This window comes from Patagioenas fasciata, chromosome 2 (assembly GCF_037038585.1).
Source record: "Patagioenas fasciata isolate bPatFas1 chromosome 2, bPatFas1.hap1, whole genome shotgun sequence".
NCBI classification, from domain to species: domain Eukaryota; kingdom Metazoa; phylum Chordata; class Aves; order Columbiformes; family Columbidae; genus Patagioenas; species Patagioenas fasciata.
Window position 1 is genome coordinate 52,588,029 of NC_092521.1, and position 144,179 is coordinate 52,732,207.

A 144,179-nucleotide genomic window follows, 5' to 3' on the forward strand; every position below is an offset into this window, starting at 1 on the left:
AAGATTAAAGTATGTGGGAATGGAATATGTAGATAAGAATGAAAATGTTCTCCAGAAGTTGCACTTCAGATAAACATTGCAACCAGTGTCTGATTTTGAATGTTGTCAAATTAGTCTGTATGTTTGATAGGATATTTTGTTGCTTCAGAAAGAATTTGCATTCTATCACTATGTAATGGACAGAGACTGAAACAATTTTTCATAGTTCTCATGGAGAATAGAATATAAATTATACATGTAGATTGTAAAAAGAAATTCAAACATGGTAACATTATAAACTTTAATGTACTCAACAATTCTGTTAATATTAATTTTGAACATTCTGTTACACATTTGTGAACAACTACAGCTTAAATAATAAAATGGAAAAAAGAAAGGTTTTTTAAAATCTTTGATGTGTGTGCTCATGTATTTCACTTACCATGCATAACAACATTATGCTTCTGGATAGCAAACAGTTTTCAGTAGAACAATACTGATGTGACTGCATTTCCAGCTTTTGAGGAACCATCAAAATTTTAAAATTAAAAAAAAAAAATAAAATTTTAGTTTAAATTTTAAAAAGTATTTCCACTAGGTTTATTTGAAATATCAGGAAAATACCAGTTTTTCTTTCAGGAAAAAGCTAAGCCCTGATTCTGCTATGACACCAAAGAGAGATCTGCCATTGACCTTATTGTGAGCAAAATGGGCTTTGCAGTCTGAGGTTTGGGACATTTTTAGAGTGTTCTTCTGAGACCTGTCTTGTTTTCTATTAAAACCAGTGAAAAGACCCCTGTGGCGTTTTGCAGGAGTTGGATCTCAGTGGTACCATCTGTTCTATATATAAGTTACATGTTGCCATTGAAGTTTGTGGGAGATTGGGTCCCAAACTGAAGAAGCAGCAAGAAGTGATGGATTTTTAGAGAGGTCAGGCAGGTTGAAATAATCACCATGGCAAAGTGCGGTTAAGAGTTCTGTGAAACAACCTGCAGCTTCGTAACGTGTTGAAGGCCAGACTCTCTCACTCTCTAGCAGAATGATGTAGTTGCCCATCTGTAGATTTTTATCATTTTCTGTAACAGTTGCATGAGAACCTACATGTATTAAGAGTCTCTTTTAAAATATTCCTACCGTGTAAATGCTCCTACCTACATTTATGTACAGGACCTACACTTCCATCATTCCCTGCTGTGATACTCCAGTTTTCTACTAATTTAATCTATAATACCCAGAGGTAAAACAGGATGTAATGTATTATAGTACCGAATCAAGCTCTATGTGTCAAACAGTACCTTTGTCTAGTATGATTATTTTAGTTGTAGTTCAGTCTGTAGTTTAACTTTCTCCCACCACTGCTTTGTGTAGCAGTCAGTATTTTGCTTTGCATAATTTTTTTTCTCTATTGTATCATGCATATTTCTGTCACCCGGGGTGGCCCATCGAAATTATATAAACCCTTGTTTACAGAAATGTTTTTACTCTAATGGCCTCCATATAAGCTCTCTAAGTAGTATTTCTTGCAGCAGGAATTTTTCTGTTGGTTTTAAAGAGGTGAATGGAACCATATTGGAATTCTACTGGAATTAAATGGGTTTCTTCCATCAGACATGTCAGTGCCTCAGGTGCTACACATTTAAACATCAATAACATTATTCTTTGTTTTCTCATGCTAACAATTTTATAGCTATGGATTAGAAACTGATATTTCTTGTGTTTTCACTATTTCTGCATTTTTCTTGGATCTAACACCCTATAAGTATCAGCAGAGTTTAGTAATCTTTCAAAAATTATCCATCTGGAAAAAAACGATATAATACGATTGAGCCTTCCAAGAGCTGAAATCAATAAAAATATTTTGCTAGTAATTAAACTATCTTATATTTATTTCTTGTATTTAATAATTTCTGGTGACTTAAAAGTTGAACTCAGCTTGCATATTGACAAAATAAATTCTGACCTTTATTTTTATTGGTTTGTTTTTCAGCTTAAACTCTAGTTCTTCCAAGATATCTAATCTTCCACAATGGAGTTACATTTTTTTATATCTTCAGTACATAAACATGTGAGTGAACACAATAATGGATGTGAATGAACATAGTAATGATTTAAAGCAGAGACTCTTGGCTTGTAAGTATTCCTCACTCACATGCACCATGAAACTAGACCCTTCTACAAGAACCCACTGAGTATGATCCTAGCGAGGAGAAGAATGGATAACATTGGGCTGAGTTGCTGAGGGGAAAGAGGAAACTGGGTTTAGCAGGTCTTGGAAGCAGAAGTATAATTGCTGTAGCAAAACAGGTGGAGAGGAATGAGCATGTGGGGCAGCTGATAATTTATGGGTTATTTCCGTATTACCTCACCAAGGCCAGGAGGGAACTGATGAAGTGGAGAGGACTGAAAAGCAGTGGTGTGAGTTTCAGTGGTAAGAAATGGCGAGATGTCATCTTGATCCACCTGATGAAACAGGTGTGCATGAAAGATGGATCAAAAAACCCCCCTGCTTATGGTCACCTGCATCCATAGGAGATGGTTCTGTTTCTGGAGATCTTCCCTTGTGGCCATGATGAAAGGTATAGTGCATACGTCAGTAAGGGACCGAATGCACAGTTTCCTGGAGAAAGTAAGTGAGGTCTGCCTCAGGCTGTGATGGCCTAAAAATATCAATTAACAGATCCACGTAACTGATATCAACATTCTTTTAGAGTAGTAAATATATCCATACTGGACAGGATTTGCTTTAGTAAGTTCTGCTTATCATGGACTTTTTTTAGTAATTAAAGTAATGGATCATGATTAAGATACTTTCAAGTGACTGCAGTGCACCTAATCTGGTACTGAGACATAAGTACCCATCTACTATGCATTTAAAGTTACAAAGCATTACAACTGTTATAAAATAAAACACTAATAAACTTTTGTTTTAAAATACTGTGATTAGTTTATCACCCACGAAATCTCAGCTTGAACTTATCGTCCAGATCATAACAAGATCACACTCTTCATTCAAGAACAGCAGGGTTTACTCAAGGCTTGTTTTCCAGTGGTTTCTTTCCCTGCCTCTCCAAGCTTTCTGTGGGCTGTGGAACCTTTTCTGCTACCGCTGCCTTCCCATCAGTCTTCTTTGCTGCTTGCTGGTTGCTTTTTGTATTCTTTTCTATTTCCACAGGGGTCATTTCGTTTGGATCAGGTGTCTCTTCTGTAGCAATAATGGCTTTTACATGTGGCTTAATAAAATCTGATTTAGGAGAAGTAATAAAAATTGTATTATATTTACTATGCTCAGCAACACAGAAGTATGTGGAGTAAGATTTTGCTTTCACGTTGGTTAGGACCTTATCATGTTCTTTTCCCCTTCACATACTCGTATAAAGAGATTCAGTATCACAGATGAAGTCACTACTTTTTACAGAGCCAAAAGCAAGCCCAAGTCTTTATGGTCTCTAATTAAAAAGATTGAGGGGTAGAACCTGCAAAACATTTATGGATGTAAATAATTGTTTCTCACATAAGTCATATCATTTACAGGATTACTCAAAAATGTCTAGGTTATTCATAACAGTAAGGCAAGAAAGGAAAGAAATGCAATTAAATATTTGTTCTTGCCTTCAAAGCAGAAAGGGGAGGGGAATAAGAGCATAAAATGTTCTGTCAGCAATGACAGAACATGTATACACTCTGTATACAAACAAAAAATATTTAGGCAAAATATATAAAACAGATGTTCTGATAATGTTGGAAATTAAGCCTTATTTGGAGCTAAAATGCTGTACATGAGACAGTTGTGATTGTGAATAATAAATTAATGTCTGAGTAGCAATTATATAGTAAGAGTCTAAAAGAACATTAAAAATCTGTAATATACAAGAATGCTGTATCACCTGAGAGCTTTTCATTTTCCACTCTTCCTCTAAATTGGACAAAAAGCAGTCACTTGTAATTTCAACTTCACCACTCAATATCAACATAAAACTAAGACAAAATAACTGATTAATCTCAAATAGCTATACGACCAGGATTTTCTAAAACACTTTGGCATTTAGGGTCCCTTAATTAGGCACGGCCTTATTTTTGTTATGTGTCAAATATCTAGATGCTGAAATGAGTCTCACTTTGGAAAATCATGTCATCTGTGTATACCTACAGGCTTATGAGGTCTTTGCGTTGAGAAATGTGAAAGTATTTTTTGTGGCTTAAAAAGCTGTCATCAGCCAGCTAAGCCAAGGTGAGAACTCACAGCCCAGTGGAAAGGTGATTTAAAAGTGTTGATTTAAATCTCTTTCACTGAGGTGTAACCTGCTAATTCATACTTTGCATTTGTTGTTGATTAAGAACATACATACTGTAAATTTGTTTGGAACCTGAGAAATATTGATTGGCACAGACTATTAACAATAATTTCATTCAAGTAGAAGACCATAAAGGTGAAAGTGCTCTTACCTTTCTTTTCTGCTTCCTTCTGTTTGCTTGCCGTTGTTTTTTTCTTTTTAGATGCAGTTGCATTATTTTGATCGTGTCCTTGGACTGTGTCAGTCAGTCCTGACACAGAAATTACAATCACCTGAAGCAAAGCAAGAACAAAAAGCGCACAAGCGAGGAGTGTGGATGCATCACAAATTGAGTTTGAAACGACCATAACTAAATCCCTGGCAGCAATACATTTAGAAGCAGCTATTACCCTAACTTCCAGGGACACATATATCTTCTGAAGCAAAGAGAAGTAGAATCCAGCCTGTTATCTGGGAGATGCCCCACTTGTATTCCCTCTCAGTTCTGCCAAAAGGAGGGAGGCAGGAGGACAGATTTTTGAAGATAAAGTAGTAGAAACAAGCTGCTACCAAAATGTTTAAAAGTGTGCTCATGCTAAATAATTAACATCTGTTATCAGGTATTGCTAAGACCAAGTCATATAGTTTGCACTCTGGAGGATGGAAGAGAGATGGGACACTGTTGCTTTTAAGGTGTGTGTCCTGGGATCAAGGTGGAGTGACCTGCTTATTGTCCTTCAGTTTGCTTCATGTCACACTAAGCAAAATTATAAAATAATTTCATATTAATTCTTTACTCAGAAAGTTTGTGGTATCTCAAATCACAGATATTCTCATGATTATACTTTAAAATTTAAAACTTAAGCTGTTTTACTTTGTCTGATAGGTAGCTGTTGTGACTAAATAGTCTGAACTTTTAAAATAGCAGATATTGATTCATTAATGTACACAATTACACACTTAAACCTTAAAATTGCAATAATGTCAGCAGGTTTGATGCCTGAATTTTTACTATTTTAGGAGATAAAGCTGTGTGAACACACACACTTTATGGGAATTGCTGAAAACACATTAGTTTTACATAATTTCATGTTAAAAATCCCTGCAATGTGAAATTTATTCTGTAAAATATATTATGTAAAAAATACATACACTAAATAAACTTAACACGTTCCATGAAGCTGGTGGAACTATTCATGTATAAAGTTAGGCACATACTAATGTGTTCTGGTAGGACATGAATCTGATCTAAATCTGTTTGGTTTTGTGGGATTTTTTGTTTTGTTTTTGGTTTTCTTTGTTTGTTTTTGGTTTTGTTTGTTTGTTTTTGTTTCAACAATTAGGATCATAATCCTTAGCCCTTTACAGAAACTGATTTTTAAAATATTTTAAAATTGCAAAAATCACCACTTTTGCCATTGATAACTGTGTTGAATCTATTGTTACTTGAGCCATTAATAATTCCCTCATGCTTCCACTTCATCTTTAGCATGAGCTGACAGTAAATCTCAGCTGGCGAGGGTTTAAGTGAGCATTCACTGTGCAGCACTTGCTGGTGACATCCTCATAGAAATGTCGATACTGCAGCAAAATGAGCACCTGGGAAACAGCTCTATGTCTGCAGTTACAGCAGCTAAAAATGACAAGAGAAAGTATGTGAAAGGTGCACACAGATTATGCTTACACTGAAAATATCTACTTTAAGGCTTTAGATTTTGGTGTGAAGGATTGCGCTGTTGTGAGACAAGTCATGAAAAGAATTATAAATATGGCATGTTGCTCTACTAATTTGCAACTGGGCTGATATATCACAAGTATGTATCACATATATATCACATGTATATATCATATATTTCTCCATCAGGATGGACATGTATGTACATTCTGTTGCTCTTCCTCAGCTAACAATAATCAGTGGTGCTGTAAAATAGCTGACACGGAGTTTTTAATCTATAAAAATGTGTTCAAAGATCTGGACAAAAGTTTTTTGTCTGAAACATTTTTGTCTGAAAAAAACTCACATTTCTTTCTAAGTTCCAATGAAGATTCTTTTTGTAGCTATAAAAGATCTTAACAAAATGTGTTATTTCTGATCTCCAGTATTAAGTTTGGAAGAAATATTCTCAGTCTAACAAAATGCTTACCTAACACCCTTAAATCAAAATTCATGAGCAGGTCCATTGAACTGCATGAGATTATTCCTGTGTCTGAATTTGCAAAAATACCTTGCTGAGTTGAGATGTGATGCCGTGAAGGTCTGGACAGAAAGGCGTGAGGAGATGCCATTGTGGGTTTTGTCGTGAAGAGCAAAGTGAAGATTAACAGGGATCTAAAGGGAAACTAGCGGTAATTACAGTGGTGAGATCATTAAGCTACTAAGATACTGTGCAGAACTACCAAAGCTGTGACTAGTAAAACAAGACACAGTGAAACAAGCTTGTGGAAGAAAAGAAGTGAATCCAGTTTATTTGTGAACAGAGAGGAGAGTTCGTACAGTTTTGCAGACACACACACACATACACACTCATTAGTGTTCAGGCCTCCTAAGCCTGATTTTCATTTATGTTACAGTACTTTTACCCCAATTGGGCAGATTAAACAACATGTATGGATGTAAATGACACCCATATTAAGGCCTCTCTAAATTAACACAGCAATACAAAGCGGCCTTAATGTAGACAAAATCAGCACTACAATTTAATTCTCTAACACGTTCCATCTATGCTACTTTAACAAAGTTGGAACCAATCTAAACTTTTACTCAAAAAGGCCTCAATCATTTTTTATCTTTCCATCTACTATACTTCATAGATTACCTCCACTTAAATGATTCTTCACCCTTTCCATTTGTGTTTTATGGTCAAACCGCCCAGGAAGAGGGTCAAATGGTGGACCTGTGTTTACAGCCAGCATGCATTTGGCTTGGTTGAGGATGCTACCGCCAGGTTCTGTGAAGTTAGCAGTCAGAAAATATGAAAGGCCCTGTTTTCTCTGGCACAATTAAGTCTATTAGAAGCAAAACTGAAGCAAATGGAAAAACCCAAGGCTGCCTGCTAAAGCAGAAAGCCTTTTATACACACAGATTATGTCAGCCTATCATCCAAAATCTCCCCCGTACTTCTGTTGCCTAGTCTTAAATTCACGCTTTAGTTTTCTTATTTTCTTTTGTTTTCTCTTGCTCAGACTCTCTCTCTTCCTCAGGTATGTACACACTTACAGTAACATCGCTGGTCTCTGTGCCATAACTGTTCTTCACCACAATGCTGTATTTCCCAGAGTCGTGTGTGGACACAGTAGAAATGGTAAAGCTGACATTTTTTCCATGTTCAAATCTCAGGATGCAATTAGCATCTGATACAAACGGTTTTTCATTCTTCAGCCATGACACCTCTGGAGTAGGATCTCCCCAGACAGTGCAAGAAAGATTAAGTGCCTATAGAAAAAAGTACAAAAGGAATTACAATTAAGAGTCAGTAAATACTGGCTGTTTTTTGATGCCTGACCCTCCAAATGCTCCAACCCCCTATTTAGCTTCCTGCTTTTAGTAAATGGATGTATATCATCATCAGTAATCAATAATTTTTGTCAGAGTCTTCTGTATCATAAAGGAAAAGAAGGAACTTGGTTCAAAAACTCCATTAAAACCTTTCAATATTTTATGGACCTTCCTCTCTACTTTCATAATCATTAGTAGATCTTTCTCCGTGCATATTGTTTAATATAAAATTAGATAGTATCTGCGTTTGTGTGTTAGACCTGAAATGAGAATTTGAGGAACAGTCAGACAGATTTGTACATATTAAGCTCACTACATATTTACCACAGAAGTAGAAAAAGTGTGCCTGCCTTTTAAAATAACTAAGGACAAAGTGTCCCTGGATTATTTTGTTTAATTTAGGGTATTTTAAAGCTATGCCCTGACTGCTCTTCCAATAGATTTGAATTGTCTTATGCACTCCTGTAAAACTTTTTAAACTGAAATCAATACAGACTTTCCTATTTCTTTGCTGTTTGTGTAAGCATTTCCCTTTTATGTTAGTAATGTTCCTAAGGACTGGATTGAGTCCCATCAGACTGAAGGAAGTATCTTCATTGTCAGAGAGTCAGTTGTCAGAGAGATCACTGGGAGTTGGATATACAGTGTTCAGGTCTCCTTTTTTGTTGTTGTCAGCTGAGAAATTAATGTTTGGGAGATATCAATACATATAAATAATCCCCTCCCTCAATCTCAATGCCTTGAGAATCTTCTCAAAAGAGTTTGCAAAAAATGAACATCACATAGAATCAAATGTTAAAAATGTTCATATGAAACTTCAGTGGTATATAGGCCTTTCTCTGGACCTTTATTTAGGAAGGAATCAACCTATGGCCAAGTATTAAATAGTACATTGGTCTGAATTTAAAAAGGTATTCAAAGTAGATTTTTTTTAAATGGAACTTTAAGAATTTTTACTGCAGAGAAAATGCTCTTCAGTTGTTCGTTGGGAATGGACTAAGTGATATATAACAGATGGACAAGCTTCTGCTTGACTGGAATCAAGTTTCTCTTACATTTTTTAAGGTTTTTGATAAAAATACATCAAAAATAGAGACAACTGAAGAGCACTTACATTGTTGGCCCTGTAGGCTGTCATGAAAAAAATCTACTGTGCAAAATCTATCTAACAGGCTACCTTCCCTTCACCTCTCTGCTTCTTATCTGGCAGTGTGATGGTGAAAGATGGGACAGAAGACAGATAACCAGAAAGCTGTTGAAATGAGCAAATACAAAAAAACAGATAGCTCTATACAAATGAAAGATTTTTGTACCTCTGACAACAAAATGAAAATCAAATAAATCCCATATCACCCAAGGACCAAAATGAGAACAAAAGGGAGGGGGAAGTCTTTCCTCCATCAACAACATTTAATTCTTGGTACCGAAGGAAAGGCGGATTCCAAGTGAAGAGGTGGTTACAACTTGGTGGAAATGGTCTCTATCTGATTTCCTGCAGCACCTACAGCTGATGACCACATGGGGCTGTTGACTGCCTTCTCTCATAGTCCGCTGCTGTGAACATGAATGTGGTTTTGATTTATACACCAATCCATCTTTTTGAAAAACAAGGGAAAAACAAGAGGTTTTACTTTTCCCCCTCTTCCTTATCTCTCTCAACACAAACATGCCCTCAGCCTCAGCGAGATGTTGCATATGGGTTCCTTCAGGTGCTCGATATTTCCTACTGTCTTGCAATTCTCTAGCAAGCAAGAGATCACCACCAAGTCACCCCAGCTGTCACTCCAAGATGCTAATAAACTGATGTAATTTCCAAGCAGCTCCATTAGTGGCATCATTCAAACCTCAGGTGTCAGTGGTGTCAGTACTCCTTAATTCAAAGAGATTCAATCAGCAGTGATGGCTCTTTTTATTCTAAATAATGCCTTAAAATAGCTGCATTTTGCTTAACCTTGCATCACTAGCTCCTTTTTTTGGCATCGGTGCTCTTCTTGATGCTCGCAACTCTTTATTATTTATTTTACAGCTACTAATCTGCGGAGATGTATCGTATCATTCACTACATAGATGGTGAGATCTTTGGTTTTCTTGAAGGTAATTCCATTATTATGGAGTCTTAGCCAAGAAGAAGTGATTTCCCACTCTTACTGCACATGTCACAGAATCACAGAATGGTTGATGTTGCAAGGGACCTTTGGAGATCATCTAGTCCAACCCACCTGCTAAAGCAGGCTCACCCAGAGCAGATCACACAGGATCACGTCCAGGTGGGTTTTTAATGTCTCCAGAGAAGGAGACTCCACAACCTCTCTGGGCAGCCTGTTCCAGTGCTCTGGCACCCTCAAAGTAAACAAGTTTCTCCTCACATTTAGATGGAACCTCCTATGCTTCAGTCTGTGCCCGTTGCAGATCTATTCCAGAACTGCTGTTCTTTGGGCAGGAGATTGTCCTGCTTATGTATATCTTTTTTACTCACAGAACCCCCTGGTTATAATACTGTACTCAAACTGAAATCCTTATCCTGGTAAAAAAAGTGTGTCCTGTCCTCCTGAGGGGAAGAGGTACCTTTCCACTACCAGACAATCCCATTTTTCCAGTTGTTGTCTGGCTCTGATGTTATCTGAGTGATAGAAAAATAGACTGGAAACCTGTCCAGATGTTGTGGCAAGTGAATGAAATCTATCAGGAAACCTGATCTATCTGAAAAAAACCCTGCATGAGTGACCTCCATCTCTTTGAAACAGATCTTAATATTTCAAAGCTGCACACAGAAATTCCAATAACAAGTCTGGACCTGTGACATTGAGGCGTGTGCATTTGGAGCAACCAGCAGGTGCAAGTTCAGACTCTTTGTGTCCCCCACTACCTTTTCTGCCTTTCACTGCACATTATCATGTGTAGGGTAGTATAGGTGGCAGAAGGAAATATGTCACTGTATTTCAAGAGTTGTCATGCCTCTTGCATATTAGCACAAACTCACATTCAGAGGTGGTTTGGACAAAGATTCCAATGACTGAATTGAAGCAGCTTGATCATGGGAACCTGGTCTGTTCTTCCACCCTATCTGTGAGGGCACTTACCGCTGGTAGAAGGGTAGAATGGGGAGTTGGTGGGCAGGAGGATGCAACATGTTGCTTCTAGGTCTCAAAGTGCCTCTCTATCAGAACCCTAAGCTTCTCCTTTTAAAAATAAAACCTCCTACGCACTTGCAGGCCTGCATTAAAACAGCTACTTAGGTTAATTTGGCTGGCTGTACACAGAACTTATGCTAGTATTCACTGTCAGGTCAAATTCCTCCCTAATATGAACTGACACTTAGCCTTTTCCAATTACATTGCGCTACTGAGGAACATTGCTGTCTGTCAGTGAAAGTCTCTTAGGCCGTCTGGAACACTGTTTGATTAACACTGGGTAAACACCGGTTCATTTATTCTCACACATATACTTCAGCTCACATGTGAAAAGCTAATAAATATCATCACAGTCATGGCTTTAAGTTTGAGATACGCATATGCTTGGAAGTTCAGTCTAGGGATACCAATCTGTTCATATAACTCTGTACTTATGCCTGCACTCATATTCAGAATCAAAGCTTGCAATTGCCAGTCCACTGCTACCTCAATTACTGTTTTTCAAAATCCTTGATGATTGTGCAATTCGCAGGAATTACACACCAGAGAATCATATTGCCCTCTCTCCAGCATGCATGCAAACGATTGACAGATGAGCCAACACCATCCAGACAAGCACCATTTTCCCTTATCACTCTCTGTCCTACTCCATTTCCCAAAATGAACATCTACTGAATCCAGAAACATGAGGTCAAGGATATTTGTCTTGAGTTCTGGGAGTCTTTCAGTCACTTTTTTATGCATCATAAATGTCCTTGCTGTCAAGGACAATGTGTGTCTGGGTAAGATTTTGCAACTCATTGTTTACAATTTCCCTTTTTACAAACCCTACACATTTTCCTTTAGTGAGCTCACAGTCAGCTTCATATCAACTCTCTTTTGGTCAAAAGCATCAACCTATAATAACCACCTAAATTTATCCCCTGCCAAAGCAGCATGAGAGCCTTATCTCCAAGCACAAGCACTATTAGCTGAGAATCTGCAAATTCATTCTGTTTCTTTGTGTCTTCTACCTGCAGTTAGAATGTTCCTATGAGTGCTTCTTGCTTCTACAGTATTTCCCAAACTGCTAAATCCTTTAATGAAAGGTTAAATTTCACTTTGTAATGCCAACCTGCTTTATTTTCCCACAACTGCTGCATTCTGCTATCTGTAGGCTTTATCTAGCATTGTTAAGTGATTCAGACCAAGATTTTAGACTCTTAACACTTCTGCTCAGCTTATAATCAAATACCTTGAACTCAGCTGACCTACTGCCAGATAAAGCCAGAAATATCGGGAAGCTGTTTTAGTGTGGTTGTCACGTCACAGCTTTTCAGTGACATTCACATGCCCTATTTCAGTGTTCACACACGTAGAGAGGACCTGGGTAGTAGTAGAGCAGTGAGAAGTGAAGAGCAGGCACTTCGTGGTCTCAGTACTATTAAGCAGCAACTTGTAGAAGCAGTGTGCTGCAAAAAGGTTGGGAAATTGAGAACCGACTTTCTGGGTAATGTGTTCTGTGCTCAAGCATCGATGTAGCCGTGTTCTCCTGGGACTGTTTTACCATAATCTTTCAGTTAAACTCTGCTAATATAATCTAGTGACTTCTTTTGACTTCCTTCTCATTTACCTTGATGAAATAGAGAAAACTTTCTCCTTTTGTCTGGATGAGAATTGAGTTATTATGGTTTACTACTTTTACTTCATTTAAAAGCCAGCCTTGACAGGTGTGACTGTCTTGCCACATTGCAAGGAAGTTAACTGCAAAAGATGTAGAATGACTAGCTATCTTGTAAAAAAGGAATTAAACCTCCCTGATACCCTGTTACAAAAGAAAATCTAACTGTGAAACCTGTGCATGAATTTTTAAAGAGCTGGTTATATAAGGAGTTTTAGTCTCAACTCACATTGTCATCTCACTTTTATCTAATGCTTAAGAAAAGACACTGCCCTGAATACATAGACCCATCTGTGCAAGACTGCTGAATTATGTACAGAAGGGAGGGGATGAATAAATAATGTAGCAGATTTTAAAGATGGAATCTTTAAAAAAAAAAAAGGGTGAATATTTTCTCATCATCGAAAGGCATTCAAGCTGTTGGGCTGTTGTGCAAAGCTTCAGATAATTTACTGTACCTTGCCCTCCTGGATGGTGACAACATCGGGCAAACCTCCAAGTACCCGTGCACGATCTGGAAATAAATAAGCATGATTTTCTTTAGTGTCTTAAAATCAACTATGTCCCAGTTTCTGTTTCCCTTCTAGATCTTTCCTTTTATCTTATTTATGTACAACTTGTCTCTGATATCTGCAGTAGCAGAGAACTATTCAGCATTCTTAGCACACCATGTGGACGTTAAAAAAATGTTGAATTCACAGCAAAAATGTGTTAATAGCTGGTGTCAATCACTTACAGAGAAGAATTAAAGTACATGTGCTGTGTCCTGCAGATTTTGCCATCAATTCAGTGCACATCAATTCTGAGTGCACCAAAAAATGCTTTTTTTTCTATTTGGTGCTCTAAATTTTTAGTATCATAAACCAAAACAATTGTGTTTACAAAAGGAAGTGAATGATAGCTAATAAAGTGGTGGAGGTTATGTTATGATCTAAATGCAAAGTCTCAGTGGTATCACTGTGATCCCACCGCTTTGTACATATCTGGGTGTAATTGAGATCAATATCTGGTCTAGTTTTAAGCTCAGAGTTCCATAGGAATCTGACACAAATACAAATATGCTGATCACATGCAGGCTTTGGCGCACTTATTCTGGAATACGGATTTTGTTTGTTATAAGTCTTGGACAAACCTGGCAGAGGAAGGAAATGACTATGCACAATGTTCCTCTCTAATGTGTTCCATAAAATATGTGCTCTGGAGCACAGAGATAATAACCTTATGAGACCAGGAACAGGACTGTGTTCTATCAGTTAACACACCAGCCCCTTATGAATGGTCCAGGGTTAGAAATGAAATGCCCAGGGCAGGGCTATTTCTGATCCCTTCATGCTGTCTCAGGTGGGACTCATAGGGATCACTGTACATTTCCAAACCCTGCACTACTTGAAGTCTATGTCCAGAAGGAGTTGGCTCAGATCTCTCTAGACATTTTTCTCCAATAACTTTCCAAATGCCAGTTCTGCCCCCATTTTTATACAGGTCTGAATATCATCTGTGGTGGGAGAACTTTGATGTGCTACATTTTTCTGTGCATTTTTCTTTAAATAGGAAGGATATCTGGTTTAGTAGTTCAAGTTGAATTCTAATGACTTATTCCTCAAGTATTTATTACATACTTTTGTTTTAGCTGCCGTGTTGGAATTGACACATGGGCAAAAGTATCAGGAGATTCAGGGATCTGCCTTTAAGCAATGCAAAAGCTGCTGTCACCTTCTTACCCATCTTTGAGTGTAATGCAGGAGCCATTTGGCATTTTAGATAGTTCAAAACTAGCCAAGTGATTTCCTCCATCTTTGGAAACAAAGTGACTTTTGTGCAAAGAACATGCATGAGAGATGTCAGCAATAAAGATAATTTTTAGGGAAGGCTAACTGGTAGTGAGAACAGGAGCTTAGACTGGAAAAATCAATATAACCCATAACTATAGTGTGATTAGCTGCAGTGTGCAGCAAAGTTAAATCACTAAGAGGTCACTCTCCTTGCCTCCCCTTGCTGTAAGGACAAATTCATCTTATGATGAGCACGTGCACATACACTTTTATACATGTCCTCTCTCTCCCAACACACAAGCTTCCTGGGGAGGAAGAAAACCTTCATAGACAGTTTATTGCAATCATTGTCAAAGAAGGCCTACTTACTTTTCTCTGCAATCGCAGCTTGCCTGGAATTGAAAGAAACAAAAAAGAAAGTAAAATTTCAGTTAAGGTTGGCTTGGAGTGATTTAAAAATAGCTTATCTTTGTAATGGACTTTAATCTGTTAAGGAAAATCTCTCTCATCATTTGGCAATACTGCTTTTCCTTTGTTACCTAACTGTTATATAAGAATTACAGGATAGAAATCACATGCAAAACTCCTACAAACTTCTGTAGGACTAGGATTTGTTTTGTAGGATGTAGTTAGCTGCAGAACAAAACAAACAAAAACTGTTATTATTTTATGGCTGGCATTACTGTATTCAGATTACATAATACTTACTTTAATCTTTGGAACTCAGCAAAGGCTTCATCAAATGCTTTGTAAAGAGAAAAGTTGATTTTAGAGGTAGGCTCAGAGATGAATCATCAGAAGGTTAAATTTAAAATGTAGAAATAAATTAAAAATGTAGACATCATTAAAGAAGTATTAATGGATGGATGCATGTATATTGTATAAACCCTGAAATGCTGAATGGTTCAACTAATGAAGGCCATCTTGTGTATGGCAGCTATTATATATAGATATGAACACATAAACACACAGTTTTTGCTTCTGAAAGTCAGGCTTTAAGACTAAGAGACAGTAGGAGAGCAATAGGCTGAAATAATTTCACAAAAAAAGAGAAAGAAACCCACAATACACCAGCTAAGTGGTAGCTTACAGCAGTGGTCTCCCAAATGTTTTTGATCGTACACCCCTATCTAAAGATTTTTGAGCATGCACCCCCAGTATATGTGTATTTATTTATAAATTATGTAGATGTACTACTGAAGTTCTCATATTTCCTTCCTGCACCCCAGCAAATCATCTTGCACGCACCCCACTTCAGACACCACTGGTTTATGTAATGCAAGAGATCTGTTTTTTCCAAGTACTCTTTACATCTACTCCGAAGCACCCCATGGATGGCCATGAACAAAGCAGACAGCAAACTGTTGTCTCCTTCATAAATTAAGGCCAAGCTACCACTATGTGGGAGGTCAGCTTCTGCTTTGTAAGGGAAGAAGAAATATCTTTTCTCAGAAAGTGGAGAATACAGAAGGAGCAACATGGAGATGATTATAATGTCATTGTCATTAGAGAGAGCTTGCAGACCCAAAGTGAAGTTTTAGGGATGGGAGTGGCTGGGGATGGAAACTTGGCAGTTTGGGTGGAGTTAATCTGGTCCCTAGGATCTGAGAGATCTTGCAGAGTAAAAGCTTTCAGCAGTCAATCTGAATAATTTTTGCTGTTCCCCTATAAGTCCTTCATCATGCTGATGAAAGGAACCAGCCTTGACATCTCTGAAGAATAAAGAGCCCTATTAGATCCATCAAAGAAATACAGTAGGCAAGTCAGAGAACAAAGGTGTCCTTCACTTCCTTCTCCAAATATTACTTGGAAGGGAGAGATGCAGAAGGCACTCAGTGCGACTACTTGTATTTAAAACTGCCAATCAATGCCAGCAACAAAAGGGGGTTTGTCAGAGAGCTTGGAAAGGGGCTGATGTCTCAGTAGCCAAACTGCAAGTAGGTATTTGGAATAGGAAAAAGCTGTTTGCAATTTATGACTCGAGAGCACAGTCTGGGGAAGACAAATTGCCTTCTCCCCACGAACACTGTTTGGCTGCTGGGGACATACAGAGACCCTACAACCTAAAGGGTAACAGGTCTTGGCAAGATCCTGCTGTAGACGCTCCTGCCCAATCACGGTGTAATGCCCACGTACAGCAGAGGTTAGCAGCAGGAATGGCCTACCTTGTCCAGAAAGATCCACTGTCTTTTTGTGTGTCGTTTTACCATCGAAGAGCTCCATTGTGTATCTGCCTTTGTCCTGTTGAGTCGGCTCATTGATCTGTAACCAGATCTGCTCCCCGGTGACACCAGTCTTCACTCGGTCTGTAAACTTAATCTGAGTATCACTGAAAAATACAAAACAATGTTACACTTTCATTTTACTGGAGCGTTAAAGGGATTTGCTCATGATGAGTCACTGAGTACGTCTGCAGTTACTAGATGATTTCCAAGGTGCTATGGTATGCCACCATATTTTAAGACTTTTGAAGTCAAATTCATGATAAAGCTGTGGACCTGCAGGGCAGAACTGACATGATAGTCTTTTTCTGTTCAAGATCTAGCTCTCCTCAAAGCTCGCAGCAAGGTTATGCATCTTAGTCTGTGGCTCGGGGCACACAAGGGTTGTACAAATTTAAAACTCAGACCTCTGAAGAGCAAACCTTGCATCCTCAGATGTTCATGTTTTCTTCTTAGCATAGGTTTATTTCTGCTTGGGCAAAACAAAACTATATAGGGCTGTACCTAAAAAAAACCTCACTTTTTTCACAAATGATGTTTGGTGGCTGGAATGTTTTCTGACACTCTGTTGTGTTTTGGCATTTAGGATTAACCATTCTTTGATGCAAGTATATCTTCTCCCACAAAACAAACAAACAGACAAACCACAATTTCTCAGCTTCCTAGCTGAGCAGTTAATTGCCCTGGATGAGGCAAAAGATATCAGCTACTCATTTTCTTTATCTTTAAACTGGTAACTTCAAATATACTAGGGGGTCAAAGAATATTTTAAATAGATTAATTGGATGTCCTTCGAGATTAAATTAGTTTCTAAAAATTAAATAGAGAAAAGAGAGATAGAAAGAGAGAAAGAGAGATATAATTAAGACAGAAGAAGAGAGCAAATTAAGAGAGAAAGAGAAATCCAGAATATTTCATATTCACTTCCAGTTCTGAAATGCTTAGGACTCCTGACAGTACCAGGTCAAAATGGGTGCCAAGAAACAGGAAAACCTCAAACTGCTGTCATTTCTCTGACAGCATTGCTGGTTAGCGTCAGTGTCAATAATTACAGCGAGACTGCTACAGCACAGCCTGAGTATTCTGTGCCTCCTTTACATGACTTTTATTGAGAAATCAGTAATTCAGATTCCATGCTAAAGACTAATTACTACCATGTCCACAGGAAGCAAAGCAGCAAGAGTAGTAATAACAGATTTGAAGTGATTCAAAGGTATTGTTACTATTAAATCAAATCTAAGTTGTTTACTTCTCTGGGTTTTCCAGTGCATGCTGTTTGCGCTGCATGAGAATTCAAAGCTGTCTGGTGGATCTGGGTATGCAACTCCCATTAATTGTATGGGGAGCTGGGCACTCAAAATCTTTTCAAAAATCGCAGTACTTCTGTCTGTCTTGGTTAGGTTCATAGTGCACACAGGAAGGACTGTATTTTACTGCCCCAGGCACATGCTGAAACTTTATTTACTTCCTATATGTGAGCCCATGTGTTAAGAGGAGGTGCCTATTTGTCCTGATTCCTCTGAATTGTGGCTTCTAGACAAGTAGACCTCCAGGCTAGGTATCTCTGAACCCATGGTACTGGCCTCTTTCAAATCTTGTCAGTCTCAGGTTATATTTGCATCACTCCTTCAAACTGATTCAGGGAAAGATGCAGCTCCCATCCAGGAGGTGGGAAGTGCTCTGAAGCAGCACAGCCCTGACAGCATCCCATGGCATAGGACTTCCTGTCCCATGAGGGAAACAACAGGACGGCCCTGCACCACCACCACCCCACTCTCATACTGGTTTCACATGGGTGGAACTCACCAAAACTAACTCATATGAGAGAAGGACTCATGAGAGATGAGAAGAAACCTGGGTCTCTTCTCATATACACAGGTGCTTTCTGAGTCTATAAAAACAGAATTGCACTGACTTTTGCAAAGCTTTTGCATACTTACTTGTGCACCCAGCCTACTCTCAGATCTTCCACATAGTAGGTAACATAGGAGTACAGTCTGATACCCTCAGCTGTGCTCTGGATTTTCAGATCTGTCGCAGATAAAGCTGAAAGAAGAGCACACAGCATAATGTAGCCATGCAGCCGTTCATTGTGTCACAATGAGTCATTCATTTGAAAAGAGAATTAAGTACTTACCAATCCTTCTGCATACTTCGCTCATCAGATCTGCAAAAGCTGTGGAAACAAAATCCAGAGACTAAGACTCTGTGTCTGCAGCTCAAGCACAGTCAATAATAGTCCAAGTACTGGCTCTGAAATATTCTCTCCAGTAGGTTTGAAAAAGAAATCAGACCTACCTTATAAAGTATGTTAGAAATCTAAGCAATGCAGAAATATAGCCTATTATTCCACAATGTCCAGACTTTATTTAACAGCAGCCCTGATGAATACTGCCACAGCTGAACAAAACTAAGATAGATAGATAGTATTTTTTTTTTTTTTTTTATTTGTAAATTACGTTATTGAGTTGGAATGCTAATCCATCTATATACACTCTAGTAGATATGTTTTTCTCCCCTGGCTTGGAAATGTAAGTGAAATTTTAAAAATGTAATAGTCACAATGAGTGGAAAGTCCCATAAATAAATGAATAGCAAAATATAATAAAAATGTGAAATCTTTTAAAATTACCTAGTTCTCTAATTTCTTTCTACATTTGTAGAATTACGCTACTGATGGTCCCCTGAGGAAACCTGTTACCATTTTGCATAGCGTTAGTCATTGTATTCTCCCAAAATTATACGGAATCCAAATCCAATAGGCTGCATTCAACTTCAACTGAAAAAAATCTCTGCTTTTCTGACGAGATGATCTTATACACAGGAGGAACAACGCCACAGGAAGGTGACACACGCAGTTGCCTGCATTACCCTGAACCTGCTTGCAGGCGAGCAGCCAGGCTGTCAGCTGGTGTGGCTGCCAGCGTGCAGAAGGTGCCTCTGACCTGTGTCCTTGAGTGTTAGCTCGCTGGTGTCCTTTCCTCTGTCATCCTTCAGTATGACCTCATACGTGCCAGCATCTTTCTTAGAAAACTGCAATATTGTAACAGTAAAATCAGCTTTCAGAATAGTTACTGTGGAAAAATCTAGATTTTACTCCTGAACCCAGCTGATGTCCCATCCCCATCCCTAGGGAGGTGCCTGATGGCCTGATGTCCAGGGTTGGTGCTGCTCCACTGCCCACCATGTGCCCTGCTCCTGGTTGGGATGGTGGGGTGTGCCTGGGCTGGGGGGAGCCCTCAGCCCCAGGGAACCCTGACAGTTCATCCCTTCCTCATCCAAAGAACTGAGAGCAAAGAGGTGAAGTGCTGAAGCCAGGTCACAGCCCGAGCCTGCAACAAGGCTACGTAGGGACCAGACCTCTTTGGTGACTCCGAGAGGGTTGTCCTCTGAAAGCCTGAGTGAAAAGCGCTTTCCAAATGCCATTCACAACACAAATGTGGTCTCGTTCTGTTGTTAAACTGACATGCAAAGGAAGTGACAAGCTTATTATCTCTTCTGTCATCATTTCCTGAAAATCTGAATGAGCAGTTATAGATAGACATTTGCTTATCTAAAGCACAGATGCCTTGAGAGTTTTTTCCATTTTTAAAACCCACATCCTTTTTTTTGATTGTTCTGCTGAAATATCAGATTAGATTGTATCTTTCATCTGAATTCATAACACTAACTTTAGCTGAGGGCTAAGAAGGACAGTCACTCACGTCTGATATCAGCAGAGTACACACGCCATCTTTAAAATCATGTTCTTCATCTACCATTATCTCTCTGTCGTCTTTGTACCATACAATGTGTGTTTCCTTCTTAATGTTAGCCACCTAAGATGGAGGAAAACAAAAACATAGTAATTATTCTCTTGATTTGAGCAGAGGAGCTCAGTGTCACATGGGTTAGCCTGTTCAAGTATCTCATAAAGGAAGAGCACATTTTACAACTTGGTTGCAGTGAGTTGTTGCAGGCCCCCATTTAAAAATGGGGGATGCAAGAAGGAAAACAGCAGGGATGAAAAGAGAGAGAAAAGAATTGCCAACATCTTCAAAGATCCCAGGGAACCAGTGGGTCGTGTCCAGGGAATTTCTACACATACAAACTGGCCAAAAATGAGCAAGTCCCAGGATTCACAAAGACTTATCATTCCTATTCAGGTGTCTTTTCCTGGGTGGGTGGGTGGCTCACAGGCCTGAAGGAAAAAGTTGGAGGTGTTTTCCAAGGTGTTTTGTTATAGGCAATGAGCAGGCATCCCAGCATGATTAGCTTCCAGAGGCTGTGCCGCTATCTAATATGCTGTTGCGAGCAGACAGGCAAAGGACATGTCTTTAGTCCCTTCCCGCCCTCCTCATCTAAGTAGTAGTGGTAGATCAAAGTGGTTTGAACATTGTACTCAAAGTTTTCCTTGCCCCTTACCTTGCATTTCAACATCACATTACATTCATCAGTAACTTCCCATCCTAGTTGATCCACAAAATGAGGACCTGTTTAAAATTACAGATACATTTTTAAAGGTCACATCAATGGTATTCATGTTACAAGACCAAAGGCAAATGTATTTTTCTTAACAAGAATACTGTCATATTTTAATGGGTTTCTATTTTTCCTATTTCTCCTTCAGAAGGTAAGCAACTATATAACAGAACAAAAAACATCTCTTTCAAATCAATATATATAAAAATAAACAAAATCTTCTCAGACTAACACGCATGAGATTCTTAGAAATATCTGTATTATCACCTTGTTTCCTGTGCCACTCTTTTCTCTGGAATTCTGCTTCATCCTGCAGCTTCTTGAATACTAGGAATTAAAATCAAAAAGAAATATTATGGTTAAACTTCATGTGCCATTTGTACAGTAATGAATGTCACTGTAACAGGTGCAACTCTGTCCCTTGGAGATCAATGAGAACCCTGCCATAGGGTCAGGTTTTCACTGAACATTTTGAAGTGTCAGAAGCTGATTACAGTTAACCCAACCTTCCTAGATGCTTGTAATCATCAGGATCATACAGCTACTTTCCACTCTTGGTAGGAAGGTAAATGAGCATCAGCAGCTTCAGCAAGCTGCTTTTGCTCTGAGAGGTGCAGCTACTTCTTCCCACCTGAGTGGGCTTTTTACATGCAAAATTTTTATTCCATCCATAGAAAAGTAAACCATGACAGTCTGAAATATTTTGCATTTCTATAGCAATTCCCCTTCCTCCCAGCACTTCAGAAAATACCAGTTCACACACATGTGCTGTCCTGTATGGGGCAGGCAAGCCCTGTGACATGAAAAACCACTGGAACAGCTATTGGTATTGAAAACAGTGCAAAGTGAAGGTCACAACTAAAGTAGCCTCAGTATAATTTTTCCGGCCTACCATGCAGTATAGATTAGCTTACCATCACCAATGAGGACAAGGCTGGATTGATTGGTTGCTTTTCCATCCTGCAGTTGGAAAGTGTAAGTGCCTTCATCCTTGTCCTCAAGCTTATCCATAATCATTTCAATAAGGCCAGTGTTACGGTCCACCTTCATTTTATATTTCTTCAGGAATGGAAATTAAAGCAACAGTTAATGGATGTCAGAGTCAGAAAATATTTGTCAAACAGTATATATTATCTTTAGCTGAAATTTTGTTTTCTCTATTTAGATTCCGACTATCTTTAGCTCCAGCTTTAAACGTAAAATGAAATAAGAAATCACTTAAAGGTGAAGCCTCTTTACTGATGCTATACAAACGTGATATTCCTGTTGTATGGTGACTACTGTGTTCTTCTTTATTAGAAAGGTTTAGATTTGTATCTCTTCATAATAACTATTTGAGGATGATTATATTTTTATAAAGTTTTGTGTAGAAAGCTCCATCTCTGCCTTCTACCTGATATTAGTGTTGCAACAAAAACATGCCATGTCATGTCTTGGGAGCAACGAGTTCTGCTGCTGGAAACAACCACTTGGGATTTTTTTCTTGGTGTAATAAAGAGAAGTGAGAACTGAGCACAAGGGCATGCGGGGGCCATAGATGGAGGAGATAGGATGAATCTGGGATACTGTGGTGACTTCTTGAAGCCCACAATAGTTGCTTACCTGCTCCCTTATTGCAGGAACTCCCATGGTCCCCACTAGTTAAGAGAACACATAGTACTCACAAAGCTGGTGGGAAGTCATTTGACTCCACTTCATAAGCTGCACCCAGTAGAATTCAGCTGCAGCTCAGAACTATGGACAAAATCTTTCTAATGATCCTTTCAATGACATGTTATTTCTCACGAAAATGCATTAGTGTGGAACAATAGTTGGAAGTATGTTGAAGACAGAGACAGTAATACACATTGATACTCATAAAAATGCACACACATATTAGCACTGAAAAGGCTTACCTCTCCATTGAAAATCTCTTTATCATTAAATACAAAGTTGGCCTTTGCATTGCCAGACAGTTTTTCAGCTTGCAACCAGAATCTCACTTCACCTTTTTCCAAAATTTCTACTGCCAACTCAGAGGCAAGTGGAACAACTACAAAGAAGAAAGAAAAGAATGGAGAATATACTTTGCCTGTACCCCAACAACTATTTTCTTCTATAATCAGAAAGCTGCTGCTTTCTTTCTTTCAGACTTGGATACTGTATACAAGGTAGCGAGATTAGGATAGCTGTTCATATAGACAGAATGCCTGTCTACCGACATATATACAGGATGACAGACAAGAATTAGTCTTTCAGTTCTTCAATCACTAGGTCTGTGCAGACTGGAAGTGTTCAGGATTTGAGTCATGTCAATGCCGCTCCATCTTAATAAAAGACTAAATCTATTTCAAAGGTAAACTGCAAGTATCTCCGCAACGTGGTGTGAGTCTGTGTAGTGCAGATCCACGTTTAATGAGTCACTTAGCAATGCTGCTGTAAGACAGTGAATTGACTCAGTGGCAAAAAAAACACCAAAAAAACAAAAGCACGAAGCCAGATCATAAAGTCAGCTGCTGAGCTACAGGTTGGGAGATATTTGTAAGCACTCTGATCCTCTGTTGGGTGGAACCTCCATCTCCCAGAATTCATGAGATGTCACAACACACCTCCAGTCTCTCCAGTACATTTTGTGTACCTATGGACTAATAATGGAAATCCCCTGCATATAGAACAATTCCTTCTGTTAGTAGGAAAAAAAAAAAAAGTGTACTGCAGGTAATTTTTGTTTGTTTGTTTGGGTTCTTTTCTTTTTTTCCCTTGTTCTTTTATGTAAAACTCCTCAGCTTGCTTTCACATTATCTTTTTGTTAAAATATCTTAATCAGCAACATCAAACATGAGCACTTAGACTCTGCCATTGGGGCATTCTTCATGTTTTATTGGCTTCCATCATTTTTAGTTGTCTTAGCAGATGCAAAAATTTTCAGCAAAATCGTACTCCAGGGAGTATGTATGCTGTGTATGAACTCTACCCTGTAATCTCCACTTTCACACCAGTGTAAAGTCTGCATTGCAATGGTGTCACATGGAACAGCTGAGGACAGTGTACAAGCACATTGCAAAATGCTTGATGATGTAGTCTAGTGATAGTGTAACTATAGGCGCCTCCTCCCAGACAAATCACAGAACAGGGTTTCCTTCCAACTGAAAATTATTCTATTCTATTCTATTCTATTCTATTCTATTCTATTCTATTCTATTCTATTCTATTCTATTCTATTCTATTCTATTCTATTCTATTCTATTCTATTCTATTCTATCCTATCCTATCCTATCCTATCCTATTCTATTCTATTCTATTCTATTCTATTCTATTCTATTCTATTCTATTCTATTCTATCCTACCCTATTCTATTCTATTCTATTCTATTCTATTCTATTCTATCCCATCCTATCCTGTCCCATCCCATCATATCCCATCCCATCCCATCCTATCCCATCCCATCCCATCCCATCCCATCCCATCCTATCCTATCCTATCCTATCCTATCCTATCCTATCCTATCCTATCCTATCCTATCCTATCCTATCCTATCCTACTTTGTATGTGCAAAGGCTCAGCTACAGCAGAAGAGGACTGGGACTGAGGTAGTGTCTAATTCCTCTCATCCTTCTATTTGCACTGCCGTAGGTGACTGAGGTGCCTTCTGGAGCAGAGCTGCCATCCTACCCCACTGCCAAACAAAAGAGGGTGAGGACTCCCCACATGTTCCTTGCCCACACTCACACCTATGCCCTCGCACACCTACATGTATGATTTTGGTGCCCAAGTGGCACAGAACCTGTCTCTCATTAAAATAAGCCTTCTGGGAGGTGAGTCAACAGTCACAGGGGAAATATATATATATAATTATGAAAAAGACACAGGCTTAACCAGAGAGCGGAGGGATTGTGTTACCATGACGGAGCAGGGCAAAAATCAACCCCTTAGGAGGGTGCCCCAGCAGTGCACATGGTCCCCATGAAGCTTCCTCACCCAGTGCATCACCTTGCTTGTAACAAACAAAAGGAATCTCAGATCTTGCATAATTTCTCCAAATAAAGGGACTGAAAAGCTACAAGAGCCAGTGGAAACAAGAGGGAGAGGGTGTGAATAGACATCAGGCTGTGCTGCTTTTGTCTCACTGTCAGCTCTATGGCAATTTTAAACCCCCATTTAATTTGCATGTGATTAAGTCTGAATATCTTAGTCTAATGTGGAAGAGAAGGAAGTATCTCAGAAGCTGTTAAATAAATGGCTGAAAGGATGCAAAAGGATTGATTTTGTGAAACGGCTGTTCACTCCCCAGCCCAAAGGAACCAGATGAATCTGTGTGCCAGTCCTCCACAATCAAAAAAAATTTATATTATAAAATATTTACCTAAGCACTGACAACTACTTTAGGTATTTTCCAGCCATCATGCTTACAAGGTTTGACATCCTATTTGTATAGCATCACAAATTACAGGAAGCACTTGACAAGGAGACCTCAGGTAGTTGCTACATTGAAGAGTTGGAACAATTTGTTTCTACACAGCACAAATACATTATTGCACCCATACATAGTTGTGTTCCGTAAGGCTGCATTATTCAAGCAACCCATTTTCCCATGAAGCTACTGGCTGCAGATGTTTCTGAGCAGAAGTTATAATTAAATGCTGTTCAGAAGTACAAATGAAGCAACATGCAAGGGCTTGTGATGAATCAGAAATGCCTAGCAACTAGAACAGAATAGCTATTTTTTAAAGAGAATTTGACTAATCCTCAAACAGATTATCTGTAGATATGACTGAAGTTTCATGTTGATCTATAGGAGCTCATTATTATTTTTCCAGCTTCACAGATATAGCCAGGTGTTTCTTAACTCCTATTTGGTTTTTTTTTGTTTGTTTTGTTTTTGTTGTTTTTTTTCTTTTTTTTTCCTTTGTTTTTTTTCTGGTGTCCAAAGGTCCCAGTAAGACATTTTCTTCATTGAGGATGCATTCTGCAGTGACCTCCTGGACACCCATGCACAGCTAGAAAAGTACAGCTACCTAACATGATGCAAAAGACAAGATACAGTCTGTGTCCCGAGGAGCTTATTTTGTGACATTAGTTATGAACACAGAGGGTGGAAGAGCATTCAGAAGAGAAGGTTTTAGGTAAGTAAGGATGTCTGATGACAGTAAGGTTTTGTGATGACTAACTTTCAGCATGAAGATACAATTAGGAGGAAAAAACTGGGAGGAGCAGGAGTAAACAAGATGCGTGAGCTGTCAACAAGCTGCCAAAAGGTGATACAATGTACTGAGTAGAGCTTATGTGGGAAAATCACAGAAGGAAATGACAAAGAGAGATGATGTGGCAAAAAGACAGGCTGTTTCTGTGGCCAAGCTTTGATTGTGCTGAGAGGCGCATTGTGGGCTGAGAAGGCAGAGGTGCCAGCAGTGTGTGCACAAAGCTGAACGTGTTACGACATAGGCAAGAGTTTTAGTGCCTGAAATGAAGAAGAAAACATAGTGGGAGAAGATGAGACAAGGTTTAGGTCTAATCTTGTTCTGTGCAATAGGATTCATTATACAGTCCATTTTTTTTTTTAATTTTTTTTTCAGTTATTGAAGTTACATTCCAATGAAAATAACTAAGTTGTGCTACTACCAGGATATCACAAAATTATGGGAGATCTGTGGAGTTCACAAAAATACCACCCCAAGTAGAAGGCAGGATGTTCATATTGTCAAGTGTTATAGGAAAGAGGGAGGCAATTAATTTCAGCAGGAAAATTCTGTATATGTAGATAATTACAACTGAATTCACTATGGTTTCCTGCTTTGTTAACCTTAAATTTAACTTATGCTAATTTCAGTTGGAGTAAAGTTAGACAATTTTTCAAATAGAAATTTTCAAATTTGGTTAGGTATGCTGAATAAGTATAAAAGGCTGTTCTGCAGAAGAAACAAAGCCAATGGGATATTATTTTCCAACTGTTATTGAGATCTGCCTAGACCAGTAGCCTGCAAAAGATCAGGAAGGAAGGCGGGGGAGGAAAGAACCTTAGATTTTCAATTCAAAACCACTTTAACTTGAAATTACTCCAGTGACTTCCCTACTTGATGATGGCAGGAGCTTTGTGATATGCCACTGCATGCGAAACTCCCCTACAGATGTTTGATTCACTTACTTGGGAATTTGCGTTCGTGGCTCAGAGCAAGTAGGCGTTTCATTTCTGCAAAAGACATAAAAGAAGTAATATAAGGTGTGTATGCCTTACGGATCTGAGAGACACAGTAGCAGGGAAAAATAGATGTGAAAGCAAAACAGGCATGCTTAATGGACATTATGTCTACCTTCCTCATCAATTGTGTGGCTTGATGAAACTCCATCAGTGTCTGTAACAACACAAGAGTAAATTCCCAAATCATCTTCTCCAAGATCCTTAAAGATTGCTTTTGACCTATAGGAAAAAAAAAAACAAAAAAACAAAAAAACAAAACAGCATTTTGATAAACAGGTGAGATCAGTCTAAAGCAAGCCCCTTTATTAGCTTTTGCTCTGACTGAAGGAGCAAATGATGGGCTCTGGCCCATATAAATCAGGGTGGATCCTACCATGTGTGGTACAAATCGAGATGGCACAACTCTCAAGCAGTGCCCAAAGCACTGAAGATAGCTAGTTTAACCTAGCTCATGTTGTCAAATCTTTGATGAGCATGAAAGGATACTGTAAGTACAGGGTGGTTCAACTTTCACATGTAATACCAAGAGCCACAACTTCTTTCTGTATGGTTTCTATAACTAGAAGGGCACATAGGTACTTCACAGGCTGATCCTGTGCATTTGCTATTTCTTCCCCTCTGTTAAAAGCCTGAAGAAACAGAGTAGGCTTGTAGAGCATTATAGAAGCTACCAAATCAGGCCTTGGTGACGCTGTCAGAAGAGAGTCCTGCTTACTCCAGCGTCTCTGAAGGTTGTGACAGTGTTACATGGTAAAAGCACTTTGCAAGTAGCCAGATAATTTTATCCTTTGGAGATTTAAAATAATAACAGTAGGAATAATAATAATTTGCCTTGATTGACAGGCAACAAGACAAGAGAGCACAAGTTTTCTCTCCCTATGCCCAAATATAACTTGATTGCCTAAACAGGAGGCCTGACTCATTCTGCGTGAGCTACCTTTTCCAAATGGTCTGCATACGGACTTGCTGGAGAACAACATACTCATAAAGTAGCCTTCCAGTAACAGAAGAAGGTGTAGCTTTTACTGAGGTCACACATTGAAAAGGATGGATTTCTGTGACCATCCTGGATCTCCAAAACATGTGAGCATTGGTGCCCCCAAGGGTTCTTACTTTCCGCCTTTGGTATCGATGTTCAGACGAGAGTCATCCTCAATTGGTTCATAATTCTTGGACCAAACAAACTTAGAGTTTGGAGACATCTGATCACATTCAAAGTTCAAGGAAATTACTCCATTGTCGTCTACATCAACCACCACTTCCTTGGTTCCTGAAAGACCAGAACAAGGTGATTCCACTTTCTCAGAGAAGCCAGCAAAAAAATGTATATAGATATCGCTTATAGGGCAGATTAAGCACATCCTTGCCATTTTACTGGTCAGCACATAAATTGCTGCAAGCATTGGCATCCTCGGTCTTTCGTTCACAAGAACAGTTCTTATTCTAATCCGTAAAAATAAGGAACAGATGAAATGGCATCATAAATCAACTGATTTATTTGTGCAAGTCTAAGCACACAAGAGAGTTATGATACCCTGGAAAAACCCAAAGGGGAAAAAAAAAGTAAGCCTCTAAATCCACTAAATATTTGAAATATTAAATAGCAACATTTTCCATGGCAAGGAGTAGTCAGAGTTTTCATTATGCAGTATGAATTTCTTATTCCCTAATTAGATAAGAGCTCTAAAGGGAATACTGTGTGCAAGTGTTTGAAAAGGTGCAGGAGGCTGAAGAGGAAACAGCTGAGTTGCCCCATCAGGACTCGTGCAACAGAGGCACATTTTCTGTGACTCTGGCTTCACTCCGGGAGGTTGGTTTAATTGCTGTACTTGGCATCCGTCCCTTCCGCCGTCTGCAGCATTAACCCCAGACCCACAAAGGGAACGAATATTTGCAATTAGCTGCTTAAGTCTCCCACCCTGTTTTGCCAGTACCTACAGTCCTTGAGCTGGATAAGGTGACCCAGTTTGTCCTTTAAAAGGCCCTGGGGGTGAATCCCAGATCAGAAACCTGAAGGCACCTCTATCCTGCCCTCTCGTACCCCAGTGAAGCTGAGGGAATTTTGTCTGGGATTCAGGAGGCTCGTCAAGCTCGTCATCTGTAGCATTAACTTTTATTTCAACAAGTTGTCTGAGGATGTCAGGGAGAGCTTGTGCACTGAGAGGTGCTGGAGAACATCCAGCCTCTCTTTCCGAACAGCTCTGAGCTGGATCTCACATCTGAATAGGGCACTCATGTTATATTACTGAGCTTAAGACAATTCCAGGCTGCCTGGAATGCTAATGACACGCTTTGTCCACAAAGTATTGTACCTTAAAGACAAGAGCCTTATTCCTGACATGGAGATTAAATGCTTTATTTTCAGCATAATTCTTAATAAGCCTCAGGCATACAAGGGGATTTCTGTGTTTCATCGTCCTAATACTATACATATCCTCTCCAGCACTGTGAGTAGCTCCTGTAATGACAATTTGTGTACACCCAGCTTGCTTAGTCTTTATAATTTGCCATAACCATTTAATGAAAGATAAGATTAATATTCCCATTTCGGTAGTGTTATTTACCAGCCCTCACAGTAACAAAGCGCATTAAGTACCAATATATGATAAATTAAGTCTAAGGTCTACAAATATTTTACTAGGCAGCAGGATATTTGCAAATTTTGAATAATTTAATTTATTACACATAAATTCATCACCTGACATCTCATTAGTGTTTAGCATCCTATAGATCATTAACACATGAATCCTTTGATGGCAGCTTATGTGCAAATAATTACAGCCAGAAAGTCCACTAAAAAGGCAGAACCTTTTATATTTGTTTTAAAGTATTGTCATTAAGATAACACTGCATAGCATTTATTTCCAGAAGTGACAATGGTGTTTACTTCTAATATTTATATAAGTAAAAAAGAACAAAAAGTCTTTTAAAATTACTGACTAGAGGTCTCCACCTCTCCTATAAAGTGGAACCAAAGATGCTGCCATTATAGTAGCAGTCTTAATTTCTCTCCTCTATATCATTTGGTGGTTTCTACATATCATCCAGAGCTTCTCTTAAAGTCATCATAGAAAATAAAATATTTAGATGTCATATCAAGTCTCCATTTATCTGAGCATTTTATTACATTGAAAGGAAAGCGATAACATGAAGATAAAGCAGACAGCTTCAAAACACTAGCATCATCTTGAACACAGCTAGTCAGAAAAGTTGAGTAGGACAGGGTTTCCTTCATTTCTGTGGTTCAAACCGTTCGCAAGTGACTGATGCAGGATCAGAATCTAATTTTGGTTTGCAGCAAGATGCTGAAGGACTAAGGGGAGCAATGGGGAAAAGCTGCAGTCTGCTCTTGGATTTCCCCTGCTTCCTGTGAGAGCCCCACACACTGAAGTGCTTTTGTCTAAAGACAAAGCTACAGCTCAAAAGCAACCTGGTTTGGTATTCATTTATGTGGATGAGTTTTTCATTTAATTTTAAAAGATAACTGTAAAAAATATATATGGTTTTCAAATAAGAGAAGGCGGATGTAAAGTATCTCATTATATTTACAAATAACCCAATAGAGAAAATTGATGCCTCTTGTATTAAAACAAATATTTTAATTCAGGCTGTTATTTACTTACATTCTCTGGTTAGAAAGCTCAGTTGTCTGGCAATTTTACACATTTGCCAAAAGCAACATTCCAGCAGGAATTGTTTACAGAAACCTGACAATATTTAGTTTCCATCCGAGATGTTATAATAAAGGCAGCATTCATTGGTCAAGACCAAAAGATTTGCAGTAATTTAAAAAAATTGTATGATTGTTCTTGAGACTTCTGTGGTTTGAGTGAGAAAGGTGGAAGCCTGCCCAAAAGACTGCTGTCTGAAATATTTTTTATAATAAGCATTTTGTCATTTCTTAATACTTTTAAGAAGCTTAGTTTGGTGGATGCCGTATCTACAGATCTCAGCTCAAAATATGGGTCAGCCAGATTTGTACAAGTAAATAATTTTCAGCTGAGATTTCACTGGGCCAAACCCTGACTTTCCTGTGATCCCTAAGACATTACACCTCTGAACGTGAGCCTTGCTTGCAAAAGGGTCACGATCCTGAGGGCCACCTCTAATGGTGAGGTCTGTAAACCAAACGTTCTGCTCAACTTCATATTGCCAGGTGGGGCACGCGTCTCATTTGAGTGAACATTGAAAACTCTGTATGGCTATTTTTTTTTTGGTCATGATGATCATCTTTGCAAGAGTTTACATTCATATTTTTTTTTTGAAATGTAATGGCAATTAATCCTTTGTTTAGTACACTTAAAGATTATTATAATAACAATTTTTCATCAAAAGTATGACAGATAGCTATTAACTCTCAAAGAAAATGGATAAGTAAAGCCCAAAGTTTAGTACTAATACTGGTTTGATTCTCTTTTTAGAAGTGGTTGCTGTATAAAGTTGCTTTCAAGAATAATTTTTTAAGTTTTGCCTTGATCCACTTGCAAGTGATGAAAATAGCCCCAGTGCTTCAGTGGCTTGTAGATCTGAAATTATGGCTTCTGCATTTTTGGAAGATCCTGTCCCAAGCCCTCTTTACTCACACATATATTCTTTTTTGTCCTCATATCCCAATATTACACCCTTCCAACTTACCGTCTACTCCTTCCAGTCCCTTCCTCCCATCCCAGCCTCACTAACCCAGTCTCCTCACTCTGAGTTGTTTTGGTTCTTTTGTGCCCAAAGCTTCAGACCTCCTTTTTCAGACTTTCTAGACTTAAAGCCTCACTGAGAGCTAACTCAAGGCTTCTTAGGATTTTTACCATCCTGGATATAAGGACCAGGTATTTATGGGAGCTGAGCCAGTGCTGCCACAGGAATGGGAGAAGTGAAAATGGACCTGGGAGTCAGAAACAGGGAAAGGCTCCTGTGGTAACGCTCCTGAGGCAGCCGGGGTGGGAATGCAAAATGATTCTCACTGGTGGCATCTGCTCAACACGTCACAGTCGATACCATCCCAAATAAATCCTGACTATTTCTCCAGGCATGAGCAGGTATCAGCCTGACTGCCTGGGGTCAAGCAGGGTAGGCAGCTGCCTGCACACGTAATCACTGCCTGTGTCTGTGCCCCTGCACTGCTAATTGCACTCCCTGCCAGCCTGCCCTGCCTGCCTGCTGCCTGCTGTCATTCCTGCTCTTTTAGGGCTGTTAGAAACCTTTCCCACGGGTGATCAGATATGAAGGTTTGTGGGCAGAGGAAGGGAACTTGGCAGATGAAAAGAAGGTGTGTAGTGGATCCAGGCGGGGTTGTACCCCTGTACCTTGTGACATCATACTAACTTTATACTAGATTTTGTCAAAATATCCAGGAGGGGTTTTTTCCATCTTGCAGGACCATTTTTCCACCTTGTAGGACCCTCTGCTTCTAAAATAGTCTTTAGATGAGTAAACCACAAGCCCACGCTTGCGTTTTCTGTTAGGGACTTGGTGACAAAAAGAAGTTGATTCTGATCATAGTCACCTATGTTACCTGTATAGCTAAACTAAACTTAGGACATCCTGAAGTTCCAGATGTGGATATTCTGCCTCTGCCCTAGTTCCTATGTTTCTTGCTGGCATTATAGACACACTGGAGTCAGCCTTCAAGGAATGATCCCACTAAGCAATTGCACTTGAATTCCTACTGAAGATAGTCTCCAAACTGAGCTCATTATGTTTTTAAAGCCAAGAGAAAAAAGTATTTTCTTTCTCCCTTTCTGCAGGCATAACATAAGTTAAAGAAAGGAGAGAGATAAAATGTGAACAACTCACTGACCTTAAAATACACTAGACAAGAAAGTAAGAGATGACCCTCAAATAATTTCCTACCTAGTAAAAAAGCTTGACTTGAGAGGGGTCAGACTGTTGACATGCAGCCTGTAAATACATTGCACAAACATGAACCTATTTAAATATGTCAAAGAAGAGGAAGTATTTCTAACAAACCTGGTCGTGTTTCAGCTATGACAGGATCTGTGACATCTGATGGTTTCCCAACACCAGCCTGGTTTGTTGCCCGCACACGAAACACATAACTCACACCTTCATTTAGGCCACCTATCTGGAAGAAGCAGATACACATACATGCATGATGTGTTACAAAACACTGGTTTTAATTTCACACTTCTTACAATTCCAGTCTGCATGCCTGACAATTATATTTCCTTTCTTTTTGTTTTTCTCCATTTTCTGTTGACAAATATTTCTTCCTTGTGTTTGGTTTTGGCTTTTTTTTCAATTCCAGGGTGACACGACTGATCTGTTTGGCTTGGTCCTTCCTTGTATGCATAGCTAACATTTAGACATCGTCATTTCTGTCATTGGTTTCTTTGCAATAGGAACATTGTAATTGGAACAGAGTGTTTTTAACTCATGTACATTGACCTCTGAAACAGCATAGTCTTTTACTGCAGGTAGATTCTGGCTTTTCAAAATGAAATTATCAGGGTAATAAGTGCCAGCCACAACTCGTTTGACTTGAGGAATTATACTGACATTAGAACACCTACAAAGATTCCTTTAAAACATATATGAAAGGATCACACTTAGAAGTGAGTTGCCTTTCAAATATTCTGAAAAGCATACACATAGCAAACCTACTTAAGACATATTTCTAGAATGGTGATACACTTGATCCTTTATTTGGAAGTTATTCCACAAAATGTTGTAGCATAATAGTGCAAAAAAGTTTGGGTTTAACTTGTCATGAAAAGTGAGGGAAGGGTACTTTGTATTAGACTCGCCTGCCACATCATCGCAGCATCTATTTTTGTGCCATCAGTTTTTATGCAGTGATACCTATCTTGCACTTTGAGCTAGAAAATGCTAGGGTTGCCTCCTGTGTTGTAAGAACCATATTTGGTTTTAGCAGTGTTTTCTTCTTATTTTTAGGCTTGTCATACCAGTCTTCTGAGTTACTGTCTTGTTTGACTATACAGGCGTGACATGTGTATATCCTCAGCACAGCATAAACTACTGTGTATTTCATTAAACGGAACTGTGATTACCACAGGATGATGCTATCAAAGGCTAGCTTCCTCAAGATTATACTGTTATACCAGTATTAGAATCATAAACTATTTACCTTCAAGTATTTCTTTTGAAGTGGCTTCTCATTGACACTTCTCCAGCGTTCCTCCTTTGCTTCAGTTTCCTTCATATCAACATAATAACCAGCTATGGGACTACGACCAGTGTAAACTGGTTCCTTCCACAGTAAAACCAAAGAGTCCTTCCTAACTTCTGTGCATGTGACATCATGGGGTGGCCCTGTAAGGTAAAAGTTGGAGTTGTGGTATAAAAATAAATCCCCAAAGGGCTAATGCATTAGATTTCAAAAAACAAAAGCAGACACCATGTTGTACACCCAAAGCTGACATAGCACTTGTGCTCTGTATCGTATCTAGACCAAATATAAGTACAACCTATGCCTATTATAAAGACTAGCCCAAAAAACAATCCAATTTGTTGAGATTTGCTATCTTGATCAAATGTTCATGAACAAACAAAAATCACAAATAATTTCTAAACTCAGGGAAGTAAGTTAATTATTAAGCTAATGTGCTGCTTCAAGGACTGATCTAAAGTCCACTGAAGTCAATGGAAGTTGTTTTCACTCATTTCAGTGAGCGCCAAAAGGCCAGTGATCTGGCCTTGAAGTGACACATTTAGATAAGGGTTATGGGACCTCATTCTTCTCTGCCTTGTACCTTAGACAGGTATTTATGTCTACCATTTAAACTAGGAAGCAAAGTGGTAGACACAGTACAGAAACCAAGCAGGGAAGATAAAGAAAATACAAGCTGCTTGTAAAATGCTACTGATTAGATGAGCATCGTTTAATGTATCAGTGTAAATGTACTAAATCAAAGTGATGGACATTCAAGCCTGAGTTTGAACTCTGGAAACTGAAGTCATTAAGAACTTAGATAATTGATCACAGAGCATCCTCAGGCTGTGAGTAAACTCCACCTCCCACTCAGGATCCTACCAGGAACAGCAATGGTCCATTCTTCACATTTGAAGGGTTGGCTGGGTAGGGAGGGTGTCCCAACCCCAGCCAGATTAGCAGCAGCCACCTGGAACTGGTACACCATGTTTTCCTTCAGGTTTTCAATCTGCAGAAACAGTTAAATGGTGCTTGTTAACTTTGGATTAATGTTTTAGGTGAAAGTCAAAAACACAATTGTTCAACACATGAACATGCTTTTAAGTGCCTGAAGAGATGAAAGCATTATTGACATCATACATAAGGTGATAATTGTCTTGGGTTTTCTTCTAATCCATGGTGGAGAATACATGAATGGTCTTAACATGCTCAAATTGTAAACCCCTTTTCCTATTGATACTTTGGTAGTCAGGGAGGAAGCAGGGTATTGCTCAACAATCATATTAATCTGTCTCGTGATACAGAGCAAGTTCACTTAAGGCAACAGTTTTCCTCACAGTGGGGTGAAACTCAGTCCTGGCATTGCTTTTCATTTGTAAAGCAGCTCAGCAAGATTGTGGCTAGCACTATCTCTAAACTGGGTCAAGAACTGATCACAAAACACAGCTGGCACAGAGCTGCACCAGCAAGCACTGGGGTAGGTCCACCAAGCCCAGTAGGAATGCTATTTTTTGTGACGGTCTGTCTTACAAAAATTCAGGCTATGTCTAGAATAGTGCATTCACAGATGACAGTTGGTGCCAGACTAATAGATAAGTGTACAAATAATTTTGCATATAAGTTTAACAGAGCTAAATGACTTTATCATCATGGCTATAAAACCCTCTGAACAGCAATCTGTACACTGAATCATAGTTTATCCCAATCTGCCTTCAAGATCTGTTTTGGAAATGTTGTCTGCACCCAGAACAATAACAGAAGTTAACCCCTTACCCTGTATGCCCTCTCACTGATGGCCTTGATGTTGGCCTCCATCCAGTTCCCAGGAACTCCATTAACCACTTCACGATAGTTCACATAGTAGCCAGTAATTTCAGTTCCGCCAGTGGCTTTGGGTTGTTTCCATCCTAATACCATTGAGTCACGAACACTCTCAAGTACCATGATGTCATAAGGTGGAGATGGAGCAGCTGTTTCAATGCAAATAATACATAAGCAGGAAATAATATTTCAATAATCAGACTGGCATTCAGTTATTGTATTCAGGTGGCTCCCATACTGCATTTCCTAATTAGGACAATATTTACGCAGTCAAGGGAAGTTTTTGAAGTTGGAATAGAAATGCAGGACAACAGCTCCCATAAACCAAATGAAAAAGTCCAAACTGCATAAGAATTAGTTTTCAGGATCATTTGTTTTTCGAGAAGCAAGCTGATACGTAGTGAAAGAATGTGTTGCAAATGCAGCTCTGATGCAAGTGATCAGGACTTGCTTTAAAACTGTGAAAAACAGGGAACTAAAACTAACATTACAGGAAAAGTAAAAAAATTGGAGATGCAATGATTTGTTTTCTTTTGCTGAAAGCAAAACCTTTTTCACACATACAATTTTTGTTACAGTTCCTTTTTTAAAATAGGCTCACATTTTTCCCTTCTGAGAATGGACTTTATCTGTTCATTCTTTTGTTTTTTTCTCTTAAATTTATACACTGTGCAAATTTTATCATTGCACCCATCACATGATCTTACCTTAATAGAAGGAAGCGTGATCATAGGCACTGTAGACTGACCAGAAATGGAACATGACTGTTACTGGAACTTACATTAAAAAATTTGCTGCATAGTCCCCTTTTAAAATGTATTTTTAACAATACAGAAATCATTAACTTAATCCCAACCTATTTTCTTATAAAGCCTTTTCTGTACCTAGTAGGGAAATGCTTGCCCACACCCAATATGTCATGCACTGGTGAAGAGCCCTACTTGTGACCCTGAAGTCCTGCTTTTGATGCAAATCCTACATAATACGTGTTTCTTTTTGTCTTTAATGTTTTATATCAGTGTCAGCTAGCCCCAGGTGCCTCTGCTTTGTTTGCTGTTCAACCATTTGCACAAGCCTTTTGAATCTCACTTGAGAGGCCTGGAGAGGAATTCAGTTCACTGGCCAGGTACGAGGACTTAAAAGAAATTCAAGCTCTACATTTCTTGGACACAATGGATGTTTAGGTGTTGACAACATAAAATGTGATTTTGTACATGTGCATTCACCTTGATAGGTTTTCCTTTTTACTATTGCTGTCAGTCAGAGATACAACACAACATTCATTATCACTGTGTCTCAGAGGATAAGCTGTAGCTTAGGCATAAATCCACAAAGGCTCTTCATATATCCTAGTACAACACAGATTTTCATGCTTACCATCACAATCAGATTTTGTTTCCTTTACACACACGTAACCCAGAGATTGAGTAACAAAACTCCCCCAAAATTACTTTAGAGATTTAGAAATAATACATTATCTTGAATACATTAATATGTAGTCAAACAAGTTATTAAATTAGTAAATTTATTTGTTTCACTTTCAGTAGCCACTAAGTTTGTAAAGTGGTCTCCAATACCATTACATGAATAATGATCTTAACAGAGAGTTGAGCATGTAATTAACAGGTCTGATGGCAGATGCATCACCAGAGAGTGTGTGGTGATGGACTTGTGGCATGGACAAGCAGAGGTTACAACTGTCTGAAGTGGATGTATCAAAGCAGTGAAATCTATTGATTTTATTAACTCTCACCTATATCTTTCTTCTTTGTCATTTTTTCCAGTGCCAAAAGATCCCTGGGTCGAGACTTACGTGTCTGCTTAGCAGCAACTTTTTGTGGTGCAGATGTGACAGCATCCTTAACCATTTCTCTCATGTTATTGTCTCCTGTACTCCCCAGTTTGTCAAAGCTATTGGGTGCTGCGTCTCTATTAAATTTAGCATTGCAGTTTAGCAAAGCATCTGTGTCAAAGATAGGCTGGGAGGACTCATGCATTCCTTCCCAGCTGGCAGTGCGGTCTGTTAGTCCACCAGCTTTACCACTCAGTTCAGGACACACACCATGAAGCAATCCTCCCCCTATAATTGCCAGAAAACAGCAAAGACATTTTGAATTAGAATACATCATTTTTTCTTCATTTAGTCAGCAGAATGAAGAAATGCGTACAGTGAACAATACAGCCAAAGTATGACAAATCACAGCTTGTACACACAAAATGTTAAGCTTGAATTCACAAAAATTTGAAATTAATAGAATGCCTCTCAACCTGCTCACAAGTAATACTCTTTTAATAACGTCTGCTTTTTAGAGCAGAAGAAATTTGGAAAGCTAATAGCAGTCTTCATTTACTACAGTTGTTTTCATTTTAGATCTTCCAAGTCATATTTCTGATCCTTTCAAGATGATCTCATGAAATTGCTCTAGGCCACATCTCTCCGCTCTAAGGTTGTGAGGTATGTGGTTTTGGTATTTATGGATTAGTTCAGGCAGTGGCAACCAGAAGTAATTCATCAACAAAGGGAGGACACACAGGGTTATAGAAGCTTTACAAAAGACACATTGCACTGATTATTAGCTTTAGGTAGGGAAACAAGTATCTTAGGAACTGACTATGTAGGATGGTGTGCATTAAAGGTGATAAATACCACATTACGGAATCAGGATGACATTCCATTTTCCAGAATACCTATGAAGTGAGGTTGGCAGTGCTGTCTTACAGTGGTTCACAAGAAACACCTGAAGAAGACTGGATGGTGAAGGTGAAGTCTACCAGTGTGCAGTGACTGTGAAACTATGGGGCTGTGAGACCATAGGATCTATGGACAAATTATTACTTGTGGACAGCATTGTAAAACAAAACAATTAGTTACAAATAGTTGCTGAAAACATCTTAATTTTAAAAATGACATATGGTTGAAAAGTGTAATGGAAAATAGCTTACCAATGGCTGCTTTCACTTCTATAGGCTCCGAATCCTGTGAAAATTCACTGAGTCCTGCTGCATTAACAGCTCTGACTCTGAAAATGTACTTCTCACCATTGATAAGCCCATGGCAAATGAATCTAAAACAAACCAGTGAAGGAATACTTAGCAAATATTATGAAGAAAATAAAATCTTAAAAGGGGAAAAGAAAGCATTTATTGCATAAAGTATATTCTGGTTTCTGAAAACTGAGAATAAACCATTACCACAGTCACTTAAATGAAGGTTGGAGAATGCAGAATGTATCTAAGCACCTCACTCATGTAGTGAAGATAATGTCTAAAATCATATCTCTTTAGACATACCGTTTACCAACACTCTCCTTAAGACTACCGAAGATTTTGTGTTACCAGAATGTCTACCTTACTTCTGCTAGTATATACAGTCCATACTTCCTAATACACACAATGTGAAAATCTGCAGAGATTAGGTCTATATTTGCCTGTGGGGTCTTTTCATGACATAAGTAAAAGACACCTGTAGCACAAGTTCCCATAATTCGCTTCCAACCATAAATGAAAAAATTGCAGTGTTAAATAAATTACAAGGCATTGTAAAAGAGCTAAAAAAACAGTCCAATTTTTTATTTCACTTTCTTTTTTCTATACATGACAAAATAATTTAAGTCAGTCAAACTCTTCCATTAGAAGAGTTTTTCTACTGGATTACTTAATGGTCACATAAAAACCCTCACAAATTTTCTCTGATGTCCACTCTGAAAATACAAAATTTCCCAAGACAGCAATCTCTTTTTCAGAAAAAATGTGATTTTGAAATTTAAGCATTTTATGTAAAACAATATTTATTTTTCAAAAGGTATTTTAAGTGTATTTTATTTAATGTTACTTTTATTTTGTTTTATTTCATACTGTCATGTCTTGCATTACCAACACTGACATCGCACACCAATGAATGAAAAAAATGTAATGGGGAAAACAAAACGTATTTCAAAATAATTTTTTTTCTTTAGGAAATAAAATAAGAAAAAATAAAATAAAATAAAATAAAATAAAATAAAATAAAATAAAACCACAACACAAAACAACAACAACAAAAAAAGACCAACAACAAACCTAAATCAATATTTTCAGAGCAGAATTTTCCCTACCCATTTCAGAAGACTTGTCCAAATCATTTGTTTTACCAGAATATGTGCAGAAAACAAAATCTAAGAGATCAAAATATACTGCATAATGCAAACTATGAGATACAGTGAATCCTTTGACATTGACTCAACCAGAAAAGCCAAGAGTTAACAGAGGGCCTGTACCTGACCACATCATACGTCATCTCACATCGACTAAAAATGCAGTAGTAGGAACCTGAACAGTGTCATTACAATACAAAATATATTAACTCAGAAAAATGTTTGTGTTTCTACAGTGAATAATGATCAGATTTCATATTTGAAAACAAGCAAACAACAAGAAACTTCACCAACACTTGATGCAACCACAATATAAATGATAGAAGCATATATGAAATTATATAATATTGGCACACACAGCTGTTGCAATAGAAACGCACAAAAGAATCCTTAAAGGAAATTGTTGTGCTTGTGTTCAAGCAAGTGGACGTTTAGGTACTTTTGATAAACTAAGCATTTACAATGCCCTTCTAAACAACAAGGTTGAGTCAAGAGTATTTGGCAGAGCCTTAGTTATTACAATAAGGGTTGTCATGGACAGCAATTACAAATAACGATCAGTCACAACAAGCAGGAACTCCTTCTGGATTGACACCGCTCCACTTGAGATCAAGGTCTGCAATGACTCCTTTAGACTCTGAAGATTATATCCTTATTCAAACAGAACCGAATCTGATTTAGCTTGCAAAGTTTTAAGTCTTGATTATTTTTTCTGACTAGAGACTGAGCTTCATGTCAGTAAGAAATGTGAGTTTATAGCCAATATTTAAGAATATTCATCAATATCTTGATAATCTCAAGTGAAAGAGCAGTTAGAAAGTAATATTGTTAGTGTGATACAGTCCACATTTCCTCCTGACATTGTAGATACACAGTCCAGAAATGTTTACAGCAGTCTTCCAAAACAAAGGACTTTGCTTCCAAACATTACGCAGTTTAGTTTTCCATATTTGTAACTGCCGTCATTCCTCGTGGTACTGTTTTTCATCAAACTGATAGGCTGTATTATAGCTAAAACGAGTGCACTGCTTCTCTTTTATTCACTATCAACGTCCATGTCTCCTCCTCCTTAACTTAGTGTTTCTAGTATAAGGCTGATTACAAATTATTTTGGACAAGACTTGCAGTTTGAAATGTGTTTTTATAACTTCTATGAACTTCACCTGAAAAAGTGATTCAAGCCTGCTGGCAATCACAGAGGGATTAATTCTACTACTGCTAATGGCTGGAAAATACATATAACCAGTAAATCGAAAACTGGTGACCATAGTTTCCATGCTTTAAATCCATTACCTAGTGCCTTTTACGGGATTGTTGTTGCATGGTTCCCAATGACCAGATCCGACTACACTTGCCTCAATGTAGTACCCAACCAGCTCCTTGGCATCTGGGGGCTCTGTCCAAGTGACAACAACTGAGGTGTCTGTATTCCTACTTGGCATAATACGGCCAGGAGCTTTGGGAATATCTGTGGTGGAGAAACAGAAATAACTTAGTGACCAGCCAGTCAAAATTTACAAATAAATGACATTCTGTTCTTGATTATATCAACACAATTAGTACAGATTTAACCTCCCAAAACTACTCTGATTTCAGTCAAGTAATCTGGTGGAACAGGACAGGATCAGTAGGTTCAAGCCTTTGGTGGTGAGGTTCCTCATGTCTCCATTACCTATGGTTATGGGCATTTCCTTCAAACTAGATATAGTTTCTTCCCTTTTGCTGAACATCTACACCAGAATGTGGTTTGGAGCTTTCTAAAGGGAAAATATGTTAGGTACACAACGAAATATTTTGTGCAGCCCACAGAAGAAGTCAGAAACAAGTGCCCCTGTTAAGAAGCAAAATGCATCTCAGATGTTTTTCAAGAAGAGCTGTTTTACTCTCCTTAAAGAATGTTGTCCATGTGCATCAAATTGCTTTGAGAATTCAACCAGTAAGGAGTAAACAGATACAATCTGGGAACTGGATTCAAATATGTGTTGCTATTTGGAAACAAATTGCTAATGTAGACATAGCTACTAATGCTTTACTGTGGTGAACATCTTAGCTTTTCCTCCAGTGGAAATGGTCTCTGCATTCATGCAAGTATTAAATTATTAATTTTTGTTTAATTTGGCAAAAAAGGAAGGTTAAACTCTGCTGATGTCTGGGCTTATTTTCAATAAAAGCTCTAAGTAAAACAAAACATTTTTGTACTTCCTTGAGTTTTAATTTTCTTTCACTGTTTGTAGCCTTTGCAGTTCTTGGCATCACTATTTGCAGCTCAATTTCCTTGGCTTGCATCTGTCATTTGACTATACATTAAAGGTTCAACAACACAAACCAAAATTATTTTAGCTAAAGGGAATATATCACTGACTACTCTTCATACTTGAATTATGTACTTGGCAGCTATCTGCCTTCAGAGAAAAGGATTACATCATAAACTGAAAAGATCCTATGGAGATAATTTAATACATACGACCACACACTTACCAAGTTTGTCATCTACCACAGTGGCTTCAGTTGCTTCTGAAGGCTCACCAATTCCAGCTGAATTGCAACAGCGAACTCGGAAGCAGTAGGATTTGCCTTCAGCCAAATCAAAAACTGCAAAGCGAGGAGACTTCACAGGGATCTCGGTGTTCACCCGTTGCCAGTCCTCTGTGCCAGCAACGCACTGCAGTCAAACCCAGAAACCATATTTGGAACAGAACTTTCTGAAAGCTGAGTGTCTAACCCAGTGAGATTTTCTATGTGGACCACCAAATGCACGTCTGCTGTGCAGAACAGGCAGTCATGTTCCGTTTTTGGGCCTTTCCACAGAATGAGCTTTTTCAAAGCTTACAAATCTGCCAGATGTCCACCTACTTCAGAAAACGTACATAAAATTTTAGTGGGTTTAATATATCAAAGCTAAACTCCACCACAAGGAAGTGATGTTATTATTAACCGCATCCAGTTGTGAACTGCTTTCAAAATAAGCTCTGCAGACATTCAACATCTTCCAAAGAACAAAACTCTAACATTACCACATTGATTGTAGATGCTCTTGTGCCACTCTTGAGAATATTTTTTGGGTGTTTTCCAGAATTAATCAGGATCTGACCTTCATTTTCCAGAAAATTTAACATGTGCAATTGATTTGTGAATTGTTTTTATTTCTGTGGTGAGAAGCTCTACATACCATGTTCAGTTATACAATTAACATTAATGATTAATTTTTGCCTGTGACTTACTGTAGGGATAATTTAAATTAATGGTCCTCGTTTCTGAGGGATTTCAAATTATCAGGAAAATGCCACCTGACTATGTGACATTAGTACTCCGTACTCAGCATGTAATAAGTTATTAAAAAGCTTTCTTACATGGAAACTCAACATTCATATATTCATCCTAAGTCTGTTGCTAAGTGAAACTCATTTATTTAGACCAGATTTCATAACAGAGATGAAATACACATAATGGGAAGATATTTATGTCTCCCATGGTGACACCTCTAGATTGACAGGGAAAAGCGTCGATAAAAAAGTTTGTGAGCCATGAGATACAAGTAAAAAGGGTGATGGCATGAAGAATTCTCTAGGCTAGCAGCCATGAAAGAAAAATCTCAGAAAAGCAGGACACTGAAATTAAAAGTGAATCTGTTCTAGGAAAGAAATCTTGTCATCTTTGTTGCACTGGTGAAGCAAGTGCTGATGCCAAAGAACTCTTGCACAATGCCTCCATCCAAAATGTTAACGATCTGTCACAGCAGACAAGCTTAATTTGTACAAATTTTATTATCTATATGTATATGTATTAAACATTTATATAAATATGTGACTATGCTCTGTGCTTTCTTATTATAGAGGGAGTTTGTCAGCCTGTCTACTCCAGTGTAGGTCAACGACACAATTCATAAAAGGATATTACAGTGTGAGACATTCTGCGTCTGCTTTCCTATACCCCATTTCTTTTCTTCCTAGTTTATCTAATCTACAGCGACAGTTACCTCGATGACGTACACAAGTTCTAGTCCTGGCCCTAGTTTGAAAGTCCCAGGTGGAAACGAAAGCTAACTAAAAGAGATGGCAAAACAAATATAAAATATCGCCAAAACATGATTCTGATTTTTGTCCAATTTTACCTTTTCCACAAAGTACATGATGCCCTCATGGCCCCTCTGTCCAGGAGGTTTCCAGCTAAGCACAACATAGTTCTTGGTGGCTTCAATAACTTGGAGGTCTGTAGGTGGACCAGGAACAACACCCTCTGAAGAACAGGAGAGAAGAATAGGAAAGGCAATTGGGACTTAGTTCCTTCGTATTTGTATCAGAATTAGTGCCGTAGTTAAAATACAGAAGTATTAATATACCTTGGCACCTGATATCTCTTCAAATGTAGAGTTAAAAACCTTCTAAATATTGGGTTTAAATGTCCTCTTTTAACTCTAGGCACATTTATTTCTTAGGTCCTGAATAACAAAACCTCACCTCAACTACCAAGTTGTTGGGAGTTACTCAAGGTCAAAGTGACTCTCAGAACAATGAACTTTGGGTGTGTGCCAAAGTCCGCTGAACTCATTGGGGGTTTTTCTAATTACTCAGCCAGCTTCACATTAGACTTTTGTAGACAAAAGGGCTGTGGTTACCTGCAGGTTCTTCCTCAGTGACAATAATCTGCCCAGTCCAGGGAGCAGAAGGGTGACCTGAAACAGATACCAGAAATATCACAGATATGGGACACTTTGGGTACTTTTAAATATGAAAAAAAATTACTTTTTCATGGTTCAAAATCAACACTTGCAAGATTTGCATGAGCTCCATTTTTGGTCATTGGTGTCACTGCTGATCATACAGCAAGCTAATTACCCAAACCAGCTGCAGGCTGAGCAGCTTGAATATTGACAGCAGCTAAGCAATTAATATAGAAAGAAAAATTAATATCCTGAAACATCTAGTCCTTCCTGAAATGTCACTGAAATCACCTAGGTGACAGAAGTATTTGGCTCACTCAGCTCATTGTTTTGGGAGAATTAACTTCAACTTCATTTTCCATACTCTATTCCCTTGGTTTAACAGCTCACTCATTAAAGGAAGAGCCAAATTCCTTCAGGCTGCTCTTTGCCTCTTTTTACCCACTTTCCCTCACATTACCAACTTTTAAATCATGGATCACAGTCAGAAACAGAAACTGCTCTGCCTGACTCAACGTATCCACTTGATATGGTTTGGGTGGTGCTCTCAGAGCCTCTACGTTATCATATTCTTGCATCCAGCTATCAAAAAGGTCAATGCACTTTCAGAGATAGTTTTTGCCAGTGCTGTTCTCCACCTCATGTTGCATTGACTGATCTGTTTTGGAGATGCAAGCAGAAAGGGAGCAAGTGGGGAGAAAAAGGATCATGAGGGACCATAGGAGGACAGATAAGGGGAACATGCCACTGAGTCCAAATTTCGACTCCTGAGACAGCTTCCAGGCTTCCCATTGCGAAGAAGACACCTCCCCCAGGCTCCTGGTTTCACATGTCTGCCTGAGCACAGTGGTTCATGGCAATGCCAGACCTCATTCCTTCAGCCTTTTGTTTTTATTTTGAATAGGAACCTTGATCATCTGACTTCAGTCTGTAGCTTCCAGCATTATACACAGTAAGACAGACAAGTTGGGACCACAGGAGCCTTGCAGATTTGTATAAATATCCCTTAACATTCGACCATTTAGAATAGTAAAACTTCAGAAACAAGTAGAAATAATTGGATTTTAGGCATATGATTTTGGCATATGGGTAGGGAGGGGGATTTTGAATAAAACTTTAGTTAAAATCCTCAGTAAAACCTTTTTGTCTGGACATTTCCAGGCCACCAGAAAAATATTCCTGGCTTGTAAAATATTAACTTTAAAGAAGAAAGCTTGGGATCTGTTAGGCTACCCTGGTATTGTGCTGATGTTACTGCAAGACTTTGATTGTCACAGGAGCACAGAATCAGCCAGCCATGTCTGTGGCACAGAGAGAGACTATTCACAGCATCCGATCATATTTTTTGTTGGCTGAAGAAAAGCAAGTCTCTTCAGGCAATTAAGTCTCCTGTGTCTTTTCCCCCCTTCCTGGAATTTCAGAGCGTAGCACCACAGCCAGTCAAAGCCATGAGAGCAGATAGAGCACTTTGTGCAAATAGCACTGAGATTATTTCTTCTTGGCAAAGCTGTCTCCAAAGAATATTTTGTTTTTGCATTGCTCCCTCTAGTGGGATTTCGAAGGTTTATGAGTCATACTTTTTTTTTCTTTTTATTTTTTTTTTTTAATTAAGTTGTGACTTCTTGAACCACTCAGGCCACCTGCAAAAATCGCATCTTACTTCTAAGCCTGGCTCTGTCAGCAGGATCCAGAGCAGCCACAGGCTCCGAAACCCGGGATGGTAGGCTGATGCCTGCTTTGTTCACAGCTCGGACTCGGAAAATGTAGGAACGGCCTTCAATCAGACCAGTGACAGGAAAACGAGCAAACTTCACAGGGGTCTCATTGCACTGGGTCCAGTGTGTGGTGCCAACCTCACACCTGAAAAACACAAACAACAAGAGCAGTGCTGGGAAGAGAAAAACACAGACTCTGGACATCCACCTCCTTTACAGCTTCACCATCTGTTCCTGTTCATTGGCTGGTCAATACCAGTTTTATCAGCAGCTCATATACTGGTGACACCCAAGCAGCTGCACCAAGGGGTCAGGGCTGAAGTACCATCTGGGCAGGCACTAAATCCCTTGCAGCTGCACCCCTTCTTTCCTGAGCTCAGGAAGGGACACAAGCAGAACTCACTTCACTGTCCAAACCCTCCAAAGTATGCTTAGGGAGTGTCAGCTTTTGCATACTTGAAGAGACATGAAATACATGTATCATTTGCAGTTGCCAAAAGGCAATTAGTTCATCTTTCATGCACAGTGCTCCACTGTACGTTCTGCAAAATGACGGGCTTCATGAGGCATGGAGACCTCTGTTGTGAGTCCTGTGACCAGCCCAGCACACAGGTGGCTGTGAACGGGGTTAAAGTTGGGCACTCAGCCGGACCCTGCTTCAATCATGTCTGGGGCTGCCAGGGAATCCTGCCGTTGACAAGGCCCAGCATGGTGGTGCTGGCAGGAGGGTGATTTCTGGCAGAAGGAAGAGATAACCAGCAGCAGTGATGAACCACAGCAATTTCAGCTCAGAGAGCTTTGAGGAACCTCTGGGAATGGCTTCCCAGTATCCAGCAACATGGTCAACATGACCAGGAACTAGCAGCCCGGGAAAGTCTCCTATTGCTGCTGAGATATCCGCCAAAGCAAATGTTACGGTACCTGCCTGGATTTCTTGGTACACGCAATCATCTCTTTCCTGGGAATTGTTACTGCCTTGCGCTGGGCAGTTCTGTGGTTCTGGTTTCTGCTTGGGGCAAAGGATGCCCAAGCTTTGCCTTTGGCATTGACAGACTGGTCCTGCTGCCTCGGGCGACCTGCTCACTCTACAAGGCAGTCAGGGGCTACCCTGGCTCAATATTTGGATGCCCAGACACCTTAGGTAGGACTGAATACCAAAGAGCAGTAACACAGCTTGGAATTTAGGAGCAAATGTAGAAAGGAGGTGAACACAAGAGAAAAAACAAAATACCATTTGTCTCGCCATTACTCTCAGTGCTAACATCCCTCAATAGCCTAGTTTTAAAATGAGATACTATATTTTTCAGAGTCTAGTCCTGTCTTTTGTTTAGGATTTTCTAACAAATATTTAAAAGCTGTAGCTTAGACTTAGCACAGTGTAGTTACAGCAGCAACTGACACTCATAAGTTATCAAACCAGTAAAACTGTATTTCAATTGAATATACTGATGTTAGATATTTCACAAAGCAATGCTCTCTTTTTACACATACATAATTTATGTATATGCAATGGCATAATATAGTGGCATATTTACTGGGTTTTTTTTACATTGCATCTGAATAAACCCACAGGAAATCCGTATTACTGATAATGTATTCTGTTACTGAAATTCAAACAAATATTACCAGCTCTAAAGATCATTGCAAGTCTCAAAATACTGGCTGAATTTCTTAAATCCCAAACTTCTGGAATTCTGCCACTGTGTGACACATTCAGGTTTCATATTTTTAAAAAATATTTCCAGTTCTTATTGTTGCAGAGAAAAACATGTAAGCATGATCTGCATGAAGCTTGTGAATCTAAGACCTTGGAAAACAGTGCTGCATAAAAGAAACTGAAGGCACTTTGAGATAATATTCTGGTTTCTTGTACTTTGTAACTATTTGGAAAGATGCAGGAGGGCACTGATACAGGAGCCACAGATGCCTGATGGAGCTGCTCCTGTAAGCTACCAAACACTGCAAAGTCCTGAGGCCTCTTAAGCCTCGCTGGGAGCAATAAGGGCTGAGTTACACAGTGTCTTGCAGAATCCTTTCTATGTAGTTAAATCACAGAATCATAGAATCATTTCAGTTGGAAGAGACCCTCAGGATCATCGAGTCCAACCATAATCTCACCCAACTCTAGCATTAAACTGTGTCCCTAAGAACTGCATCTAAAAGCCTTTTAAACACCTCCAGGGATGGTGACTCCATCACTTCCCTGGGAAGCCTGTTCCAATGCTTCACAACCCTCTCCGTGAATTATTCTTTCCCAATATCCAATCTGAAATGAAGCAGGACGTAGCTATTGCCATTAAAGTTAGATCAGACCCAGGAAATTTAAAGAAAAAAGTAATTTTCTTCCAGCCAGCAACAAGAAGCAAAATAACCATTACCATTTTATCTCATGCTTTTCAATGCGCTTTTAGGTTTTTGAGTTAGAAAGCGCAACAATCTGAATTCTCCAGTCTGGCTTGCTCACTGACCTGTCAATGAAATATCCGAGGATGGGGTTTCCTCCATCGACAGCAGGCTGCTTCCAGGAGACAATGACATAATCTTTGTTGGCATCTAAGCACTGCACATCCAGTGGTGCACCAGGGGCGCCAGGGATTTCAGCATCAGCATCTATGAGGATGAAAACATACATTTCCAAATATGAACCACAGTTCTTTCACAATTATTAATCTTTAAGGAAGGAACTCTGTTCCTACTGAGCCAAAAAAAAAAAAAAAAAAAAAGAAATTGCATCACTGGCTTCAAAAACTATTTGTTATTTGTTGTTATATTGCCAGTGTTTTCCTAGCTTTTGGTTTTCTCTTTGCCACATTTACAAATGCTTAATGTTACAGCACACTGTAAATGTAATTCACCTAGGCATTTTGAATTAAATTAGCAACATGCATTCTGGTTAGGTAGCTGCCAGAGACATAACTGAACCAAAAATTTGGCAGACTATATATTTACCTGCTATTCTACTTTGGAGAAGATGCTGATATCTTGCCTTACAGCCAGGTAATAGCTCAATCAAAAGTATTCACCCATTGGATGTACAATACTGAGTTAAATGTCTTATTTCCATATATAGTCCTTCATTGTTTCTTTTTGGCTACCTATGAACTGCAAAGGTGTCAAAGCCTTTTGAAGTTAAATTATATTACACAGACATTATCGTTGTGGAATTTAACCTTCATAAGGATGAGCATATTGTTCCTGTCAAGTGTTTAATCACAAATCTCGTGTCAAAGGGTCTGGACTCCAGCTTCAGCTTCTGGACAATTCTTATCTAAAGCTTTAAAAAATAGAGCACAGAGCTGGGCACTGAGGGATTTTACTGTTTACACAGTCAGAGCCTGGTTTGTGAGATGGGGTAATTTTCATGTACAGAAAAATAACCTTTTCGGGAAGATTGTATGAAATACTTTCAAAGAAGAGAGGTTGTTTCTCTGCAGAACAACATCAATTTGTACAGTTATAGGTAGCATTTTTCAAGCCCTCTTGTGAGCTACTTCAAAAGAAGACCTGACTTAGACAAGAAAAATTTATATATCTGGAAAAAAATGATTTTGCTAATAAATATAATTCACACATTCGATCTAAACCCTAGCCTTCTTAAAAAGGTTTGATGTTTCAAAGCATTACAGGATTTTGTATTGCAATATACAGTAATTGCTATTTTTCATGCTTTTGGCTTTTAGAAAAAAAGGTCTTACAAGAGTATTTAACATGTTTCATTAAGTAAAACAGCAGCCTTCAGGAAAAAAAAAGCCCACAACACACTTTACACTGTATCTTCTCTTACAGGCAGAGTAGCATCGCATGAAGCTTTTGAAGCTGTGCCAAAGTTACTGAGTCCAGGTTCTAATTACAGCTAACTCGATGCATTTTAAAAAACAATAACTTACAGAGTAAGCAACCTGGTTAACACAACAAATAAGAACATTAACAGTAATAATAAGTGCCCATATTTATTGCTTGACAGAACATGAGGCACCGCAGTTTCTTTCCAAGACAGACTGGGAAATAGCTGGGACAACCAGCATGGCTGGTCAGCATTTGTCAGCGAGGCTAGGGTTTCATGCCCGATGGCTTGCTGACAAATGCTGACCTGCAGCCACAGCAGAAGAGTCACACATACTCTCTAAGCCCATCTAAAGACCTGATCTTATGAGCCTGATTAGTGCATCGCTCACCTCCATTGATACACAGGGATTTCTACATGTGACACAGAAGGAAAGCTGCTTGTGCTTAAATACCATAGCTAGCTATTTATAGCAAATTTGTCTACACTCTAGGAGGAGCAGTGAGGAATATACTAGCCAGCTGAGACTGCAGGGACCATTTAAGTAGGAACACAAAATATAATTAATCCAATTAGAATTTGGCAAACACACCGATTGGATAGTAAGATACTCTGGAGAAAGGGGTAGTGGGTTTGTGGTTAGGTCATACCTGCATTGCTAGAAGATGTAATGGGAATGAGGGCGATCATTTATTTATGCAGCAGCACAATTTAAAACAAAGCTAGATGCCTTGCCACAAATGATCATTTCACTAGATTCTTCAGATGACGAAAACATCTACTTCAGTCATATTTTCTGAGCAGGCTGTTATCTCACACAACTCTGCTGGACTTGGCAACACAGTGCCATTCTGGGCATGGTCTCAGAGCCAAGAATTTCCAGAGCCTTTTGAATTAGCATTTCACACTTTAGCTGCTAAAAGCAGTTGGGACGGATATAGAATCAGCATGCAACCTGATAGCCATGGCTCTTTTTAAAGAAATACTTCTCTAATAGAAATTTGGGGAAGTTTTTCATGGTAGAAGCAAACAACACCCAGAGAAATTAAATTTTAAGTCTATCCTTTGGTGCTTTACTTTAGAGACTCACAGAATGATTGAGATTGGCAGACAACTCTGGAGGTTGGCTAGTCCAGCCCTCAGCTCAAAGCAGGGTCAGCAAGAGCTGGTTGCTCAGGACTGTATCAAATCAGGTTTTGCATATCTCCAAGGATGGAGACTCCACAGGGTAACCTGTTCCAGTGTCCAACCACTCTTGCAGTAAAAAAAGTGTTTTCTTATGTCTAAATGACCTTTCCTGTATATTAATTTGTGTCCATTGCCTCCTGTCCTGGCACTGGGCACTACTGAAAAGAGCCTGGCTCTGTCATCTTTGCTCCCCTCCATCGGGTATTTACACATGTGGATAAACTCTCCATAAGCCCTGTCTTCTCCAGGCTGAACAGCTCCACCTCTCTCAATCTTTTTTCACATGAGAGATGCTCCAAGCTCTTAATCACCTTCAGAGCCCTTCACTAGACTCACTCTAGTATGTCTATGACTCTCTTGTAGTGGGGAGCCCAGGACTGGCCCCAGCACTCCCAATGAGTCTCACCAGTGCTGAGCAGAGGGAGAGGATCACCTTTTCAACCTGCTGGCAAGGCTCTTGCTAATGCAGCCCAGGATGCTGCCGTCCTTCTTTGTGACAAGGGCACACTGCTGTCTCATGTGCACCTTGGTGTCCACCAGGAACTCCAGGGTCTTTTCTGAAATGGTGCTGTCCAGACAGTCACCCCCTGTACTGGTATATGAGGTTATTCTTCCCCAGGTGTAGACCTTCATGTTTCCCTTCCACTGTATTTTTCCTGCATTGTGCATTAGAGAGAACCCTTCAAATGGCTCACAAAATCTTGATGAAAATAGTGCAGTTTAGCTAATGAAGAGATGGTGACAAAAATAGTTCTTTAAGTTATTATGTGGATTTTTGCCTCTTTGTGACTTATGTTCAGTACTCTTCACAGGCTGAAACTGAGAAAGAGGAGTGAAGTTACACCAATATCCTAAGTTTCCTCCTCAGAATGCCAATGTGATTTAGAAGTCTTCTAGCATTTGACACCAGTGCTTGAGGTATGCATTCAATTTTTCCAAAGATAACAACTGGAAGGTGTATTGCTAGAATCTGTTAATAGAAAATAATTATTCTATTTTTATTGAAAAAAAAAAAAATCTAAAATGATTTTGCCAGCGTTTTCCTCATTTCTCTGGTGAATTTCATTCACAAGACAATATCCTACCTCGAACAAAGACATAATTACTGTACTCTTCATAGTACTCTCCCATCACCACTCGTAGAGTGTAAAGACCTTCATCTTCCTTGTTTGCATGAGTCAGTGTTAATGAAGCTCGCTCCCCACTCCAGTGCATCTGCACCCATTTGGACGGTGTAATAAGAACACCTAGAAATTAGAGAATTACATTATGAGAACTAGCTGGATCTACTGAGGAGCAGATTCTGAATATGGGGAATAGACAGATTGGAAATACGCAAGTGACCATTCTTATTATGCAACTTTCAGTCTTCAAAGACAATTGTAAATTCCAGTTAATTCCGCTCTCATGCCAATTTTGTCTTAATTTTCAAAGTGTAACTTTGGAGAGCAGCATCTTTTTTATCAGCTGTTGCACAACACATTTGTGCAACTGCTTAAGAAATATCTTGGCATATAAATAAATAGTAAAAGCTATGTGGGAGATGAAGATGGGCCACATAAGTGTTGAAGCTGATTGAAATGCTTTTAATTAAATTTTTTTTTTAAGAAAGAAAATATCCATAGAAGACATTTTCACAGTGCTATGTCTATTTTCTAACTGTGGTTCCATTTCAAAATCCTAACTTTCAAAGAACTTTTAATAGAAAAAGAGAAAATATTACTATTTAGAAATCTGAGAAAGTGATGACCAAATCACAATGTTCACATATGCCAAAATAGGTAAAGATCGACATGAAAGAAGTCTATATTTCTTCTTGTCAAATGGTCTCACCATTTCTGTACCATTCAATGTCTGGTTTGAAGCGCTTGATATCTGGACTGATGACAACTGTGCAACCCAGACTCATTGTCTCTCCTTCTCTCCCAAAGGCAACATCGAACTTGTCACTAAAGCTGATTTCAAACCTGGAAGCATAGCCATGAGGTGTAACGCCAACTGCATAAGGGAAAAAAATATATATCTGTTTACTTTTTTTCTCCTTTTGTAGTGGGAGTAGTAAGAAAGAATACCCAAAGATTATGAATACAAGCTCAGGTAAAGATTAAGATGTAAATAGAAACAATATCTATTCAGCAATCATGTTCAGAAGTAATTGCAGTGTCAGATAATCCAAGCCCTTACTACCACAGAGAATCATCTGTTTCTTTATTCATACAACTATAATTCTTACAGCTAGCGCATTCTATCAGAAAAAGGTTCCTGCAGATTATCATCCCAGAATTTCCAAAATTTGAGATCCAGCATTTTATCATTTTATAATAAGATTTGTTTTGTAAGTGAAACAGGCTTCTATTTATAATTAATGAATTGTTCAGGTCAGGCTGATATTCAGCTTACATGACTCTTTCCCTTCCCTGTTTTAACTCCTTGCTCCATTCCAAAGCAGTCACGTGTCTACTCAACCTTCATTTTTATAAGCTAAATAGGTTTTTTAGGGTGTCTCTTAATATAAAATGAGCTCTCCATTCCTTCATGAATTCAAGTAGCCTGTTTCTGTACTTGTTCCTGAATTTACCTTTTCTGTTGTTGTGTGACCCAAGTTATACAGTATACAGAGTATCCTTACACTTCTGATGCATGCACATGTCACAGGGGCTTCCAAATTTCTTTTGAAAACATCTCAGCTGATAAAATCTAGGGTCACATTTTCCTTTTCCACAACTTCCCTACATTGGCAGTTCACAGTCTTCCTGTCATCAATGAATATATGTAGGTCGTCATCTTCCTTTCTCATTATAAAGTGTTAAATCTCAAATTACATTGGAAACTTGTGGCCTTGCATTTTGTAATGCAGTGCACAATCTTGTTTCTATTATTTCAGAGCTTCAGTATATAAATGAAATCTTGTGTGCCTTTGCAGCATATCCCTGATTCTATTTGTGCTGCTACACTAACAGAAATGTCCATAAGTCTCATCTGCCAAGACTTCCATGCACAGGGATGCATGGAAATGCCCCCTAGCGCAGTTCACACATATCACATATGTGGATAGACTGTCTTAATACTTCTCATCATGGAAGTATCTATGCAATACTATAAATCATTTCAAAGTGTGAGAATCTCAGGTTAGACAAACTAAATTTTTTACCTTGAAATATGCAAATTATTCGAAATGCTTTCTGGCCCTTTGATCTTTCCTACACATTTTCAGAATGCCTGAAATCGCATAGCAGCAGACAAGAACACTTAAGTCAACTACTCTACTCAAGCACATAAAGCCCCTAGCATTTTTCCAGACCATGTTTTACATATTGCAATGGATGAAGTGTTTCTCTCTTTGACAGATTTTATTCCTCAGCCAAGGGCAATATTAAAAGGATGTTTCTTATATAAGCAAATAGCCACAGACCCAGCAGGCGATGCCATTTTCCCCTATGGTTGAGGCTAACATCATCTGAAACTGTAGAGCTCAAGACCTTTGTAAATCAGGCCTGCTTTGTTTTTAAATAATGTTACAAAATATTCTGCTTAGTCATTTGTCATGGTGCCACAACTGTAAATGAATGTGTCAAACAAGCATATATTGCAACTTACAGCCCATAGGCATGGAAGAAGTTCCAGCATACAAGAGACTTGCATCAATTTCTCCTTTGTACCCTAGACAGAAAGAGAACAACTCCCATCACTATCACTAAAAGGTAAAGGCTCTCTGAACCACAAAAATGAAATTGTCAATGTGCATCTTAAAAAAGGAAAGTTTTTAAAAAATAATGTTTTTCAAACCTACTCTTTACCACGAGGGATGCATAAGCTGAAATTTCTCCTTTAACATTCATAGCAGAGGCCCGATACTGAGCAGTGTCATCAAAATCACATCTAAAATGATAGAAATGGTTAGGCAGAGCACTCATTTACACTTTGACCTACTCTTTCCTATGTTTTAGATCAAAAAAACCTCTCAGAAATCTGTGTAAAGACTGTAAACAAGTAAAAGCTTGAGCAACAGACACAGCAGACACTGGACTGATTGTAGCCATTAAGTTTTTCCCCAGTGTTAAATATCCAATGTTTGAAATAAATGTCTCTCTTCAAATATCACTTACAGATTTGAAACTGAGAATATAGTGGAAGTAGGAAAAAACTGTCTGATAATATTTATCCAAGTCATTTTGAATTTACTGTCTCCTATGGAGAGATGCCTAATGTGGAAGCTATAGAAATGGTAGATATCATAAAGTAGTTTCAAATGGGACCAAACAGTATCTAGGTTGTCAAATCTTGATTGTTGCTGATTGTCAGATGAGGTGATTAGATCTCATGATTTAAATGTGTTTTTAACAAAAAATGACGGCGAAAAATTCCAGTTTGGAGGATGAATACTGTTAAACTTCTTTCTTGTGTATAAGTGAAGACTTCTGAGTTCTGTTCTTCATTTCAGTAAGAATCAGGAACTTTTCTATATTTGAAAAACAGTTAACTGATATCTTTTTACCCTGAACTAGATTTTTTAATTTTTAACTGTGTTCATTCAGCAGACAAATGGAAGAAATAATCACAAGTGCCCCACATGTCTCTGACTCAGCCATAAACAGAATAATAATTCAGATAAGTTATTCACTTAGGTAAATTGCATTTCCTCTGCTAAGGAAAACCAGAACTGTTTCAACATTTACTAGATAGCATTCACCTCATTTGTACAAACTTGATATCTCTTATCCTTACATCTCCTGGAGATATGTTCACATTTTGCAGATCTCAATCTATAGCAACATTTCAGCTTAAGTTATTTGTTAAATGATCTATTCCCTTACGTGGTAATCTCCAGTGAGTGCAGCCCATATCGACTTTCAATTATATACTTGCCAGGGTGAGTCTGTACATTGATGGGCACGTTGTTTTTGTACCTATGGAAGAGCAAAGAAACAGTATGTCACAAAGGAAGCATATAATTACATGCTTTAAAAGGTCAAGCTTGGTGTTTCACATATAAAAGCAGTTTCTCGTGTTTTTACTAGGCTAATTTTGTGGAAATACATTACATGTCTTTGGAAACTTAACCTCTTTCTCTTTGACCCACTCCAGGTGAATTTTATTTTCTAATTACAAGGAGAAAATAGTTTTGAACAGGATGAAGATCAGTTTATACTACCATGAAATTCAGGTTACTGCTTGTTAAGGAACAGAGGAGTCACATGAGCAACGTCTCAGAGTTCTGTGAGTTTCAAACAATGAAAATTCTGTAGCATCCTTACCTACTATGTATTGTCCACATTTTGTTCAGTTTACCTTTACAAGTCTATACTATGCATGTTTTCTGGTACAAATATTTCTTCAGGTAGGAAAAGTTTCCTGTTCAAAATTCCCAGTAAGTAATTTGAAGGAATGAACTGCTTAGTAGTGATCTGACACTGCTTTCAGAAATCATATAAACAGCTTGAGAATTCCAAAGCAAGAGTTCAGTGGCTCATGGTAGATTCTTCCTCAGCAGTTGTTGCATAAAAAGTCACTCATTCTGGACAATACATGGTATAACCAAGTAAATGGTCCAAGTGAATCTTGTCTTTTTTGAGCATTAATAATATGGAACAAACTGTCAATAGGAGTCCAATAAAACTGAATGCTGAATTGTGTTAGGTACATTTGGGATTAATTTGAGATCTATAAAAAAATAACATTCCCTAAGATGGTGTCCTCCTTTAACATAGCTTTCCCTGTGCTCCACAAGGTAACTGGCTGGATGAGTGGGCCCAAAGAGTTGTGGTGAACAGAGCCAAATCCAGTTGGCGGTTGGTCAGGAGTGGTGTTCCCCAGGGCTCAGTATTGGGGCCAGTTCTGTTTAACCTCTTTTTCAGTTATCTGGATGAGGGGATTGAGTGCACCCTCAGTAAGTTTGCAGACAACACCAGAGGGATCTGGACCAGCTGGATCATTGGGCTGAGGCCAATTGTATGAGGTTCAACAAGGCCAAGTGTTGGGTTGTGCAATGGGGTCACAACAACCCCATAGAGCGCTGCAGGCTCAGGGAAGAGTGGCTGGAAAGCTGCCTGGTGGAAAAGGACCTGTGGGTGTTGATCAGCATCTGGCTGAATATGAGCCAGCAGTGTGGCCAAGTGGCCCAAAAGGCCAAAGCACCCTGGCTTGTATCAGAAATAGTGTGGACAGCAGGACTAGGGTTGTGATCATCCCCCTGTACTTAGCACTGTTGAGGCTGCGTCTCGAATCCTGCGTTTAGTTTTGGACCCCTCAATACAGAAAAGACATTGAGGTGCTGGAGAGAGGGCAGAGAAGGGCAACAAAGCTCATGAGGGGCCTGGAGCACAAGTCTGATGAGGAGTGGTTGAAGGAACTGGGGCTATTTAGCCTGGAGAAAAGGAGGCTGAGGTGAGACCTTATCACTCTCTACAACTACCTGAAAGAAGGTTGTAGCATGGAGGGTGTTGGGCTCTTCTCCCAAGTAACAAATGATAGGATGAGAGGAAATGGCGTCAAGTTGCACCAGGGGAGGTTTAGATTGGATATTAGGAAAAAAATTCTTCATGGAAAGGGTTGTCAGGCATTGGAACAGGCTGCCCAGGGAAGTGGTTGAATCAGCATCCCTGGAAATATTTAAAAGACGCATAGACGAGGTTCTTAAAGAAACGGTTTAGTGCCAGAATTAGGTTAATGGTTGGACTCGATGACCTTGAGGGTCTCTTCCAACCAAAATCATTCTATGATTCTAGGTACATATATAAGGGAAGCAGAAATATAAACAATGATAGAGAAAAGTATCTTCATCTCATTTGAATAAGCCTTTATCTTCATAAGTCATAACAGATATCCAACCAAAGAGCTTTGCTTCTTCCTTTCAGCTTTTAATGGTCAGTTTCTTTCAGGATTTTCAATCAGGAAAGGAAACTGGTCTGTTGTCAGTGGTGTGTCCCTCTTCACCACTTCACCAAACAAGTCAGTAAAAAGCAATTTTATTTTTACCAATAAAATTATGCATTTAATATGCCTTGAGATGAAGCTATATCCACAATAAATCTGAAAATTGCCTTTCAACAATTTCAGTGTAATGGAATAAAGAATATTTCCCTGGCTGCACATATGTGGGCACAATAATACACTGGGATTTTTACAAGTGCCAAAGTGAGTGAAGATTATAAGCCTTAATGATTTTCATCTCAATCTTCCGCCCAGCAAGATGTCTATGAAAAGAAATTCAATGCAGGGCAATATCCTCTATTCCAGTGTTCAAACAGTTGCAGAGATGCTTGACCTCATTACAGGTCTCCTACTGCATCATCCTGACTTACATCATAGGATAATACATGGGTCCACTAAGACTAAATCCATTTGCCACCACTTTCCACCTCGTCCATGCAATGGTGCCCACCAGACTGATCCACCTAGGAACATCCGGGCATCTCTATAGTCTCCACACAGTGTCAAATAGTTTAGAAAGCAGAAAAACTCCATCAGTTCCAAATATTTCCAGGGAATATGAAATTCTGTGAGATGGAACTTGACTCCATAATCTCTCTAACTTTTCTTCAAAGGGTTGGGCAACACTTGGATCCTGTTGGCAGTGAGGGCATTTGGTAGCACATGGTTCTGGGCAGAAACAAACCAAGTCAAGCAGCAGTGAGAAGACTTTAACTTCTTTTGTCTTTGTTATCAGGTTAGTAAAAAATAATTGATTCAATTGTCACTTATTTGTATTCCTCAATGGAAAGAATAGGGCTCATGTGTTGAAAGGACTGCTTGTTATTTCTGGAAATACAAATTCCAGAACAGCCAAGTCATTAGCTAATGTTGGACTGAAACCTCCCACTGTCATTATGCACTGATAGTTTATGCTTTCTGCTACTGGTTTCAAATGTCCTGGGTTTTCCATGTGCTTTCTTCCAAGGGAGTCAAAACAGCTGCATCACACAGGAAAGTTTTCTTTAGAGAAAGTTCATGAAGCTTTATAATTTATCATGAAAAGCATGAAAAGGTCTCCATTGCTTATACAAAGAATGGCTGTTTGGAATACATGACTGAAATTTAGTTAGAAATGCTGAATGAGAGCTGACAGATCCAGATCAGCACCATTCTGTATCTCAGAGCAAAGTCACCTGCTGAAATGGCTGTGATCTCTTTTTTTTTTTTTCCATTAGTAACCTGTGGAAAACTGAAATCCCTTTGGAATTCAGAGGTATTAATGATGTATTAATTTCCACCATCCACATTTATCACTGAGATGAAAGGCTGGTTCACAGTGAGAGCAAAGACAGACAGCTGGAGTCTTGGTTAAATTACGTCAGGTTTTTGGGATAAGTTTAGTCTCATTCAAAGTGAAAATGGCCCTGCTATCACGTTCTTGCTTACGACTCAGGTTACAGAGTTGGATGACAGCCATGAGAGTAGCTGACAATTCCTTATGTCCAGCTCAGATCAGACCCAAAGGATTTGTCTGGAATCCTCTCTAGGAGGAATGTCAAAACAAGTCACTCACAGTGGTTACACTATGGGGAAAATGTATCTGTGCAGAGCCTGGCTACCGGTTGTCATCGTCCAAGGACAGAGAACAAGTGACTTCATGAGCATCAGCTCTGGCCTATTAATCACAGAATCACAGCATGTCAGGGATTGGAAGGGACCTCAAAACATCATCCAGTCCAATCCCCCTGCCGGAGCAGGAACACCTAGATGAGGTTACACAGGAAGGTGTCCAGGTGGGTTTTGAATCTCTTCAGAGCAGGAAACTCCACAACCCCCATGGGCAGTCTGTTCCAGTGCTCTGTCACCCTCACTGTGAAGAAGTTTCTTCTCATATTTAAGTGGAAACTCCTATGTTCCATTGCCCCTTGTCTTATCATTGATTGTCACTGAAAAGAGCCTGGCTCCATCCTCGTGACACTCACCCTTTACACATTTATAAACATTCATGAGGTCACCCCTCAGCCTCCTCCAAGCTAAAGAGACCCAGCTCCCTCAGCCTTTCCTCATAAGGGAGATGCTCCACTCCCTTAATCATCTTTGTTGCCCTGCGCTGGACTCTCTCCAGCAGTTCCCTGTCCTTCTTGAACTGAGGGGCCCAGAACTGGACACAATATTCCAGATGTGGTCTCACCAGAGCAGAGCAGAGGGAAAGGAGAACCTGTCTCGACCTCCTAACCAACCCCCTTCTAATACACCTCAGGATGCCATTGGCCTTCTTGGCCACAAGGGCACAGTGCTGGCTCATGGTCATCCTGCTGTCCACCAGGACCCCCAGGTCCCTTTCCCCTACACTGCTCTCTAAGAGGTTGTTCTCCAATTTATATTGATACCTAATGTACATCTTAGTAGCAATTTTAATCAAGTCCTGAGATTAAGGGTTTTAAGACCAAAATAAACACAGAGTCCATAAAGCCAAGTATGAGTACTACTTAACAACCTGATATAGTAGATATTTTCTGTTGTCTCCACAAATAGAATCTCCATAGGATTTATTCCTAATTAATGCTTAATGCTGAACACAAGCTCCTTTATTGTTCATTTTATAAACACATTCACACGTTTTATATACACATTCTAGAAGTATCTTTTAAATTAAATAATAAGCATCAAATCTCATTTTATATTTGAAAAAAACGTTATTACCTATTATCTTAACAACTTGATGGTATCTGTGTAACATGAAACAGATAAGAAAGCTCAGCTCAGCAGATGATGAGACAGTAAAGCTTCAGAAGTCACTGTTAACTAAGCTAAATTCAATTCCAGTCAGACTAAACTTTATTCTTACAGTAAAGATTTTGTCATAATGAGTAGAAAGCTTCCAATGGCCTCTAAAGGTTTCAGAAGATTTGGATGCTCCTGGATCTGTCTGCAGTCTTTCACTTCAATTAATTATTATGTGTCTGCTATGAACACCCTACATCATGAGATTTCAGTTTCATGGAGATTCAGCACTATAACTGCTCAGCAGCCAATCAGCCAGTTCATAAACAAAGCACATGTTAATGCTTTAGGGACATTAATGGCATTTGTAGACTAAACAGAAGTCTTTGGAAAACATGATTTCGAGGATAGTACTGACAATAAATTAAGCTGCTATTTTTCCTTTATCAGGAGACAGAAGAATGCCTTGATGTCTCCATGCAAGGAAAAAAAAAAATCTATGTATTCTTATTGTTGTTACACAAAGAATTATTTTTGCTTTTAATATTTTGCTTTTTTTATGTACAAAGTGACTTGAAAGGTGTTTTGCAGGCCTCTGTACCTGATCATTTTTATCAAACTTCTATCGTTCCTGAAAAAACACCACATTCACTGAGGTGACTTAAGGTATTGGTTATGTGGTAAAATACAAACTTACCACGTAACACGAGGTGCTGGCCAGCCAGCCACGGAGCAATGAAATTTGACATTCTGCTTTTCCCAGATAGTGTGAGAACGAGGCTCGATAACAAACTCAGGAGCATGTAAAAGTTTATCTTGATTCAACTTTTTGTGGAATGCCTGAGTCTCTTCTAGCTAGAAAAGAAACATGTGATTATAAACTCCAGAAGTTATAAATGCAAACTATTAATATGCAAAAAAGCATTTTATAAGACCAGTAAAAGGATACCCATTTTTTATTTAAGTATCCAGATAGACATATTTAATGTATTTATTTCACTTTGACACAGAAAACAATGCTTTCATCTTTAAGTGGTTCTCCTTCCAAAATATCTAGATTTGATTTTCCTGAGTTTTATGGTCTTTTTTTTTCCTTAAAACTATTCTAAGTAAAATAATCCTGCACATCTAATTATTTTTCTTAAATACAGACTGAAAGGTGACATAGGTCTGAAATTCAGATGTCTTCTGTACTTTTGCTCTAATGCAAAACTGACAGACCTGCTCTCAAACCCTTCCTGCTGATGGGATCTTTCATCCTCCCAGGGTAACTGTTTCAACTGGTTGGTTATCCACAGAGCTTTTGTTTTTTACTACTGTAATTGTGACTACCCACAGTGTAAATCAGGGCCCTATTGTGCTAGGCATGTTACAAACACCAAACAAAAAAAAGATCCATGTTGTTTACAGCCTATGTGTTCATTTCTACTCTTTTACCGTTTTCTTCAGGGCCACACGCTCAGCAGACTCCCGGATTGCTACTTTCCGTGATTTTTTTTCATGGTGTTCCTCTTCAGAAGTCGACTTGGCCACTTTGCTGACACTGACTCCTTCCCCTGTGGCAAAAAGGTTCCTCTTGGCAACATATGCAGCACTTTCTTTAATTCTTTCTTCTTCCGTGTCTGTGATCCCACTGATACTCACTTCTCTGAAAGAATTTTTAAAAATCAGAATCCCATTGGAAAATGCCGAGAACATGTTCCATTTATACTTTCTATCAAAATAGCCAAGTACAGTGGCCAACAGCCTTTGAAAATTAATTTCTGCCATTACAGTCTCAAATGTATTTAAAGAAAAAACAGGGAATAGTACTGCAGAATGACTAGTTCACTGTCTGAAGTCATGGCTGTTTTCAGTGCCTCTCTATATAACTACACCATACACATTTTCAGTTTAACCATTATCTTGCTGTGGTTTTATATATCCATTGCTATAAAGATTAGTGTAAGGCATACCCACTGATCTTCAGTTATTGACTTATGGCTATAGCACTCATAGTAACACTACCAAAGGGGCAGGAGATAATCATGGCTGCATAACAATGTCATCCTTTGTAATTTATACAAAAAGGCTCATTACCGTATATCACAAATGTTCTCATTATTCATAGAAAATTCAACCCTGCAATGTTTGTAGGGTGGCTGTTCATCCAAATGTTTTCAGGAAGATTATTAAGGATTTTCTTGAATCACCCTGCTCGGGATTTCTACAAAAGTGGGATGCAAAGAACGCTTACTCTTAATGGGCCCAATCCTATTTGCACATGCACATGTGGAAGTACTCTGTTGTTTTGGCACTGCCAGGACATTACAGCTGCTGTAGTAATGCATATATAGTGAGAGTTTCTTGATATAAGGAGAAGCATTAATAACTTTCTGCTGAGTTTAGTTACTTTAGGGTTACATTAGATGGCACACTGAAAAGAGCGTCTGTTTAAGTTCTCATTAAGTGCCATCTTGCAAATACTCTAGAGAAAGCAGCCTCTGTTTAATTCCAGAATGCACTCAAGCACAGCCTCTCTATTTTATCATAAAACGCTACTACTGCTACAAAGAAAAATGATTAGAATGATTTTTTTTCCTGTTTTCTTTAAAATTGCTAATATTATGTGCCTAATAGCACATCTCAACATCCAAGAAAATTTGGATTCAAGCCCATAATTAAGTGTCCAGCCCCTTATTTTTGGGCTACAGGGTCAGTTCAGTGAGTCGCAAGACAACCAAGAAATGGTAAGTGCTGTAAACTGAATTATGCATAAAAATTGCTCAAAAGACTAAAAAACTTACTTAACAAGATAGAGCTTTGACCTCCCTCATTTGTTCAAACCCTACCTTGAACCTTTTGTGTTTCACGTTGCTTTAACAGAAAGATCCTTAAAAGTATCAGTGAGATGACTGATTCCCTTTACTTAGGCACATCAGCTTCCCCCATAAATATCATCCAAAGCTATAGAGATATGCCAGAGATTTCTAGAGACAATTTTAAAAACTCAGTTTAAAGAATATGAATCTATCTACATTCAGTTTAAACAAATCAGTGGCATTTTCCTTCAAAGGCAAGCTGACGTGATTTCCTCCTTAATTACTGTACAGTGTGGACCCACTCCTCAAGGTATAAAGCATCTTCTGGGAGCTGCTGAATATCCTCAGACTAATATAGGACTCAGCCTAGTCATCTGCAGTAGTGATCCCCAGATGCTTTTAATCAACAGTATTAAATATTTAGATTTGCTAATCATTTATTCCTGTTATAATCTTCAGATCAAAGTGAAACATGTTCCCTGAAATGATGAATGCATCAGAAGTAGCATACAGTATCATTTAAAAATTGATTCTGTAGTCAAGTCTCAGAGGTTTCAGTAGAAAACACTTTTCAAACAGAAACAAAGGGGTCAAACCCCAAAGAGCACACAGAAACTATAATTTAAAGGATATCTGCCATCAGCAGTCCTTTGGGAAAGGTTGATTAGTTGTTGCAAATAGTTCTATGAGCCTCATCCAGTATCTTTAGCACTTACGATATAAAATCAAGCTCTGGGTGTTCTATTATCTAGAATACTGGCTGCCTGTCCTTAATTTTATCTTGCAAGGTTTAGACTAGCTGTTTAAGAATGGTCATGAAGTGAATAATATGAGTGAGGAAGTTTTTTACAGCAGAACCTGAGGGCTCCAAAATAGAACCAAATAATGGAAACGGTGACAGGGTGCTGAAGGTCGTCCAGCAGCATGGGCAAGAGCAAGAGCTCTGAAGAACCCACAGAGATCTGACCTTTATAAATAACTATTCCTTGTAAAAGCTATCTGCCCATGGGAAACAATACATCAATTTCACAGGGGAATTTGGGAATGACATGTAATGTGCACAAGGTTCAATGGGCTTCAGCTGTTATCTTTCAAACAAAAATAAATATCTGACAGGAATGTGGCATGCAACTTCCACAGTCTTGGCAAGTGGTCATGAACATGATGCCAACAGAAAAAAAAAAAAGCCTAAAAGAGATACTCCAACCATTCCATTCCATGTTGAGTAGGGCACCCTAACGAACATCATATGCCCTTTTAATTTTATTTTTTTTTACTACTTAGAAAGATATTTGGGTCATTTCAGAGGCACAAAAGCACACACAGCCTCCTGAGTTGCCATATACAAAAAAGTAAGATTGATGCTAACAACAGTAAGAAGAATAGTGACAATGATGTAAGTATCCAACAATATCTTTTAATGTAGGATTCTAAAGTGTTGCACAGACACAAATAAATGAAGCTACACACCATCACACTGAGTTAGATATTACTGTATTCATTTTACAAAAAAAAAAAAAAAAAGAAAAAGAAATCTCTTATTTGTTAAGATGTTAACATGATATGTTAAGATCACAGGGGCCTTTAAAACAGTACTGCCATCAGTCATGATTTTCAGCTACTGAAAAACACTATAAATTTTACTTTTGTAGACTCTAAACACAATATAAAGGGAGTATATTTGTGTTCGAGGGAATGGGAGACAAATAATGGTGACCTGCAAATCTGTTGCTATGTAAGAAGAATCACTGGGTGAAGTGCAAATGTAATGAGAAGCCTTGAGAATATGTTACCTCAAGTTTTGTGTGAGACATATTTATGTATTTATGTCACAGAAGATACAGCTGAAACTCTGAAGAAATTATTTTAAAATGCAACTGTGTGCTGCTGAATGTTAGTTGGATCAAAGAGCAGTGAATCTAACAAAGAAATATGCAAGGGATGAGAAAAAAATTATTCTGGGGTAGTGGGAGGCAAGTAATAAAAACCAAACTGCTGGTACAAAAGGCCAAAGCAATAACATCTCCCACTGACAAGATGGAACTTAGTTTCATGTGAACATGGAACAGGCTGCCCAGGGGAGTTGTAGAGTCTCCTTCTCTGGAGACATTCAAAACCCTCCTGGACGCCTTCCTGTGTAACCTCATCTAAATGTTCCTGCTCTGGCAGGGGGATTGGACCTTTCGAGGTCCCTTCCAATCCCTGACATGCTGTGATTCTGTGAGAGCACAAGTTTGGACATAAAGAATTGACTTCAGGTGTTGATTAAGCAGTAGACAGAAAAGCACTGAGTTCCAGAAACAGCTTGGAAGTGTCCCATGAAAAACACTGTGGTGCAGAAGAAACACAAGTTGAAGGAAGGTTTCTGTTCAACTCCTGGCCTCCAATCAAGAACCAGTTTTCCAGGGCACACCCCAGTATGTATTAATCTGAATAAGTGACTATGCTCAAACTGTTGGAGACTCCTAATAAAATCAGTATGCCATGCCCCAAAAAGGGTAGAGGAGCCTCCTTGCTCGTGTCAGTTCTGGCTTCCACATAAAGTTCACATTCAGCTTTACTGAGGACACTGCTGTAGTAAGACCTATTACATCAGTAGCAACCATGTAATAAATACCACCAACACGTGAGACCAGTGTGAATCATTATGGTGATTTAAGAGAGTATTTGGTTTAACTCCAGGTTTTCCCTGTGCTAGGACAAATTATTAGCACATCGTTTCATTGTTTCTATGTTTAATGCTTGGTAGGAGACGTTGAATTACAGAACAAGTCTTCAAAATGAAAGAATAAGCTGAATAATGTTGACAACATGCTTGTCCAGTTCCCAGTAAACCAGGTTATAATAATATCTTAATTTCATAGAAAGTGGTCCTGACAACGTGTTCAAAACAAAGTCCAGAGACCTAGGTTTGTTTGTCCTGTCTCTGGATGCTCAGTGTCTTGTTTTCTGCCAGACAGTTGGCTTCTCTTTGTCTTGTTATCACTCATGTGAAGTGTAAACAACCATGTTGAGATCCAGGAGTGTAAAAAAAATGAATGGACTAGTTACTTTGTAATTTGTTAATAAAATGTCAGAAATAACATACTGAACAAAAGGGAAATGAACATACCGTCCTGTGAATATGGGCACTGAGTAGTCTATGGCTTCATTCTCTTTGTCCTCAGATACCAAATTCTGTTTTGCTCTCTTCGCTTTGGGACTCATCTTATAGGACTGATCTTCAATCATTAAATTGGAATCTTTCAGTCTAAAATAAAAATAATATTGTTACATTCAAAAGAGAAACCATTAAGAAACACTTTAAAATAAGATTAAAGTACTAAATTCTTTTGCTGTCTGTTGTTTGATAAGCAAGAAAAATTCATTTTCAATAGCCATGGTTTCAGAGTTGTTAAACACATGACTAAATGCACTTTTAACAATCTTGGCATTACAAATATGACACTGATTCCCCTTGATATTAAATCTAAATAGAGAGAATAAACAATACACCTGGTAGCAATGCGCATTTAATAGCTCCTTGGTTTGTGACTTGGAGAGTTTGTATACTCAGTTTTGGTAGATTCTGAAGTCAGAGACCACTGAGTAATTCTAAAGGTTGTATCTGAACCCATAACCTCTACTTTTCCAAAATTTACAGTCCTGAAGTTGTTGGGTCCCCAAACAAAATGTTGATGTGCAAATATATTCAAAGCAATAACGTCTTTCAATCTCTCTACAGAAATCGTAGGATGGTGTATTGCTCAGTAACCAGTGTTGCCATTCCCACTGCTCTCCTGTACCACCTCAACCCATTGAAAACTGAGAGCTGAGTGAAGTAACACTGTTTATCATAGCACAGATAGATGGAGAATGAGTGGAAAGAAAGAAGATCAAACCAAATGAAACGCTTCCTTTACCAGCCAGCCTGGGAGGGATTCTGAATAGTGTGAAGCATATTTGAGGCAGTCATTTTGGGTTCATTTTTAACATGGTTGCAAATGGTGTTAAAAAAGCTCCAAATGCCTCTGTCCTCCTTTCTCAATGCAACACATTTATAACTCCCAGCTCTATGGAATACCCTAATTAACTGTCAGCCTTCTATAAATCCCCAAAGTGTCTGTTAATTTCTGTCTCAACATCGCCAAGGGAAATCATATGTGAGTCTGCATCTGGTCTGGAGATTTGTCTACACAGCATAAGCTTACTGCTTATGTGCACAGGTACAGGAGCAGAATTAAGGCATGCAGTTTCCCAGCAAGTCTCATTAGCCCAGGCATGTCTCACCAACATGGCTAACCTGCTTCCCATACCCTTCCTGTACCTTAATCTGGTGTCTGTTCGCAGAATGCTGTACACATATAATCAGAACTCATGCTAGTGCTGAGCCCCTGAGATTGTTAGACATGAGATGTAAGTTTGCAGATATATACTTGGGCTAATGTTTTCCTTAGGCTCCAGCCCTGCCAAAGTACCAAGTTCCAGAGGCGCCACCAACACAAATCATACCAGGAAGAGTGCTTAATTTCAAAAATATGTGTTAATAATCTATCCATGTGAGACTGTGTGTGAAATCACGTGAGTTCAGTTTCATTCTCCTGTCTTTCCTTCCTTTGTTTCTTTGTGCCCATTTCTTTGCTCAGACTGAGTTCTGTCCCTACCCAGCATATGTTAAATCAGTCTCCCATTCTCTAGCTCTCTTAATGGCTTTCTTACTGTCATCTCTTCTTCTCCTCCTTCTAGTTCCTTGCCTGATCCTTACATCCCCTCCCACACCTGCTTTCCAGTCCTCATCTCTTTGCCCTACCACTCCCAGCATAGTCAGTAAGAGTTTCCCTTCCTTTCTGTTTAGTGCCCATCTCATCAGAATCGACTGTTTGGCTTGCATGGCATCACATTGAGGCAGTCCTCTCCTCTGTGCTCCCCAGGTGCCCACTTTGTAGCCAGTGTCACCAAGCCTACAATACCATGGCCAAGACAAACTCATTACGGGGGGTAAAAGCAAACTTGCACTGGTTTTCCTTCCTTCCTCCTCACCCTGTACCCTGGTTTCCATGAAAACAAAAGTGCTCACACTGCAGGACTGGGGCTGAGGTTTTACCACGGCAGGCACTGCTGGGTCAGCCAAGGCACAGACTGAGTCTATGGGAGAGGGAAACTCTCTGCTTCAGGGTCTGATGCCAGATGCTGCCCAAGGCAGCCAGGGAGGGAGTCCAAGGGAGGCAGATCCAGCTTTAGGGACAGAAATCCCAGCAGCAAACACTTGGAAAAAGCCCAGGCAGAGTGAAATAAAAGGGAAGAGATGAAGTGAAGCAGAGTATGCAATGGCCTCACTGCTGGGTTGAGCAATGATGTGGTGCAATCGCTACAGTCAACTACAAGTGCATTGCTGTCAAATAAATGGTGAGAAACATTAAAGGCAAACTGGATCCTTCATGTTATTGCATGCTTTGGTTGCCCCGTGTATGTATGTGCTTACGACCAGAAAAGCACGTTTCTAAATGTCTTTTCTTCTGTCCCTTTCCTGGAAGGGGTAGCTGCAATGAGAGTGGTGCTGCCTTTTAAGAGTAAGGGTTGAGTCCTGACACTTCATAGTGGTACAGAGGAGCAAGCACTCAGCTATCAAAAGCAGAGATGATAACTGTGAAATGGATAATTTGATCTAAGTGGATCCTGTAATTGTCTGCTGTTCTCAGGTTGCTAACACAGCACTCAAACCAATTTACTTCAGTTGTTTTCTTTTCCAAAAACTTGACCCGACCAAGCAGAGCCCCAGTGAGAAGTGTTTCACTGAATAGTGTCAATGGTGTTTTTAGACCGGTTTACTCTTCCAGCAATGGTTAAGAGAAGGTAAAAAGAAAACTGATATAGACAAATATTTCCCCTGATAAATCCTTTTTGGTTTCCAGCAAACAGCTGGGTACATCCTGAGCCAGAGGTTGTATCCAGGCTGTAGCAGCGAGCTTACAATTTATTTATGTATGAATATGGCACTTTCTTTTGAACCTGTTTTAATCTGCAACTTTACAATGTTTTTTGTGCTTACACGTTGCTCTGCATGAGAAATAGTGAAAAATTGTTCTTTGTTCACTCTCTGCACATCTTTCCCTGTTTTATACATCAACATTACATGTTCACGTTTGCCTGCTTCCCAAGGTAAGAGCCTCAGTGTCTTATCTTCTCTAGGCAGAAGGTATTCCACACCTCCCGCTGCCCTCCTTGCTGATCTCTAACCCTTCTCTGGTTTCAGACTGTATTTTTTAAGATGAGAAGAACTGTACTTAGTACTTCAGCTATGAGCATACCTTGGATTAAAATACAGACACAACATGCTCTCTCTTTTTATTTTCACTTTCCCTCACAGCTGTTCTGAAATTTAGAATTGCATCATGACCACATCAGGACATCCAGCTGGTGTTTTCGGAGAGGTAACCAGAGTAACTCCAGAATCTCTTTTTAGAATTGCACTGCATAAACCAAGAGCTGAGGTGAATGAGTTTTAAGCAGTGGAAAATGTTTCTGTTTTCCAAATCCTCCTATTGTCTGCTTTTGTTCAGACAGAGCTGTGAGGAGCCTAGTAGGAATGCATTTTCAAATGAAGATCTTTGCATGGGAAAACAAATCAGTCACTATTTCTATCATGGTTTATTTCCCTGTTTTCCTGTTTGTTATTACTATTTCTTCCTCTCCAACACAAAACCCAAACCCGGCCCATAACCATTATTTAGGTAGCCTGAAGGAGGACGCTGCTTTCTTGAACCAGATTTTACAGGCTTGCCCTTTATTTTAAAATGTTCCAACCTTTTACCTGATATGTGGAACAGAATCTCCCCAGAGGAGAAGGAGCAGGGTATCAGTGCTCTCTAGTTTCACAGGGAGGAACAGTATCATGACCTTTTAACAGCTTTCAGTCTCATTTGATATGCCCAGCTAGCGTATGTATGTTTTTTTCCAGGTCAGATACTATCTGTAAAGCCTTATCAAGGCTGGTGACCCAAGACTACTGTCCTCATTTCTTGATGGTTTTCAGCATGTTAAGATATCAATGCCAGCATTTTCCTAGTTTCTTGGTAGAGTCACTGAATTGGAAGTTGTGTGACTGTAAATGCTAAAGGCACAGGTGTTGCCCTGCAGAGATGTAAAAACCAGATTGCCATTAATAGCTTTTCCCTCTAGGCCAACAGAGGAACTAAATACAACGTCGTGAAGGGCCACTAGAAGTCCCAATTAGAGGGTTTGTTTTGATTGTTTTTCTCAGATAGGAATGTACTTTAATATGTTGGCACTGCTCTTGTTCCTGTGCCTGAAGGGACAGATTTCCTACCCTGCACAGAGTCTGTGCACAATGGATGCAGAAATGTCTTCTAGGAGTGGACCACGACACCTTATTCCTTAGTTATTCCACCCCTGCATGAAAAGACATCTGTATATAACATAATATATCTTGTCCTTAGCATGGTTTTGTTACGTCTCTCACTTTATTCCAACAGCAGGAAGGGATGCATTTGTTATACACAATAGCTGTGCCAGCTGTATCTGCTGGAGGAGCTCCATTAGCCAAGAGGCATTTTCCAGGCTCCCTTTCCAGCAGCGTCTTCTTTCCTAATATGCAGTGTTTGAATTTACTCATCGTAAAGAGGAGAGAGTGGATTGGCGAACCCAGTTACAGGAGGAGGGGTAGGGGGAGGAAAAGAATTTTCAGAAGAGAACTCTTTAGAGCCAGTTTCTAAAGATAAGAGGCATTCTCTGGTGACTATATTCATTTAAAGTTGCTGACAGATTTGTCACAGGTCCAGGCAATATCGCTGGCAAGAATCACACTGTTCCCTAACAGAGCTTCCACAACAAGTTTTTTTAATGGGGAATTGTTTCCACATAGCAAGTCTCCTTGAAACAATTTCCATGCTTGGCTATGGTGTTTGGAAGTCACCTTCTTAACCCTCACGTATAATAAAAGAAAGGATGAGCAGTGCCAAGATCATGGTCTTCTCGTGTTTCTTAAAGTGTATTATTTACTCAGCCCTGTCGTGATCCTGGTTACAATATTGTTCAGAGACCATTCACTCTTACTCTCTGGCAGTGTAATTAATTGCAAGTTAGTAAAGCCTCTTCCCTCTCTCTGCCTGGTTCACCTGAATTGTGCCATGTCTTCTTTGCTATTTCGTTTGACCTGCAAAATATATGCAAATGCCTGAGCCACACCAGTAGCTTCTGTTTTCTCTCTAAGCAAGTCTCTGGCTCATTTGGTGGCCAATAACCTGTCTGTGACACAATGGAATTATTTGATGCTTCTGTCCAGGAAAATAACACAGGGACAAGCAAGTTTGAGCAAAGGCAAATGACTGAGTTTCCAAAAAAAAAGAGGTAAGCGGATTTAATCCATCAGTTCCATCTGACAGGCCTGTAGTGCTATAAGCAGCTTTGGCAGACCTGACTGAAAGCTTCTCAGAAACACATGGATGATGGAGCAACACCATGTGAAGAAAGTTCACCCACAGGATCCAACTTGCCCCCACCAGCAGTCCCCAAGGACAGGGCAGGGAAGAGGATGGGTGGCCACGACGACTGATTGTGTGAGAGAGCTGCCACCCCTTGCCTATACAGACCCTGCCCACTCTTTGAGGAATGAGAACACCCTGCTTCTTCCAGCTCTGCAGAGGCCAAAGAAGCCACATTCAGGTAGAGGTGGCCCCATGAGCTGGTATAGAGCACGAGGTGTGAGGTGGCAACCTGTACACGGTGACGCTCGCTTTCTTTTAGGAGCCCAGAGCTTTGCAGCTTTGGCAAACTGTACTCAGCAAAGATGCAGGATTCTTTACTTGCTCTTGGTTTTCCCAGTTTTCATTTCTCTCCTTTTACTTCTTCAAGCTGTTCTGGTGTGAAGAAGGCTTGAAATGTGGGGAAGGGACATCCCACTTGCAAAGGGAGCCATTTTTGTCCTCTTGAAAAGCAAGCTGCATCTTCTTCAAGCAGTTTATGTCTCTGGTCTGGGCATGTTTTTCACTCGAGCAAGGCTCTAATGTCAGAAAATTTTGTTCAGGTCAAGGTCTTGCAGGTTCACTTGTCCCTAGTCCTTCTCCACAGCTTTCCCATGATGAATTCCTCACATAGCACTAGCTGCATGTCAACACTGTCACTTTATGAACACTTTCTTCTGTATGGTGTCTACAGAAAAGGATGAGACTTAAACTATGCAGGTATAGTAAAGTTTAGCAGAAGCTATTTTAGGTAAAAATAAGAAGTGACTGGAATAAAAGTTTAGGATTTTGGTAGTATTACTTTTCTTCTTGGGCTTAAAAGGGTTCATCCACAAATTTATATCCATTTTACATAAATGTAGATTTGATATTAAAATCCAGTGATATGCAATAATCAATTGTTAGCTGAAGAATTTTATCTGGATTTGGATTAATGTGTGCATTCAGGTTTGAAGCAACCACCACAGTTGTAGATCATTTAGATACATTTCAATTCAGGGCCTTTTCTATGTTTTGAAATTGAAAGTTTTTTAAGACTTTTTTTTTTTTTTTTCCCCCCTACGTCATTTCTTTTATACAGATGAAATCAGAAAGTCTTTGATTTAGTCAATTTATCTTAGCAACACTTTTTGTCTCTACATTATCCCTTGAAGTGTTCTGGGCTATTTGGGAAGATAGTGCAAACTTGTAAAGAATTATTTTAAATTGGCACTACATCTAACCAAATAGTCTCATTATTTGTTCTGTTTTACCTCTTGCAGCAAAAGAGACTGCAAAAACCAAACAAATATCAACACAGAGGCTGCATTAACCATAAAAGTAGGTTAAATGCTGAGGTCGTAATTTAGAACTGTATTCTCTCATGTTTTAATTAAGTTTTGTGCAAGCTCTAATCTCCTGAGTCCTAGTATTACATAGCAGCACAGAATTTCTCAAACATTCAACACAAGGACAGGATCACAGCAAAGAAAGAAATTACAGCTAAGACATTCTCGTGTCTAATTACCAGGACAGTACATCAACTTGTTGGCAACTCTTGTACTACAGAGCAGCTTGGAAGTATCACCAAATATACAAAAGCTATTATCTCAAACAAAACCTCAGGGAACCTGGAAATGCTTTAGGTTCTCTCCCAATTAAGCATTTCGATTTCCTTTACTATTACTTTGCTGATGGTAAAGGAGCTCTTGGTGAGAATACGCAGGTTTCAGAAGAAACTCATCTGACAAACCAGGGTAACGGGGACTCGGAAGCAGGTTTTTTTACATTATTTTTTGCAACTCCAAGTCATGGTCCCATTTCTTATGGGAACATTTTTTATAAGAAGAAAGGGGCTTTGGGTTAGGGTCAGCCACAGCATGTAAGCACAGCTGTCTCACTGCAGGCATTTGGAATATCTTCCCCTACCCAGCTCTCTTTGGAAACATAACCCTCAGTCCCAGCACCTCCAGTTTACTTCCCTTCATCAACAGGTTATAAATCAGCTTCTCTCTGCTGCACCCGGTGGTTAATTATTTGCACAAGTGAACTTGTTTCAACAGCAAAGAATGGATGTTACCCAGCCCAAAACAGTGAAGTATTCAAGTCATTCATCTGGGCTCTAACAGCCTGAGGTTCAAATTCCTGAACAGGCCCTGGTAAATAGAGCTTTGACCCCGAACTTCTTGAAAGCCAAGTGTAGGCTCTAATCACAAGGTATTGTGTGTTGCGGTACAGGTAGTCTTTCCCTCAGTGATTTTGGCCAAAATTCCATCTTCATCCACAATCCTTTGAGGATGTTCCATTTTCAAAATCTAACTTTTCTAATGGACAAGATTTGATCAGTTCTGCTAATAACACTCTAACTTAATATATCAGCAAGCAGATGTTTTGGGCTATAATTTGTTGATCATTTTCTCTCCTGCTAACAGCTGTTCTGATCTCACTTTAATACTCCCCTCATTTCTGTAAAACTCTGAGATACATATAAATAATGTTATGCTGTGATATCTAAAATATTCTGCTAATGTAATTGCTTGAGCGATATTTATTATCTTAATCAGACAAAAGACATGGCAGCTAAGCATAGCTGCTCTTCTAGTGCAAGATAAACACTTTAGGGTATTCCTACTTTCAAAATAGCACACCTCAACCACTACACAGTGTGAAAATTTCAACTTCTTGAAACACTCGGCATAAAAGTGAAACCATTAGGCCAAAGAACGATTGTTTAAAGATATATGGACATGTCAGCTCAAGCTTGCATGAATGGCTCTAAGTTCTTATACTGCTCCAACCCAGCCAGAAAAGAACCAGACTCAAACCAAAAGCTATCTCAACACTGCATATTAAATTCGGTTGTGCTAATACAGCTAAACCAACTTGGAAGGAGAGGTGCCTCGTGCCTGACCAGTTTGAAGTGTGAATATCTCATCATTCAGCCACTTCAGCATTGCTAGTGCCCTTCTTATGCCGATCCAACCATCACACATGAATTAGTCCAACAAACTAAGGTGACCACAGTCCTTCCCATTGCCAAAGCCAAAGGAAAACACAAAGCCTGGAAAATACAAGACGCCAAGTTACAGAGACAATTTCTGTGGAAGAGGAGGAGAGTGTTACCCTTGATTTCAAGGGGAGGTAGTTGGATATTTTTGCTTCAGAATATTGTTTCAAAGACCGATTTACTTACCCGAGACTGTAGGCCTCAGATCCCAGCCTGTAGGCCGCAGCCAACTTGTTGATGGATTCAGATCCATGGCTGTAGGCAGCTGAGCTCTTGCTGAGGGACTCAGAGTCAAGACTATAGGCAGCTGATCTTTTACTTTGTGCGGCAGAGTGATCATAAGCTGTAGATCCGTAGCTGTAGGCTGCCGACTCAAGGTCATAGGCTGAAGAGCCATGACTATATGCTGCTGAAGAGTCAAGGCTGAAGTCTGCTGCAGATGCATGGCGATAGGCTGCTGAGCCCCTGGCATAAGCTGTAGATCCTTGAGCATAGAGAGCAGATTTGCTCTTTGTTTCCTTTTGGTACTGGCTTACAGTCGACTGCAGCGCTTTATGGCGGTAGGCACGGTCATAGTGCTCGTGGTGTCTTTGGTAGAAAGGTAAAGACATCATGAGTGTCTTCTGATTTTGTTTTTACTGCACGTTTCTGAATATAAATATAACAGGACAGTGTCTGGAAAAGAACAGATCAAACATAAAGACACGTCAAAGAAACTCCTGATTGAGCATACAAATAATATAGAAAATAAAAGCTAACACAGAACTTAAAACTTCAAAAATCTAAAATCAAACACAATAAATGTAGGGTTATCTTGTTATGATGCATTGTAGACTTTGAGATATGTTTGTATTTAACTTTCAAGACACTAATACGTCATTTATCAGGAGCAGAAAATCTTGCACTATTGTGTCCATCCATTTGTCATTGGCTTCCCTGTTACTCCAAACTACTGAAGGTTTACATGCTCAACTTCTCCACTCATTACTGCCAACTAATCATAGAATCATAGAATCATTCCGGTTGGAAGAGACTCTCAGGATCATCGAATCCAACTGCTAACCTAACTCTAGCACTGAACCATCTCCCTAAGAACCCTGCCTAAATGCCTTCTAAACACCTCCAGGGATGGTGACTCCACCACTTCCCTGGCAGCCTGTTCCAATGCTTCACAGCCCTTTCAGTGAAGAAATTTTTCCCAATATCCAGTCTAATCCTCCTCTGGTGCAACTTGAAGCCATTTCCTCTCTTACTATCACTTGCTACACGGGAGAAGAGACCAACATCCCCCATGCTACAACCTCCTTTCAGGTAGTTGTAGACAGCAATAAGGTCTCCCCTCAGCCCCCTTTTCTCCATGCCAAACAGTCCCCAGTTCCCTCAGCCGCTCCTCATAATCACATTTTTTGTGCTCAACTTCTTCAGAGACAGTCTAAATTTTTTTGTTATATTATAAAAGAGAGAATAAAGTAATAAATTATTTTAAAAGGCGTGAGCAATTCCAACAAGGCTATACAGTTCTTGGCAAGCTGGAATAAAAATATATGAACATTTCATTCATTTTTGTAATAAAATTTTCAGATCGAATTTAATATTCCCTTTAATATTTTAACAATTAATTAAAAACATTAAAATTGAGAAGGATGTCACCTTTTTCTATAAACATGTATGATATTGATCATTGTGTGATACCAGATATCCATTTAAAATAGCTCATCATAATTTTACAGTGTAATCAGGGATATAGTCTACATGCAATGACTAAAATAATATCATGCTCCTCCATCCAAGTGACATTTTTTTAACCTAGAATGTCATGTTCAAGATCATTAATCAACTTCTCCCAGATGAGATCCCCGTCTAAGTTTTTCTTCGCGCAGTCATCGATAGATTGTCTTGCAGTCAGAGTAGGAAATTTGATCAGGTGAGAAGTAGTTCCCCTCTCAAAATGGAATGAGGGTTGTGTGCAGAAAGGATTCCCTTGGGTTTTTTTCAGCTGCCAATTCAGTGTTTGTTTTGTTATTGTTCTATTTTGCTGTTATTAAAACAGCTCTTCTCTGACATGCAAACTTGCCTCTGCTAATCCCTGTGAAAACCTTTCTCTCTCCTTGCACTGGTGATTAGTCTTACAACATGGCTAGGATTGTCCCTGAAGAGGTGCCTGCTTATGAGTAAAAATGAGCTCCAATGGGGGAATGTTTAGAAGAATTTAAAGATCCCAAAACAATAGTAGAAGGTATCTCTTATTGTGGTGGGGATTCTTGGGTTTGGTTGGTTGGTTGGTTTTTCATTTGGTTGTGGTTTTTTTCTTTTTTTTAATATCACTGACAACAACAGACTTGTTCTGCTTCTGATTTTGTTCATGTTAATGAAACAACTTACCTGACGTTCTGATATAAAATGCATTTACACAGCTGGAGTGTAATCTCAGCTTCATGAAAATAGACTTATTTTTTTTCCCCTGGTCTTTATGCTGCCTAGATTCCAGTCCTTGTCTTTTTCTTTAGTAGTTTGTTCAGAGAGCAAGTCAACAAATTGCAAACTGTTCTCTTTGGTAACTGCCCACATACTCACCCAGACTCAGGCAAATTACAAAAAAGTTTCAAATTCCTTACATTTCAGGTCTCTCTCAAGGGAACTGCCCTTTGTATGATAGCAGATCACTTGTTTGCAGGAAGTCAACAAGAAAGAAATTCAGAAGTCTTTAAGTGTGTACAAGAAATTGTGAAACTAAGACTTCAGTGAGACTAGGTTATCCGTTTACTTATTTTTACCTGAGGAAGAGGGAGGAATGGCAAAGAGCATTAGCCTTTTGTTCTCTAGGGCAAAAACTGATGTTCCTCTTTAATTTCCTTATTCATCCTGCTGGCTATTTTTTCATATAAGTCTAAAGAACACAACTATTCTGTCTATTATCCTTGTTTTGAATACCTATCAATGTTTTGTCTTGTTGTCTATTTTACTTTGTTGGCCTTCAGTAGTACATCATTCCTCTTAACTTGCCTAGTTTCAGAAGATTTCTTTCCAATTTTTCTTCATTGTTTTCTCTCCCAGCTCAGTGGAGCTAGGTTTAGGGTTGGAAGCCATCATGAACTCTGCTGAGTGAAGTTAAGACATGCAGATGAGTCTTATTTTGCACTCTGTAGGGGAAAGAACATGAGAACATCCTGTTTTCCTTTTGTAGAGTATTACAGTTGTCTCCCTTCATCTTCACCAGCTTTATTTGCAGTGTTGGCTTGCTTCATCATGGACACAACAGCCACAATGCTAACAGTCCTGTCGCCCAGGGAATCCCACAACCTTCCAAGCTTCACAGTAAGGAAGGTGATCCAAAAGTATAAAACACTGCATGTGTTGCCCATCAAGGAGAAGTTAAATGAGGCATTTCATTTGCATCTTATCAGGGAAAAAGAACAAGCAGTGGACGGACTTAAAGTCAGCATATTTAAAACATATAAAGTCAAACTTTTTCTTCCAAATATAAAAGGTGTGGCCCTCACTGTCCTCAGGAGTAAGAGGAGGAGTCTACGACAGGAGTAAGAACTACGGCAATAAGACAGGAGCTGGGCAATGAGTAGCTCTCCTGGTTCAAATCAAAGGCCAACTCTGACTCACATCATGTAAGAGGAAACTCCTTTTATAGGTATTTTGTCACGCTATGAGTTGTGTTTTGTACTTCCTCTGAAATGTCAAGCATTGCTCACAGGTCAGGATTGATTAGTTGCAGTAGTCTGATCAGATATAGGAGTCTGACGCTAGAGTTGATTACAAGAAACTCTGAACCCTGTAAGGATTTTGGTCTTATTTGGAGCACTGTCTGATTATCAAATTCACTGTCATCTTTATGTTCTATAAAATCCATGTTATCTATACCTACTTAGTTTATGTCCACTAACCGGCCCCCTTTAGTGTAGGATTTCGTAACTGCAGAGCTTGGCCTAAAAATATTAGTGGCCATAGTTAGACAAATATGCAGGGTTTGGAGCTATATGTTAGCAGCTGTTGAAATGAATTTCCAGAATGACTGCTGAGCAGACAGGCAGTTCTGTACTTGTTCATAGGATGTAGCTACACATTAAAGAAAGTTATTTTATTGGCATTACCTGTTGCGCTGTTTACCAGTCTGTGTAATTCATTAAATATCTGCTCCTTTAATCAATGAAAATAATGAAACAGATAAAAACCACAAACTCTTGTAAGCAAGAAAAAGCATAATATGTCATTCAGCTCAGTCAATGGCTTTACAGATCACAAGACATGCTATACAACTAGAAAATACTTAATTTACACATTCTCTAAGCCCAAAGGAGGTTACACGATGAATTCTTCCTGTATCTAGCAAACCATGCTTCATTTGAGAGTACCCTGACAATATGCAAGGATAGCTGAGTTGATAATAAGCAAACCCTTGCACTACTTTATTTCACAGCTGAACTCTCAGATGTCTTCAGTTCACATCCACAAGTGCCTCAAATAACTGCTGAGCTGAGAAGAATGAAGGGAGCTACTATCAACTCGGCATTACAGATTCAGATCAAAAATAATTGAACACATAAAATTTTCTGTCATGAAGGAATGCTTACCAGGGCCCAAATGATCAGTAGCGATTGGAATAGCTCTCAAGTGGATGAATCGCAGAAAAATACAGCAACGATGAAGCCAGCAAAGAAACGGGTAGTCAGGACGAGGGGTAAGGATTGAACTTCAAGCTCCAGAACAAAAATAATGCCTGCAGTCAGTGGAATGTCAGAGCCCCAGTCCAGACCTTTTATGGCCAGGGGGCTGATAAATATAGCATCGAAGAGGGAGAGAGACAGAGATAGACACTGATACCCTGTGCTATCTCTGTGCAAAGACACGATGACAGCAGCTTCAAACTGAGAGCTCTCCCTTTTAAGTATGTTCACTAAATTCACTATAAAATCAGCATTCCAATTATAAATTATTTCTAGGATTTTTCCTTAGCTAAATCAAATTTATGAGAGAAAAAAAAAAATGTGCCATGAACCAGAAACTAGGAACCAGTCCCTTTATTGACTTTCATCATGGTACAAGAATATGAACATTCTATGGGTTCCTCTTTTTTGTTGTTGTTGTTATAGCCAAGCCACAGTGCATGTAATGCAGATATTTCAACTTAATGACAGACAAGCTAGAGCAGTAGTTAGCAGCAAAACTCTATAAAGCCATACAATGTGTTACAGGTCAATAAAAATGTACTTTCTTTGTTCTGTTGACAAGGTGTTATATTTTTATGATCTCATTTAAGATAAAATACTAAATTAAAAACATGACCTCATGAGGCTTCTCAGTAGATATAAACAATGCAGCTCTAAGACCGAACTTTTTGTTTATAAATTAAACAGTATTAGCTCTAGGAATAATTAAATGGGCTTGTCTTCTTTCATTTTGGTCACAGCATTTTGGCATAGAAATATACAATCAATGTGGCTGAATATTACACCAGAACAACTTCTGTCGTATGGAAATAGAGTTTCATATGTGGAATGCAATGTGACTTCATTGTAAATATAGATTTTTCTCTGCACCGTACATTTAACTTTCAATACAAGTGATTAGTTCACTATATTTTGCACATTTGCATTGACAGAAAAATTAACCCTGACTCTCAGTTTCTGCAATAGCCACTTCCCACTGCATTCACCATGCAACACAACTGGAAACTTTTCAGATCTTCCTTCTCTACTGAGGTTTTCCCCTTTCTGGGTGGAACCACTAGCAGAAGGTCTGGATGAGGCCAGGAGGTCCCAGGCTTTTCTGCACAAAGGCTGACTACTATCTTCTTCACCTTACTGCCCCAATTGCATCTGAAACCTCTTCATTCTCCCATGAGCTACTCATTCCTTGGGGAGATGCTACGTCCTGTCTGGTGTTACACCATGGAGTCAGTTCACATGCTTCTCCATCTCCCACACCAGCAATTGCTCAGCTACATTGACTAAACAAACTTCTGGTCTTTGCTCCTAAGCACAGAAAGTATGGCCAACAAGAAGCTGTACAGTGAAAGAAATGGTACCTTTACTCAGGAAACTGGCCAAACCTGAAACAGAAAGAATGACAAATAGAAACACTAATATAACTTTTCTTCCCCACCATTCTGTGCCAATGGCAGTGCCAATAAGCTATAGAATCTGGGTTATAATATACATTTTTAATTAGAGACGTTAGGGACCTCAGTGGATGGACTCCTGGATTGTATTGCAGACTCGTGACCCATTCCTTCACCATCAGTCATTTGCACTGGCATCTTAAAAGACTTAATGACATACAAATGGCTTTTGAAAATTTCAGAGAGAGTTGTAGAGAAATGAAAACAATGAAACATCTTGCTTCTCCGCTCCCATTTCAATACAATTTGTATAGATCACAGGTGGGATATAAAAATCTAAATATTTTAAGTGTTTTTCTGTGTATAATGGCACTACCGAGTTCAATACAGTTTTCAAATTCTGTGCTGACTCTGTTTATTCTGAAAATAAAATGGAGATAAGAATATGACAGCAAAATCTTTTGGGTTCTTTAATTATTTTGGCAATTAAATTTACACACTTTTATATGGCTTTAAAATGAGACAATGTCCACAGCTAATTTTAAACTACTAAACTCCTATTTGAATATCAAAGTACATGTTTCAAATCACTTGGAGCTCTATAAGTCTCAGAATTCCTGCAGCACTGTGTATCTACACATATTTAGCCACATTGGTCCTGGGAGACAGAGTCTCTAGAAATGTTACATCTGTCTTTTTCTAATTAGAATTACATTGTGCCAATGACCAGTGACCAGTGTGTTTTTCTTAATGGGAAAGCAGGAAGATTAATTTAGAACCTGACACAGACAGGAAAAATAGCTTTCTAGACTGTTTGTCCATTGAAGTTTTGAGCGCTACAGCATCCTATAGCTGTGTACATTAGTCGAATTCCACAGCATCCAAGTCCATCTCCTTCATTAGAGCAGAGTCCTAAATAAAACCAGCAAAACAGTTTTTTTCAGACAGAGTTTTCAAGCATGTGTTGTCTTTTGGAATTTATTTTCAAACTTGTCCAATTTTCTGAATGGATTACCATAAGAAGTAAAGAAGAAAAAGAAAAAGAAAAAAGAGATCACTTTGAGAAGATATGCTGTTCTCTGTTATATCCTAACTAGCCATCTTCATAACCCACTGAAGACAGGGGACATTGTGTTCCTTTACATTCGCCCATGTGAAGGTCTTGATCTCCAGGTAAAGTCAACCTCTCTTTACGTTTATTCTCTGCGTCACCCAGTTCATGTATTTCACATGGAGTCAGACTTGTAGCAGAAGGGACTAGGAGCAGCCTACTGCAGCTTGAGGGTTTGGCCTCAATAGCATGCAAGACTAGCGGCAAATAAATTAGGTATGAAATTAACCAACACTCATGCAAGTTTTTCATTATGACTGCTGAACATGACCACTTGTGTTGCACTGGAAGGTGCTGTTCCATCATAGAATCATAGAATCATTTTGTTTGGAAGAGATTGTCAAGATCATTGAGTCCAACCATTAACCTAACACTGTCACTAAACCATGTCCCGAAGGACCTCATCTACATGTCTTTTAAACACCTTCAGGGATGATGACTCAACCACATCCCTGGGCAGTCTGTTCAATGCCTGACAACCCTTTCCGTGAAAAAGTTTTTCCTAAAATCTGATATAAAATTATGATCCCAGTGAGAAAGGCATCCAAACTCTGTAAAGTAGCAGTCAAAATGTTATATATTAGAGCTAACAATACAAGAATAAAATAGCATAGATAATCTTACATCCCCTTACATGCTGGGAACCTCAAGTGGTGTAGCATCAAACAGGGCTCTGACTCGTGCAGCACACTGTGCAGACCCCATCAGGAGAAAAGGATCCCCCATTTCAGTCATTCAAGCTGTTATAGGATTTTCTTACAAGAAAACAACTCTATTTATCATTTCTGTTGTCAAACAGAAAGGACATTCTCGCTGCACTGTCAGATACAGGCAAGATCAGGCAGGTGGTGTAATTGCTGGTACCAAGTGGGAGCTGCTTGCAGGCTCCTCTGTGCAATTAGTTGGCAAAGTTCATCCTGAAGCCAAGGGATGCGTGCAGGCAGCTCAACATGACCTGATGGCCACGCTGTACCTGCAGCACAGCCTGGCACAGCACAGGCCTGGGCGTGCTCAGGTTAACTGGAGTGGAGCACTGACTCCTCCATGGACAGAGGTCTCTGATCAGGATGACTGCATGGCTCCATACAATCACAGAATTACACAATGTCCTGAGTTGGAAGGGCCCCTCATCGAGTCCAACTCCTGTCCCTGCGTATGACAACCCCACAGTTCACGCCATGTGTCTGAGGGCATTGTCCAGTCTCTTCTTAAATACTGTCAGGCTTGGGGCCATGACACCTCCCTGGGGACCCTCTTCCAGCCTCTGAGTGAAGAACTTTTTCCTCATGTCCAACCTGAACCTCCCCTGGCACATTTTCCTGCCGTTCCATTGGGTCATATCATTGGTCACCTGAGAGAAGAGACCTGCTCCTTCTCCTCCCCTTGTAAGGAAGCTGTAGACCGTGATGAGGTCTCCCCTCAATCTCCTCCAGACTGAACTAAACCAAGTGACTTTAGCTGTTCCTCATATGCCTTCTGCTCTAAACCCTTCACCAAGAGAGACCAGTCTGCCTTCCTTCCTTCTGCCTGCTGGCAGGCAATGACAGAAAAGAATTTTTTCATAACTTTAGCAAAGCCCATCTGTATCTGGTCCTGCTTGAAGTTACCTTGCTGTACCATGGGTGGCCTGAACCACACACAATACTCCAGAGGAAGTTTCATTAGAGACTGTTACCCTCATACTGCAACACATTTCTGTCTCTGCTGGGAAAAACCTCAACTGATAAACTTTAGAATTACATTGGCCTTTTTCACACATACACTACCTTGGCAGCTTACAGTCATCCTGGCTGGTTAATGTCTTCAGATCTCCTTAGTCCTCTGTCATGTCCAGCTTAGGCGATCTGAAGGGGTTTAACAGACAGAGAGTTGAGGTTCTTAGCTTCTTAGTGGTGAACTGGGCAGTGTTGGGTTAATGGTTGGACTCAATGATCTTAAAGGTCTTTTCCAACCAAAATGATTCTATGATTCTATCTTATAACCTTACACTTTGTATTACTGATTTTCTTCTCTATTACTCTAAGCCTTACTCTTTTATAATCCTTCTTCACAAGGTGGATGCCCCTCAATGTTATGTAGTCAGCAAATTTCGTCAGCACCTTCCTATTTTTTATAATAAAATCACTAGCAAAAACATCCCAAGACTGTTCCTTTGCTCCTAAAATCTCCCCTCCAATTCCTCCCTGCTCAAAAAAAAACCCTGGTATTGCTTGTCTACCTCTTGTGTAAATTCTCTGTTTCAACTAACAGTTTTCCAGGTGGTAGAGTATCAAATCCAGATGGACTCAATCAGTTGCATTTCTATTGTTTGGAAAATTATTTATCATGTAATTTTAAAAAATGGTTACTTGATCTGTTCTTGATTTTCTTCTTCTTGCTCTAGATGGCTTATATGATTTATTCTTACTGAGTACATTCCATCCAGATTTCCATTTCAGTCCAAATTGTTGCTAACTTGCTCTTCAAAACCTGTTTTAAAGCAAAATTTTTCCAAAAGCCTTTCAAGCTATTGACTGTTGGTGCCTAGATTGATTTTTTATTATACAGAAATGTTTGCCTTACCATTATTAGTAACATTTATTCTGCAATGTCTCTTTGGGAACTGGAAGAGTCCCATAACAAGTTTGTTGCTGGCAGAATTTATTTTCCTTCATACTATTTTAAAGGTTACTGTTTGTATTAAAATCTCCCTCTCAGAGTCTATAGCAGACTCCTAGAGTTACTCCAACAGAAAATTCTTAACATTCCTCTAAATGCCTTTGGCACTTACATAGTTTTTCAATCCATAGTACCTCCTGTTATTTTAAGTGACATACAGAAACAGATGGATGTTAAATGTTGTCCCATACTGCATCTGTCAATCTTTCCTAACCACCAGAGATCCTTCAATACCTTTCTTCCAATAATGCTGTATAGTTTGTGTTATCCTCACTCTGTTTAGTTTTGTGTTTTGGAAAGACTGGCCAAAACACCTGGACACATGACTGCTGAAGGGCCAGAGAGATGCTCCAACCCTGGATAACCCAAAGCCAGAAAATTTGACTGAGGTATAATATTTGGGCTCTCACCATTTAGTTACACAGCTTTTAGAAGCAGATGATATACTTCAAAATAGACCGGGATATTGGCCAAACGGAGGTACCCGATGCCCAGGGCTGGGGCTACCCCAGTGCCCCCGGCTTCCCTCTTCCTGGCTGGGATGATGGGACAGGCCTCGGCTGCCAGGCCCTGCCCTGACAGACCCCATGGGCAGCCCCCGTGGCCCCCGATGAGCCCTGACATGCTTAAACAATGATTTTATATCTATTGTCTTCCCTTTCCCTGTTATCAAAAGTCTGCTTAACTACATTATTTCATTACCAACTGCACGTGTCAGCTCATTCAGATTTAAACCACTATTGCAATAACATGAAGCACTTGCCTCAGGTATTATAATTATCAGTCATCACCACAATAATTCAGACACAGCTAACACAAATTTACCACCTAGTACACAATAACAACTTCCATTTTCCTTGTCCTTGCATTGATTGATGAAATACTCTTGAACCAATCGAACGCTTCCACTAAATGAAAGGGCAGTCGCAGTGATTTAAGAGGAAAAAAAAGGGTTTAGTTATCACACTTGGAAATTATTTCCAATGTAATAATTAAGCTGAACAAAGTTTCGAGGGAAGTTTGCATGATAAATTTACAAATCTATCGGTTTGTCCAATACTCCCTGCAGGACAGAGCTATCAAATTTAAAATGTCAAAATCAATTATGAATGAAAAACTCCTTCAGAAGTTGAGGACGTAATACAAAAAGATCTGGTAAAGACAAAGAGGGGAAAACAGAACAGAGTTTAGTACTTGAAAAAGTGTAGGGGATTCACTGAAGAAAAGAAGGAACTGAAATTAAAAGGTTCTGATGGGTGAAGTCTAAAGTCAGAGATAATTATGGTGATTATTTGCCAGAAGTGACTTAGCTTTAAATGAAATAGCTCAAAAACCAACCACAGAAGTTGCAGCAATAAATTATTTTGACACAGCTGCCAAACCCACCAGGACTCTTTATAAATATTTAGACAGTTAATCAAATAATTTGAACAGGTTTTTTTGAGACACTTAAAAAATCTATAGTTGATGGCTTCAGGTTGAAGTGCAGTCATATTGCATGAGGACAGCAGTGTATTTAACTTTGAAATGGACCAAATGTGCTTTTTATGGGTGGGCCGGTGTTCTCATGTCTTGATCAGTGCTGTAGAACAAGTTTCCTACATTTTTGTGCAAGTTCAAGTTTGGAGCCCCAACAAAAGGGACTAACATCAGCTAAAATAAGATGCTTCAAAGACTGGAGAACGTATGGATTTGCCAGGTGAGATCAGCTGACTTTCCTGAGTGACAGTGGTCAGTATTAGATGGTTCGAAAAAAGGTACCAGAAATCACACGGTGAACAGGTTTGCAACATCCTTTCCAAGAGGATGTTTCACCTTAACATTTGTTGTCTATCAGCTCTTGTATGATCCTATAGCTTCTGTGACTTATAGGAGAAATTGTGGTGGCTTAAGAAAGTCCTTTGTTAGAAATATGTATATATATTTGGAATAGCTGTTTATAGTAAAACTTCAGAATTGAGTATAAAGCTAGTCCTACAGATGAGAGCTCAACCTTCACTGACTAGCTGAAAATCTATTTGGATTTGGTTACTTTATAAGCTGTTGAAAGTTACTAGTTCCCATCTGTCTTTTTCTTGCTATAGTTTGTTCCTGGCTTCCTACCAGAAGCTGTCAATGTCCCGTTAGCACATCCGTGCCTCTTCCTCGGAAATCTCCTTCAGCAGGACACGCCAGCAAGGTGGCAGTAGCCCTTCTCCACAGCGACTGGAAAAGAGCAGGGGACCACTGCCTCGTATCAAATGACTGGGATTCACAAGCCAGCATCTTTATACTCGAAACAAGCCTCGTAACTCACTGTAATGTTAAAAAAACAGCACTGGCAAAATGTGAATCCTAATCTAGCAAACCCTTCTCCTGCAAGTCACTTAGACACACTAAACTGCAGAAGTGCTCCTCCAAAATACTGTCCTTCTGTATGCCACTGGTGAAAAAATAATTACTTCTGGATGTATCATTTCCATGTCTTTTCAGTATTTCCACCATGTAAGCTGCAGTGGTGTTGAGTGGGAGATGTGCACCATTTGGGCAACAAATGTGCCCAAACCCCGCTGTCTGCTGTGGCTCCTGGAGAAAAAGAATTACGGGTTCACTGCCAGAGAAAGAAACCTCCGTGACTGCAGTGGGGGAACTAGGAGGAGATACCGAAAGAAACTTAGAGGTCAGGGGAGGGCCAAGCAGGGGGTGAGTTTCAGCTATTAAAATATCCTCCTGTGTGTACACAAGCAGCTGGCTTAAAAAGTAGAACTTTTTCTTTTTTTTTTTTTTTTCCTAATAACAACTCTCACAAACTATAGATTTATCCGTGCTAGATTTAATTAGCTAAATCCAGCATCAGTGATGGTGCAGTTCTGGCAACACAAACCTCAGCATAGGACCTTTTCACCTGCTATTTACTGAGCTAATCAGTTTGGAGTTTTTCAGTCAGCCCTGATCTGAGTGCTGCTGCAGGTGTACAACTAGCTCAAATGCACTAGTTAGTTTAAAAGTCTCTCAGATGTATCTCTAGATAATGGCTATGTGGACAAATCATTAATTATATTTCCAGCGCAAGAACTTGAGGTCATCAAGGCTCTGTTAACACCCAGATGAGGCATATCATAACTGTACCTAATGAAGAAGCCCTGCCTGCTAATGAAAACAAAAAGGAAAATTACTTACCACAAAATCACCTAACACAAAGAGTGCTATTAAGTCACGGCTGTGCTTATGTAGCCTTAATTCTGTCCCTGTGTCTGATTACATGTCTGTACTTTCTACCACTTCTCCCAGCACGCAGCACACCCACACTACTTGGATGTGGATGCACATTGATCACCTGCTACTTCTCTCTCTCTTCTTCTTCTGCTGTTCTTAAAACCTCTACTGTTGTCCACTTTTCATCTCCAAAAGGCTGAGATATGACTTAATATGGCAGAAAAAAGTGACATAGGGACCATTTTTGTCATGCAAAGCACTGTTGCGTGTACAGCCTGGCCCCATCTGTGTACTCAGCTTCTCATCTACAGTGGATTTTGTTCAGTGCTTCAGTCATTTCAAATGAATGCTGAAAACAAATCATTGTCCAGCTGAGCTAAAAATCTTTGTACTTGTTTTACACCAACTACTTTGAATCTCTTCCATGCTTTCTCACTGCTCAGTCTCTGTGGAAACTGAAAGAAGATTTTGTATGTGCTTGTAAATTTGACAGGCATATGTAATACAAATTTATTCAGAATATGTAAATTGTTAAGGAGAAACATTCTGTTGCTTTTATTTTTTTTCCCTTAGTCTGATGATGTTTACTGTTCCTTTGCATAAATCACAGCAGAGCTGTGGGATCCAGAGAGATACAAGATTCAGGCTTCCTGTGTGAAGTCATTTGTCAAATCTCTTCCACATGCTGATGTGATTTCAAAAGAATCACCATTTTAGATTTAAGATACTGTATCTCATATCTCCCAGTTGTTTTATATTCTAAATATTGCTTCATTTAACTTTTATTTATGAGCCTGGATTTTTCATCAGTTCTCATTTTCTTATGTCAAAACTTTTCCGTGTAGTACCTGTCATTGCCACTTCAGCTAAACTGGAATTCCCTATATGTTTCAAATTTGACTCCTTTCCATTTGAAAGAATAGTTTGCATTTTACCCATTTTATGAATTTTCAAATAAAGAATTTCTGAACGGTGGCCCATAAAGTATTATTTTCTTGCCATGTTTGAAAACGGGGAGGAAGACTGCAAATATAAACGATATTTACTTTAAAACATTTTTATTTTTAAAAAGTCTTTTATCCAAAACCATCAAAGATCAGTCTAGCAGACAAAGAACATAATTTCAAGTAGAATCTGAAAGAAAACCCAGCTGCAGTATAATGGTTTGCAAAAGGAAAAGCTGATTTTCTCCACGCCTGTGGGTCCTGCTCTTGCAGCCACTGGGTTTTCTGAAGTACTAAGTAACTATGAGCTGGAGAAACCCTGCTGGAGGCTCTCGCAGATGAGTAGCTGTCAGCTGTCACTAGTAGGCTGAGACAAAAACATTCTCAGTGCTGGATAAAAAAGTGAACCTTGAGAATGTGATTAGCTTGCTGTTCTTTTCTGAAGTCCAAGAAAACAAACTCATCCAATTAATGTTGCAAAACACCTCCATTTTGCTGGTAATTTGGTACTCCTCCAAAAACCATAGGAATCTGGGAAATTTTCCCAGTCTGTAACCATCACTGCCGCATGCTACCCACGGCATAAGAATCAGAAGTCTCTGGTTCATATTTCTTCTTTTTTTTATAGAACATTTTTCTTGTTATTCTGTGCTTTTGCTCTATTTTCTTCTCTTTTTCCTCCCTTTTCCCTGAGTATTTTGCGCTTCACAGGATCTTAGTATTGCTTGACTTCATAAAACACTATTTTCCTTGCACCAGAGGGAATTGCTATTTAAAACAGTGCCCCATCAGCAGAATTTCTAAATCTAGCTCTACTTCAGTTGCAGTTTTCAATCACACTTCTCTCTAATGAGTCTGAATTGTGTGCAGCAGTATAAAACCAGCCTTTTAAGCTACTCTGATTGGTTTGCATGTCTGAAGTAAAATAAAAGAATGGTTATTACTTCTATCAGATTGCATTTGTGTTCTTGGAACAATATTCAGTTGCCAAGCAAGTCACTACTGATCTTAGGCAGAGAAAAATCTCTCTTGGAAAAATTAAGCCTATGTGTAAGTAAAGGGCTTCGGAAACTGGTTAAGTTTTTGTGAGATAAGACTGCTGGTGCTAGACAGAGGACAACTGTCCCATCATTTTACTGTGTTCTCTCTATTGGCTGTTATTTCTACAGGGTGTTTCACGGGATGGATCCAACATGTTAAAATTACACAAAGATTTACAAATGGCTTCATAAGTTACCAAGTTTTAGTAACCTTTTTACAAATGCTTCGTGTTCCCTGCACCTGCTGTACGGGCCATAAGAGTTTCATTCACGGGCAGTTCGTGGTTGCAGAGACATAGTGATTTCAAATTGGGTCCATCTTTTTGAAACATCCTGTAATTAACCTTACATTCATAGAAATTTGCATACTCTTTTCCATCTGAGTGTGCCGTAATTTCAGTCCAGCTAACAATTCCTGGTAATTAGTTTACTATCAACATACAGTGTAGCACATCTGAGTGGCAATTTGGATCTACAACAAGAATCACAGAATCACAAAATAATTCTGGTTGGATGAGAACTGAGACGTCTCTCGTCCAACCTCCAGCCCAAAGCAAGGTCAGCTGGGAGATTCAGCTGTGAGATCATCAATGGCTTTGTTGATTTGCTTCTTGAAAACCTCCAGTGATGGAGACTGAACAAACTCCCTGTGCAACCTGTCCCAGTCCTTGACCATTCAACTGCTGAGAGATAGAAGCATCATCTATAGATGTTTGCAAGTTTGTGGTTTCCCCTCCAGAATCATGGCCTGGCTCTTTGTTGGCATTTTAAAAAATACTGTGAAAAATACTGAAAAAAGTCCACTTGAAGGTCTGATGACAAATTTGTTTTAAAAATCTCTGCAGTCTAAACAGTTCTGTATTTTAGCTTTCTTGTTACTGGTTCAGATCTGCCAGCATCAAAGTCAGCCCTGGACCCAGAACGTTATCAGTGGCACAAAGCAAAGTGATTTTGCTCCATTGCACAAGTTCCCAGTGTCTAACCATGGCTGTAAAGCTGTCCTTCAGCTCAAGGGCTGACTTTTTACAATAACAGGCTCTGAAGAAGATTTTTAAGTTATTTTTATATAGCAACCCAATTGCCCAATTTTCCATCTCCCACTCTTAGGCCCTATCTCGTGCTTTCTGAGCTTTGCCTTACCCCAGAAAAACAGTGGCAGAACTCACATCAGTGTGCTGGGAGCATTTGAAGTGTTGTAGCTGGTGAAAGCCTCTCAGGAGAACAGGTTTCCCTACAATCAGTGGGCTGCCATCACCAGGTGGGAGATTTTTCCTAAGAAGGCACAGCGGGAGATCTGGACGAACTCTGGACTTTGCTTCAGGAAGGTTTAGAGCTGCATCACTGCTAGATTGTCACAAAGGCTCACAGAGTTACAGACACTTAATATGAGCAAGCTTACGGTGTCCAGAAACACCGTTAGGTCTTCGGCTGCATGTCCATATAGAGGATGTGGACATGAGAAGAAGGAAATAATCTGTCCATAGGTTCTGAAAGATCTGTGTACCAATGCATGGAAGCTGAAGCGGTTCCAGGAGTTTAATAACCCATATGAAGGAAGATTAACTTCTTGATGCTGGACAATGACAAGGGTATTTACTTTATTTATTATAACACGGAAAGCACTGAGCTGTAGAACATACTGCAAGCTGTGAGAACATAGAGCTGTGGCAATGCTAAGCATTTTAAATTTGAATCTGCTCACTCAAATTGCTGAATACATTAATTTCCAGAGCACTGCATCTCCAAATTATGTGTATAATTGATAGATCAGCATTCTGAATGTAAGCTCAGACTAGCTAATCAGCCACACATTATTTGCATAGATCAGTGAAAACTGCTGAAAGCAATATTGATATTCACTATCTCTAGTGAATACAGCAATGCCTTATTTGTTTTCTGTTTTTTTCTTCCCAAGTGTCAGATACAAGCATAGTATTATTTAACTGAAAATAACTTTAAAGTACTGAGCAAACCAGCTCTGCAATTCACAAAGCTATTTAGTTTCAGCCCCCTCTTGGCACAAGTTCTTAAAACAAAATTGCAATATCAAACTGATCTTGGAATACAAGTAATTTTACCTAGGAGAAGCAATTACCTGGCAAAGACACCTCTTAAGAATCCCACAACACTTCAGGAAGAAACAATATGTTAGGGTGTTACTATTCAAGATGTAGTATTCAGGGATCTCATGAACAGCACTGAGTGAGCTGCATATACACTTAATTAACAGCCAGCTTTTAATAATGGTGGACTTAGAGCTCGTGGAGAACTAAAGATTCATTCACCATTATCACAGCCTGAACAGGCAGATGTAGGGCTGACAAATCCAAACACAGTCTCGGGGAATAGCACCGGAGGTGTTCAGGCGCAGAGGGGTTATTGTCTCCCTGCCTTTTCTACACTGTGATCTCTGTCTTTTCAGTGTGTCCATGCAGGTACAATGACACAAGGAGATATGACGTAAGAGACAAAGATGTGCAAGTCTGACCAGAGAATATAGTGCTGGAAATGGATTTCAACCTCCAGTTGTCTAAGACAAATTTGCAAACATTAAAGTTCTACCACATAACTGGCTTTGTAATTTTTCCTTTCTTTTTTTTTTCTCCTTTCCCTGCATCACAATTAAGTGGAGCTCTACTGCTAAAGTGCATTTGCAAACTATTTGATATTTAAACCTTTTGAGTCACAGAATCACAGGATGTTAGGGATTGGAAGGGACCTCGAAAGATCATCTGGTCCAATCCCCCTGCCGGAGCAGGAACGCCTAGGTGAGGTTACACAGGAAGGCGTCCAGGCGGGTTTTGAATGTCTCCAGAGAAGGAGACTCCACAACCTCCCTGGGCAGCCTGTTCCAGTGCTCTGTTACCATCACTGAGAAGAAGTTTCTTCTCAAATTTAAATGCAACCTCCTGTGTTCCAGTTTGCACTCATTGTCTTACCATTGGTTGTCACCGAGAAGAGCCTGGCTCCATCCTCATGACACTCACCCTTTACATATTTATAAACATGAATGAGGTGAACCCTCAGGCTCCTCCAAGCTAAAGAGACCCAGCTCTCTCAGCCTTTCCTCATAAGAAAGATGCTCCACTCCCTTCATCATCTTTGTGGCTCTATCAATCAGTCTACTGCTGGTAGCTGCATCTTATTCTGAAAATAGTTTCTCTTAGAGTTTGTTCAGTAGAGCAGGTCCATCCCTATCCAGTGCCAGAACTACCTTCGCTGTCTAAGGAAGATATTGCAACCTAATTCTCTGCAACAACTGGAAAGCTGGTGATCTCCTTGCTTTGCTTGGGTTTCTCCAGCTCACCTGGTACAGGTGCTACGTGGGCAGCTTGGCAGACATTTGAAACCTGCCTGGGAATCCAGCATTAATAGTCTGCATTTTTGTCACAGAATGACTTTCATTCAGGTGTCCTTATATACTCCTTTTTTTGTGTGATTAACATTACCTGTCTCCAGTTCAAGAAGCTGGAGAGACACCAAATCCTGATTTTTGTCTTTTGGTGAGTCTCTGAATTGTTCTGAAAAATGCACTGTAAAAATCTTTGTCTGCATATGCTCTTGTTACTTGATCTCACTGTTGCTGGTAGTGAGTTGGCAATGGGGTGGAAAAGTATCTTGTGTCCTTTTTTCTCCTTTTGAATTTCTTATAATAGTTCCTCCAGCGCTCTTCCCCTGTGTATTACAACAGGTTAGATGAGTAACTCAAAGAACTACACACAGAGGGCTGTACTCCTTATGGATAGGCACGCACTGTACGTGATCCTAAAATGCCCATGAATAATAATTGCAACACAATCTCTTTATCGCAAGAGATGCGGCTCTGCACAGTCCATTACAGTGCTAACCCCAATGGGTACAATTCCTAATCTTTATATCTATCACGAGAAAAACAGTGGAAGGAAGATAGCCTCTAGAAATATCTCCATGTACATACAGTCTTTGGATTAATTAGAAACGCTCTTACAGATAACAGCATAATCTTTGTAGGAATAATTAGAACAGTGATATGGACCCACAACACTCAAAGTTATTAGATAAAGTTAGGAGAGTGTGGAGTCTGGAGTTCATATCATTCACTGTGTTATAGAGCTGATGCCAACCCAAGGACTAAATGTGCACAGGAGAAAATGTGGGGCATATCTTTGGTTACTATTCATAATCACATGCAAAACCAGAGGGGAAGCATTTGTCCACTTATTTCCTATGTGTCTTATTTTCTATGAGATGGTCCACATTTGAGCCCATGTGTTGACCATTTATCACCTCCTGGCAGTTCTTTGAATTTTAGCCACCGTTACTGTACTCATTCTTGAAAAAAAAAAAAAAAAGATTTATTTAAACATTGCTTTAGCTCTGGCCAAAGAAAATTAAAGTTAGCTACAAGGGAGAGATAAAACCGAACAGTTCAAACCTATTTTCACATTCTGTGGTTTTATGAATTAAAGTTTTAGGTTGCTTAACTTGCAGAGGCTGAACTTCTTGAAAGTTTCATATTCTGATGGGATTTGGGGAAAAATATTTGCAATCAATCCACACTGGAGGAAAATGACAACATTTTGGGACCAGAAACACGTTATTCTTAAAGACTTTTGCCAGTATTTTCTTTTATTTATCTACATATGATGAAGAAGTAGTTTTCACCAAACCATTCAGAGGCACCTTGAAATTTTTAATACATTTATTTATGATTACTTCATCAGATCTGAAAGTGCCATTAAAATAAAATACACAATGAACCATTTTTCAGCTGAGATCAGATTCCTCGGATTTTGCCTGCAGAAAAGAAGTCAACTTATTAAGCAGCACTTTACATTTCCTATCAAGAAGCAAGTCCTGCGTTTGGGGTTTTGGAGCAGAAGGGTGTGTGTGCTGCTCCGACAGCGATTCGGGACAGGCAGCCGAACCCCCAGCCCCGGCCATAAGCCCTGGGCAGGTCTGAGAACAGCCCTGCAAAAGGTATTAGTGGCTTCCTGACGCACAGCTGCTTTTCTCCTGCATCTGAGTCAGATTTTCCTCTCTAGGGACTGTTACACTGCCTGGCAGAGTAAATACAGAGGGAATATGTAGAATATATCCCTTCCCTCACTTAATGCCATCAGGGACTGCTGACGAAGCACAGCTGTGTAATGACTGCTAGAGGGTTAATAACAGCTGCTGATGAGTTCCAGAAATTCCTGGTGGAGCAATTAATTTTTTTTTGCTGCTGGGTTGCTAATGAAGAGGGGAACAAATGTACCTGCTGGCAATGTTCGAGTGAGCAGCATCTGGTCTCAAGTCTGTGCTGGCTGCCTTGGCAGGGGGTTCCTGCCCGAGAGGGTGCGGAAGCAGGGGGAACCCAACCTGTCCCCTGTTCTCCCCCGGCAGCTGCTCCAAAGGGAGCAGTGAGGGCTGGGCAAGCAGAGTTTGCTGGGAAAAGGGCCAGGCAGGGGCTTCAAACCTTCCAGTTGGGAAAGTGAGAGCTTGTCCTTTTCCTTGAAATCGGGACAAGGGGAGGAAAAGGGGGAAAAAATAATTCTATTACATCTGTCAGCTACCCCAAGAAGGCATTTTGGGGTGCAGTCTTGGGGGAGCATGGTCTGTCAGCAGCTCTTTTGCAATGCAAGACACTCACAAGAAGGCTGCCTCTAAAATGTGAATATCTAGAGAGACTGCAAAACAATTTTTTCAGTTCCACCCACCATTCGCAATCCTGTTCACCATTATCTCTCCAGAGCCATGATGCATGGGGTCAGATTACAGTTTGGGGTGGAGTGTTAGGCAAATGATTATGCTTTCCCTCATCCCCACTTTCAGTTGGAGAAGTTGAGTCAAGTGACACATGCCATTTCACCTTATCATCTGGTTTCTGGTCACAAGGCTGCTTTCATGCGTAAAACAGCCAGAGACTTAATACCTTGTTTTTAAAAGTGAAATTTCCTTTAAAAAAGGCACAAAAGATATCTCTCTATAACCAAGGGCTTTTGAGAGGTCTTTCCAGCTCATCTATGGAAAAAATGGTATTTCCTTCCATAGCTGGCAACAGGGAGTCAGTGGAGTTCTAGGTGCAAGCAGAACATTCAGATAATGTTCAGTGGGCTTAGCTTAGAATCATAGAATCATTTAGGCTGGAAAAGACCTTAAGATCATCAAGTACAACTGCAAATGTAACACTATCAAGTCTAACACCAAACCACATCTCTAAGCACCACATTTACACATCTGTTAAACATCTCCAGGGATGGTGACTCCACCACTTCCCTGGGCAGCCTGTTCCAATGCCTGACAATGCTTTCCATAAAGGATTTTTTCATAATATCCAATCTAAACCTCCCCTGGTGCAACTTGAGGCAATTTGCTCTCACCCTATCATTTGCTACTCAGGAGAAGAGCCCAACACCCTCCATGCTACAACCTCCTTTCAGGTAGTTGTAGACAGTGATAAGGTCTCCTCTCAGCCTCCTTTTCTCCAGGCCAAACAGCCCCAGTTCCCTCAGCTGATCCTCATCAGACTTGTGCTCCAGGCCCCTCACCAGATTTGTTGCCCTACTTTTCCTTACAAATAGGAAAACTTCAAAATATTTTATTTTAAAAGCCTTTATGTCTTCCATTAATTTTCCACAGTCTTCATTAAGTCCTCATTACTTTTCCTATGCTACACAAGGGAGAGAGCACATTCTTGGTCCTAACATCAAAATTAACATGTTCCTGTGGCTTATTGAAGTTAACTTGAACTAGGAAGCCTGGCTAGAGAATGAAGGTGTAACCTAGGGCTTTGCAAAGCTAGGTTTAGTTTGCAGTGTTCATTTGCTAATTTTTGCATTGTAATTTGTTTGTTCACTGCTGTCGATATGCTCATTTCATCAGTTCTCAACAAAAAAGTTTCATAAACAGTAAGTTCTCCACTGACTTTCAGGTTGAAAACCTCACCCCAAATCTCATTTTTCCAGCTCTTAGCCAGCTCTAGAGTATTTGTTCCCATGTACTCTCCAAGCACTTGGATATTTTATTCAACCCAGATTTATTAAAAGCTTCTTTATGGCATGTTCTAAATTCAATCCAGATTCAGAGGAAGATTTGCAAACCTCATCTGAGTGGCAGGTCAGCTCTGGCTCATCAGGCTCACCCAAGTACCTCTGCTGAAAACAGAGAGATTAAATTTGTTCTACAAGCAGAAAACGTATTTACTACACGTGTTGTTGATCTCTATGACGTTGTGGCTGTTACTGCATTTGTAACTTTGATTGCAATACTGTAAAACAAAACACTTTCTTTCAAAAAAAAAAAAAAAATATATATATATATATACACATGACCTTTTCATAAAATGGACACACTGATTCCTAGCCTGTGCAAGAGAGATGGCTCAGAGCTGCATCCCAGGTGAAACTGTGATGTCAGGTTTCACAGAGCTTTAACAGCTGTGACAATCAAAGCTCTTGGGAAAGCTTCTGAAGCACCCAGAGCTTGGAGACACCTCTGCAAGTTTCTGGTGATTGGGAAGAAGGAATTAGCAGCTCTAAAGCACAGTGAAGAGGGGTTACTGGAGCAAGGCAGAACTCCACTGGGTGAAATGTCCAGCAATTTCTCTGGGTAGAGGTGGGAAGACACTCTCTGCAGGTGCTTGCGGAGCTCAGGAGCACCCCAAGAGTCATCCTGGAGCCCGTGACACCTGTAGGGTCTTGTCCCTTCCTTTCCCAGGCCACAGCGGCATTTAGCCCCAAACTGCTTTAACGTAATTTTACAGCTTCCCCTCCTGCCTGCGGTGGTTGCGCTTTCGGTTCCTACCTAAATGAGCAGCTCCCCTTGCTGGTGGCAGCCAGTATGGGAGCTGACCCCCTGCTCCGGACGGCTCGTAGTGACACAAACGCGTCCATCTCAGGGTCGGAATTCTACATCGAGGTGAGTAAATCATCATCCCGCCCAGAGCCTGCGGGCAAGCGGCAGCAGCAGGGCTGGGGTGCGGGTCTCTGGTGAGGGGGGAGCTGCCGGGCAGCGGACCGTGAGCCCGGGCACTGGGTGCAGGTGCTGCCGCCCTGCCGGGGTCTGGATGGAGGCTCCGTGTCCCTGCCTTCAAAAGGACAGGGCGGAAAGGTAGCAGGCTGCTGCTGTAAATAAAGCAGGTATCTTCCTCCTGGAGCAAAGCACAGGCATAGGAGCTATTTCATCTTAAACGCAGTACAGTCAACATCTGCAGCGATCAGGGCCTTTTATTACACACTCTACGAGCGCCTCTAACAACTTGTACTACATAGAACCTTCTTCAGTGTCTGGGTCATCTCACCAACCTGGACTTCGGTTTATGTAGGTTCTTGTACTTAATATTTTAGGTACATGTCTGTCCTTTTAATGTACAACGTGTATTTTTATTTTCTTGAAACATCTTTATATTATTTAATTTTATAAAGTGGAGCAGTGTGTGGTATAGAGTAGTATTTTTACTGCTTCTCCGTATTTTTTTCCTCCCTAACAACACAACTACCTCTTGTCTGCTGGAATTAAAAAAACAAAACAAAACAAAAAAAGCAGCAGTAGATCTACTTTTTTTGCCCATTACAGGTTTTAACTCATTCTTATACTGGGGGGAAAAAAAAATAATAATAACAAAACAAAAAAAGCACAAACATTTCCAGTACAAGCCATATATAAATTACAGGATGAGGATTACTATGGGAGATTAACAAATGAAGGAACGCTGCTGTGGTGAGCGGGCGTGTCTCACTTGACAATCGAGGAGGCCTGGGGGGTCTGCACAGCCTGTGGGTGAGAATTGTCTGCACTGCTCCCAAACCCAACCTGCTCACACAGCATCTTTTGTGCAACCCCAGTTACTGCACAACCCGGGTAACCTGTCAACAGGTAGCTGAGGTGTCACAGAAGTGGTCCCAGAGCAGAATGAGCACAGAGCATGGATGGGCCGCTATTCATTTTACTTCCAGCGCATGCAATGCCCAGTGCGTGGCTTAACTCCTTGTGTTCAACACTGGAACTAGGCTTTGGAAGGACAAATCTGCTTCACACATAATGAAACAGTACAAAATGAGAGAGAGATACACTTGCAAGATCAAAACTAAAATAACATTGCAGGGATGTTCAAATGAAAAATATTCCTGTAGTACTGAGGACACCTGAGGGAGAAAAAAAAAAATTAAAAAAAGTAGTGTGGCCTGGGGGAAAAAAGTGATGTAGCAGATAGAAGTCTCTGGAAATAGCAAGAAAGATAAATATAACATCTGACGTCATCCAGCATACTGTAATCAAAGGTAACTGCATTTTTAATCATTACTTTGTAGTTATTTGCTGTTCAGCAATACCAGAGGACTAACTCACTGCATAGACAAGCTGTTTGGTATGGACAGCCCACCAAAGTGCTCTTTTTGAACGCTTCAAACACTTTGGTCATTTCTCCTTCATGTGCTGTCGCTCATGGCCTCATGGTGTGGAACAGCAGCTCAGCTTAGACAGTGCTTTTGTTCGGTTTGTTCTCAAGTGTATTGGCGTCACTTTGCATTTTCAAGGTGTTTCTTTCCTTCAGCTGTGAGTGGGATGCCCGAGTTGTGCAGGAAGCAAATGGACAATGAGGACAAAGCAGCTCAGCTTGCACGGAGTAAGCAAGCAGCAGCACTTCTGGCCTCTCCACAGACACACCTTCACAGGTCAGTGAGGCACAGGACCGTATTCCCATGCAGCAGGGCCATATTCCTCTGCCGCATCACCTTAGGAACAGCACCACCAGGCCTGCGATGTGGCACCTGCCTTCCATGCGCTGGTATCAGCTGGAACTGCAGTGTTTAAGTAAACTCACATCATTCAGTGTAGTGTGGAAGATGTGCATTGATTGCTGGAGCTGGTACCAACTCAGAGCATGTTCCTTCTTTCCTGACTGCCAGTGTTGGCAATCCCGGGAATGCGACAATAGTCTGGCTTCCTTGGTTTATTTTGTTTAACAGTCTGACTATACTATTGTTTACATAACTGAATATCATAAAATAATATATTCTCCTGACCTTTACTGCAAATTTATTAAGCTATTTTATTATTTTATATTGTTTTTGTTGTTATTTAACTACTTCAGTAATTGTTTCATTTCTAGACAAAGAAAATAAAACATTTGAAAAGCATCAGACAAACTGCTAAGTTTGATATATGGTTAGAGTAGGTAAATCATCTACCTGAGGACAGTGCTCAGCTTTAGTTTCTTTGAATGCTCTAGGTCCCCCTGAGTTGTTTGGGGTTTTTCTATGAAGTATGAGCTTCATTAAAGTATGCTTCTCCCAGTAAAATACATCCTCAGGGAGGAGACACAGTAACGAAGAGATGTGATGTTCTGGCCCTTCACTTCCTTATGGCTGGGATTTTGCTGGTTGCAGACTCTTCTTGATAAATTGATCTAACTAATTTTAGGCTGCTGTTGCCAGCCTGGGTTGCAATATGATCATTTCCATGCAGAGGAATCGTAATGTATGTATGTGGAAAACACTGATCTACATGCAGAGTAAGGTATTACTGAGAGTGAGAAGGTCCCCAAGAGTATGTAGAAAGCAGCAGTAGACTGTGAAAAGACACAGAAGATGCAAAATGTGGTGATGTCAGTGACCAAACAAGCCCAGGAACCAAGACCCTTCCCCAAACAAGCCTCTGCAGAGGAGCTCCTGGGCAGATGCCTGCTAGCCAGGAAAGGGGCCTAGTTGTTCCATTAATACAGTACTTACTGCAATTAGACCATCGACACACACACCAAAGTGACACGAACCTGGAAGGATTAGGCTAAGTCTAGCATATATTCAAGACTGAGTTTACCAGCAGCCTCGGAAAACTGCCTCCTTTAAGGACCTCTGGCCTCCGAGGAAGAAGCAGGTAAGTCCCTTTAAGGTAGATATTTAAGTTATTTAGGTGTTCAAAGACTGGAAGCTCACAGGAATTTTAGAAGTGTACAAGCTTCCAAATCCCATTGAAGGTAGACTCCAAAACTACTTCGCTTACTGAAAATCCTTTTACATTTCCATCCACACCTTTAATATTTATGTATCGTTGGCTGTCTAGCCCACCTGTGCTTCAGTTTCACCATCTGTAAAGTGGAACTCATAATGCTTTTATACTGTCTACAGAAGCTTAATGAGAACTAATGAGGAAGAATGTTACAAACAAATAATGTGGGTTTTTTATAATTGGGTGGTTTGGGTTTTTTTTGGAAACAAGATTGTTCTTCATGAATCAATATTACTGCTAGCTGTATTTCTTAAAGATGCCTGAAATCTAGTGAGCCTATAAATTTCTCCCTACTTCTCAAAATACAGGGTTGCATACCTTTTCCAATTAAGAAATTATTCAGAAAAAAAAAAATCTTAAGAAAGGTCAATGGGCAGTAAGGTAAACTCACCTATGGTAATTTACAGTGTAGGCTGAAGTCCTCTGTGATTAGTCAATATATTAAGTATTACTCACTATGTTAAATATTAAACCTAGCAGCTATTCATATCCAGACACTTCAGACACAGATCCCAGGTACGAAGGCTTATTCTGACAGGTCTTCCTACGTATTCATTATTCACATTTTATCCTTCAATTGTTCTTTTATTCATACATTTTTCATTATTCCATTTTTGGGCAAGTTAAAATGTGGTGTTAGAGTAGGTCATAACAATAAATATAAATAATTGGGTTAATATAGTATGAATTTTTGAAAAAAAAATTAGGAAAACATTGTTATTTAATATTATCTATTGCATTGCTGGATAAAAATACAAGCTCTAATATAGATACAGATTCCCATTCCTGCTCTTATCAGGGCTAACTCTGCTAAATCACACATCAGTTTTGCCACTGACTCCAGCAGTAGAAGTGTTGGACTCCAGAAACATGAGAAACAAAGATGTTAAAAAGTGGTTCAGAACAGGCAGGAGTTTTGTATGTGGGACAAGGAACACCCCATTGCTGGATCATAAGAGGAAAAGTTGTCTCAGCTCCAGTGGCATAGCTGCTCTGCGACAGCAACGTGTATGCTGGGGTGAGGTACCACCTGGTTTGATGCAGAAGACTCATCCCAAGCCCACGGCATCCCACCCGTGCAAGAGAGAAACACAGGAGATGTGAAAGAAGCCACCGCGCTTGCCTATAAGTAAAAAATGCTGCTGACAGCACCAACAATACGGAATACTGTGCAAGCAGAAGAATCATAGAATCACAGAATAGTTTGGGTTGGAAGGGACCTTCAAAGGTCATCCAGTCCAAACCCCCCTGCAATGAGCAGGGACATCTGCACCCAGATCAGGTTGCTCAGAGGTCCGTCCAGCCTGGCCTGGAATGTCTCCAGGGATGGGGCATCTACCACCTCTCTGGGCAACATGTCCCAGTGTTTCACCACCCTCAGTGTAAAGAATTTCTTCCTCATGTCTAGCCTGATTTCCTCTCTTTGAGTTTAAAACCATTGTCCCTTGTCCTATTGCAACGGGCCCTGCTAAAAAGTCTGCCCCCATCTTTCTGATAAGCCCCATTCAGGTACTGAAAGGCCTCAGCAAGGTCTCCCCGGAGCCTTCTCTTCTCCAGCCTGTCCTCACAGGAGAGGTGTTCCAGCCCACTGATCATATTCATGGCCTCCTCTGCCCCCTCTCCAGCAGGTCCATGTCTTTCCTATGCTGAGGGCTCCAGAGCTGGACACAGAACTCCAGGTGGGGTCTCAGCCTTGGCTCAACTGGGACTGGTGCTGGGCAGCTGAGCAGAGCTGTTCCCCAGAGCCACATGTTCTGCCCAGCCCTCCCCTCTCTGCCCCAGCCAGGGAGCCCCCGTGGGGGCACAGCCAGGCTGCTCCACCAACCAGTCACTCAGTTCAGAAGTTTTATTTCTGTCAATGAAGTCAGAAATATGGGAAATCTCTCATTGCTTTCACAAACTATGTGAGAACTGAATGTGTCTGAGACCTCTGGCCACCTGTACACCTGGTGGCTTTGTCCAAGGCAGGTAGAAATTATTCCAAAATGGGATTACAAACTGACATGAGCCCTTTTTCTTAGGAAACTAGGCCAGGTACGCAGCCTTACTTAGTGTCTTTGAACCCAAGATAGATGAGTAATTAACTTGTTAAAGACAAGTAATTAACTTGTTAACAAGTCTTACAGCTGTACCAGCTCCATCAGTCATTGCCACAGCACCTCCTGAGAATGTACCACAGTGTAATAAAATGATTTTTACATTTTCTTGGGTTGGTTACTGGCTGCCCTGCACCACCATGCTCCCCTGTCAAAGACAAACAGGAATATGATTTATTTTTCCATCAGAAAATGGCAACAGCCGAGGCCTGTGCTGCTTTATTGACGCATGGAAACAACTTTACAACCTATAAAGTCATAAACTTTACAACTCACAAAGTTATAAAGCAGGTATGTTTATTTCAACGTCAGGCGCAAGGGGGATCGTTCCACCATTCATGTGCAACTTCTAACAATATGAGGTGTGTTTAAATACAGTAAGGTGTTATATATTCATAATGACCCCAGGAACGCCTATACATATTCATAACCTTTCCCCGCTTCTTATGAAAATGAGTCCCAGGTAATCATTTCCATAGTCTCCACCTTGACCGCGCCCTGTTGCGCCTGCACAGTGCCATCTGGTGGTCCTGAGGAGGGGTCTTTGGGGGTCTTTGGATGAAGGCTCCTTCAGCTTCGTCACAGTGAACTTTTTACCTTTGGCTCATTATGTTGAATTGACTGGGACCCAAGCTGCCAAGTCGATTGAAACCAGACTGGCGCCCCCTTTTGCTGTAAATCTTCGTTATCTTGTCTCCTCAAGTTTACAGCTAGGTGCAGTAAAACTTATCTTGGCATTCGATGGGGTTCTGTTTTTCTTAACATAAGTTTACATAAAGCTCTAAACTAAGCACTTATTGTGTGGCTAAGCCTTAAAGTGTTAGTTCGTTAGTAGGCACCCATTATATGTTTAGTTAAAGCTTAAAATGTTAGTTCCCTCAATCATTATGAGGGAACTACAACTCTAAAAAGCATTGAGCTACTAGAGAGAGTTCAGAGGAGGGTGATGAGGCTGGTGATGGGCCTGGAGCACAAGTCTAATGAGGAGCAGCTGAGGGAACTGGGGCTGTTTAGCCTGGAGAAAAGGAGGCTGAGGGGAGAACTTATCGCTGTCTACAACTACCTGAAAGGAGGTTGTAGCATGGAGGGTGTTGAACTCTTCTCCCAAGTAGCAAGTGATAGGAAGAAAGGAAATGGCCTCAAGTTGTGCCAGGGGAGGTTTAGATTGGATATTAGGAAAAACTACTTCATGGAGAGGGTTGTCAGGCATTGGAACAGGCTGCCCAGGGAAGTGGTGGAGTCACCACCCCTGGAGGTGTTTAAAAGGTCTATAGATGAGGTTCTTAGAGACATGGTTTAGTGCCAGAGTTACGTTATGGTTGGACTCGATGATCTTAAAGGTTTCTTCCAACCAAAATGCTTCTATTAAAAAGAGGTGCTTGGGAAAGCAGCACGAGCAGCAGTTGGGCGGTGTGCGCGGTGACAGACGGCCGGACACAGACGCCACTCCCCGGCGGCCGGGACAGGCGCGCCGGTCCCAGTCTGGGGGGGAAGGCGGGAACACCGCCCAGCCGCGGGGCGGGGCGAGGAGATAAGGCCCCGCCCTTCGCCGTGAGACAGGCGCGCAGGAAACTCCCGCCATTGCCTTACAAGGGCAGACGCGGCGCTGCCTCCGCCCCTCGCTCCTGGAATGCGGTGACCGCACCGCGCTGTACCAACGCTCCGGTCTGCCGGGGAGGGGAATGATAGAGCAGAGGCTGAGCCTGTGGTCTTGACCTCATCCACTTGAGAAGGCCCAAGACGCCTGAGAGGAAACGTGAAACAGACAGTCACCGTTCGGACAGGCCTTTAGCACGGTTTCTGCCGCGGAAGCGACGAACCTGATCGCCAGTTCCTTCCCTTCGCCCCCGGCCTCTCCGCGCAGATGGTCTCGCCCACTCCTTCCTTCCTTCCTGTGTGTCGGCGGGGCGGCGGCCGCTCGGTGTCCGGAAGTGCTGCTGTAGCTGTTCTCCGCCGAGCCCGCCCGAGGAGTCTCTCCCGCGGCCGCCAGGTGAGCAGGGCCAGCGGTGTGCGGGGGGCCCGGTGACCGTCCGCGGGGTCTGGAGGCAGGGGGAGGTGAGGGGTGCGCGGAGCCGCACACAGTGCGCGGGGCAGGGACACCTGAGGAGCCGGGCCGGTGCCGGACCGGGGGTCGCTTGCGGCATCGCTCGCCTCGGTTGCTTGTCTCCGTGCTGCTGGGCCCGTGGGCTGCCCTGTGAGCGGGGCTCCGGGCCGCTGTGGCGGGCACGGACACCCTGTGGGAAGGGATCGGCTGTTTTCCGGCTGTGTCCTCCCTCTCCAGCCGGTTCCTCACCGGTATTTAGAGGAGGGGAAGGGCAGGTCTGAAAACTGCTGCGGTTGGAAGAGGCTGAGGTGGCAGGAGAGGCCATGAGTCCTTCCCTGCTTAGGTGTTGAAATAATTACGGCCTCAGCTAAGCGGTTAGAGAGAGTTCACACTGGTTGACACTCTAACTTACAGACAGAGGCTTCGTGGAGTCACAAAAAACAGACTGTGAGGCAGGTTTGACTCCTGTATAAGGGTTTAGAAAAACTTATTAATGAGGAGCATATTAAGATGTTTTTCAAGACTAGATGAGGTTGTATAGGATAGTGGGTTTCTTTGTAATCTCTTCATTGAGCCTTGCCACAGGTCTGCTGGAGTGCACTGGCCTTATCATTTCCTGCTGCCACCCAGACCGCAATGGATGGGCTGTGGCACTGGATGCTGTAACTGGTTACACGGGCAGAATTTGTGATTTAGTTTAGAGGTTGGCTTTTGAATTTGATGATTTAAGAGACAGTAACAGTTATATCTTAGCTTAATAAAGCTCCCAAATTTCTGGTAGTGTTAAGATGTTCCGTACTAAGTTTTACGTAGAGACTTTCTTGGGTGTGTTTTTTGTGTTGTGGTTGTTTTTTGTTTGTTATTTTTTTTGTTTCATTTTTAATTTTGAGTGGTAGACATAGTCATTATAAAACCAATGTTGAAACATGAGGATGTTCTCTGAAGCATAACTTTTGGTCACAGATCCAACTTGCACTCGTTAGTGGGTTGTAAAGTTTCATATTCTTGTCTGGCTCAAACTCTTTAGTTACTCAGTTCTGTCACCTTCCAGGGCTTCTCTTTTTTCTCAGAGATAAGGAGCATAAGATGACTTTCTGTGCTCCTGTAGTTTGATAGCTATTGCTTCATTAAGAAAATGAATGTACATTTACTAAATGAATGTACATGTACAAGCAGGAGAGAGCAGTGCAGTGTGGTTACTACCTCCCTAGTCTAGTGAATGTAGGTTTTTTTTTTTTTTTTTAAATATTTGAAAACCATCCTAAATAAAGGTTATGTTTATGGGAATATGGTAAGTCTTACAGGCAAGATCACACATTAGTAGTGTCTTGAACAGTTCCCAAAACAAGGCCCAGACCATTCCATGCATCGTAGTATTAAACAGGGACTAAACCTGCCTGTTGGGACTTGTACGGTCTAATGTGAAGTATATCCACTTTTTATCTACTGAAATTCTTCTATTTTCAGCCTGTACTTACCATTTCAATTATAAAAGCATTTTTTTTTAAATAAATGACCTGGTGGATTTATCAGATGAAATCCTGTTTTCTCTAAAATTAATGGGTCTAGTGCTTGACTGAAATGAGGTGAGTTCTTGTTCATTACATCATTCACTGCTGTGCAGAGAGAGATAGTAAGTGCAAACACTTGAACTTTTTCATCATCAATTGATCTCTTTAAGTAAATGCACTGTTGTCCTTGTTTTTCCTGAACACATTCTGGTTTGTCACCCTCATTCTAATAGGGTTTCCCAGAGCTGAGTGCAGTATTTCAAGTCCCAAACTTATGCTGAAAGGCACTACAATGCTGCAAGACCTAATGTTTCTCTCTATGCAGGCTGGCAGGTCTGTTCAAGTGAGAGAGTTGTGTCTTCTGTGTTCTGTGTCCCTGCTGGAGAGAAACTTAGAAAATACTCATGCAAGTATTGGCAAGTTTTTCATTTTCTCCAGTACAATATTATTCTGAAATGGCAATCTTCTGAACAGAATTAGAAAGAATGGGGCTCTTTTCCCACCATGTGTTGCTACAGTCAGCAGTACTCTGATTTTGTTACGTCGCTATGATGAGGATTGAATTTTAAGTGAGAGAAGTGCAGGTTGTGGCTTGCTGCGAGCGCTGCATTGCAGCACAAGGGAAGTAAACTTTGTAGTTTACTTTGAGTAGGCTGCATCCTGAAAAGTATTACTTATTTCAGAGAACAGTTATTAACAGATATCCTTTGACTCTATTTTGGGTAATGGAACTTTTAATCAATAACTCACAGGTTAACAGTAGTTTCTATGAGTGTTTAAACTAAGGTAAGAAAAAAAAAAAACCCTTAAGTTACACACAACCCTTGACTGCAGCTTGGAAGCAAACTACCTTTATTATCAGCTGTCTTCATAAATATCTAGATGTCAGGAGTTCATATTTATTTGTTGAACTGTTGTTGGAGGCCAAATATCTCAGATAGCTTGTGGTTAGTGAATGCAATGAAGAGAACTTCAGTGTTGTTGAATGATGTGTAGTTGCATTTCATAGGCTATTTTTAGTTCAGGACATAATGGTGTGTTTTAGACGTCAGAGGAACGTTGGATATGCATATGGGATTTAAAAGTGTGGAATTAGCAGGGGAAATCAGTAACACCCTTTGTAGACAGACTGAGAAGGACATAACCATGGAATATCCTTTTATGATCCAGATGTTTGGTACAGCATGTCATGGATCTGATCCAAAGCAAGGTAAAATGTCTTTCCTTTAATTAAAACCAAAAAAGCTAACTGCTTTTTGCCTGAATATTGGATTGTTTGACCATATGAGAGAGTTTTTTTGCTTAATTTTACTTCCTTTTTAAAGGCTGAATCTGAGTTTAGTGACTACAGTCATGCTTTTCAGGAGTCTAACAGAAAATATAGTAACTTCAGGCAAACTATCTGAGAAACTGTTGGAACTGTGCGGTAGCTCCGATTAGAATTGTATTGTTGACTAGATATTTTTAAGTTATAAAATTAATACTTAGTGTAAATTTTTAAATGTTAGTATTCTTGTGACTACAGGTGAAGCTTAAATTTGTCCTCTTTCAGGACATTTGCTGCAGGCATCTTGTAGAAGGAGTCTGGTTTGCATGACATTTGTTTGGGTATAATAAAGGATTGTAGCAGCATTAGATAAAACTAAAGCGTAGAGGTGTACAAGTCTCTGAGAAATGACATCTGACATGGTCTGTCTTACTTTGATCCAATAGCAATGTTGAGGTCTTTGTATTTCAGTGAATGACTCAGCTTTTCCTGTTGTACTGTCAAATGGAGTTGAACACTACATGTTATAAACACTAAAACAGTCAGGGTAGAAGCAAGGTTTTCCAGTTAACTCTTTCTATTTAGCTGAGAAGACACATTTAAACTACCATGTTTATTTCTTCATTTGACAGCTCAAGGGAAACAGTCAAATTAGTATATTTGTGATACGTGAAACTATATAAAGATTGAGAATATATAAATGTGTTTCTTTTAAATTATCAGACTTTAAAAAAACTTCATATTTTTAGGACTATGATGTTATTAATTCATTTTAAAATGCTGGCACTTGCATATGAATTGTATAATAGCTCTGCTGTGTAAGAAAATAGCCATGTAGTGCTTTTGAACCACGTCAGTGTCCTTTTTCTAACACACACAATCCTCCAGCTGACTTTGAAATAAAACCAGTTGGAGTTCCCTGGCAGATCTCTTTTCCAGCCCCAGCACCATCCCACAAATTTCACAAAAACTTCAGGCTCTTGTCAAAGTCATTCTGTGTCCTGAGACCTACTGCTCTTCTAACAGCAGCTATTCTAACAAACTGCTATTCAGAGCCTCATTTTTTTTGTTTGTTTCCTCCCAAATGTTAGTTTACCATCCTGCTTTATTTATTGAACCACTGCATACCATGCTGGGTTAGCAGCTCATATCCTTCTATGTGGTGAGTCAACAATGTCTTCAAACCTGCTAAATATGTTGTCATCTTAACTGGTAAAAGGTGAAGATGAATATTGAATCAGTAATGTAAGCACAGGATGAGTTTTGTTTCAAAAACTATTATTTGCTCTGGTCTTTAACGTAGCCTGCTATTGGCCTACAGTGCCAGTCCCTGAATCCTGAAAGACATTATGCTTGAGAGCAAATTAAGTCCAAATGAAAGAAAACGGAACAGGAACTATTAAAATAAAGGTGTATTTTGGGGTATTTGCTTGTAACGTGGAACGGATAAAGGAATTCCTTCCGCAAGGACTTGTAATTTGATTTAATAAGGCTAACTTTGCATATGTTTCTTTCTCCCTAGAACCAACAGCCAACATGTCGAGCAAAAGGGCAAAGACGAAGACCACCAAGAAGCGCCCTCAACGCGCCACTTCCAATGTATTTGCCATGTTTGATCAGTCGCAGATTCAAGAATTCAAGGAGGCCTTCAACATGATTGACCAGAACAGGGATGGCTTCATTGACAAAGAGGACTTGCACGACATGCTCGCCTCCCTCGGTAATGTCTGGAGGGAGGGCAGGGGGTTCTGCCACTTGTCTCTCTAGCTAATAATTCTCTTTTGTCAATAGGATAATATAATATTTACTAACCTATTGCTCAGGGATCTGTTACCATGACTCTCAGCTGTGAATAAAAGTGATGAGATTTTATGAAAAATAAAGGCTTTGCTTGTGTATCTGATCTTGAGGTGTTTTTTAAACTACGTGTATGTTCTCTGCAGGGAAGAATCCAACAGATGAATACCTGGATGCCATGATGAATGAGGCTCCAGGCCCCATAAACTTCACTATGTTCCTTACAATGTTTGGTGAGAAGTTAAATGGCACAGACCCGGAAGATGTCATCAGGAATGCTTTTGCCTGCTTCGATGAAGAAGCAACAGGTACGTGGATGAGATAAGTGTATGTGTATTAATTCTGTTACTTTTGTGACAATAAATACTTGTATTCATAGAAGTGGTGATGAATTTGTTAACTCCGAAAGTTCTAATTTCTGCAAACCAAAAATCTTGCTATGTATCCTCAGCAGCTGAAATTGTTTTCAAACACTGAAACTTAAAATGCCAAACTTCTGGTACTTCAGTTGTGTTGTTCAAGACAGGAGAAATGGAAAAAAAAAGTTGGTTGGGAACCAGGGCCTTAAATTTTTCCTAGCTTAAAATTCAGCTTTGGGACAACTTTTGTAAGGAGGTTCTGTGTTTTCAAAATTGTTGTGCTTTTATGAAGAACTTTTCTGTTGGCAACTTGTATCCAACTTCCCTCTGTGAAGCTGCGCTTAACGGAGAAGAAAATTGATTCCAAAAAAACCTTGTGTGACTCACAAGAGTGCTGACAGAAGGAATCACAAATTATATAAAGCTGCTTGTTTAATAAACAATGCCAAAAATGTATTCTTTGCAACCAGTCTAGTAAATCTGAGTTTTGTCACTGACTTAAGATCAATTTAAAATCTTGGAAATATTTCAGGCTTCCTTGTGTTTCATGCATTTGTTGAACATCAAAAGTCAAGTTCCTTTATTTTTTCTTGGTGGTTTTCATTAGGAATGTTCTAGACAAACAGATGCCCTTTGTGTAAAATGTACAGTTGTTAGAAGGCTCTCAGTACTACCAGGAGTACAGCCCTGCTGTTGGGCAGAAGGTCCAATACGTATACTGACATATTTGTGTATTCCTTGAAACAACTTGGGCAACTTGGAGTAGCGAGACCGTGCAAATGAACTAAGAGGCTTGACTTGATTGAATGCTTGTAATTATTTGGCAATTTTAGTAATAGGCTTTAATGGCTTTGTTTCCATTTGGCAACAAAGACTGTAGGCCTCTTTTAATTGAAACAAAGAATTCAAGGAAAGAAATTGTCTCCTAGCAGAATAATGTGAAAAATTCCTTTATTTTAATGTCCTCTGACTTTGTGTTCTAGGGTTCATTCAGGAAGACTACCTGCGGGAGCTGCTGACCACGATGGGAGACAGGTTCACAGATGAAGAGGTAGATGAGCTGTACCGAGAGGCACCCATCGACAAAAAGGGCAATTTCAACTACATCGAATTCACGCGCATCCTGAAACATGGAGCAAAAGACAAGGATGACTGAGCAAAGCTCCTGATACCTGCAGATTATCTCTGCTTTACACTTACATTTATTTTTGAGGGTTTCTTCCTGATAGAACTTGTTGCATGCATTTAGCTTTACAGCTTTTGCCTTTCTCAATGTATTTATCTATTCCAGGCCATTTAGGCCCATTTGCACCTGTGTAATCAAGACTGGAAGTGGGGAAAATATTGGGAGGAAAAGGATATGGGGACAAAAATATGTGGATTTGGTAGTCCAAGAAAATAATCTCAGTGTTTCTGGTTTAGCTGGGTTTTTACATTTTTGTAATAAATGCCGTTTTGAAATAAAGATTGCTATATAGATAAAATACCTCAAGTTACTTTGTGAAGAATGACATTTCTATTATGCATTTACAAATACAGATGTGTTGGTTTTTACTTGCAGTTGCAAATCAAGGTAGAAAACTCACTTTTGTAATTTTTTTTCAGTGTCACATGGTTCTGAAATGCTTATAACATTGTGTGCTGTGGTTTTGGTTTGGTTTGTTTGTGTGTTTTTTTTTTTTTTTTAAATCCAGGTGTACAAACCTCTTTTCTCAGGTTTTTGAAGTGGCATCTGACTGGTGCAAGTAGTTTAGCCAAAGAAGTGGTTAGGGTAGATTGTTACAGTTGCCTAATGGCCAGCAGAGAACATTTATGACTCTTAAGCAGATATCATGTCTGGCTGTTATTTCCTTCGTAATATTGACAGGGATTTTTTTTAGCAATATTTTTCATGTCGAAGTTTTCCTGTTTGCTGATTTTTGATGATATCAATAAGTGGGAATTGGCTAAAGTGTTTTTCCCCTTCTGCTGAAGGAAGCTTGTGCAAAGGTATCTGACTGTGAGCTACTGTGTGCTGGTACTAATTAACAGCAATACATGGCCAGTAAAACCTATGTAATGCTTTATTGTTCTGCAGTTTTTAATTTGCATGTGAGAATGTGAGCAAAGTACTTCTGATTAACTTGGTAAATGCCTATACATGCTAAGGTCCTTGCTGCTTCTTCCTTGCCTATGTTGATTGGCTGACTTTTAAGCAAGCAAGACTCATTCAAAAACAGTTGTGCTGATGCTCTTATCTCAAATACGAAGAAAAGAGGAACATCGTTCTCTCCTCAGTGTGACTATGGCCTTCCATGATTCTCATCATCTTGGCTACTGTAAGATAAAAAGCATAAGAGGAAATTCTTACCTACATATTGATCAATTAAAGCGATCATCTCTTATCCATGTCCTCAGCCTACTCCACATAGGTTTAAAAGACCCAAGGAATAAGAACTTCACAAGCCATTTTTAGTTGAAGTAAAGGCTGGGACAGCACTGAGTGCCCCAGGAATACTGTAAGGAGGGCTTATCTTGTGTCCTGTGAGGTAGTATGATGACTTGGTTTCCTAATCTTGCTCATGTTCACAGTGTGGCAGTTCTTGAAGATGTTCTGGCTTTACCTTTGTAAATAAGTTAATTTTACAAAGTGTATGCAGTAGGCGTACTTTTTTTCATTTCTGGGTGGTTTCTTCCACTTTTGGGGTTAATTAAAATGAGTTTACTTCAGTTCATCTTTTTCTCCTACCCAGACTATGTTCTTTGCTATACTGCTTTAGACTGCCATACTTGCTCCTTTTCCCAAAAATTTGGTTTTAAACTGTCTTGGTGCTCTTGAATATGGTTCCTGTGGCATTTCTGCATGGGATGCCTGCAAGGTTTTAGGAACAGTACGTTTTTTAGAAGGCAGTTGACTAGTATTCAGGTTTTCAGCTACAATGCCCTTATCAGGAAGACAACAGTGTGGAGATCTGGGAAACATTGTCTTGTTAAAGCACTGCTATGTAACATTAAGCTTGAGAACAGTTACGTTGTCACCTCTTCAGCCTGATCTTGTCACATCTGTGCAGTTCAATACTTGGTGTGCGTGCATACACATGTGAGCAGCCCGCATTAAGGATAGAGGTTACACTGTCTTGATCTTTTTTATTCCTTTGCATGTCTAAATGGTGTAAGATTTAGAGGATCCGTTTTCTTCTGCTATGAATATTGCATTCCTCAACCATTCCTTGCCAGATCTGTCTGTTCAGTAGATCCTAGCTGTTGGTGTGTTACACTGAGTAATCAGACAAACAGGCTGGATTTTTCTTGTTGGAAATAAGTTTTGAAGTAGTGATTTTTTGACTCATAAATATGATGAGTTACATAAAAGAGAATCTGTTATCCTCCTTGAGAGAAAATTGTCCACTTCAAAATCTTCTGTGCTGCTGCTCTTAATTTTTCAGCAGCCAGCTGAAGTGTGGGATGGAGCTGCTTTGTTCCTGTTGCACTCTGTGGGTGCTACACTCGTGCTGTTTTTTCTAATTTAGGGGCTGGGGGCAGGGAACTGTATCAATGGTAAAGATACCTACTAGGGAAGAACATGTTACTGAGAAAGCATTTCCAAGGATGTTTGAGTATAACTAACCTTCCGAGTTCAGGTTTCCCCAGTATCTGTATTGTAACTTAGGAAACCAGTTAACCTGCCAGTGGGCACAAGACCCTTAACCACTGGTAGGCTATGAGACCTATAGACCCAGCCAAGAGACCATATAAGAGCATCAGATGCATTTTGTGGCTAGGCAGTGAGGAATGTCCAAACAGCTGAGGTTGCATGTCGAGGGCTGTAGCAATGTGTCATTAATAATCCACTTCCAAAAATAAAAATAACTTTGGTCACTGAAACAGCTTAAGATTCTGATGACTTAGATTTAGCATTTTATAGTTAAAATCTTGGAACCAAATCTTTTCTTCCTTGGGGTTCATATATAATGGTCTCCAAGCTCCATACCAGACAAAGCTTATGATGAAAAACTATTTTCATAGGCTGATGCATGCATTTAATGGTCTGACATCTACAGTGATATATAATGCCCTGTGAAGCGCTATTGAAAAGCAGTGATTTATTTTACGTGACCCATTTACCCTGCTCTAAGGCTACATCCGCAAAAGTCAAATTCAAGCTGAAGAGCTATTGCAGCTGCATGAGAAACCTCTGAAGAGGACCTGTGTTTCTGTGAAGTCCTTGCCTGCTGTTCTTTTTCCCCTCCTCTGACTGTTGCTAGAGATACTTGTAAGATGCGGCATTTTAACCACTCTGGAGACACTTGTTTCTGCTCTTTACTCTGTATTAAAACACCTTTTATCACACAGTGATCAGATCAGTGAAGCATTTCACAACATGAAGTCAGCCTAACAGACTAGGTCAGCAACTCACTGATGTCACAGAGGTGGTGTACATACACTCTGAAGTAAGGATCCATTTCACCCCTGACCTAAGAACTATCTTTAGGTTGCTTGTTTCTAGGAGCACTATCACATGTTGAGAAACAAAACATTAACACATGGGCCCCATCCTGGCACAGACATCACTACCTGCCTTTGTGTTCTGCTCAATCTATTCGTTCCAAAAGCTAGGAAATACCTGAAATCTTGTCATCACAAGTTTCATGTGTTCATGGCCTTGTCTTGTCCAGAATGTTACTAATCTATTATTTGGTATGTTCCCGGGGTGTTTTCAAATGGCAGTGAACAGCTCTTTTACCATGCTAAAGGCATTCAGACAATTTAAGTCCAAATAGTGGGTGAGTAACAATCCAAGTTGAGTCAGGAACATTGTAGATATCAGCAGTTAATCTGCCACTGGTTTTGCCCATGTACTTATGCGTCTATTTTGGCTTGCTTACTTATTTTTTCAAATGCTCTCCTTCAGAAAAATTATTTAGGATGACAGTAACTCAGAAAGAGAATTACAGAAGCCAGGAAAAACACAGAGGTAAAAAGAAATCACTAAATGCCTCTCAAAATGCAGCTTAAATGAAATGCTGAAAAGCAATACTGGGAAAAAAAAAAATTCCACACAGCTCGTATTTGTTGCACTCTGAACAGCAGCTCCATAGAGATCACTGTTTTCCCTAAACTTTACATACATTAGCTAGGAAACTTTTAATCTTAAAAAAAAGGCAGATCCTCCCATTTTCCTTTGCAGTCCATGGGCCTGTACAGGTATCATTCCATAGGACCACTCATTTCGCATAGGAGCAAACTCAGTTGCTCTGAGCGAAGCGCACAGGTTGCTGTGGTAGCTCATCCTTTAGGAATCTCTGCGCTAGACCTTCATAAATATAACTTGTATTGGAAATTTCAACAATAAAGGAATAAATACTGCCAAGGATTCTTTTCAGACCTAACATGTGATACTCCCTAGAGAACGGATCATACATAATAGACATTGCATCACAGGGCTTAAGAGGTCAAGCAGCTTGTATGAATGTAATAAATTTAAGGGAAGATGTTTACATGTTTCTCAGAAGGGTGTAATTAACAGGAAAGCAGGAAATCAAACTGCCTACTGGAAAATCCCAACCACTTGTGCATGCAGCCTCCTCTGCCACGCAGCCCTGATTCACTCCCTTAGTGTACCAGGCCTGCACGTTGATAAAGCTTGGCTGTCAGTTACAAATACTACAGGAGAAGGTAGGTCAAAACTAACTTTAATATGCATGCCTTAAACAGCAGAGGGTGTGTGACAGGAGCATTTATTTTAGCATTCTTGTCACTGCTTATTTAATCCTTAATTTTTTAATTCCTCACTTCGACTATTTTACTGTATCGGTGAGTACAACCTCACTGAATAATGAACTACGTTTTGGTTTGTTGTATTTTTTTCCTCCTTATTCATGATGGGTGCAGAGCTCTTGGGAGTTAAAATACAGCATTTCACAATCATTTCCAGCCTCTATCTAGCATGTTCAAGTGCGTGGGTGTAAAAAGAGGTCTGTCTTAGTATTTGCTAACATAGAGCTGGCATCAGACACGAGTAACTCAAGCCTTGCTAGCTTTGTATCTAACAGACACTGGGCTTTTTTTCCTCAATCGAATTCTTCCTTAATTGTGAGCTAACCATCTCTAACGCAACAGGTTTTATACTGGCAACATATTACTACCCCACAAGAAGCATGTTGATTTTGAAATTGCTCCACCAGCCAACCAAACTTGCAAAGGCATCAGCTAATATGAAAACTGATAACAGCTTATTTTTTATGCCAAACACCTGAGTAAATACACTCCTTGTTTTCTAGGTATGTTTTAAAATACCACTTCGGGACTTTGGCCAAGCATTGAGCACAATTCATTTTCTTCCTTATTTGTACATGCACATTGTAAGACACAAGCACTAATTTGACATGCACGGAGAAGGCACATATGCGTGCCCTTAGGTTTAGCAGAATTAATTACATGTGTTTGAAAGACTGGAGGCCTCACTCCCTTCTTATTAGAAAAACCTCATCAACGCTTATTTTTGCATTTCACTTATAAACATTGTGGCATGATGGTGTCTGGCAATACTTCTGTCTAAAATTAGTGCAAAAAAGGAGGAGAAAAAAAAAAAACAAAACCAGAAAGATTGGGCTAAAATTATTGCAACTTAACAGTGGGGATAAAAAACAAGTGATGGACATACAGCACAAGTGGCAGTACAGTAGCTTCTTCACCACAGAAAACAGGCAACAAAAAATCCCAGCAGAAATCAGCAGACACACTTCTCAACTTTTTTTTTTCAAAATGTATCCTTGTATATAAAGTACTTTCAAAGTCAAGGAGCACCTTGTCTGCTGAGTCCAGTCCCTTGATACTCCATCAAACATGCTTCAGTCCCTATTCATACAGTGATTGTGCTGCAGATTTAAATAACTGTATTGGGTTTTTTATTTTCTGCTGTTTTACAGTACTTCAGAGACTGACTTTATTTTATTTATGTTCTATTACATTTCTCTGCTCTGTACTTGGCCCTGGCATATTGTTGTCATATGATGCTCTACAGAACTTACATTCTCGCCTTTTCCTTGGCTAAGCACACTGCAAGTTCCCAGAAAGTCAAAACAGAGCTATTTGTCACTGTCAGTGTGGAGAAAGAATATATCTTCTGTAGGCTCCAGTACATTCTCTGAGAGCCTTTATTTTTCATGCTTCAGCATCTACATATTGGCACCAAGGAACACCTGGGAAAGCAGTAATTTACCATGTTCACCCATGATGTCTTTGAATGAAAACAGGGAATGCCCCTCAATGGCTTAGAAGTCTTGCCCTGAGGCCCCCCAAAAGACCCAAGTGAAGACACGCATTCAGAATCCCTTCTTCCACTCATGACTTCTCAAAAGTTTTCCCATTGGATCACAACGCTGGAGCTATGTTGGGAGAAATCTCAGAACAATTCTGGGACGCTCCCATTATCACAAAAAGAACGACTGTCACTCTGACTGGTACAGCACTGCACTCAGGACAGTGTGGCAGAGACAAAAGATGCCAGCTGGAATCACAGAAGAAGGGACGGAAAGGCAGACGGATGAGCCAAAATACTAGATTAAGCAATTGACAATGCTTTTGTTATACGACTGTTTTGACCTAGAAATTACTTAGCAGAAAATTGCGGAATATTTGATTGTGCTGTCAACACCTAACCTCTGTAATTAGCATTTGCTACTTTTGTTGAACAGTGATAACATGCTCAGAAAAATCTCTTAACTGGCAAAACCATCCCACTTTCACACATTTTTAATCTTAATTCAATACAAAAATCACAAATATGCTTTTTCAACTAGTCTCATATTTGTACACTTTTGTTTGTTTCCTGTGCGTACCCTTGGTCTTACTCCTATGATGACTAAAGGAATGGAATAGCTTCTGTACAAGAAAAACTACCTAAGCAGGAGTCTTTGCTACAGCTGACAGAACATGCAAGAGCTCTCCAGAGGCAAAGTAACAGGAAAAAGGTGGACACACAATTCAGCCTTAGCATTTCTTCCAATACAAAGTCTAGAACATTGAATAAAAATAGGAATAGGCAGGTTCAAGATTAGTAAGGTGAAGTTTTTCACATAACAAATAGCAACCTTGCAAAAGAATCCAAAAAACATCTGCAAATGATACTGTGGATGCTAAATTTATATGAACTCCAGGATTCCACATTAGGCAAGCTCATGAAAGAAGTTCGTTGTGGGTTACTAAGTACCACATCTGGCTCAGGGTAGCCTACATCTCAATGAGTTAAACATAGTAGAGGTTGGGAGAGGTTTCTGGGAGGATATCATAAGCTTTCCAGATTCTTACTCTTCCCTAAATACCTGCATATAGCTATTGCTGCTCTTTTCCCCTTAAGAACAGGCTAAAAAGCACCCATTTCTGTCTCCTTTGAAAAGAAGCAGCATAGAGAAAGAGATTTTTATTTTTAAAACTACGATTTCAAGTTTCAGGGAAATACAAAAAAGCAATTAAATCCTCCAGGGCTGTGACAGGGGAGACCTCACAGCATCTACTACTTGTTGAAGGCATCCCAGGAACCAGTAGACACATCCCAGTGGAGCCCCACCTAGCAAAGCAAGAAGCAGGAAGAGAACACAGCTGCTGGGCTTCCCCTTCCCCACTTTTGGGCCAGTTTCGCCTTGCTGAAAAATCAGGGTGAGAGTTGGACAATCTCATTTATACCCAGTTTCATAGTTCTCACCTTCTTAGGAGGCAGCAAGATCTGCCTGTTGAGCAAAACTCCAGCCTGAGCAGTCCTGACAGGCTTGCTCTGCTCCTCACCATTGTGTATGGCCAAATGCAGGTGCTGGGGATGATCCCTGTATTCCTTCTGGTCTTGCAAGTGGTGCACCATGGCCACAAACAAGTAGACCAGTCCCCTGACCCCCACCTGTTCAGTGCAGTCGCCTTTGTGAAGCAGACAGGGCAGACACAGTTCATGGCTGCTCACCAGAGGATGGTTGAGATTTCACTCCTAGCTTTCCACATCCAGAATAAGCATCTCTTTACAGCAAGGGTTCAGTGAGCTAGGCAGAGTTTCCTGCAGCTGTTCCTGCAATCTTCATTAGATTCATAAAGAAACAATGTGTGACGCAGACTGATTCTGCTTCATTAAGCAGCCAAGTTAATCACAAATATTTGCGCTGTCATCATAACTCAGCAGAGAGGCAGGGAAATTGAAAGAATTAAGTGAAACGAGGGAAAAGATCTACTGTAAAATGCTTGCTCTCTGTAACAACCTTAGAACTCACGTATAAAGCAGATAGTTTTGAAGACTTTTAGACAATCCAAAGGAAACAGGCCTAGGAAAACATTTCAACAGCACCAAACTATTTGACTATTTTAGACAGAAAAGATAGAAACATTTTATGCATTTTGCTCAAAAGGTTTTTTTTTTTTTTAAACAAGATTGACATAAAAGAGAAAGAAGGTGGGAGCAATGAAGGAAAAAGTAGAAAGAAGAAAACTGAAGGAGTTAAGAGCCCAGCATTAAACAAACAAACAAACAAACAGCAAAACAAAACGCGCACAAACATGTTTTCAGGATGAATAAATTAATTCCTATTCTGTATGGATTTAGGAGGAAATTATGTGGTACTGAGAAATAAACAGATTTTCGGCATACATTCTTGCACTGTACGTGGCAGTGCAAGCACTTTTCTCCACCCATCCACCAAACGCTGTGTGAAACTGAAGCTCGTCACCAGGTGGCACTGCCTCGTGGTCCAGCACCACCCGCTACCCCCGCATCCCGTGTCAGCATAGGCAGCATGAGGACCCCCGGCCCCAAAAATGCTGCGGCGATAACCGGCCTGTGCAGAGGACAGCAGGGAGGGCACATACTCCCTCTGTAGAGCATTTGTAGGAAATGCTTCACTCTGGACACTCTTTGCACTGTTTGGCAAAAAGCTGGATGACCCACTTAGCAGCAGAGCTCGCAATTTCAACCACGGGCTTCCCAGAATGTGCTCTCCCTAGGATGTGCCTGGACTATTCTTCTAGAAGAGCCTGAAGGCCATCTTCAAGATCAGGCCTGCTGTCCCATCAGATAGCGATCTGCAAGCAGAGCTCTTTGTGCAGTCAGGGAGCACCATCAGAGCACAGAGGAGCCTGCGGACTCCAGAAACGACATCACTGTACTCCCAGAAACCACCTGTGAGGCACCAGGGAGCGGGATTAGAGCCACGCTCTCCGCCAGCAACACCCAGGGACACACAGTCACAGGGAACCAAGCACTGTTCAGGCTGCTGGCTGATCACAGGTACCATCCTCTCCAGAGGGGGGTTCAAACAGCAGAAATAAAGTCCTGCCCACCTGAGACACCAACACAACAGATCTTCTTAATTATGAGCTGAAGCACCAGCTAATACATCCAGAAAACAAACCCCAAACCTTTACTTTTTTTGTTTGCTTTAAGCTATATGTCAATACATTAAAAAAATAAAAAATTCTGCAAATAATATAAGAGGCAAACCAAATCCCTTTTTTTCCCCCCTTTAAATTTCTTTAGTGGTATCATGAATGCTGGAATCAAGTAAAATTGAACCATTTGTAAAAGTATGATATAGATCTCCATCACACAGAAAATGGTCTGCATTTAACAACTGCTTCCCATTCCACTACAATGCAACAAATTGGAGACAAAAGCTTAAAGAGAGAGAATGAGACATAGACAATTTCATCACTAAGAACTGATCTCATACCGGCCGAGTAACATTCCTCTACCTTTTCTCACATATTTGCAAGTTAAACACTGATAACAACATACACGGTGACAGGTTTCATATAACACTTTTTTAATAGAATGAAAAGCAATACAATATAGAATAGCACATCTGCAGCAGTGGTTCAGTTTAAAGTAACTGACGAAAGGATTTTCAATTAAGATCTCAAATAACAATGTTCATAATTACATTTCAACACACAATTCCGTTGTTCAAGATCATAGTGGAGTATTTTAATAACTTCATTACTACCTTGGTGTTTCTACTGCTTTTCTGCCCACTCACACTTTGCATATTATTATCCTGAAACTACATGCCATGTCTAGTAAGTACAGAGGATTTTTCCCCCAATACTTATTCCATGAGTGCGCTCTCAATTCTGCAGAAATTAATATTTTTCCATTGCATTTTGAAGCAAATTTTAGAAGAGCAACATTAAAATTAATTGGGGAAGTATTCTTAAAAGCTAATTAGGCCAAGTTCTCATCCCTCATGAAATAATTCTTCTGTTTTGAGATGAGGGCAGGGAAAGAAAGTTTGGGCCTTCTAGCAATTGAAGTGTCTCACTTTAAACTTGGGACTGCAACTTCCAGAGTATATATTAACTTCAGTATATACAGTGTCTAAATGAAATCAATTTACATTTGTAAATATAATCCGTAATTTCAGCAAAAGCCTGTTCATATATTTTTCCTTTTTTTTTCCTTAACTGTTACTATTTACAAAAGTACTGATTGTAAACCGACAAAATGGATAACCAGTAGGAAAGCAGTTAAAAGAATGATGAACTGACAGTGCAGTTTTCCCATCTGACAATATTTCAGAATGTTTCTGTGTAGTGAACAACAGCTTCTTGAAGCCCGAGTGATTTATACGGGACTTCAAACTGCAAAATGTGAATAAACACTCAGTTCAGAAAAATTTAAAAAATGCAGAAGCGTCTGGTCACAGGCTAAAACCGAACTGCTTCTAAGGTAATTTCAGATCTCATTCTCAGGGGAGCACTAAAAAGAGCTTGTACCTCAACTTCTTTGAGGTCCTACATTAGTAAATGAAGAAAGAAAAAATAAAAATAGTGCTAACCTTTGCACTCCTTTCATAAAGAAAATACAAGCATGCATAAATCCTCCAAGGGGTCTTACAATATATGGCTGCAGGAAGCAGTAACTCTTGTTCATGCAGGAGTACTCATTTAGCAAGCTTAAGGATGCAAACTAGAATTTTTCTGAGCCCTTAAGTGAAACATGAGGAAGACTGAATGCAAGGATAACACCTTACACTTGCTAATTCAGGCAGTATGTTACCAAACCATCAGGCTTCATTTACCTCACTGCTAAGACACCATGAACCTGTCAACTCCACGGTCACAGAATCACAGAATGTTAGAGATCACCTAGTCCAATCCCCCTGCTGGAGCAGGAACACCTAGATGAGGTTACACAAGAAGGCGTCCAGGCAGGTTTTGAATGTCTCCAGAGAAGGAGAGACTACACAACCTCCCTGGGCAGCCTCTTCCAATGTTCTGTCACCCTTGCTGTGAAGAAGTTTCTTCTCATATTTAAGTGGAACCTCCTGTGTTCCAGTTTGTACCCATTGCCCCTTGTCCTATCACCGGTTGTCACCGAGAAGAGCCTGGCTCCATTCTCGTGACACTTACCCTTCACATATTTATAAACATCAACGAGGTCACCCCTCGGTCTCCTCCAGGCTAGAGAGACCCAGCTTCCTCAGCTTTTCCTCATAAGGGAGATGCTCCACTCCACTCGCCGGCAGAAGCTCCATGGGCAGGGACCGAAGCTCCATCTTCAACGTGAAATAAAAAACAGGCACACGGGAAGAACTTGCCGACCCCAAACCCTCCAGAACTACTTTTCCACCTCTCAAAACCCGAGCGCTGAACGGGGCGTCCCGGGGGTGCAGGTGCCCGGCTGAACGCGGCGGCCCCCAGCGTATCCCCGACCTCAGACACGCGTTTTTAAGGCGGCTCGGATTTACCCCTCCTCTGGGCTCTCCCTCTTCCAGTACCCCCTTCCTCAGGGAGTCATTACCTCCGGAGTGACAGCCGTCAGCGAGCCTCCCTCCATCCCGCTCTGCGCGGCGGCGGTGGCGACTTCCCGCGGGCTGCGCCAACGCTGCCGGAGTAGGGGGGGGGACGCGGATAAGCCGTTTGCGGAACACCCCGACCCAGCTGCCCCGAGTAGGGCTGCGATCGTTAGGGGAAAGCTCTCGCTGCCGTTCCGCTACACTTCGCCGCTTCTCCCGCCGCCAACCCGCCGCTCGTCCTCTCCCGACCACCCCCCGCCGCTGAGGAAGGCGATGGTTTCTCCGGGAAGCACCAGGGCTGTTGCCGCTTCCTCCCCCTTCCCCGTTTTGTTTCTCACCGGGTCCCCGCAGCAGCCGTTGGGGTGAGGCGGGGAGGGTCCGCGTGCCTACGGTGGGGAGGTGTTTGGGGGGCGGGAACGGGCTGTGGGGAGAGTGACCGTTGGGAGACGCGGTGGACTCAGCGACCGTTGGCGGCAGCCGTTGGGGCAGCTGCCACTGAGGAGAAGCGATGGCGCCGGCTCCCCCCCACCCCGCCGCCCTCGCCGCCGGTTGAGGCTGAGGCTCCGCCACGTCCGTGGCTGCCGGAGCCTCAGCTTCAACCGGCGGCGAGGGCGGCGGGGTGGGGGGGAGGCAGCCGGCGCCATTGCCTGTGGCGTCGTTTCTTCATGGGAGCGCAGAAGCTCTTAGGAGCTATTAGCCGTTTTTTGGTTTTTGGGTTTTTTTTAATAAAAATTCACCTCGAGTGCTGTGCTCGCTGGAGCGTTGTCTCTGAGTTTGATTCTCCCTTCACGTCCAAGCTTGGGGCGGGGGGTGGCTGCATAGGTATTGGTATGAGCAGGAATATAGTTTGCACAATCTTCTTGGTTTTGGAAGGCACGGCCAGCACAGAGACCCATCGCTATGCAAAGCAGCAACTACTTAACCGCTGTCAGGTGTATAGGCACTTGAGAGTTTGTTCAGGTGAACTGAGTTTTGTTTCCTTCCTCTACACAGTTCTCGTATATCCATATCTGTACAGAGCTCTTTCACAGGATTAATGACAGCCCTCAAAACCTCACTTTACTGTTTTAGACTTGAGACCAGTCTTAGTTCCCTTCTTGCAGGTGCATGTATCAGGAAAGGGTCCCCTACAAAACCTGTCCCTTTGAAATCCAAGTATAACTTACATCTTCTTTTAGTGATTTTTTTATTTAGGAGTCTGTCTTTCATTTGTTTGTATTTTCTGCTTCTCTTTTTCCCTTCTTGATTAGGGACGTATGTTCCGATGAGAAGAAATAGAAGTGTCTTAGAGGAGTTTTCTATCTGTGAACATTAATGTTAAACCTTAATACAGTTTTAAGTCCTAACTCTGATCTTATTGTATTTACTATATTTACTACTCTCTTCTAGTGTCCAAAAATCAACATGTCTAGCAAAAAAGCAAAGACGAAGACTACCAAGAAGCGCCCTCAACGCGCCACTTCCAATGTATTTGCCATGTTTGATCAGTCGCAGATTCAAGAATTCAAGGAGGCCTTCAACATGATTGACCAGAACAGGGATGGCTTCATTGACAAAGAGGACTTGCACGACATGCTCGCCTCCCTCGGTAATGTCTGGAGGGAGGGCAGGGGGTTCTGCCACTTGTCTCTCTAGCTAATAATTCTCTTTTGTCAATAGGATAATATAACATTTACTAACCTATTGCTCAGGGATCTGTTACCATGACTCTCAGCTGTGAATAAAAGTGATGACATTTTATGAAAAATAAAAGCTTTGCTTGTGTATCTGATCTTGAGGTCTTTTTTAAACTACGTGTATGTTCTCTGCAGGGAAGAATCCAACAGATGAATACCTGGATGCCATGATGAATGAGGCTCCAGGCCCCATAAACTTCACTATGTTCCTTACAATGTTTGGTGAGAAGTTAAATGGCACAGACCCGGAAGATGTCATCAGGAATGCTTTTGCCTGCTTCGATGAAGAAGCAACAGGTACATGGGTGAAACCCAGTCACTTGGTGGGAACAGAGGCACATATTTTCATGTTGTTTATTTGGGTTTCTTAATAGTAGGCTGATTTTTGCACCTTGATAAATGAAGTATGACACAGTAATCCTTCTAGATGGCATATTATACCAAGTAATGAGACTTATTACTGAGAGGAAAAACTGGCTGGCTGTTCTGTGTGAGTACTGAGGACTAGTAGTAATGTTCTGTGAGGCTTTGAAGAAGGGTGTTTTAAGAAGGCAGTGTGTATGTTCCTCAAAATGCAAAATAAGATGGATTTGCTTTAAGAAGATGACATTGAAAATGTCACAGATGTGAAATTTGTAATACAACTGCATTTGTCCTCCCCCTGCAGTAGATTTGAGATGCATCTGAATTCTTCGATGTATTTAGTATTTCAAGACAAGCTGTTGAGACTACATAAACTCTTTTGAACACTCATCTTGCCTCGTGTATGTTATGGCTCTGATGACAAATGCCATGTGTCATGCTCTTACCCGCAGTTGAGTTTGCTTTCAGGTTGCAGGAAGGGCTGTAGCCCTAATGATCTAAAGATAAAACCAGGGTGGGGTCTAGAAGTCAGAAATTACAGATTGGACTGACTTGCATAGCAAGGTGGGGGGAAAGAGGAGAATACAGAGCTCAGTTTTACTGTATCAGACTTTCAAGGTTGCACCTGTAATCTTGATGTAAGAGTTTATGCTTTTATTTCTTCATTTGTGGAGGCTAAGATTCCAGAGAAGTGTGTAGGAACCAGGGATGGATCCTTAGGACAATTCTGAGGAATTACAGAATATCAGTGCTTTGACATGTTGTGAACGTGTCTTAATAGTGCATGCTGAAATTGTGTAGCCTCCATACTGGAGATGACACCGCACCTATATCTTTCCTCACAACTGTCCACTACAGTATTTCAATCTAACCTGTGGGTATATGCTCTGAACCTTTCAAAGGATATGATTCCATTTCAAACGGCTATTTTTGGTCTGTGTATTTTTAGCACCTTTTGCCTTGCATCCCCTTCCTGCTGAGGTGTAGGTAAACAGGCTTTCTGTTGGTAAGGACTTTTCAAATGTTAATTGACTTCCTCCCTCTCAAGGGAAATCTCTTTACCATCTCCTAGAGAAGGAAGTTTTGTTAGTAGGTTAATTATTTTCTCTCCACAGGTAGTCTGACTCACTGTGCTACAGGGTTTTTTTGTGTCCTCCCAAACAAGAGCTTGTGAATTAGGATATAAAGAAAATTATTGTGCTAGCAGTTCTTTTGAACAGTAAGCTTCTACATCTATGTAAACAATAAGTTACTAGTTCAGGCCCCCATGTACTGATAAGATTGATTTTTTTTCAACTCTGTATGGTAAATGTTTTTATCTAGTTGTAGGATGATTTGAGGATAATGGTTCCACAGTCTCCATTGTGTCTTATGCTATCCTCAGATTTTTAACCAGGAAGCATGTTAGATAGTTATGATGTTTTATTGATTTTTAATTCATAATTGTCAAAATGCAGTCTTCAAAATAACATGTAATGTATTTGTAGGACCCATGTTATCTTTGCCATTTCTTAATTTTATTATCGGATTTGGCTTCTGATCAGTTTGTTCCTTTTTAAAATTAACAAAAGCATATCCAGCTTTTTCTTCACTTTAATAATCTCCATGTGTGTGTGTCTTTTGAGCCTGATTTTCTAACTCTACGTCAGTGTAATTATTTTTAAAAAGAACAATACAAATCAGATCATTTTGATGAGGATAAGTTACGTGTACTTGTTGGGTTTTACTTCTGTTTCCTGTATTGCAAATCTAGTTGGATATATTGCTTCAGCATTACTGTTGTATGTAGTACTATGACATTAGTATAAAAGTTAGATCTGTCTGCATTTGGTGTGTCTTTTGTCTGCTCTTTGATCCTGCATTGTCATCTGTTTTGTGCTGTCTCCTACAGGCTGAATCTTAAATTTTGCTTCATTAATTTGTTGCTCCCCATCTATGTTTAAGCTGTGTGTGAGACAGAGTGGGAGTACTGTTTGCTTTACAATTCTGCGCTGCTAAAACTTTTAGTGTATTCCTAGTCTGGCAACCTAGTTCAATGTTTAAACACCTAGCTGTTCCTACAGAAGCAACTAAGTCCGCAGGGCTAAACTTGCAGCACCAAAGGCCTTGCATTCTTTGAATACCAATCCTTATATTATCTGTTGTGACAACTTGGTCTGTGTAGGATTGCAGAAATAGAGAGCCTCATCTGTTTAGCTGTTCTTCCCCCTCCTTTACGCACATCTGCAAAGAGACAACTCAAAAATTTGACCCAATTAAGATGGGCCTGGCTAACTGAACACTCTCCCCGTTTTTAAATTGCTGTTAGCCTTCTTCATATGGAGTCAGTAGTCGAGGGCTTCTTTACATTGGGATATGATGCTGTTTTAATTAGCATATGTTTTTTTCCCTTCCTCACAGCATACACCAATCCCATGATAATTTGTCATGCTTATTGACTGCCTTTTGGTCCTCTGATTACCTGTTTGGTTTTGTCTCTCTAATGAACTGTTTGCTTAAGTTATTCAGCTCTTTCCAAAGCAGAACTTTTTTTAAAAATCACATTCTAATTGAATCTGCATTAGTTCATTTGGGTGTCTGCTTATGACTTCCAGCTGTTCTAGACAGTTTACTGGGTTTTTTTTGGTGGTGGGTGTTTTTTTAACATACTTTTATCTCCTCTGTTCTGTTATTGATGCTTCTCCAATTGAAATTCAATAACCAATTTCCTTCTCAAATGAAGTGACTGTTGTGCATTTAAAGGCATGTTAAGTCTTATTTCAACATTAAGCAGTTTCTGCATTCTTATGTCTACCATTTGTTATGTGCATTCCTTTTTTAATCTCTAAATTTTCCTGGATTTATTTGGCAACTGGTGGTTCTGCCCATCTATTGAAATTGAAATAACAGAACATACTAAGCCAACTGCTCATTTTGGAGAAAATTAACAAAGATATAAAAATCTTCTGCTAAAATTTTAGCATGATATAACTTAATACATCTTACCTTTGTTTTGGCTAGCTTCTTTGCATCTGCCTCCCCACAGTAAATGTTATTCCTCCCTCCTGAGTTAACTTGCTCAGTCCTGCCTGATAGTCTTTTCTGTTATGAACTCTTTCCCGGACGCGTGCCAGCAGTTTGCTGTATCCACATAAACCACCTCCAGCAATGGTATTGTGCAGCACTGAAGAGCCAAACAGTGGTTATTTAGTCCCCAGAGGAAACTAGTTTACAGAGGTCATGCAAGTATATCTAATCAAGTAAAGAAAAATGTAAATCAATTAAGAGAACAACTTGTGTAATAAAGACTAGCAGTAACAGGAACTTGGTTTTTGAGCTGTTGAAAATCAGCAGATGGAAATAGGTATTACTAGATCACAGCAGATCAGGCCCTCCATTCAAAAACCTGTATGAGATGCATCAAATTTCCACCCCTTCCCCCACCCACTTCCCCTTTTCATTCAAGGAATTTCTTCAGAGTTCAATTAAGAAAGTATTTTGGGCTCTTGATGCAAATGCATATATTACATGCTGTATTAGTTAATTGCGTGACTGTCTTATGTTCATCCTACTGCTTTCGAAGACTCGGCTAAGAAATAGTTTCCCTTTTGTGTTTTATGTCATATTCTAGGATTCATTCAGGAAGACTACCTGCGAGAGCTGCTGACCACGATGGGAGACAGGTTCACAGATGAAGAGGTAGATGAGCTGTACCGAGAGGCACCCATCGACAAAAAGGGCAATTTCAACTACATCGAATTCACGCGCATCCTGAAACATGGAGCAAAAGACAAGGATGACTGAGCAAAGCTCCTGATACCTGCAGATAGCTTTTTTTTTCCGCCCCCCCATTAATTTTACTTCTCAGGATCTGTTTTTTCTTTTTTTCTTGTTGGTACCTTTCACATACACTTTTAACATTCCAGATTTTTCCTCTGTGGACTCTGGAGCTTCTCAGGCACAGTTGCACCTGTGTAATAAAACCGGAAATGAGCCAGGAGAAAAGACAGCTTATAGTGATAGAGGTTTGGGGACAAAGATCTGTGAGTGTGGAGGCCCAGGCAAAAACATCAGTGCTACTCATCCTATCTAGATTTTTACATTTTTTAATGGTAACTTTTCAAATAAAACTGCTATATTAAGTACATCATTAAAATTTTCATGCTAGAAGTGAACTGTTATCTAATCATATCTGTAAATATTTTTGCAACTGTATGCAGTTGTGCTGTTGCCTATTTTTGCCTTAAAAATGAAGCATGAGTCATTTAAGCATACTGATTTTTGTACTTCACCAACTACTCCATTTACTACTGTGAGCATATACAATCCTTCAGATTTTCATGCACTGTAAATTAATGATTTCTGTCCTAGACTTGCACATTAAAATGTTTAAATGTTATGGATGTAATTAGGGGGTGTTTTACCACCTTAGCACCACCATTTCTTGACACTGAATACAATATTAATACTGCTTTATGAAACCTTATATGGTAATTCCTATTTTTTTCTTAAAAAACCCCATACCATCTGTGAGTAGAATGCTTGAGTGATCCCTCTTACCAGATCTGCAGGACTGACAATATAGAATTCATTATGTTTCATTGCAACCATTTATTTTTTCCCTTTCTTTCCTCTTCCCGTCTTTTTTCAGAGCACCATGAGAATGGGGCTGGGTGAAGAAGGAAGGTATGCTGTCTCTGTCCTTTTGGGTTTCTATCTGAAAATGTTATTCTCACTTTCCAAATGAAATGATATACAATAGACAGTTTTAAGAGCTTCTGCTGAGAGTGGTGCTTTGGGTGTGTGAGAAGGAAGCATTCCTTTGTGTTCCATTTCTCATAATTATATCCTCTGGCTCCTGCGGTATGGAATGCATAGCAGATTTGCTACAGCACTCTGAAGCAATTTTGCCATAATTGGAATAGTTGTGGTTCTGGTTTTTTGGTCTTGAGAGAAAGGGTGATTAGAGTACTTCTGTCACTTCTAGGAACTGCATTGTTATCCCATAAGAATTTAGGTTACAAAATCAAGAAAAGTCATTTGGCTGAGAGCATTCTGCTGTTTCTTGGTAGGCTGCTATTATGAACTAAACTTTTAATAAATTTCATTAGAGGACAGTGATTATTTGTTTTAGAACTACACTGTTCTTTAACGAATAATCTACTAGGACTGTCTTTTGAGAAGCACAGAGCCGTAAAAATCGTTCACTGGTACCTGTAAGAAAAAGCTCAGAAGCTTCTGCTCTCAGTCCCAGTTAGTTTTATAAAAGAATGGAGGCCGTCTGGACACTTGAGGGAGCACAGGGTGCAACAGCAGGCTTGTAAAAAAAAGTATGGAAGATGCTGAAAAACAGAGAGGGGGGAGAACGGTTCAAAATGCTTTCAGAAGAGACAGAAGAAATCCACATGCTCCAACAATAAGTTTTCTCTCAGTTGCTGGGTTGTTTTTTTTTTTTCTTCTGAAAATATTTACATTTAGAGGGGGCAGAGATAACAAACTCGAAGAACCTTTGTAAGCTCTCAGTGAAACCCATTTTGCCTTGTGTGAGGGAGGGGAAGGCGGCCACGACCCTCCCGAGCCCCCGGCTGCAGGCAGCTTCCCGCCTGCCGCGGGCCGCCGGCTTGCCTGGGAACGTGTGGCCGTTCTCCGCAGCCATCAGCAGGTGGCATTACAGCTCCTAACACCGACTTAGCTGAAGGGCAAATAGCTCACAACGTACTTCGTTGTTTCCGTTGAGTCCCGAAGAGCTCATTTGGCGCGGCAGCTCTGCTCCTACCACAACAAGGACTTGTGCTGTCGGGATTTTTCAAATTGTAGCTTTCAGTATGCGCTGAATTTGAGCTCTTTAATCAGACTTATGCCTTTCAAAAGAAAGTGAAAATTTGCAAGCCATTGTACGTACAAAAGTACGTCGTGTATGTTTGGAAAATGCTAGTTTTCAAAATAACTTATGGCTGCCTTTGTACCAGGTACACTGCTTGTGCATTTCTCAGTATCTCAGTAAACACTCTTGTTTTGTAAGATTAGCATTGAAAAAATCCCCCAAATTCAAATTCATATATTTGCATAACTTTGTTTGCATATGAAAGGCTAAAACCTGTGATATAAACTAAACTGTTGAAGCTCGGAGTGAGGCAGCTGGTATTTATCTATAGCAATAAATGCTAATGGTTAAACCCTAGTTCTTGCTTATGGGCCAGGGCTCTGTTGCTGTATAGCAACACCTATATGCCATTTGGTCTTGTGATGACAAACTGTAATTCACTAATGCTATTGTTCTTAGCCGTGCCGTTGGAAGAATCTTTGTTTTACCTTCTCAATTCTAATGGCATTTAATGCTCTGATACAAGCATGCCAGAGACTGATAAAAACAGACTTTTGGTTTGTAATTCAGAGGCCTGGGGTTTCTCTTGCAAAGAACTTTTAAACCCCCACACACTGCTGAGGCAGAAGGTCTCTGTGTCTGTCTGCAGCCCGTAACACTGGTTTTATAGACTAACTGCAGTTCTCCGTCCCTGGCAAACTCAGTAGGAGCCACTCAGAATCTCCAAGTGTTCTCACTGAACTGAGCCAGCAGAACATGAAGGCGTTGATGGTGAAATGCCTTTCTCCTTTTACTTTTTTCTTATTAACTCAGTTGTTTTGTAGCTAGGTCACTCGAGTGGAGCGCTGGAACAATGTGGCCTTGAATCCTCTCAGCTAGAAGAGAGAATCAAAAGTAGGTCTGCAGCATTCAGGCTGAATGTTAAACTACTGAACAATTGAATAAGGGAGGGTGGAACCATCACAAGCAGCTGTGTTTCTTATTGTGCCTTTTTTTTTCTTTTTTTTTTGGCAAATGAAGGAGATTAGGCAATGATCCCAGCAGAAGGGATTAAAGAAATCAGTTCTACCTGAAGAAAGACTCTTTACTGCTCTTCAAGGTGAAGTTCCCAAAAGCTATGATTCACAAGTGGGACTGGTGTGCTTATTTCCTGTGGTTTCAGAGGCAACAAAGCTGAACCCTAAATGAATTTTAGCTTATAAACCATTTCTTCTCCAGGACTGTTTGTGAACACTTTCCTCTTCAGGGCCATTTGTGAGGAGAAGCAGCACCTCACCAGGGAACTGTCTCGCACACCCTGTACCTGAACACCCCCCGTCAGTGTAGGTAATAATTTGTAAAGGTTGTCACTGCCCTTACTCTGCTTGAACGTTGTGTGCTGTGAGCTGCTGTGGCTCAGCACCTGATTATCATTGAGCAACTCGGCTCTGTCCCTACTGGGAGCAGTCATTTTGTAAACTATGCTGCTATCCCTACTTGTGAATTACAGCCCTCGCTCCTGTAGAAAGAGCAGTGGTGACTCCTCACCTTCTTCTCAGTATTTCTTGCTGATGAGATTCAGCAGATGCTTACTGAGTATGCTTATTTTAGCAGTTACTAATTTTAGTGCCTAACTCCCCTAGATGGGGGAGAGCAGCATCTGTCAACCTGGCAGGCATGCCTCACTGTGAATGGTACAAATGATGGTAAGCATTCTTCCCTGTCATCCAGGTACCAAGTAGCAAGTATTTAATACAACAACATCCAAATGTCAAATAGAATGATGCTTGGTCTAAAAAACGTTGAGAGTCAAGAGAATTTCTATCACCAGGGTGGTAGCATCTAAATACTAGGCACTTGGTGTGACCTTTGTGGACTGTTTCCTAGTGGCAGACGTGGTTTATCTTGTTATTCAAATAACCCTAGCTAACTGCTGACTCATCTCTAGTTCCACTCCACACATCCCATTGCTTAAGTATAAAAAACTGTTTTAGTAGCACTCATTAGCTGTGAAAGGCAAACCTAACTAGAGTTCCTATGCAATCATCATGAGATCAGAAGTGTCGTGTAAACCTAATATTTAAAAATATTAAAAAGAGTTCACACAACTTTAATAAGGATGCATACCAGTCCCAGCAGGCTTCTTTCAGTAAGTAGATAACAGTTGCAAATTAAAGATACTTGCAGCTAGAAGCTTCCTTTCCAAATAACTGCAGGTCACTGTGACACTGGGAATGGTTGCAAAAAGCTACAGTGAGACCACAATCACTGCAAGCTGCTCCCTCACATACACAAGATTTCCTTGAGAAATCTGCTCAGCTCTACGCCCCACAGCCCTAGCAAGCTTCAAAGCTATAGGGTTGGAGTCAGTTAAAAGCAGAGCTGACAAGCTTGCGTTAGAAAGATAAGCTCATGAACTTCATGATACAATTTTGGAGAATTCAATGGAACAAAATTACTTGTAATTAGTGCTTGCTTGTTTCTTTTACTGATTTAGGGGAGAAGTTATTGTATATTCATTATAACTCGAGACATATATTGTGCAAAACACAAGTTATAATACCGTTACTGCTATCTCATTGGCAAACAGTAACTTGGCCATGAATCTAAACCCTTCTACTTTGCCTGCCCTCCTTCCCTGCTAATTAAAATTTAAAAAAAATAAAAATAAAAAAAGGTAGCAATGCTATTTTCAATTGTCAGAAGACATTTCTTTCAGACTTTCCTTTGTGTTATTTGTAACTAATTGAACATAATCTTAGAACTTAACTAATAACTAGCTTCTCTGCTGCAACAAGCGTAGGCACGCAAACTGCATCTGTGTTGCTGGTGTTATTGGTGCTTTTTAGTGCATCCATCTATTTCATGGCCTAGGTGAGGCAGAGAACAGCTGCACTGTTACAGCTCTATGAGTGGATGTTCTACCACATGCAGACCTAAGAGGAAGGGAGGAGTCATCAAACTGGTACAGAAGGATGAGTAAAGAGTATACTGCAAAAACACACAACTCTGATTCACTTCCTGGAAGGTGACTATGGGCTACTTGAACCCCAACAGAGGAGGACAAACAGTTGCCATGAAGTGCTGGCTATAACTGTGCAATTAGCAGAAACCCTGACTGGTACTAGCTATAGCAGAATTTGGAGGCAAGTTGCAATATGGATGGGACAGTAATCAGAAAATAGTTATGAGGCTTGTTGGAAGTACTTAGTTTTACTCTGTTCTTGTTGGACATGGCTGGCTGGCCCTGAAATCTTCTGCCTCAACCTCTGGACACAGAATTTGGTTAACTGTGTAGCCATCTAAACTGAGGAAGTTTAAAATAACAGAAAAAGAAGATTGGGGCTGAGGCACTGAAAAACTTCCTGATGCAGCTGATCAGAGACATAAATCTTCAGTTGAGATCTCAGTAGTCAGCCTTCTCCAAAAGCTGGATGCTAATGCCTAGTTGACTCTTTAGGTAGCCCTTTACTTTGGCAACCCACAGCATCTCTTCCAGGGTTCTGTTTCACTCTCTTCTACCCTTCTGTCCTTTATGCAAGTACTTAAATGCCTTCCACATGTCAGGGGCCTGCATCTACCCCTTCTGTTAAAAGCTTTACACATGCCTAGGGGTTGAGGCCCTCAAGCAAGAAAGGCATTCCCTTCCCTACCTTGAGTCTTACTTTGAGATAAGATTCAAAGCACCTAATAAGCTGTAAGGCAGGCTTTGCAAACTTTGATGAATAAAAATTAAAGCACCTCCAGGATTTAGGAGTAATTCAGTGGGAGCTTTGAAAACGCTGGCAGTATCTAACCAGAATGTCAGTCAATATCTCAGATGTTTCAGGCTCTTGGCTGGAAGCACAAATCAGATTCTTGTGTACATCTCTGGATGCACAAGCAATAGGGTGACACGTGACAAAACTGTTATCTGAGGGCAGTAGGTATGCATGTGAGGAAAAGAAGAGACTGTTTGGCTGATGTTCTTACTGCTGGTGCCTGGAAGATCCTACCCTATGCCAGGTTTTCAGGCCTGGCAATTATGCCTCTTCCACTGCTGATCTCAAGTATTGCTATGAAAGAGCAAATATCAAACAAAGGGGTGCTGGCTGCTTATTTTCACAATCACGTTCCAGACTAGAAGGGTACTTTACACCTATGTGACTGATTCTGGATTATTCTTACCTATGATAGATTTAGTGCTTGCACACACCCTTTGCAGGAATGCTTTTGTTACCTAGGTGGTTTTTAAAGTGACTATAAAAGCAAGTAGAGCATTTAGGAGATGCTGTTATTATGAACAGGTTAGGCTGTGTTTATTTTAGTGATTTTTCCTCTTCTAATCCCACCATGCCTCCCTTAAGCCTATTCACAGGCTTTCCTTCTATAGGGAAATTGTACTGAATTCAGAGAGGCTCACTTAAAAAGGCCATTTCAGCAACATTATGCAAGTTTCCAATATTTATCTTTGCATACCAATATGTAATTCTGGCTCATTTCCTGACTGTACTGGGTTTAGGTATTTTTTTTCTACAATTTTTTTAAAGGTACAGTTTGCTTGAGTTTCTGACTCCAAACAATATTACATTAATGACTTTCCCATACATTTTGCCCTACATCATCTCTGTGGCAGTTGCAATTTTAATTTCGTTAATTTCCTTGCATTTATCTGCTACATGCGGTTGATGTAAGACACCTGTGATATCTGGCCATGTTCTTACACAGTCAACAAAGGTTTGTTTCAAGCTTTTGTTCCCAGAAGCAACGGAGAAAAGGACCATATAAAATCTGTTTAGAACAGAAGTTGGTTGGGGGTGGGGAGCGAGGAGTTTTATCCATGGAAATAAAAGCAATATGGCATAAAGGTATTTGTAATACAGGTTACTGTTAATGAATCTTAGCCACTTAGTTGACTGGAGACATTAAATTGGTCTTTCCCTAAAGTAAGTAATTAACTTTCAACACAGAAAATTAAATTGCTTAAGATTATTACACTGCTATCTGAACAATACTTCTAGTGTCTTGTTGCTTTTATTGCTTTTTTGCCCCTGGCATTTTGTATGTAATCATCCAGACACCATGAGACATATTGATTAAATAAATTGGGACCCTTTACATAGCACAATCTTGTTTTAAATAATGTTATATAATATGCTATTACTGTAGCAAAGTAATAAATAAGAGCAGAGTTAAGACAGAAAATCTGGGCAAAGCCAGTCTGTCCTGTAATCCACAGTCAGGAGTTTGGACTTTATTGGTAAAGAGACAGACAGACTCCCAAGTTGACTTTAGCAGGTATTTTGCTTTTAGGCTGAGCATATTTCCTCTTACGACACTGAAAAAAGCTGGCTGAAGAGCAACTTCTGTGCCAATGCTCACAATGCTCCCAGAGCTCCAGACAGGTGAGCAGGTCTCTCTCTGTGTTTGTACAGTGTCTAGCAAAACAGGGTAGAGGGAGGGGGTGGGGTGAAATATAATTTCTTAAGGCATTTCCATAATAAAAGTAATAAGCACTTTTTCAGTAGAGGTGACAAAAGCTATGTTTGAACAGCTTCTACCAGGCTCTCTCTAATTCATCAGAACATCATTTCCACCTCCCTTTGGCTAAGCTGATTTAGCAGCTCTTTGTTAGCAGTGTTCTAGATAACAAGTGGCAACCAAAATATTCCAAGGCTGCCTCATCCTTTCTTATCCCACAGCCTAATGACAAAAGGAGACAATTGTACCTTGTTTGCTAACTGTGTGCTGTGCTTTATCTTGCATTTTGGCCTATGTTGTCATCAAGCTGCTAATCATCATTCTGCGACACTGTCTGCACAGCTCCTCCGTGCAGCTCTTGGCTTCATTACATGGGCACAGTATCACAAAAGAGCAAGCGTTGGCACCCGTTGATAACTGTTGTTTAGAGGGAAATAGTTCCTTTTGCCAGCCAGTGGAACATCAGCTCTCCAGGCCACTAGATAGATGCTATTATACATCATCGGGGCACCATATGGTCTGCCTGCTTCTGGCTATAGCAGAGCTGCAGCCTTCCAAGCAGTCAGGTGAGAGAGCTACCTTCCAGCCTCAGCAGCTATCTGCTTTAGCAGCAGGAAGGCTTCCACACTGGTGTGTTGTGAAAAGAATCAGGACAAGCATCTCAAAGTACCAGAAGGATTTTGTTTCCTTGTGGAAGTGCTGAAGTTTCTGCAAACCCTTTCAGGCATGGATGCATAAGTAATCTAGGTGTTTAATGTCAGTTGTGCTACACAGTTTCAGGTCTGCACTCTGGTGTATCTGCAGCTCTAACGCCCCCTCAGAGACATCACATTGTATTCGGGTGTCCAAAACTGTGGCTTCAATGAGCTCATCTCATGTAGCTTTTACTATGTTCTGCTACTGCACATGCAAAAGAAGTCTGTTTTATGCTGGGGTATCGCTGTGGCACTGTGTTTGAACAGATAGAAATGATATGTGCATGTAGCTGGAGGTGACCAGGTTAAATGTGTCAGCAGGCTATGACCTTCCACGCAGAGAAAGAGGAAATGAGGTCTGAATCAATTCCTGGAGTAGCACAAATTAGTGAGCTAGTAAGAGCCCTCAGAGAGGTTCCCAGAGAGCCTCTCACTTAACCCAGGTAATTACAGCTGCAGGTGGCTCTGTATGCATGAATCACATAGGTGAAAGTAGGGCCGAAGCCTCAGCAAGACTGGTTTTAGATGCCTAGAAACAGAGTCTAACTACATTTTATTGACCTTACTGCCAAGACATCCTCAATCTTTGCACTAACTGCTAGCCGGAGTACAGCATGTTATTGCCATTTAAAACATCTGAGGCTGGGACAAGCTGCATGTGCCAAATCCTAGTATATATCCATACAAGTAATTCCAATACTCACACAAGTTTGACAGGCAAATTTTGGCTCTGTGCCTGCAACTTGCTTCTTAACAAGTGAAGATCTGTTTCCATCCTAAAGGGCTTGAAAGGAACTTCTGGTTTTGAGAACATAACTAAGGTAACAAATGACTTAATCATCTACCAGTGTCCCCTAAGCACAGACAAACAGGTTTTCCACAGGAACTTAAAACTTCCAGGTTTCAATCCATACTGAACTTAGGCTTTGAACTCTTAACAGAATGAATTGTAATTTTCCTGTCCTAATTGCTTACATGCTTAACTGTCGGGAGTGGGGTTTTTTTAATTTTCTTTCTGAATGTGCATAACATATCTAATGTCCTAGGCTGAGCTGTACAGATGACTTATTTCTAACCTAAAGCCACATGCCCTCTACAATGTGACAATGTCTTTGTGCCTAACTTGTGTCCTGCTCCTTCGTGGGCTGCGTTCAGCAATCATACACTGAATGCGTTTAGCAAGAATGAAGAGAATTAAGCACAAGCACAGTGGCATGTCACACAAAATCACGACTAACGACATTCACATCTTTTGCATTCTAGTTTAGTATCTAGAGCTTACAAACAGCAAGTAGAGACCTGGGTGCAATTTCCTTTTGAGTCTGAGAAGGCTCAAGGCTCTTATTACAGCTGTTCTAAAATGAGACCTTTCACTACTCTTCCTGTTGAAGCCAGACTGTTAAAGGAGGGTAAGATTCATGCGAGGACAAGGGAAAACTTTAGAAAGACACAACGTATGTGCCTGGCTCTGTAGCTCAGAAGTTCCTGAAGAACGTGACATTCGGTTTCTTCAGCTAGAGGCCCAACACAATTTGTACATTTTGTTCAAAGCAAAGAATTCTCTCAGAAGCAGCCAGGCCTGCCATCTACCCTAGGAAGCATCCTTCTCACTGAACTGTAAAATAGGCTTTGGAATTATTTTCATTTTTTGACCTCCTTTTCTACTTTGTACATACCCTTATTATTGGCATTTGTTCTTGTGCAATTAAGAGGTTTCCCTTCTTATATGATGGTTGACATCAGTCTCATTTTTACATATAAAATGTCACCTTTTATTGGATATAGTACTGGTGAACTGCAGATGTAAACTGGGTGATATGACTTCATGTACTGCATTATTAATTATGGCAATTCTTAACATAGGGTTTGAGTTGTTAATGATTATATGTCCTACTTCAAGGAGTAAATTATTCTCATTTGTGCAGGTCTAGTGTATGAATTGATGTTATGACTCTGTGGACAGAAAATTATATAAATGGAAAAGAACTCTTAACAGGTCCTCTTCCTAAGGATGAAATATCCAGGTGGCAACATGATCTCTGGCTATCCAGAGGTCATTGCAAATAAGCACCAGTTAAATTGAGCTACCTAGAGGGTGGATGGGAATGCAAAAAGTTATGTGTTAATATCCATTATCTCAGGCATAAAGATTTTTTTTTTTTAACATAGGGCAATGTTGTATCTGGATTCAAGTGAGATGGGGTGCTAAGATACTGGTTTCCTGATTTTCTGTTGATTAGGTTTGATACTGTGTTCTGCAAGGACATAGGTAAGAGAAAGAGGCTGTCTACACTCTCCACTTCCACTGGGGTCTAGACTTCTAGCTGGTGAATTTCTCTAGGTTTTGAGAACACACAATCAAAGAAGGCCTGACCGAATGACACAGAATGGAATATAGCAGAATAGAATATTTCGGTTGGAAAGTATCTACAATGATCATGTAGTTCAACTGCCCTTCATATACAGTCACACTCCACTGAATAGATAGCGGAGGAAAGTGTAACCTCCATCACAGCTACAATTAATTGCTGATGAGGCTGAGGTGTGTGCAGACAAGGCATGAACAGCTTTACTGCATAACTTGGGAAGCAACTGCACATCAAAAATTCCCCCAAGTGGGAAAAACTCACAAGGCAAATCTGGACCTGCCATTCCTGGGGAAACAATGCTAATGTACAGATCTTATGCATTCTCTCTCTTGACCTGACCCCTCTTTGAACAGTCCTTAAATATTCAAGAGAAGGATGGCCAATGCCCTATACAGCAGGTACAGCCTAAAGCTAAAACATGTGGAAAACTGGAAGAACTCCTCAGACTCCCAGAATGGTCTTCAGTGCCAAACCACCTGAAGCAATGTTTCGAGCTTTAAGTTTAATTCAGAGAATCAGCATTTGTCAAGCCTAAATAACTTAACTTTAAAAGGTGGCATCAGGAGGGGGTGAGAGGGTGGTACACAGGAACACTAAAAGTCTGTGCTACATGTTATACTTGTTTCTGCTCAGTTTCCTACCCAACCCGATCAGCTCTCTGACACCAGCCTTGCAAATTTTTAGCTCCCTCTTGGCAAAGCTGCTATGCCACAGCCCAAGCATGCCAACACGCATGACTCCATGCCTTTGAATCATTATGTTTCTCCATGCATGGATTTTCCCTACCCTCAGCTCCCCAGCCAGGGTGCCTCTCTGGTACAGGACTGAGAGAAGGAGACCTTCAATACACTCCTGTTGTATTATCTTACCATAACAGAGAAAGATGGGATAACGGTCAGGCACTGGTTGGAAGGGGAAGGAGGTATACAAGTGCCTGCATGAGTGAAGCCATGCATTCACCCTGTTCCATTTTTTCCAGATGTGGTGCTTAGGGTTTGTAACATCACATTAAGTTGTGTAACTCTGTCAACGCTTTTACAGCGTACTGTGGGAGAATTCATCTGTCCCTACCCCAGATCCTGGCAGAAGTAGCATGGGTATGGCAAGTCATGAAAGTGAACTAGTTCTGGCTCCGCATCTGTGGTTCCATTGGTGGCAAGGCATTAATCCAATGGTTCATTCTCTGATGTATGCCTAAGTTATGCAACAAGCCTATTTGTTTGCAACTCTCCTCCTTTTAAATTGTCTGAAATCAGTACTCTGAGCCTATTCCATGCTCCAGATGTGTTCATTTTCAGCTGTCCGAGCCAGGCAGCCCTTTGCATGTCTGCTGCATCTCACGACATCCTGCTCTTAGCTTTGGTGCTAAGCAAGTCAGCACATTTCCCTTCTCCTGCCACATTTCTGCACAAGCCTGCCTCTACTCAGCTCTCTAAGCCAATTTCAGCAATGTTAGCCTGTGCCACATTCCACACCTTTCCAGTTCCTGTTTCTATCCAAGCTCTGTGAATCCACAGAACAGCACAAGATAATCTGTTCACAGCTCCTGATCCAGTCCAAGCAATCAGAATATACCCAACTGAAACACATTTTGGTGCAAGCTGACATCATTGCAGAGGAGAAAGAATTAGGACAAAACATCATAGTCTGATACAACCCTTCCAGGCTGCCATGGGAGAGAAGTCATGGTACTAAAAGGGAATAACTATGAACTATGGGAAGAAGGTATCCTAATGGGGAAGATTCCTGCATAACTAGTATATAAGCAATAATTAGTACACAAGGCGGTACCAAGTTCAAAAGTACATAAAGACTGTCAAGAGAAAGGAAAGCATTAATAATACTGTTAATTACCTACTGCAAAAGATTAGTAAATGTTAAAATTAGTTTCAACCGTATTTGGTGAAAAACCTAGAAAGATGAAACAAAGGTACTTTCATGATTTGCTGGCTGAAAAGGGAGCTTTTGAGATTCAACAGGAAGCAGGCGGACTGTCAAGATGAAAGGAGCGATTGATCAGAGGACAGTGCAGAGGGGCTCCCACTACAGAGCGAGCTCAGGAAATCTGCGCAATGGGCAATAACAGTGATGATGGAAAGCCCAGACCAAAGGTTATAGGGGGGTTTCTTAAGCGATGAGTAGGCATAAGAGCCTACTAGTATGAATCAGGAGGCGGCAAACTAGTAGTAGTAAAAGTTGTTGGGGGGCGTTTGAAGGAAGGGGAGAATTTAGATTAATACAAAGATCAAAATTCTTTGCATGTGGCTCAGGAAAAAGGCCAAATAGGTAAGACAAGCTGAATAGAGAGATGAAAGTTACTGGTATTGAAAGGGGAATTGAGATTATTTGTGTCTTCTGATAGCAGCGAATGAGAGAAATTAGTGTGCTGCTGAGAGCACCGTAAAATAGTGTAGCATCAGAGTACCTGGCAGATGAGGAAAGCTATTATCTTTGTCTTTTCTGCTTGAGAATCCCAAATTACTTTGTGCTGTGATACCTTGAGGCATGGAGAAAGTTCCTGGTCTTGAAAGGAGATACCAATAGGCTAAATATAACCGCTCACATCCATAATGTCTAGAGCAGAAAGGTTAGAAAGGGATGGAACAAGATGGTGAAATCTGCCTGAAATAGAAACAGTATGTTCAGAAAGGCACTGGCTGCTCATTTTCTGAGTAGTGAGATGACGGAAAAACATACAGAACAAAGGAGCATTGGGTAGGTCAGCCCAAGAGCAGTTTTAGGAGACAAGCAAGAAAATCACTCCCAGAGAGGGCAAGATCAGAACTGACTGTATGGTGCATAACCAGACTGAAACAAAAGAAACCACAAAGGAAAATTCAGATCAAACCACAAGTCCATTCTACTGATTTGCTTCATTGAGAAGTTAACTTAATGTTTCATGTAGAAATCAAGACCTGGCATTTATTCCATTCCTCTGTGGTCAGTTTTAACAATGTAGCCTCAGAACTCTGACAGCCATTTTAAAACAAAGGTAGGAAACTTCCTGGAAACCAGAAGTTTTGCTTTCCATATGGCTGACATAACCCATATATACAACTAACACGCACCAAAAATAAAGTAACACCATCAATTTAAAATCTTATTGTCTTCTGTTCCCCCCTGCTTTTTCTACCTAAAGAACAGGCAGACATATAGATTGAGCCTTCTCTTTTCTAACAAGCATTGTCCTTTATGTGCTGCCCCCAGGACAGAGAATGGAAACCGAGAAAGCTAAAGGCAAAAGTTTGCAGGGAAGGGGGCATTATCCACTGAAGGATTATCAGCAGATGAGGAGAGGGATGGGTGAAAGAATGGCTTGTGGAGCTCAGGGTTTGGCACTGGAAGAGTCAACAGTCACGATCAGCAGTGCTGCACCAGGCATAGGTCCTGGGGAAGGACCAGACACATAGGCTGTGGCCAGGGCAGGTGGGTTGGGAACCAGCCACAAACTCCTGCAACTGGTGAGAGAAGGTGACAGACATACCTGGTAGGGACAGCACTGTCTTGTTTCTAATCTTATCTCACCATGCGTCTTGAATTTTTTGAAGCCATTTGTCATCCTTACTCATGTAGGTTCATTTTTGCCCTGGAAGTGACCCTAGATATTTCAGTTTAGATGTTAACAGCACAGACATCAATGTGTCATACAGAGCATTTAAGGGTAAAATTCTGACCTAAACACAATATGTGGGATAAATATTTGCTACACAAAATAGTTTCCTGTATATAGGTTTTGTTGTCAAAGGTTGTGTTGCAACATCATTACATGACTAAGACTGGGACTTTGGGCTGGTTAGGTCGGTTTTGCTATCCTGCATAGGCTTTCAGAGGCAGAGAGACCTATACCACCAGTAAGGTCCTGCAGCAGATGGCTGTATATAGCTACTGAATAAACTAGCAGAGCTCAGCAGAGGACAAATGCTACCATCAGGGAAGAAAATGGCTGAGGGTCTAGGTGACAAGTAGATTCAATGGAGACACTGGGGTACAAATCTTCCCATATTCACAAAATATATATCAAAGTACAGAAAACACTAATACTGAGGTGGCAGCTAGATCCCAATCGGGTACTGCCTGCCAGCATTCATGCACAGAGGACCTGACACAGTGGGGCTTCAACAGAACAACTCCTCCTCCCTCTTTGGTGGCTGACCAAATATTGGACCCAATGGGTTCCACTGGCTCCTTGCTCCCTTCCACATCCCAGATGAGAATGAAGACTCATCCTGAGAGACAAGAAGTTACCTAGGCAGCTATTGCTGCCCTTCAGAGGAGAGAAGCAAGCTGAAAAGCCACATAGGAACAGAAATCAAAACTGAAGAGTTTCTGGCTGGGCGCCCTCTGGAAGTCATAGCACCCTCTGATTAGAAAGAAAAACATTTATTTACATAGAAATATTTCTGGTAAGAACAGGGAAAAGACATACGATATGATAGATATGGTTCTGATTACACTTTGAAAGTTTGGCTGAATGGAACAGTAGCAGCAAAATAATTTGCTATTTAAGCTATCCCTCTGCAAACTTAAAATAAGGTTTTTCTGCTTAGAC

The 144,179-nt window shown here is 40.2% G+C and overlaps 3 protein-coding genes across 12 annotated transcripts; 2 read left to right on the forward strand and 1 right to left on the reverse strand.

Annotated features, from left to right (window-relative positions):
- Positions 1-266: 266 nt before the first annotated feature.
- Positions 267-80,217, reverse strand: MYOM1 (myomesin 1). 7 transcript variants are annotated; one of them, XM_071804212.1, is made up of 41 exons: positions 80,060-80,213; positions 78,480-78,616; positions 75,663-76,151; positions 67,144-67,281; positions 62,668-62,878; positions 61,928-62,085; positions 56,409-56,501; positions 55,385-55,473; positions 55,192-55,254; positions 53,428-53,592; positions 52,680-52,841; positions 49,091-49,232; positions 46,568-46,767; positions 44,863-44,919; positions 44,359-44,483; positions 42,726-42,909; positions 41,541-41,715; positions 39,058-39,179; positions 37,868-38,194; positions 36,067-36,263; positions 35,176-35,302; positions 34,270-34,454; positions 33,132-33,246; positions 28,281-28,437; positions 27,280-27,386; positions 27,114-27,158; positions 22,888-23,024; positions 21,907-22,051; positions 21,260-21,319; positions 20,936-21,003; positions 20,236-20,349; positions 19,477-19,564; positions 18,669-18,707; positions 18,472-18,577; positions 16,475-16,638; positions 15,018-15,054; positions 14,679-14,701; positions 12,996-13,051; positions 7,468-7,683; positions 4,423-4,543; positions 267-3,220 (listed from the first exon to the last, which is right to left on the reverse strand). In XM_071804212.1, the coding sequence occupies exons 3-41, from the start codon at positions 76,088-76,090 to the stop codon at positions 3,009-3,011; spliced, it is 5,358 nt and encodes a 1,785-aa protein (XP_071660313.1). In that variant the 5' UTR covers positions 76,091-76,151; positions 78,480-78,616; positions 80,060-80,213; the 3' UTR covers positions 267-3,008. The 7 variants fall into 7 exon arrangements, with proteins under 7 accessions (XP_071660313.1, XP_065688100.1, XP_071660314.1 ...); XM_065832028.2 differs by lacking the exon at positions 78,480-78,616 and having other exon boundaries at positions 38,177-38,194; positions 80,060-80,217; XM_071804213.1 differs by lacking the exon at positions 78,480-78,616 and having other exon boundaries at positions 37,928-38,194; positions 80,060-80,217.
- A 25,177-nt stretch (positions 80,218-105,394) lies between these two features.
- Positions 105,395-112,020, forward strand: LOC136098336 (myosin regulatory light chain 2, smooth muscle minor isoform). 2 transcript variants are annotated; one of them, XM_065831646.2, is made up of 4 exons: positions 105,395-105,548; positions 109,903-110,100; positions 110,324-110,485; positions 111,520-112,020. In XM_065831646.2, the coding sequence occupies exons 2-4, from the start codon at positions 109,917-109,919 to the stop codon at positions 111,690-111,692; spliced, it is 519 nt and encodes a 172-aa protein (XP_065687718.1). In that variant the 5' UTR covers positions 105,395-105,548; positions 109,903-109,916; the 3' UTR covers positions 111,693-112,020. The 2 variants fall into 2 exon arrangements, with proteins under 2 accessions (XP_065687718.1, XP_071660318.1); XM_071804217.1 differs by lacking the exon at positions 105,395-105,548 and adding an exon at positions 108,164-108,323.
- An 11,543-nt stretch (positions 112,021-123,563) lies between these two features.
- On the forward strand, positions 123,564-129,789 carry LOC136097749 (myosin regulatory light chain 2, smooth muscle minor isoform-like). Of its 3 annotated transcripts, none has more exons than XM_065830506.2 (4): positions 123,564-123,647; positions 124,675-124,873; positions 125,097-125,258; positions 128,935-129,789. In XM_065830506.2, exons 2-4 carry the CDS (start codon positions 124,690-124,692, stop codon positions 129,105-129,107), a joined length of 519 nt encoding a protein of 172 aa, XP_065686578.1. In that variant the 5' UTR covers positions 123,564-123,647; positions 124,675-124,689; the 3' UTR covers positions 129,108-129,789. The 3 variants fall into 3 exon arrangements, with proteins under 3 accessions (XP_065686578.1, XP_065686579.1, XP_071660319.1); XM_065830507.2 differs by lacking the exon at positions 123,564-123,647 and adding an exon at positions 123,764-123,770; XM_071804218.1 differs by lacking the exon at positions 123,564-123,647 and adding an exon at positions 124,222-124,245.
- The last annotated feature ends 14,390 nt before the right edge of the window (positions 129,790-144,179 follow it).

Coding starts and splice junctions, on each gene's coding strand:
- LOC136098336 (XM_071804217.1), top strand. CDS start 108,179: ATGCATATGGGATTTAAAAGTGTGGAATTAGCAGGGGAAATCAGTAAC. Junction 110,101..110,323: donor CGACATGCTCGCCTCCCTCG/GTAATGTCTGGA, acceptor TGTTCTCTGCAG/GGAAGAATCCAACAGATGAA. Junction 110,486..111,519: donor CTTCGATGAAGAAGCAACAG/GTACGTGGATGA, acceptor TTTGTGTTCTAG/GGTTCATTCAGGAAGACTAC.
- MYOM1 (XM_065832027.2), bottom strand. CDS start 76,090: ATGATGTCTTTACCTTTCTACCAAAGACACCACGAGCACTATGACCGT. Junction 38,195..39,057: donor AGAAGTGAAAGCAGCCATTG/GTAAGCTATTTT, acceptor TGGCAATTATAG/GGGGAGGATTGCTTCATGGT. Junction 16,639..18,471: donor AGAGTAGGCTGGGTGCACAA/GTAAGTATGCAA, acceptor TGTATTTTTCAG/TGATACTCAGATTAAGTTTA.
- LOC136097749 (XM_065830506.2), top strand. CDS start 124,690: ATGTCTAGCAAAAAAGCAAAGACGAAGACTACCAAGAAGCGCCCTCAA. Junction 124,874..125,096: donor CGACATGCTCGCCTCCCTCG/GTAATGTCTGGA, acceptor TGTTCTCTGCAG/GGAAGAATCCAACAGATGAA. Junction 125,259..128,934: donor CTTCGATGAAGAAGCAACAG/GTACATGGGTGA, acceptor GTCATATTCTAG/GATTCATTCAGGAAGACTAC.